The 144,179-nt window shown below is 43.1% G+C and overlaps 2 protein-coding genes and 1 long non-coding RNA gene across 6 annotated transcripts in view; 1 reads left to right on the plus strand and 2 right to left on the minus strand.

The window, feature by feature from the left end:
- Positions 1-22,188: 22,188 nt before the first annotated feature.
- LOC106571662 (sodium/potassium/calcium exchanger 4) lies at positions 22,189-103,099 on the minus strand. Its single transcript, XM_014144976.2, has 17 exons — positions 102,094-103,099; positions 91,961-92,083; positions 47,701-47,777; positions 39,292-39,366; positions 38,862-38,946; positions 37,305-37,408; positions 35,695-35,769; positions 35,412-35,437; positions 35,170-35,223; positions 34,399-34,496; positions 31,347-31,516; positions 30,917-31,061; positions 29,294-29,460; positions 28,785-28,899; positions 28,473-28,585; positions 26,107-26,172; positions 22,189-23,318 (listed from the first exon to the last, which is right to left on the minus strand). The coding sequence occupies exons 1-17, from the start codon at positions 102,248-102,250 to the stop codon at positions 23,169-23,171; spliced, it is 1,800 nt and encodes a 599-aa protein (XP_014000451.1). The 5' UTR covers positions 102,251-103,099; the 3' UTR covers positions 22,189-23,168.
- Positions 60,892-66,392, plus strand: LOC106571663 (uncharacterized). 3 transcript variants are annotated; one of them, XR_001320968.2, is made up of 3 exons: positions 60,892-62,277; positions 63,148-64,026; positions 64,127-66,392. It is a non-coding gene; the product is annotated as an uncharacterized lncRNA (long non-coding RNA). The 3 variants fall into 3 exon arrangements; XR_006759193.1 differs by having other exon boundaries at positions 63,435-64,026; XR_001320971.2 differs by having other exon boundaries at positions 60,892-61,050; positions 62,191-64,026.
- A 28,233-nt stretch (positions 103,100-131,332) lies between the features above and the next one.
- cpsf2 (cleavage and polyadenylation specific factor 2) overlaps positions 131,333-144,179 on the minus strand; it is a 15,879-nt gene continuing 3,032 nt past the window's right edge. For both annotated transcript variants that reach the window (XM_014144713.2, NM_001140551.1), the window contains 8 exon segments: positions 144,019-144,179; positions 139,314-139,414; positions 138,874-139,077; positions 138,427-138,582; positions 137,629-137,851; positions 136,808-137,146; positions 132,433-132,567; positions 131,333-131,917 (listed from right to left, as the gene is read on the minus strand). The exon segment at positions 144,019-144,179 is cut by the window's right edge and continues 130 nt beyond it. In XM_014144713.2, the coding sequence (XP_014000188.2) occupies positions 131,825-131,917; positions 132,433-132,567; positions 136,808-137,146; positions 137,629-137,851; positions 138,427-138,582; positions 138,874-139,077; positions 139,314-139,414; positions 144,019-144,179 (1,412 nt within the window). In that variant the 3' untranslated portion in view covers positions 131,333-131,824.

Raw genomic sequence — 144,179 nt, forward strand, 5'->3', positions numbered from 1 at the left:
AGACTGGTGTTTTGTGGGTACTATTTAATCTCAAGTATCAAATATATTTTTATTCAATTTGTTTGACACTTTTTCGGTTACTACATGATTCTGTATGTTATTTTATATGTGTTATTACAAATGTTTGTTTTTTGAATTTGCTACTTTGAGTGTAGTTTCTCTCAACATCAGCCCAGTATCCCCACCTACCACCCACTATCCATCCATCACTGTGAGCAGATCAATTTGCAGAAACAGTGGGAATGAGTCAAAAATACCAGGGAACGAACACGAAACAAAATGCCCCAAAATACTACCACAGATGGCTGGAAGAACATAGTTTTTCCTCCAGAACTCTAAAATGGCAGTTGGACTACTAGCTAGATATGTAGGCCAAAACCTGTATAGGCCATTATTTCATGAGTGATATATTCATGAGGTAAAGCAGTCTGAATGGAACGCTTGTTAGGGGCATTAAGAAGAAGAGGCTCATCAGAGCACAAGATAATGGTTGAGAGAGAAGAGAGGACATTTGGTTCATTTAAATTTTCTCTATAATTAAAACAAATCTTATACACAGTGCATTCTGAAAGTATTCAGACCCCTTCCCTTTTTCCACATTTTGTTATGTTACAGCCTAATTCTAAAATCAATTCAATTAATGCATTTCCTCATCAATCTACACACAATACCACTTATTTACATAAGTATTCAGACCCTTTGCTATGAGACTCAAAACTGAGCTTGTGCATCCTGTTTCTGTAATCTAACTGTCACATCTACTCCCGCTCCTCCCCTCCGGAGTTCGACGTCACTGGTATACTAACCACCGGTCCTGGCATCTATGATTATGCGCACCCGCACTTCGTCACGAGGCACACCTGGACTCCATTACATCAGTTATTACCTACCCTATATCTGGTACTCTGTTAGGTTCTTTCCCCAGTCAGAATTGCTTCTGTGTTTATGTGAAGACGCCACTGCTATGTTGTCTCGTTCCATGTTTGTTGTTTTGTTAAATGTATCACCTGCTTTTCGACTGTCAGTGTCTTTATTACAGTATCAAAATGTGGAAAAAGGCAAGGGGTCTGAATACTTTCCAAATGCATTGTACATCTTTTTTATTTAAGAGTGGGACATACAGACTAACAACATGGAACATTTTGATAAAACTGAGGGTATATATTTATTTAGCTTGGCACCATTGTTTTCCCACCAAAGAAATGATGACACTTCCTGAATGTGGTGTCATTGTAGGAAGGGGTTGTTTTCTTAAATGGACAGGGTTGAAAGTGAAATCCGGGACACAGAGAACATTTTAAATAAAATATGGTCAATACAATAATCATGATGTTGTGTTATTGATGAGAGAGAATTTAACTATTTAACTGTAAAATAATGAAGAAATATTTTGAATAATAAAAGTTGTATTTCCTGTGGACAGAAAAGGCACTGCATTGTAGGAATGACCCAACTGGCATTTGCTCCAGCACTTTTCAATCAGGTTAATTTAGTTTAAAAAATATTGAAACGTTGAAAAGAGGGACAATGTAGGCTACTGTTTTTTACTTGCTTCATGATTTGACATATCTGATGAGTATGCAGGCCATGGAAGAACATGAGGTGATGGTGGCAGATGAATGGCACGACAATAAGCCTCAGGATCTCGTCATGGTATTTCGGTGCATTCAAATTGCAATCAATAAAATGGAATTGTGTTTGTTGTCCGTAGCTTATGCCTACTGTTCTGGACCTGTTTTAGCACCCCCTAGTGGTAGTTCAAGTGCAGCAGTGCAGAATTTACCTGTTTGTGTCATGTGACAGGAAGCAGTTCCAGAAGTGAATCAATTTGAAAGATGTGCAAGTCTGACAGAGGAGTTACAATCCTTCTTTATAAGCTTTGTAAGACACAATGTCTGTAAGTACATTTGTTTATTAACACAAGATTAATGATTATCAACCATTGTTTTGAAGTTTCTGTAAGTATTATGAATTTAGTTAGCTACTTAGCATCAGCGTCTGCTGTTTCTCCGTAGGGGAGACACCTAGCTTAGCAATATCAAGCATACCTATAAACATTTGCATTTAATAACTGTATTTCATACATTTAGTACAGTTATTGTGTAAGATATTCTGTGCATTATATCCTTCTGCTTTTGTTGCAGTTTCACACTTATTTAAGTAGACTTCCAAAACGGCACCCTGCTTCTCATGGAGTTATTGGAATGAGTGTTTAGCTAACTGGATAGCAGGGTAAGAGCTACTGTACATTTAGCGAGTCCAGTATACCTGCCCATACCATAACCCCACCACGACCATGGGGCACTCTGTTCACAACATTGACATCAGCAAACTGCTCACCCACACAATGCCTTACACGCTATCTGCCCGGTACAGTTGAAACCGGGATTCATCTGAAGAGCACACTTTTCCAGCATGCCAGTGGCCATCAAAAGTGTGCATTTGCCCACTGAAGTTGGTTACGTTGCCGAACTGCAGTCAGGTCAAGATCCTGGTGAGGACGACGAGCACGCAGATGAGCTTCCCTGAGATGGTTTCTGACAGTTTGTGGAGAAATTCTTGGGTTGTGCAAACCCACGGTTCAATCTGCTGCCCAGGAGGCTGGTCTGACAATTCCGGTGAAGAAGCCGGATGTGAAGGTCCTGGGCTGGCGTGGTTACATGTGGTCTGCGGTTGTGAAGCCGGTTGGACGTGCTGCCAAATTCTCTAAAATGACATTGGAGGCAGCTTATGGTAGAGAAATGTACATAAAATTATCTTGCAACAGCTCTTGTGGACATTCCTGCAGTCAGCATGCCAATTTCCTGCTCCCTCAAAACTTTTACCACTTCGCCAACAACTTTTAAAAGGTTGAGGTATGAAATCTTAGTCTCCTTCTCTTATTCAAATCTGACGTTTGAACAAAAATATCTTATTCCGATAAAAAGTTACAGCTGTTTTAGTAACCGTATCAACAACATTTTCTGTAACTTCCTATAAACATACATTTTGACCATTTCCCCAAACAGTTAGACAAAAAAAATGTAGGGTATGACATCTTCGTCTATTTATCTGCTATTGAAATCTGATCGCAGAACAAAAATACTGTATATTTTACGGGTCTAACGTTACAGCTGTTTTAGTAACTGCATTAACAAATTTTTCCCAAACAACTGCCTTTTTGACCACTCCCACAACAAGTCAGCTACTTACTACAACTACTGACCACACAACCACAACTACTAAACTACTGACTTTTTTATTTTACATTTATTTAACTAGGCAAGTCAGTTAAGAACAAATTCTTATTTACAATGATGGCCTATGATGGTTAACTGCCTTGTTCAGGGGCAGAATGACATATTTTTACCTTCTTAGCTCGGGGATTCAATCCAGCAACCTTTCCGTTACTGGCCCAACACTCTAACCACTAGGCCACCTGCCGCCCCAAATGACCACAACTACTGACCACAACCACAGCTACTGACCACAACCACACAACTACTGACCACAACTACTGAACCACACACCTACTTACCAAACTACTGACCAAGACTACTGACCACAACCACACAACTACTGACCACACAACTACTTAACAAACTACTGACCACTACTGACCAAGACTACTGACCACAACCGCACAACTACTGAACCACACACCTACTTACCAAATTGACTAACCACTACTGACCACAACCACGCAACTACTGACCACACAACTACTGAACCACACAACCAATGACCACCACTATTAAACCAAAAAGACTGACCAAACCTACTTTTTCAACTATAACCAGTCACCACCATTGCTACTGCAGACACTACCACAACTATAACTTATTTCAATAACATACATACTTTAAAACAAGCTAGCAAGCACACCACATTTTCTTCAGGAAATTTACTTTTGATTACTGTTAGCCTAAGAGTTTATTTTTTAGATAGACCTACACCTATCTATCAGTAGGTCTACATTCAAACCTATTATTCAACTACCAGAAAAATATTTTTAAAGAGCTGTCATCACTCGATGCACCATCATATTTCTCTCCCCAAATAATAGCATAACTTTCTAATCATTATATCATTAAACTAAAATCAGACTTAATTTACACTGAAGGTTTTACAAAAGTAAATTGTGCAACTACTGTATTTATCTGAGTCAGAGTTTCTTTGCTTTCCTAAGAGTGTTGTCCACATGATCATGATCCTTCTGACAGAAGATTGCTTTATCCTATGACTGTCTTCTTTCAGTTTTCACACGCAACAACTGCCCCACAATCCAAAGTAATAAGGTTGATATAGTAGTCTATAAAGTAATCAGACCAATTATTTTAGCAATTTTAACTTTGACTCTACAGTTTATCTGCTTTTAAAACATCTACCACAAAGATAATTTGAAAGAGTTGAAGCAAGTCCCTCCAATTGTACTACATGTACAATTACCATCTAGTTGACTCTTAAAAAGCTAAAGTCTAGGTATCTTATTTTAATTAAATATATCAAGTATCGGAAACAAAATGACATTGCACATTACTATTAATATCTTCGCTCTTCCTGTCCAAATCATCCTAAAGTATCTCAAAATTACTTCTAGATGATTTGGTCATTATTTGGAAAATGCTAATATAGTTACCATTAACTTGCACTGATTTTTTTGCCCCAATTGAACTACTTTTTAAAAAACTGATTACATATTTTTTTGGTGGAACAACACTAGTGTTATCCAGGGAAAGTGTTGAAAAAAATTTACAGTGGTTTCTGAGAGAATTACAGGAGGGCTTTTAACCCCAAGCCACCCAAACATATTAGCCTAGTGGGTATCTGAATAGCGAAGAAGCACCACTGGCTACATGGGCCCATTCTGTTCGAACCAGATGGCTGGATCCTGGATGTGATGTACGGCGTGGATGGACGGGGAGATGGTCACCCATCATGGTGGAATCTGTAGAGGGCTTTATCCAGATTTAAGAAGTTTGGAATTGAAATCGAAAGGCAGTTGTGATGGAAATGGAACCATGGTTTGGCATTACAGTTTCACTTAAAGGGATAGAAACCCAAATTACAAAATTAGATATTGGCTTCCTTACTCTATAAGCAGTCTATGGGAAAGATAAGACAGCTAGCCATATGTTGGTGTCTTATCTTGCCCATAGACTGCTTACAGTCTAAGGAAGCCAATATGTAATTTTGTAATTTAGGTGAACTATCCCTTTAACCAATAACGCTATTCTGCCAAAACTAGAAAAGTTGTACTTTTTCTTATAGTGTAAATAATTGAAGTAGTTAAGTAGTTATATAAAAATGGGCATCTTCTGTGACGGTAAGGAGGCTCTTGCATTCTCACACTTGTGCCACCTCCTAGACATGACTGTAAGAACAAATCTCTTCACTGGGTGAACCCAAGTACTGTAGCAGTAAAATCAAAAGGGTTGCTGGCTGCTGGTACATATTCAGTGGAAGATTAACATGCTGTGATCACATGCTGGTCTATAGACTTTTAATTTGCATTTCTCCCCTCATGACAGATCTACACACACTGCAGCTGATACATTCAAGTATAAGCACAGTACAGTTGTCAAAATATGTTTCAAGTGCTACATTTAAAAAGTAACTTTTTTATACAACCGGTATAGGTCGTTGTCAATAAAATGTCACAAGGTGCAGAGCGTTCAGTTTGCCTGCTGAGGACCAAGGAGACTTCCAGCTCCGCTAAAACCATTGACAACTGCGTACTGTTTTCAAATCAAATTGTATTTGTTATATGCGCTGAATTCAACTGGTGTCGGCTTTACCGTGAAATGCTTGCTCTCGAGCCCTTCCCATTGATGTAGTTTTAAATTATTCAAATCATATTAAATAGTAAAATAAGGATAAAATAAAACACAAGAATGAAGTTATATACAGTCCCAGTACCAAATCAATGTGCAGCGGTATGAGGTAGATGTGTATATGAAGGGAGGGTAAAGTGAATTGGCATCAGGATAGATAATAATTTGTCAAATAGAGAACAGAGTAGCAGCAGCAAATGGTGTATAAAACTGTGTGGGTTTGTGTTGTGTAAGTATGCATGTGTATTATGTGTGTGGTGCGTGCGTATGCGGGTTTTGTGTGGGAGTGTCAATGTAGTGTATGTGAGTGAGTGTGTGTGTATATACGGTGCCTTCTGAAAGTATTCAGACCCCTTGACTTTTTCCACATTTTGTTACGTTACAACCTTATTCTATAATTGATTAAAAAAAATGTCCCTTATCAATCGACACGCAATACACCATAATGACAAAGCAAAAACGGTTTTCATTTCATTTGTGTAAATGTATTACTAATAAAAAACATATTACATTTACATAAGTATTCAGACCCTTTACTCAGGACTTTGTTGAAGCGTCTTTGGCAGCGATTACAGCATCGAGTTTTCTTGATTATGACGCTACAAGCTTGGAACACCTGTATTTGGGGAGTTTCTCCCATTCTTCTCTGCAGATCCTCACAGGCTCTGTCAGGTTGGATGGGGAGTGTTACTGCACAGCTATTTTCAGGTCTTTCCATGGATGTTCGATCAGGTTCAAGTCTGGGCAATGGCTGGGATGCTCAAGGACATTCAGAGACTTGTCCCGAAGCCACTCCTGCGTTGTCTTGGCTGTGTGCTTGGGGTCGTTGTCCTGTTGGAAGGTGAACCTTCGCCCCAGTCTGAGGTCCTGAGCGATCTGGAGCAGGTTTTCATCAAGGATCTCGCAGTACTTTGCTCCATTCATCGCTGCCTCAATCCTGACTAATCTCCCAGTCCCTCCCGCTGAAAAACATCCCCACAGCATGATGCCACCACCATGCTTCACCGTAGGGATGGTGCCAGGTTTCCTCCAGATGTGACACTTGGCATTCAGGCCAAAGAGTTCAATCTTGGTTTCATCAGACCAGAGAATCTTGTTTCTCATGGTCTGACAGTCATTAGATGCCTTTTGGCAAACTCCAAGTGGACTGTCATATGCCTTTTACTGAGGAGTGGCATCCGTCTGGCCACTCTACCATAAAGGGCTGATTGGTGGAGTGCTGCAGAGATGGTTGTTCTTCTGGAGGTTTCTCCCATCTCCACATTGCTGAGGATTTTACTTATTTAATAAATTTTAGAATAAGGCCATAACATAACAAAATGTGTTAAAAGTCAAGGGGGTCTGAATACTTTCCAAAGACACTGGAAACAGAAACGCAACATGTAAAGTTTTGGTTTCAAGAGCTGAAAGAAAAGATCCCATCATTTTTTCCATAGGCACAAAAAGATTATTTCTCAAAAATGTTGTGCACAAATTTGTTTACTTCCCTGTTAGTGAACATTTCTCCTTTGCCAAGATAATCCATCCACCTGACAGGTGTGGCATATCAAAAAGCTGATGAAACAGCATGATCATTACACAGGTGCATCACTCTAAAATGTGCAGTTTTGTCACGCAACACAATGCCACAAATGGCATTGTGTGTAAAAGTACATTTTGATTGGCTGGGCCTGGCTCCCCAGTGGCTGGGCCTGGCTCCAAGTGTAACGGCTGTCTGGAAGAGGGAACCAAGGTGCAGCAGAGGATGTGTTCATCATTAGAATTTTAATTCAAATAAACAAGAGAACACTACAAAATGAACAAAAACGACAGCAAACAGTCCTGTTAGGAAAATACTCAAAACAGAAACAATTACCCACAAAACCCAAAGGAAAAACATGCTCCTTATGTGTGACTCCCAATCAGCAGCAACGAGCTTCAGCTGTGCCTGATTGGGAGCCACACACACGGCCCAAAACAAAGAAATACCAAAACATAGAAAAAGGAACATAGAACGCCCACCCAATGTAACACCCTGGCCTAACCAAAATAAAGAACAAAAAACCCCTCTATGGCCAGGGCGTTACAGTACCCCCCCCCAAAGGTGCGGACTCCGGCCGCAAAACCTGACTCTGAAGGGGAGGGTCCGGGTGGGCCTTCTTACGGCGGCGGCTCAGGTGCGGGACGTGGCCTCTGCTCCACCCTTGACGTCGCCCTCTTAGGTGGCGCACCTGGCCGCGCCGAAGGTCTGGTGGGCGACGCTGACTGCGCCCGGCTGGCGGGCGGCGATGGCTGCGCCCGGCTGGCGGGCGACCCTGGTTGCGCCCGGCTGGCGGGCGTCCCTGGCGGCTCCGACGGCACTGACCCAGGATTCACCAGGCTGGGGAGACATGATGGATGCCTGGCCCTGGGCACAGGCACAGGACTCACCAGGCTGGGGAGACATGACAGAGGCCTGGCCCTAGGCGTAGGCACAGGACTCACCGGGCTGGCGGGCGTCCCTGGCCACTCTGGCAGTTCAGGGCAGTCTGGCAGTTCAGGGCAGTCTGGCCACTCCGGCAGTTCAGCGCAGTCTGACCTCTGTGGCGACTGTTGACTGGCGGGCAGCTCTGACGACTGTTGACTGGCGGGCAGCTCTGACGACTGTTGACTGGCGGGCAGCTCTGATGACTGTTGACTGGCGGGCAGCTCTGACGACTGTTGACTGGCGGGCAGCTCTGGACAGGTGAGACCCACTGGAGGCCTAGTCCTGGGAGGTGGCACACGATGGACGAGGATGGGGAGACCCACTGGAGGCCTGGTCCTGGGAGGTGGCACAGGATGGACCAGGATGGGGAGACCCACTGGAGGCCTGGTCCGAGGAGGAGGCACAGGATAAACCGGGCTGTGGGGGGAGCACTGGAGTTCTGGTACGGACACTCTTTACCCACACTCCAGGCTGAATGCCCACTTTGGCCCGGCACGGGCGGAGAGCAGGCATTGGGCGAACTGGACCCTCCCAGCGCTCTGGAGACACAGTGCGCAACGCCGGCGCAGGATAATCTGGACCGAGGAGGCGCACTGGAGACCAGACGCGCTGAGCTGGCACCATCCGCCCTGGTTCGATGCCTGCACTCACATGGCACTTGCGGGGGGCTGGTATGTAGCGCACCGGGCTTTGAACGCGCACTGGGGACACCGTGCGCTCCACAGCATAACACGGTGTCTTACCAGTACCACGCTGCTTCCGGTAAGCACGGGGAGTTGGCTTAGGTCTACCACCTGACTCCGCCAATCTCCCCGTGTGCCCCCCCCAAAAAAAATTGTGGGGCTGCCTCCCGTGTCCGTTGCGCTCCCTTGCCTCGTACCAGCGCCTCTCAGCTCTCGCCGCCTCGATCACCCACTGCGGGCGGCGATACTCCCCAGCTTGAGCCCATGGTTCACCTTCGTCCAGTAATTCCTCCCATCTCCAGGAATCCTGAACGATCCTCTCCATCTTCTCCAAAGTCCATGAGTCCTTCTCCTGGTGCCTCTCCTTCCTCTGCTGCTTGGTCCGTTTTCGGTGGGTAATTCTGTAACGGCTGTCTGGAAGAGGGAACCAAGGTGCAGCAGAGGATGTGTTCATCATTAGAATTTGAATTCAAATAAACAAGAGAACACTACAAAATGAACAAAAACGACAGCAAACAGTCCTGTTAGGAAAATACTCAAAACAGAAACAATTACCCACAAAACCCAAAGGAAAAACATGCTCCTTATGTGTGACTCCCAATCAGCAGCAACGAGCTTCAGCTGTGCCTGATTGGGAGCCACACACACCGCCCAAAACAAAGAAATACCAAAACATAGAAAAAGGAACATAGAACGCCCACCCAATGTAACACCCTGGCCTAACCAAAATAAAGAACAAAAAACCCCTCTATGGCCAGGGCGTTACACCAAGTGGCTGGGCCTGGCTCCCAGTGGCTGGGCCTATGCCCTCCCAGGCCTACCCATGGCTGTGCCCCTGTCCAGTCATGTGAAACTATAGATTAGGGCCTAATTAATTCCTTTCAATTTACTGATTTCCTTATTTGAACTGTAACTCAGTTAAATTGTTGCGTTTATACAGTATTGTTGTTCAGTATAGTATGTATATATTGTCTAGTGAGTGTGCATAGAATCAGTGCATAGTTCAGGTAACCATTCATTGACTATTTAGCAGTCTTATGACTATTTAGTAGTCTTAAAGCTTGGCTTGGGTGACTGGAGTCTTTGGCAATTTTTCAGGCCTTCTTCTAAAACCGCCTGATATAGAGTAGAGTTCCTGGATGGCAGGGAGCTGCGCATCAGTGATGTACTGGGCTGTCCACACCTCCCGCTGTAGTGCTTCGCGGTCGAGGGCAGTGTATTTGCCATACCAAGCGGTGATGTAGCCAGTCAAGATGCTGTAGATGGTGCAGCTGTAGAACTTTTTGAGGATCCGAAGGCCCATGCCAAATCTTTTCAGCCTCCTGAGGGGGAAGAGACACTATCGTGCCGTCTTCATAACTGTGCAGGTTTTCAATGGATTGTTAAATACATTTCTACTATTCGGTTGTAATATCAAATTGCTAAAGCTAATTATCCTCTTCCTCTGTTTCTGAATTCATTTGAGGCTGTCTTTTTCTAGCTGGCAATATAAGTGAGCTAGATTTTGTTTGTGTACTGCCATATGTCGATAACAGCCAAGTTTGTCACTGGTAGAGGGATAAAAACTCTAGATCAACTTTACTCCACACACAGAGATGCATACTGTACAAACCTCTCCCCTGCCCTCCATTTGGCAAGTCGGACCATAACTCTTTCTTCCTTATTCCTGCTTACAGGCAACATCCTCACTGAGCTAAAGGCTAGAGCTGCAGCTTTTAAGGAACAGGACACTAATCCGGACGCTTATAAGAAATCCCGCTACAACCGCCGACGAACCATCAAACAGGCAAAGCGTCAATACAGGACTAAGATCAAATCCTATTACACTGCCGAGAGCTGCCCAGTGACGCAAGCCTACCAGATAAGCTAAATGCTTTCTATGTTCGGTTCAAGGCGAGCAACACTGAACCATGAGTGAGAGCACCAGCTGTTCCAGACGACTGTATGACCACGCTCTCTGTCGCCGATGTGAGCAAGACCTTTAAATAGGTTAACATTCACAAAGCCACAGCGCCAGATGGATTACCATGACGTGTACTCAGTGTCTTCACTGATATTTTCAACCTCTCTCTGACCCAGTCTGTAATACCTACATGTTTCAAACAAACAACCATAGTCCCAGTGCTTAATAACACCAAGGTAACCTATCTAAATGACTACCACCCCGTAGCATTCACATCTGTAGCCATGAAGTGCTTTGAAAGGCTGGTCATGGCTCACATCAACACCATCATCCCAGAAACTCTGGACCCACTCCAATTCGCATACTGCCCCAACAGATCCACAATCTCTATTGCACTCCACACTGCCCTTTCCCATCTGGACAAAAGGAACACCTACGTGAGAATGCTTTTCATTGACTACAGCTCAGCATTCAACACCATTGTGACCTCCAAACTCATCACTAAGCTAAGGACACTGGGACTGAACACCTCCCTCTGCAACTGGATCCTGGACTTCCTGGCGGGCCGTCCCCAGGGGGTGAGGGTAGGCAACAACACATCCACCATGCTGACCCTCAACACGAGGGCCCCTCACAACTATGTGGCCGCTCACTACTCCAACAATGGAGGAAAGAATTAACTTTCTGTTTCATCTACTGCTGGTTTGATAATGTTCACTCAAATACATTTTTCCACATATAATTTCTGAAATTAGATTTTATAAAGATTGTAATTGTGTCTATATGTTGTGATTATTGTAGAAAAATCCTCAACGTCCATTATCTGCAACCTGGACTAAAACAATCCCTTGAATACGGCATGTAGCTAGTTGTCAATCATTTCAGCGGAGCTGGGAGTCTCCTTGCCCCCCAGCAGCCAAATCAAACGCTCTGCACCATATTCTGATGTTTAATTCATAACCTATATTCAAGGACTTTGAGACAAATGTACAGGAACTATTTTGCCATTTAATTTTTTTCACATTATTGCTTTACAGTAAAATGCATCGGTTGGATATGTCCAGTACAGCAAGACAATACATTCATATAAGTTATACAGATGTCCTCGATAATTTTTTATAGTAACTAACTTTACATTAAATATACACTACATGACCAAAAGTATGTGGACACCTGCTAGTCGAATATCATGGACATTAATATGGAATTGGTCCCCACTTTGCTGCTATAACAGTCTCCACTCTTCTGGGAAGGCTTGCCACTAGATGTTTGAACATTGCTGCAGGGACTTGCTTCCATTCAGACACAAGAGCATTAGTGAGGTCGGGCACTGATGTTGGGCGATTAGGCCTGGCTCACAGTCGGCGTTCCAATTCATCCCAAAGGTGTTCGATGGGGTTGAGGTCAGCGCTCTGTGCAGGCCAGTCAAGTTCTTCCACACTGATTTCTGTATGGACCTTGCTTTGTGCACATGGGCATTGCCATGCTGAAACAGGAAAGAGCCTTCCCCAAACTGATGCCACAAAGTTGGAAGCACAGAATCGTCTAGAATGTTATTGTATGCTGTAGCATTAAGATTTCCCTGCATTAGAACTAAGGGGCCTAGCCCGAACCATGAAAAACAGCCCAAGACCATTATTTCTCCTCCACCAAACTTTACAGTTGGCACTATGCATTGGGGCAGATAGTTTGAAGCTCCTGACAAAAAGTTATTGTGCTGACGTTGCTTCCAGAGGCAGCTTGGAACTCGGTAGTGAGTGTTGCAACCGAGGACAGACGATTTTTACGCACTTTAGCACTCGGCGGTCCTGTTCAGTGAGCTTGTGTGGCCTACCACTTCGCGGCTGAGCCATTGTTGCTCCTAGACATTTCTATACATCCTATGACGGTGCCACGTTGAAAGTCACTGAGCTCTTCAGTAAGGCCATTCTTCTGCCAATGTTTGTCTATGGAGATTGCATGGCGGTGTGCTCGATTTTATACACCTGTCACCAACGGGTGTGGCTGAAACAACCAAATCCACAAATTTGAAGGGGTGTCCACAGACTTTTGTATGTGTGTGTAATTAATATATATATATATATATATATATATATTATCATAATAATAATAATTATTATTAATATGATTATTATTGTTATGTTTTCCCATTTCTATTGGTTGACAAATGACTCCCACATCACATTGAGCTCACAGTGCATCTGGTCGCATTCATTCAAGAGAATTACATATGGTTCCACTCCGGTGTTCAGTAGTTATAGTTATTAAACGTTTGTGTATGTGTGTGTGTCTGTGGGCAACATTTTCATAGTGCAAACAAATTGTGCAAAGAGCAAAATATACCGTAAACCTCAATCTAACAGCATGACAAAATGTGAAACTTCTTCACCATCAAGTGCCATTTTGACCCTAATAAGAAATTATGAATTAACAATCACAGCAAAATATCAACTTATTTATTATCAAAACATCATTAGACATGTCATTAATGTTATCTGGACTATTATTTTAGCAAAATTACAGTTAATTTGCATATTTTGTCAAAATAAACATATTTTTCCTTTATATAATGTGCAGCTTTTTTCCAAAGTACAATTCCACCTTAGTACTGAAAAGCTAATTTACCATTTTACTATAGTATCATTTAGTTTTCAGTTTTTTGAAGAAAATATGAATTTGTGGTAAAATTGACTGCCATTTAAAGGGGCAGTACACCAACATTTGAAATAATTTAACCCTGAAAGACATTGACCAAAACTATGGCTTAGTTTTCTTTATCTACTTACCCCACAGCCAGCGTTAGCATCTATGTTAGTGAAACAATGGGAGTGGTAGGGGCTATGGTAACATGCTTCAAAAAGCATGCCCGAATCCTTTAAGTTACTTTAAATATCATAGAATATCATAACAACTTGCACATAAAGTATATTGGAGGTTATTATAGGAATTCTGGTATTTAGAATATTTTCAGTAGAATATTTTTTGGGGGAGAATACACACCAATATTATTAATAAAACCTCACAATAAGATGCAGAGCATTCCATTTGTCTGCTGGGGGGGGGGGGGATACATGAGGTTAATATCTCTCAATATTGGCCACCATTAATTAGATATGACTGATATAAAATGTAAGTGAACTATACCTGACAAGTATGAGTGGTTTAGGTTCATTTCCCATCCTTTGTGGGGTCTGTCTGTCAAGCAGCAGAAGGGTGTATTTGCCAATATACTGTCAGTTAGCTGATAATGTTTACTTTGCAAGCTACCGGTAGAAACTTTGTACAGTTGGCTAAACATAGTGATAAGTAGACCTAATGTACTTTTTTCTCCAACCAACATAGGCCTACCAAGCGAAGTTGGCTAGCATTATCCCCTTTTCAACATTGTTTTTACGTGTTTAATCGCGATTGCTGCTGGCAGACAGGATAGGCTATATTAATGGATGGACCACGTCAGATTGGCTAGCTAGCTAAGAATAGATCACGTCAATATGGCTAGTTAACAAGCTAACTTTCAGGGGATAAACTAGATGGCTGTATATCCAAATATGTGACTTGTTTCAGGAAACTAGGCGTATGTCGTGCGTCACTGCTTCCCAGGAGAGGCATTTGAACGTAAAAATCAAAACGTGTTTTTTGGCAGAAATGCCTTCTGGAACATGCTAACTTTAATGTGCCTTAATAACAAACCTGCATGCCATCTGTAAATACAAATACAATTGTTAAATTACGAGCCTACCTGGTTTAGCCACAGAAAAAGCCAAGAACCTTGCCGCTAGCCATGATCGGCTGAGATAATGGATGGGCTGAAAATGCCAAGAGATGAGTTTGGATTGGTCTGCCATGTAGCGCGCTTCTGTCTATAACATGAGCTGGTCAGTATGTGTAGGTAATCCTTTCTAACGCGTCTTTAATAAAAAAAAATAGCACGTAATAGAATTGCAAAAGTATGTTTTTACCAGAAACAGTAATGTGAAGAACATGACCTGCACCAAAGTCAAATTAGTATTTAACGTTAGGCCAACGAGACAGTGTCCAAGTTCAAAAATTATCTGGTAGAAAGATATTTTCTGTAATTGGCTCGTCATTAACTTGTAAATAATGATCTTGTTGTGAGTTTATTTTTCTGTAATAATGAAGACAAATGAGCTAAAGTGAAGACGTCAGCTATATGATATGGTCATTATTTGAACTGGCTAGCCAGCTAACATAACATTAGCTAGCTAGCTAACAAGCCAGAAAGAACCAAAACATTGTTTAGAAAGTTGCTTTAAGTTGCCTGGTTTGCTAGATTGACATATACTAAATAGATTTTTAAACGGGTGGGTTTATTGGTGTTAAACTACATTAGTTATGCTATTTTGGACCACCAGGTTGCTGATGTCATGCAGCCTGTAGTTTTTGTGTTCATACTTTTTATAACGACAACGATAAGTTTGATGTTGGACGACAATAAAATGTTCATGATGTCACTGTGACCACTGTCAATAGACTTAGTATAAACCAGCCTTTAGTCTTGAACTTTTTGGTTGTTTAGTACATGGCCTGACATGTGAATCCTTAAAGAGATGGGTGGGGCTAAGGCTTAAGAGGGTGTGAACGATGCTAAATGAGTGTAGACAAAGAAGAGCTCTCCGGTAGGTTTACTAAAATATTCAAGGGCCATTTTCTCAAAAGTGTGGTTACAAGTTTAATCAACTTTCAAAGCAGAATGACTTTCCCATTGTTCCTCAACTGTAATGTATGATATATGTAAAAAACATCATTTCTAATTTTGCTACATAAGACCGAATCAAGCCGGTCGGTCACATACTTATTGATTTGTTTGCCTATAGTGGTGATGACAGTAGTCTAATTGACAACTTTACCAGGACGAGGACTTGCCAATGTCAAGCTCTTTCCAAAAGCCTAATCTCTGATGAAGCTAGCTAAATTACACATGTTGTTTCCTAATCTAGCTACATGCCAAATGGATAGGCTACCCTCACGTATCTGAAAATACATGATCAATTGATGTTTTCTGATCATGACAAGCATGCAGTTACTTGCTGTATAACTCTGACGATAGAGCTAAATGTGGAATATTCGGACATGTGTAGTTCTGACTATACTCTTCAAGAGGTGACGATATTAAAACCAAATAGTTATAAAATGTATTAAACAATCCCTTGAAAACAGAATGTAGTTGTCAATGGTTTTAGCGGAGCAGGCAAATCGAACGCTATGCACCTTATTGTGACGTTTTATTGATAACGACCTATACAGCACTATGTGTACATTCAGAGGGTAACTGGTTTCTGTACTACAGTTCTACCAAGTATTCATACCACTGACAGACTTTTATGAGCTGCTTTGACTGCAAATAAGCATATATCGAAGTTTATTTAGATTTTGCACACGGTCATACCTACTTATAACCATAGGCGAGTGAGTACATAAAGGCCCCCCTCCACCCTCTGATGATATGTAGAACTTAATGTCTCCAGAGAAACCTGGATTTAAATAAATACTTTAGATTTGCCCTAGAATAACTACTTTTCGGAGAATACACACCAATACAGCTCTCTATGTAGATTCAGAGTGTATCCGAGTTTTGTATTGTTAAGTATTTATACCTTTGGCAGACTTTGTATACCATTGGCAGATTTTTATATGCACAAAAATAAGGTCATTTTGGTTTTGTACACAGTCATACGATATGTGGTATAGAAATGTACAATCTTAGGTGAGTACATGGGAAGCTACATGTCTGCAGGTGATCTGTCTATCTGGTCAAAATCCATGATACAGGTCCCTCTCCACCCTCTGGTGGTATGGATAACTTGTTACCATGTCTCCAGAGAAACCTAGATTCAAATAAAGGTCCCATTTATCAAATTACTATAAGCAGAATTAGGTGTTTTTGCCTGGGGTCTTTTAAAAAGTCCATATTCATACATAAACAATGATTTAGATTTGTTCAGAACATGTTGATCGACAAAGTCATGAAATATTCGACAATGACCCCAGCTTGAGGGTTAAAACAATGTGTGTTATAAAGAGGCGGTTATTTAACTAGAGTTTAGTTACCCGAGCAATACATAAATAGTGGTCTCTTTATACACTCATTGTTGAAGAAAAGTTTTTAAAAATGATGTCACTCTCAGATTATAATGAGGTTTATGGTACTTTTTTTCTCTTTGCACAGCTCGTTTGCACTATGAAACGTTTCAAATGAAATCACACTACCAGATTATAATTAACAAGGCCTGGGAGGGTGTGGTATATTAGCCAATATACCACAGCTAAGGGCTCTTCTTACGCTTGACGTGAAGTGGAGTGCCTGGATACAGCCCTTAGCCGTGGTATATTGGCCATATACCACAAACCCCCGAGGTGCCTTATTGCTATTATAAACTGCTTACCAACATAAATAGAACAGTAAACAAGTATTTTTGCCTCACACCCGTGGTATATTGCCTGATATACACACGGATAAATGCTGTTTTAGCCAATCAGCATTCAGGACCCAAACTACTCGGTTGATAATGAGGTTTACGGTAATTGTTACACTTTTTATAATTCTTTTGCACTAAGTAAATGTTGCCCTGGGTGTATGTGGCTCTCTGTGCTCTTTTATTTTGTACAACATGGTTTCCATGTATTTTTAATGCAGAGCTATGACATGATTTATGGTATCTGAATTCGACTTGTTTTTTTTTTAAAAGTGATTGATAATAAACGTTTGCGGGAGATAAACTGGTAGTATATGTGGATGTGTGTGTGTTGGATGAGTTTAAATAGTCAAACAGTAGGAGCAGTGTGAGCTGCTGTGCTGTTGTTACTTTCAGGACCTGGCAACCAGTGCCCAATTCCAAGGCAACCCCTAGACCCTATGCTCTATTCACTTGTGGAGATCCAAGCATTTTATTGGTATTGTTACATTCCCCAATAAATAAATACAAATCGTTGCTCAAAAGAAACAGGGAACGAACAACTGAGCCGCTGACAACCAGAGCGAAACAGGTTTGGTTTCAAAGTGTGTTTTGAAAGGCATCCATATGGGTGCTTACTGACTGGGTGCTGGCCAAGCAAACCCAAGTAGCGTCTTAGCACCCACCATGGACGCCCACTAGACTTGCCTGATATCAGACAAATTAAAGAAAGTAAAAGCAAACAACTTAGGTGAGACACAAGATACAGTAAAAAGCTTTGTTTACAAACTTAAAGAGGAAGAGCTAAAAGCAGTGGAGGCTGGTGGGAGGCGCTATAGGAGGACAAACTCATTGTACTGGCTGGAATGGAATAAATGCATTACAATGACCCCCGTCCTCCTATAGCTCCTCCCACTAGCCTTCACTGCTAAACAGCCGTATAGCTCTTCGAACATCTCCATTTCCCCTGGAACACTGTGCCAGCACAGGTGAAACTATTGGCTGATTAACAAGGCGACAGGTGCAACACATCCTGACCAACAAGGATGATTCCAATCAGGGCAAGCCACACCCAAACAGAATCAACCCTCGAAATCGAGCAAAACCCCAAAGCCAATAACAGTATTAGCGCAATATAGTGAAACTTGCACTGAACCTGGATGTTAGGTGGCTATGTGGAGCTATTACTGATTGCTTACACCTGTCGAATCCTCTCAGATCTCCACAAGTGCATAATGCGTAGAATCTAGGGGTCCATTTGGTAAAGGTCCAAGGACACGACCACACAGGTGTTGACCCAAACCCACCGCTTAAAACCAATGACACACTAACGGAAATGTACAATGGAAAACAACAAACCCCCAAAAACATTTTACATTCTGAATCAACTCAGGTATATGCTTGTTCCTGTGACCCAAAAAGCTGTTAAAAAAATGTACAGTTCAAGTCTGAAGTTTACATACACTTAAGTCATTAAAACTCGTTTTTCAACCACTCCACAAATTTCTTGTTAACAAACTATAGTTTTGGCAAGTCAGTTAGGAGATCTACTAGTTTTGGAGAAATGTCCTCTGGTCTGACAAAAATAGAACTGTTTGGCCATAATGACCATCGTTATGTTTGGAGGAAAAAGGGGGACGCTTGCAAGCCGAAGAACACCATCCCAACAGTGAAGCATGGGGGTGGCAGCATCGTGTTGTGGGGGTGCCTTGCTGCTGGAGGGACTGGTGCACTTCACAAAATAGATGGCTTCATGGGGATGGAAAATTATGTGGATATATTGAAGCAACATCCGAAGACATCGCGCAGGAAGTTAAAGCTTGGTCACAAATGGGTCTTCCAACTGGACAATGACCCCAAGCATACTTCCAAAGTTGTGGCAAAATGGTTTAAGGACCACAAAGTCAACGTATTGGAGTGGCCATCGAAAAAGCCCTGACCTCAATCCTATAGAAAATTTGTGGGTAGAACTGAAAAAGCGTGTGCGAGCAAGGAGGCCTACAAACCTGACTCAGTTACACCAGCTCTGTCAGGAAGAATGGGCCAAAACTCACCCAACTTATTGTGGGAAACTTGTGGAAGGCTACATGAAACATTTGACCCAAGTTAAACAATTTAAAGGCAATGCTACCAAATACTAATTGAGTGTATGTAAACTTCTGACCCACTGGGAATGTGATGAAAGAAATAAAAGCTGAAATAAATCATTCTCTCTACTATTATTCTGACATTTCACATTCTTGAAATAAAGTGGTGATCCTAACTGACCTAAGACAGGGAATTTTTACTAGGATTAAATGGCATGAATTGTGAAAAACTGAGTTTCAATGTATTTGGCTAAGGTGTATGTAAACTTCCCACTTCAACTCTATATATGTACCATGAGGTCTGAAATTATTGACACCCTTGATAAAGATGAGAAAAAAATACTGTATAAAATAAATAATCCAAATACTGAGCTATATTGTATGCAAACAAATAATTGGGAGATTATGATTTTATACTAATATACTACCAATTGCTCAGAGAAAGAGATGTTGTTTAATAAGTCATTTTTTAATGAAAATTGTAGGGGTCCAATTTTACCGTTAAAAAACCTGGTTCCTTCTAACAGGAGGCTGAAACTTTGCCGCATGTGGATGTTCCAGCAAGACAATAACCCCAAGCACACAAAATCCACAAATAAAATGATTAATTGGCCCCAAAATCTACATTTTGCAATTGCCATCTCAGTCTCCGGACTTGAAACCCATTGAAAACCTGCGGTTTGAATTGAAGAGGGCAGTCCATAAGCGCAGACAAAGGATATGAAGGATCTGGAAGGATACTGTACGGAGGAATGATCTATGATTCCTCCCAATGTGTAGAAAAAGTCTCAGTGCCGTTATCCTCACAAGGTGAAGTATTGAAAACAGGGGTGTCAATCATTTTGACCCCTACCCTTCGATGAAAAAAAATATTACTTGCTAAACAAAATCTCTTTCTCTGAGCAATTATATTAGTATAAAATCACATAATTTCCCTTTTTTTTGCATACAATATAGCTCAGCATTTGAATAATTTATTTTATACTGTCATTTTTATCAAGGGTGTCAATAATTTCGGGCCCCATTGTATGTACAGTTAATAACAACGAACGAAAAGATTGAGAATGTGACAATCGTTAACAAGAAGGAAACAATGAGAATCAAATCCAAATGGCACTAGTAGAGAATACTTTTTCACTCTTCTACAGGGAAAAAACCCACTGGGGGGCATACAGTGCAGTGAGGGTAACTGCTATAAATTGATAGTCGAGCGGGGTGGAGGACACACGATACGGGTAGCATTGATGGCATTGGGATGTGATGAGGAGGATGGGGGGGGGGGTTGAGAGTCTTGAGGACCTATGTGGTCACCTCCTTCCAAGAGAACGCAGCTGGAGTCAAAAACCTCCCCCGGGAGTAGCAGCTTAGGGGTCCAACTCCTAAAATGTCTGCTACTCAGGTTCATCACACACACACACAGATGAGATCTCATCTCACAAAGTTGTCTTTCCTGGAGGAGAATTTCCAGAAAGTTCAGAGTACACTGGACTAAACCATCTGTAGCCTGGGGGGTGTTTCCCAGCTTCCCGGCTGGTGTCCTTCCCCTCTGGTCTTCAGGTAGAGTTGGTGGTTGAATAATGCCCTTGTGCCAGGAGGGTCGGACTCCCCGCACACACAGAATCCCCCATTCCAGAACGTTCCATCCATGTCCTCTGGCTCGGTTCCTCAGCTGTCATTCACACAAGCGAGCTCAAATGTTCCCCTAACATTATGGCAACCTCCATAGGGGCCCTTCTAATTCCAACACACAGAACGCATAACATTGAGATTGCATATACAAGTACCTGCTACCAACACAAAAAGGGAAGGTCATGTTTTCGTCATTAACACTCCCCTATTAAAGCAAATCTTTCCAGCTTCTTGTAGACTCAGTCTCCGCAGGTGTTTTTGCATGAAGTCAAATGTCTCAGATTGCAGTAGCTTGTAGCTGCCGTTTTTGTAAAGTGGGTGGGGGGGGGTGGCGGCCACGCACGCACGCACGCCCTTCAGCCTATCACTTTTCGTACTGCCGAGCAGCCTGCGTTTATACTCCCAGTATGTACAATGCACTGCAGACAGACTGCTGTGTGCTCACGGGTGTGCCCCCACCCCCACACTCACATATAATGTACATACATACACTCAAAGGAAGCACTAGTTGACTCAGAATGAGAGGACGGCTTTGCTTGTTTTAAAGTGCAATATCTACATGTAATTAACATTGAGCGAACACCACCAATGGCGCCACCTACTGGAACTTCAGAGGCTCCAAATATTCCCTGATAACCAAACAGCTGTGGTTGCTTAAGACCCCTGCCATGCACAGACAGATCAGAGTGAGGGGGCAGCATTGCCCCCTAGTGGTCAAAGGGGGGGGGTCAACGACAGAAGATGAGAAGAACAGACCGATTGCGATCATCTGTGATACAATACACGTTTCTCCATGCTGCTGTGCGAAGATGTCCTAATATGGACACCATTCCAAAGATGACACCGTATCCTCCATTCAGTGACGTATCTGTCGCATCTCCCCAAGATCCGGAGTGAGTCGTTTCTCTCTTTAGTGTTTTGCAGTTGGAGGGTGTGTGTGAGAGGTATCAGTTTCTGATGGAGGAAAAAAAAAAACAACAGCTGAACTTTCAGCACAACGGGTTATAGAGTCGCCTCCATCAGCCAGACGCCCTCCCTTCGAGGGGGGGCCAAATCTCCTTACAGCAAAAAGCAAGAAAAGCATTTTCTCCGTGCGCAATTCCTTACCGTGAAACAGGCAACATACTTTATGATTGCAACAAGCTCTCCTCTACATATTTCATAGTCCTTTTTAAACCCCCGTTTGAAAAACAAAAACCCACACGATACAAAAATAAAATGAAAAGAAAATACATGTTTACAAGTTTAACACTGTGCAGTGCTGCAAATATACATCCTACACGCTCTTCTTTCAGTCTCAGCTTTGAGTTGACCGTGGACTCATTTTACATAAAGATTCCTGACAAAATGTCCTTCTTAAGAGGTGATGGAGAGAAGTGAAGAGTAAAAGAGTAGTAGATTGAGGACTGAAAGATGAGTGTCTGGTGCTGAGGGGTGGGACGTAGTGATGTGGAAACAGGAAACTATCACAGCTCGGACCATGTCAGAGGGGTCCAGGCCAGAAAGAGTAGAAGAGCTGCCAAAAAAAAGTTCCTCCTCCAAAGGGTGGGGGCACAAGCGGGATTTGGGGGAGAGGTAGAGATTGAGGGCGAGCGGGTGAGGTCGTGTTTTCTTCCTAGGGTCTTTGGGTAGATCTGTGGTGTGGGGTGGGGAGGTTAAGAGAAGAGGTTTTGATGGGGGAGAGTGGGAGAAATGCTTGAGTGTCAATGTCGGGGTTTACGACTAACCCTAACCTGAGGTATGTGTGGGTTGTTGTGAGAGGGAGACTGTAGGTAGTAGGTAATTCTAAAGCCTTTGATGGAACGCTAATGAAAGCACAGTAAGACTAGAGGTAGTTGGAGGGGGTAAATGGAAAACAGATTAGTCTGACACTGGGTCCAGTCTGTTGGATGTGAGAGGGGAGGACATTTGAGGCATGGAGAGGTGTCCATCCACTCCTCAGAACAAAGCCTCATGGGAAAGCGAGTCCAAGCACAGGGAGAGACAGATTTAAAGACAATGAGCAGATGAAGAGGTCAACAGATCTGTCATGACAATGAAAGATCGAGTCAGACAGACAGACAGGAGATTCAGTTACAAGGTTTAGTAATGTGGTGGATGACGGCGAAGAAGGTTGTTTGTGATTGGTTGCTCTCTGGGATTGAGGGGATGGAGCTTCCTGGTTCAGAGGTCAGCGTGGGTGGGCAGGGTCTAGCTACTCCTCCATGCACATTGGCAGGTTGACGAAGGTGAACACGTTGTACTCGATCATGATGGAGAAACACAGGAAGACAGCGTAGAGGACCAGCGTGTAGATACCCAGCTTCAGATCCAGCTTCCAGTGGTTCACGTGGATCCCCCCCACCTGCAGAGGTGGAACACACACACAGTACACCATACTTAGGGTGTGTTCCTATGCCCAGGCGTAGCTGACGCATGCCAGATCTTACAATGCCTTGATATTACGTATCAGCTAACGACATCATATGTTACAGCAAACTGGCGGCCGACTGTCGATGACATGGCACACAAACATTGGTTGATGCATGCAACGTCCGAGCAGGGGAACGCGACCATAGTCAGAGGTATATCAGACCTCTGTATGTACACCTGAATAGTGGCTGATGGTTCATCAAGAAATTACTGGCAACACTTTTGTTCATCTGTCTCTGCCACACACACACACGCATGTGCAAGAAGGCACATTTATAAATTGTTCTAAATTGTTATACTTTATTTCAGCATATGATCATTTAAAAAAAAAATAGGAAACTATTAGCTAATTAAATTAAGACACCTGTTAATGTAATTAATCGAATGATGATTTCCATTCATGTAATGGAGCTTATTAGACACATTTTTCAATAACACCAATTTATCACTTCAAGCTGCAATATGTAACTTTTTGGGTGACCGACCAATGTGTTACAGATCTGTCATTATCATTGAAAGCAAGTCTAACAACCGGTAGATATGTTCTATGTGCTATTTTTCTATGCGTCCTGTTCTTCAGTTTCGTTTTTGTGTCTTTTACTTTTGCTTTTGTACACGAGCTTCAAACAGCTGAAAATACAATATTTGTGGCTATGGAAAATATATTTCACAGCGGTTTAGACGGTACAATGATTATCTACACGATACTTGCTTGTTTTGTCACATACTTTACAGTGCTGTGAAAAAGTATTTACCCCCTTTCTAATTTTCTCTACTTTTGCAAATGTTTAATACTGAATGTTATCAGATCTTCAACCAAAACCTAACATTAGATAAAGGGAACCTGAGTGAACAAGTAACACAACAATTACATAATGATTTAATTTATTTAATAAACAAAGTTATACAACACCAAAAGCCCCTGTGTGAAAAAGTAATTGCCCCCTTACACTCAATAACTGGTTGTGCCACCTTTAGCTGCAATGACTGCAACCAAACGCTTCCTGTAGTTGTAGATCAGTCTGTCACGTCACTGTGGAGGAATTATGGCCCACTCTTCATGCAGAACTGCTGTAACTCAGAGACATTTGTGGGTTTTCAAGCATCAACTGCTCATTTCAAGTCCTGCCACAGAATCCCTTACAAAAAAAGATTGCATTTTTGAAGATGCGGTAAAAGTGCAGTAATTGCAGAATAACTGCAGTTATACTGTAGTTGAACAGCAGTTATACTAAACTATAACTGCAGTTACAATGCAAAATTACTGCACTAAAAAAAACTTTGGATGCAGTATTTGCAGCATACTGCAGTTATACTGCACTCTGACTGCACTCTTTTTTCGTAAGGGATCTCAATTGGGATTAGGTCTGGACTTTGACAAGGCAATTCCAAAACTTGCTTTTTAGACATTTTCATGTAGACTTGATTGTGTGTTTTGGATCATTGTCTTCAGTCATCAGCTTCAGCTCAACGACGGATGGCCAGACATTCTCCTGTAGAATTCTCTGATACAGAGCAGAATTCATGGTTCCTTCTATAAGGCACGTCGTCCAGGTCCTGAGGCAGCAAAGCATCCCCAAACCATCACAGTCTACATGAAAATGAGTAAAAACCAACACATTTGAAGTTTTGGATTGGCCCAGAGCTAATCCCAATTGAGATGTTGTGGCAGGACTTGAAATGAGCAGTTCATGCTTGAAAAACCACAAATGTTGCTGAGTTAAAGCAGTTCTACATGCATGAGTGGGACAAAATTCCTCCACAGCGATGTGAGAGACTGATTAACAACTACAGGAAGCATTTGGATGCAGTCACTGCAGCTAAAGGTGGTACAACCAGTTAGTGAGTGTTATGGGGCAATTACTTTTTCACACAGGGGAATTGGGTGTTGCATAACTTTATTAATTAAATATATAAAATATGTATACATTGTTTTTGTTATTTGTAAACTCAGGTTCCCTTTATCTAATATTAGGTTTTGTTGAAGATGTGATAACATTCAGTATCATCTATGCAAAAATTGAGAAAATCAGAAAGGGGCAAATACTTTCACGGCACTTTAGACTGAAATTAAGTGAACCATTTGAATTTGAGCAACTAGGAAATGAGCGATTTCTGTATAGTGCCTCTTTAAATCGAACATACACACGGAAGAGTTTGAGACAAAACAGTAGCATTATCCATATCCACAGAACAGAACCATTCCAATGAAAATCTAAGGCCACACAGCGGTGCAAGAACACGGATTAAATTGTATATGCATTCATCAACTGTCCGTTGTTGTCCGTCAACTCAAAGTTGCATATGTACATTAAAAAAATATATTTTTTTATTTATTTAACTAGGCAAGTCAGAACAAATTCCTATTTACAATGACGGCCTGAGTGTTTTTTGTTGGACAATCTTCTCCGTTGTCTATCATCAGTCAACGGATGACTCCCTTTGAAAAAACATTGGTTCCATGGCCTAATACACTGGCAGACTGTTCAGTGGTAGAGACATAGATACTGTAGTCTCTATACAAAGTAAGACTCTGGTCAGTAGTATAATGTAATACATGTATAATATATGCCATTAAGCAGATGCTTTTATCCAAAGCAACTTAGCCATGCGTGCATAAATGTTTTACTTATGGGTAGTCCTGGGATTCGAACCCACTATCCTGGCGTTACAAACATCATGCTCTACCAACTGTGCTACAGAGGACAGAATCTTCTCACCGTTAAAGCCACAGAACCCAGCAGCAGCACCACAGAGTAGAGAAGTCCTCGACTGTTGATAATGACCTAGAGGGGAAGTCATAGTTAACATTACAAGGGGAATATTTAAAAATAATATTAACTTAATGTACAGTTGAAGTCAGAAGTTTACATACACCTGAGCCAATTACATTTAAACTCAGTTTTTCACAATTCCTAACATTTAATCCTAGTAAAAATTCCCTGTCTTAGGTCAGTTAGGATCACCTCTTTATTTTAAGAATGTGAAATGTCAGAATAATAGTAGAGAGAATGATTTATTTCAGCTTTTATTTCTTTCATCACATTCCCAGTGGGTCAGAAGTTTACATACACTCAATTAGTATTTGGTAGCATTGCCTTTAAATTGTTTAACTTGGGTCAAACGTTTCAGAGTAGCCTTCCACAAGCTTCCCACAATAAGTTGGGTGAGTTTTGGCCCATTCCTCCTGACAGAGCTGGTGTAACTGAGTCAGGTTTGTAGGCCTCCTTGCTCGCACACCCTTTTTCAGTTCTGCCCACAAATTTTCTAAAGGCTTCAGGTCAGGGCTTTGTGATGGCCACTCCAATACCTTGACTTTGTTGTCCATAAGCCATTTTACCACAACTTTGGAAGTATGCTTGGGGTCATTGTCCAGTTGGAAGACCCATTTGTGAGCAAGTTTTAACTTCCTGACTGATGTCTTGAGATGTTGCTTCAATATATCCACATAATTTTCCTACCTCATGATGCCATCTATTTTGTGAAGTGCACCAGTCCCTCCTGCAGCAAAGCACCCCCACAACATGATGCTGCCACTCCCGTGCTTCATGGTGGGATGGTGTTCTTCGGCTTGCAAGCATCCCCCTTTTTCCTCCAAACATAACGATGGTCATTATGGCCAAACAGTTCTATTTTTGTTTCATCAGACCAGAGGACATTTCTCCAAAAAGTACGATCTTTGTCCTCATGTGCAGTTGCAAACCGTAGTCTGGCTTTTCATGGCGGTTTTGGAGCAGTGGCTTCTTCCTTGCTGAGCAGCCTTTCAGGTTATGTTGATATAGGACTCGTTTTACTGTGGATATAGATACGTTTGTACCCGTTTCCTCCAGCATCTTCACAAGGTCCTTTGCTGTTGTTCTGGGATTGATTTGCTCTTTTCGCACCAAAGTACATTAATCTCGAGGAGACAGAACGCGTCTCCTTCCTGAGCGGTATGACAGCTGTGTGGTCCCATGGTGTTTATACTTGCGTACTATTGTTTGACAGATGAGCGTGGTACCTTCAGGCGTTTGGAAATTGCTCAAAAGGATGAACCAGACTTGTGGAGGTCTACAATTCTTTTTCTGAGGTCTTGGCTGATTTCTATTGATTTCCCCTTGATGTCAAGCAAAGAGGCACTGAGTTTGAAGGTAGGCCTTGAAATACATCCACAGGTACACCTCCAATTGACTCAAATGATGTAAATTACCCTAAAAGAAGCTTCTAAAGCCATGATGGAATTTTCTGGAATTTTCCAAGCTGTTTAAAGGCACAGTCAACTTAGTGTATGTGAACTTCTGACCCACTGGAATTGTGATACAGTGAATTATAAGTGAAATAATCTGTCTGTAAACAATTGTTGGAAAAATTACGTGTCATGCACAAAGTAGATGTCCTAACCGACTTACCAAAACTATAGCTTGTTAACAAGAAATTTGTGGAGTGAAAAATAACTTTTAATGACTCCAACCTAAGTGTATGTAAACATCCGACTTCAACTGTATAGATTAAAGCAATTTTCAAAATGATAAAAGTTGGCCCAACTCTAAATACATGGCTATGGTCATAGTTAACTCACGGGGTGCGTCTCAATAGTCTTAAGTGGCTTCCTCTCTGGCCAGGAGTATGCTTTATACTATTGAGATGCACCCCTAGTTGAAGTGTGGGAGAGGAGGAGAGAGCTGGAGAAACAGTAGGGTCAAGGATTCAATCACACAGTACTGAAACACTTGTTATTTAGTCCTTAAAAAATGTGTTATTCCCTCTCCAACACATGACTGATGAACACTTTCAACTCAAGTGCTCAGAGTCAACATCACTTGACTTCATTTCAGTGTATACGCTTCCTGAAAGATGACTACTAAACTACACGTATTTACAGTGCACATTGAATTACAATGTTGTACGTCAAGCAAAGCAGTAATCTCTCAATGCTCCCTACAAGGAAAGCTGTTCCCTATGCTCCAGGGTGAAGGTACAGATCTAGGATCAGCTTCCCATCCCCCTATTCTAACCTTAAACATTTGTGGGGGGAAATGCTATACTGATCCAAGATCAGCGACAAGGGGCAACTGAACACTACTCCGTTCCCTATAGCTGTTCTTACCTCAGAGCCGTAGTTGACCGCCATGGTCTGTAGCGCCCAGGGCAACCCCAGCCCAACCAGGATATCAAACACATTACTGCCGATGGTGTTGGACACCGCCATGTCACCCATTCCTAAACACAAATAGTTGTCATTCAAATACAAGCATTTTACTTAAAAGCAACGTCCAGAATTAACTTTGAAAAGCCTTAAGACAAGATTATTGCCAAAGATGGTACAGTCCAAAGATACCTTTTGTTTTCAATGAGTAGATGCCCTTCATTTCCATCCTCACAAACCGTTAAAGGGAAATTACAGAAAGTAGAGTTGTACCTTGCCGAGCAACGATGAGACTGGCAATGCAGTCCGGTACACTGGTGCCCGCTGCCAGGAAAGTTATACCCATAATGACGTCTGGGATGCCAAGGGTGTAGCCGATAATGGTGACCTGTGACCACACACACATTACAACTGATAAGTGACCAGAACAGCCAGACACAACTCCCACACACACCCCTCCTCCACACACACACACAGTCTTGTACAGCTAACCTTGTGGGGACATTCAAAATCCTATTTTCCATAAACCAAACCTGTACTCTTACCCTAACCTTAATCCTAACCTTAACCCAAAAACCTTAACCCTAGCTCCTAACCCTAACCCTTAACGTAATTCTAACCTTAACACTAATTCTAACCTTAACCCTAAACCCCGTATAAATAGCATTTGACCTCGTGGGGACTAACAAAATGTCCCCAGTTGGTCAAATTTTTGTTTGTTTGTTTCTTCTGGTCCCCACAAGAATAATGAAACACGTTCACTACCGTACCCTGAGACTCACCATCCAGACCATGAAGTAAGAGAAGACGGCGATCCAGACAGTGGAAAGGATGAAGGAGAGCATAAAGAACTTCTCCCATCGAGGCTTGGCACAGTTGGGGATGGTGAAGAACAGGAGGAGCAGCAGGGGCCACGCGATCAGCCACTTGCACTTGCTGCTGATGCCCACTGTAGGATTAAAGGGGCAGGTAAAATCAACCACATGTATTTATAAGGCCCTTTTAATATGATATCAAGTCAAAGTGCTTTACAGTAACAAAGCCCAGAATTCCAAAGAGCAAGCAGAAGCACAGTGGCGAGGAATAACTCCCTAGGAGGTCATACAACTCATTCTAGAACAGTGTTCTGGTCCTGGAAAAACTAGGTCAAATCTAATTTTACTGGTCACATATACATATTTTGCAGATGTTATTGCGGGTGTAGCAAAATGCTTGTGTTCCTAGCTCCAACGATGCAGTAATACCTAACAATGCAAAACAATACACACAAATCCCCAAAATTAAAAGGAATTAAGAAATATTGGAATGAGCAATGTCAGAGTCCGGAATATAAATATGCATATGTATTTGATGTGGTGTAAAGACATTATGGACAGTATATGAATAGAAAAGGTGTACAGCAGTAGTTATATAGGATGAGCAATGACTAGAATACAGTACATACAGTGCATTCGGAAAGTATTCAGACCGCTTGACTTTTGTCCACATTTTGTTACATTACGCAGGGGTGGGCAATTCCAGTCCTCGAGGGCCTGATGTCACAGTTTTGTTTCAGCCCCAGCTAACACACCTGACTCCAATAATCACCTAATCATGATCTTAGTTTAGAATGCAATTTGATTAATCAGCTGTGTTTGCTAGGGATGGAGAAAAAGTGTGACGCCAATCAGCCTCTCAAGGACCGGAGTTGCCCACCCCTGCTTTATAGCCGTATTATGTAAGAGTAAAGGGTCTGTATACTTACGTAAATGTGATATTTCAGTGTTTTTATATATAATACAAAAAACTGTTTTTGCTTGTCATTATGGGGTATTGTGTGTAGATTGATAAGGGAAACAAACAATTTAATACATTTATAATAAAGCTGTACCCTAACAAAATGTGGGAAAAGTCAAGGGGTTTGAATACTTTCCGAAGGCACTGTACATAGGAAGTGGGTAAAACAGTATTTAAACGACCAGTGTTCAATGACTGAACATAGGGCAGCAGTCTCGAAGGTGCAGGATTAAGGTGCAGGTATTTGATCTAGCCCAGCACTAACACAACCAATTTAACTCATCAGCTACTTCCATCGTAAAGCACTTGGAGGTTTCATACACACATTGGAGCAGTGTTTGTCATGCACATAACTCTCTGTCAAAGATCATTAGAATTAGTCATAAGGGCACCGCATCTACTGAAGTGTAAGCAAATGTTTAAATCTTATGAGCCATATCTTAACATCAAAACATGTATTATCCACAATAATGTCAAGCTCTGTCTGGATAAACAACTCGCAAACACACACACACACACACACACACACACACACACACACACACACACACACACACACACACACACACACACACACACACACACACACACACACACACACACACACACACACACACACACACACACACCAGGGATATGAAAGGGGGAGATTGTCTCATTTTCGGCCTCTTCCTCTGCAGGCTTGTCCTCGGGCACGTTGCCGTTCTCAACATCCACCTTCCCCTCCAGCACCTGGGTCTCCACTCCGTTGGCACCCTGGACCAGCTTCTGACGCTGTCACAGGAAGAGGCAAAACAGGGAGTTGTTCATTAGGGCACACATCGGAAAATGTTGTTCAATGAAAAATGAAAGGGAGTATTGGACCCCAAGTCCAGATAGTCCCCCCTGATTCAGTCAGTTTTTTTGTCTGTTCTTCTCGTTTGATGCCTAATGAATACGACCCAGGCAGTCAACAATACAGCAATGACAGCACTATCAAATCTATACAAATGAGATCATTGCATTCTCTAACATGGAAACAAACCATCTTCCTGCAGTTACATCACTCTCTATCCATACCTCAGTGATGATGAGGCGACTGGCCATACGCAGCCGGGTCTTGGGGCCAAAATGGCTGGTGATCATGATGCGGAGGCCGGCCTCTGGGAAGCGCATCTTGGGAGGGTTGGCATGCATCATCTCATCGACCATGATCACAGACCCACGACTGTAAGCCTTACTGGGCTTGACTGGAGACAAACAGACACGTTAGACCTTCAAAACTGACACACACACAGACGCTCACTCGCTCTCACACACACATACACACTCACACACCAGGGTTTCTGTTAGGAAAGTGTGGCGCTGGACATTTGAGAGCAGCATTTTAATTTACCGGACATTTGAGAAATGTACCGGACCGATATGCATTGGGTGCATAACCGGATTAGGGCGTCCACCCACGGTGCTCAGAATGACAGAAATCGCATTTAGATTATGGTAATTCATATGAACAGATCATGCAAACCGAGGATGCAACAATGTCCTTCTGACGGAATTCTGATGTGCACTTTGAAGATGAAGAATAACTGTCCACATTTGGTTTCCTCAGCCAACAAGAGGAGTAAAATCACTACCCTATGTCAATATTCTATCCCCCATAGTAGAAAAGTTGACCTATTCTATTTGTCAGCTTGTCGAGAAAGAAATAGCCTATTCCAAACAGACTCTGGGACAGTTGTGGGACGATAGATCCCAAATTCATACAACCAGGAGCCAAAGCCACATAAAAAAAAGAAGTTCAAAAGCAATGAGTCTGATGCAACAGATCAGAACGTTTAGCTTAATATGTTGACCAAGGCCGTAGGCTACGTGTGAATGTTTGTTCCATCATGCAATTAACGGGAAAACACCATTGTCAAAGTGCACCGCACAAGCCAGCGGTTTCATGTGACAGAGATGAAAACACACTTAGAAATGTAGAAAGAGGGGAGATTTGATGAAACAACTAGGATGGGTTGTTAATAAGACTAGGATTGTGCCTTTGGCTACTGGACAATGAAAGTTTATAGAAAAGAATTGCCTCCACGGATATGGTCTGATTTTGTCTAGGCTATTTTGAAGGTAAGACATGCCTCATAATATGTAGTAAAACGTTTGGGTTTCAAACAATTAAGTATATGTTTTCAAAATGCATATACTGCCTCCAGCTCATTGCCAAGTGGTGTTGAAGCATGCCTTCGGTTGGCTATTCATTTGCTGTTTGAGCTACTGTAGCAGCAGCACTCACGTTGTCTGACAGATTTTCCGCTCAAAGGTTCTGTATCTGTACGCTGTTCGCGTGTGATTAATGAGATGCATAGCGAAAATACTGTACACGCACCAATTTATTTCCACAAAATTATGCAAATATACCTATAGACCGATAAGCATGACCAGTCATGTATTTACATCGACTGGTATTTCCATCAATGAAGAGGCTATAAAGCATTATTTCACAATGGGATTTTATCTTCTTCTCCCGGACAATTGGCCAGCAGCAATTATCTTCATCGGCTTTTCAATTAATTAATTTTATCAGCCAAATGACGTCTATTACCAGCTAACAGAAACCTTGACTCACACACAAACATGCTACAAAAAACATCAAACACCAAAAATCCATTTAAGGTGTAAAAACACCTTGCCGTGAGAAGTTTCCTCTTGTGTTTTACACCTATTTCTGGTAAAATGGCCGAATTCAGGGTCAGATAAGGGTTCTATATACAACTCTTAAGTTTATTAATTACATATAAATTGACATGCATAGTAAGAAAACAAAGCTGACATAAACATTCCCTATATTTTGATATTCATTACCACAAGTCAGTGGGTTGATACCTCAAGAGACAAGCAGAGAAACACTGCAATCTAGCATGCAGAAACACAACACACATTAAGCAACAGTGGGTTTGGTAAGGCTAAACAGACAGGCGCTTTGACATTAGTGGAAAGAAAGTGGAAGATATGCCACATCTAGACAAGTTACAACCCTCTTATGACATGAATACCAAAGATAAGGCAGCCAGGAAGAGAGAGAGAGGTAGAGATCAGAGGCGGCTGGCGGGAGGGGCCATAGGAGGACAGGCTCATTGCAATGGCTGAAATGGAACCGAGTCAAACATGGTTTCCATATGTTCGATACGTTCCACATTTCCATTCCAGCCATTACAATGAGCCCATCCTCCTGTAGCTCCTCCCGCCAGCCTCCTCTGGTAGAGATAGAGAGCCAAGTGCTGTGGTTGAGCTGAAGGTTACCTATTACCCATTATCAGTCGGCACAGTAGAATGGAGATTGTAGAACTGCAACACCTCCACCACACTGACAGAGGAAGTCCTACCCAACTCCCATGAACCCACAAGTTCATATTCCTGCCCAATTTATAGACTTAGATCCAGACAACTATAGTGTCCAAAAGCCTGTTTTAGCATGGGCAACCGCATGGAGGACTTATACCATGTTGAAGTAGTCAACTCAAAGATGGTGGTTAATGACGATGTTGCATAAAGACCGCCATTGAAAAAATGGCCGCGGTTCCTGTCTGTGTAAGTGGGCGTTCCCTCTTTAGCTTGAGAATACTTTTCCACGTGAGAAAGCATGCTCAAAGACGGTCGAAGATGGTCTACATTCCATAACTACAGGTGGCAGTAAATTGCCAACCTTGGCTTTATACCTGTTCAAACAACATATTCCAGATGGCAGTATGCACCCTTTCAGTTTGTTTGTTGGAAGGAGTAGCAGAATAAATTTGACTACTTCAAAATGGAGATTGATTCAATGGCGCTGCCCGTGCTCTCAGATGCCATAATGGGACAGATGCAAAGATGAGCCATCTAAGTTAATGACATTTGAACTAGAATTCCCGCCATTCCCTCAACCCTATTTGATCAGAAACGACCAATAGTTCATTTTAGTCTTCTTCAACTTTTGGGGTTAAAAGAAGACAAGTAAAGATACAGAGAATAAGCCCATGTCTCGAGAGAAGCCTTGCTGTGTAGTACAGCCTGCCTGGTTAGCCTTACCTACTGCCGTGCTGATTATAGGCAATGATGGGGTCGGCATCCCACACATTGTCATCATAACTAGCATTACCATCCTGCATCTCGCTGCTGGCCGCTGCGTTACCATTGGCCTGATTCTTGTCCTTGTCGTCTTTACTCGCGAATAACTTCTGCAAGCTCTGGTTAAACCTGGGAGAAGAAGGGAGAGAGGGACACTGGTTAATGCCTCACTTTTAATCAACACCCAATAAACAATAACTGAACACTATGCAGTGGTCTGTAAATTCTAAGGAACAGTTTCCTGAACACCAATTAATAAACATACTTAATCTCAATTCAAATATCTTTGTATTCAAGCACTAGGTTTAATCTGGGTCCGGGAAACTGTCCCTATGTATACAGTGAACTGCAGCAAAACGTTTGCAACTGTTCACGTGTACAATAACTGTGGCAAACTCAGTCCTGCAACTTCTGGTAAATGTGAAACCATGCTGTATATTTTACATCATACTGTATGTATGCACACATAGGTTATACAGCGAACCGTATGGGCAAGATAGGATAGTATCTGAAATGGTCAGCGAGTAGTAGGCTATTCTCTGAGTGGCATCATAATGGGTCATAGAAGGGCAGTCGGAGCACAAGTGAGAGACAGACTATTACTAGGGGAGTGAAAATCTTCCATCCCGCAGAACATCAAGGGGCACTCAAATTCAATATCATTGCATTGAGTCTTTGTATATTTCTTGGAAATATAGAAGATACCTTAATGATGTAAATCTGTCTCCCCCACCACATCAATTTCATTGGGCGTGACGCCTTGAGTTTTGTAAAGTCACTGACTCAGTAGTGCAGCACTTACTTCATGATGAGGATGTATCCACAGTACATGACCACCAACACCAGGCTCTCCCACCTGAGACGGACACAACGGAGAGACAACCACTGAAATCACATCGTATCTCAGTTACCCAATGAAGCCCAATTAAATCCTATCACATCACCCAATAAGGAGCCCCACAGTTCAGACACGGAACTAATGCAAATTCCATCACATCAAGGTATTATTTAAGGACCAATCGAAAAGAGGTGGGGCTCGCTTACCACACTACCTTCCCATCGTAGATGAACTGGGGGTAAAAAAAGAGCACAGGCAGAAATGAAAACAATGGCAGTAAGGAATTATTCAATATGTACTTCTGTCCTTGAGCTGTTGTTGTCTATTAATGTTCTGTATTATGTCATGTTTCATGTTTTGTGTGGACTCCAGGAAGGGTAGCTGCTGCTTTCGGAAAAACTAATGGGGATCCTAATAAAATACTTAAATAAATATATTGTTTATGGTCGCATACAGTACATGTAATGTGCATTTTACTGTCAGACTTACCGCAATAAGAGCGAGGATCGACAAGACGTAGTAGAATGAATCTCGGAAAACAGACCACCAACCCAACACTACAACCTAGGAAGAGAGAGAGAAACAGTCAGTCAGGAAAGAGATCACATCCCTGCAGATACACTACATGACCAAAAGTATGTGGACAAATGTTGGTCCCCCCCCCCTTGGCTGCAATAACAGCCTCCACTCTTCTGGGAAGGCTTACCACTAGATGTTGGACCATTGCTGCGGGGACTTCAGCCACAACAGCATTCGTGAGGTCGGGCACGGATGTTGGGCGATTAGGCCTGGCTCGCAGACGACGTTCCAATTCATCCCAAAGGTGTCAGGGCTCTGTGCAGCTCAGTCAAGTTCTTCAACACCAATCTCGATAAACCATTTCTGTATGGACCTTCGCTTTGTGCATGGGGGCATTGTCATGCTGAAACAGGAAAGGGCCTTCCCCAAACTCTTGCCACAAAGTTAGAAGCACAGAATCATCTAGAATGTCATTGTATGCTGTAGCGTTAAGATTTCCCTTCAATGGAACTAAGGGGCCAAGCCAGAACCATGAAAAACAGCCCAAGACCATTATTCCTCCTCTACCAAACTTTACAGTTAGCACTATGCATTCAGGCAGGTAGCGTTCTCCTGGCACCTTCCAAACTCAGATTTGTCCGTCAGACTGCCAGATGGTGAAGTGTGATTCATCACTCCAGAGAACGCATTTCCACTGCTCCAGAGTCCAATAGCGGCGAGCTTTACAGCACTCCAGCCGACGCTTGGCATTGCGCATGGTGATTTTAGGCTTGTATGCGGCAGCTCGGCCATGGAAACCCATTTCATGAAGCTCCTGACAAAACAGTTATTGTGCTGACGTTGCTTCCAGTGGCAGTTTGGAACGCAGTAGTGAGTGTTGCAACCAAGAACAGACGATTTTTACACGCTACACGATTCAGCACTCGGTGGTCCCGTTCTGTGAGATTGTGTGGCCTACCACTTCACTGCTGAGCTGTTGTTGCTCCTAGACGTTTCAACTTCACAATAACAGCACTTACAGTTACCTGGGGCAGCTCTAGCAGGGCTGAAATTTGACGAACTGACTTGTTGGAAAGGTGGCATCCTATGACGGTGCCACGTTGAAAGTCACTGAGCTCTTCAGTAAGGCCATTGTACTGCCATTGTTTCCTATGGAGATTGCATGTCTGTGTGTTCGATTTTATACACATACACCTGTCAGCAATGGTGTGGCGGAAATAGCCAAATCCACTCATTTGAAGGTGTGTCCACATACTTTTGTATATATAGTGTATAAAACGTCTCAGACTAGAAATGCTGATCTAGGATCAGGTCCCCCCTTTCCATAGAATCTTATTCATTATGATCTAAAAGGCTAAAATGATCCTAGATCAGCACTCCTAGTCTTTGTGAATACGGGACCAGAAATATGCTTTCCAGAGACTAACGACAGCTGTGAGCAATTGCAAACTATCAGACATGTAGACATGGTTCCCCATAGGAGAACTCAATCTTTCTATTTACTTCTCAGCCCATAAGTGATCTAAATGCATATGCTGCATTGTGTATGTGCATGTGCATGTGCACAGAAACACACACACCTGTCCGGCGAATATTCCGCACACGCCGATGATGCACAGGATATTGAAGACCGCTGAGCCGACGATTGTCCCCACCCCCACGTCACCGTGGGTGATGAAGACACCTGTACAGGGGGAGGCAGCCAACCACAATCAGCCTTGACAACAACTATCTGGGAGAGTGTGTGTGTGTGTGTGTGTGTGTAGTAGGGCTGGGGTCAATTCAAATTGAAAGCAGTCAATTCAGGAAGGAAACTTAAATACCAATTCAAAATAACAAAAAAACTGCAGCTATTTTCAATGACTTCTCAATAAACTGAAGAGTAGCTATTTATTTAATATGTTTTTGCATTTTGGAATTTTCAATTAAAATATCTTCCTGAATTGACTGCCTTTAATTTTAATTGACCCCAGCCCTGGTGCGTAGGTGTGTCTGACTTTTTGTTGAATTTTGATGTTGGTGTGTTGGTTAATCTCTCGTGGAGAGAAATAGGGTGCCTATGGGTACCATTGGGTGCACACTGCCTGCCCTCCAGGACACCTAAAATCATGAGGGATCTAAGCCACCCGAGCCAACGCCTGTTCTCCCCGTTTCCATCACTCAGACGTGGGCAGTACAGGAGCATCATGGCTAACCCTCAGACCATCAGGCTGCTGAATAGCCACCATAGTCAGCTACCTGCTCCGACTGTCCCCCCTCCCCCCCCTCAGACTTCCTACCCCTGCACTGTTGGAGCTCGGAGCTTAAGAATTTCACTGTACCCTGCAACTACATCTGATTAAATAAAAATCTAGGATTGAATGGTATCGTAGCGTCTGTCAACAGACTGTGGGATTTGAAGACTAAAGACAAATGTTTTTGTCACTGGTCATTTGGACAAATCACACATTCGCAGGTGTTCACGTCTTTCAAATGTCGGGCGTGGATGGGACATGCTTTGGCTGAATTTCCATTTAGGGAGTTGGAGACGTCGTTAGTGTCTTTTATCATTCATCTCCCCCCAGAACCTAATCGAGCATCTGATGTAATTCCACTCCCACACAAAACAAAACCGACACGCACTACATACACGCACACACATACACGCACATCAGCAACACAAACACAAGTACATTCACGCATACAATTTTACACTCATCATTTGCTGCTGCTCCTCTGTACTTTATTTCACTCTTAGTTATTATCTATCCTGATGCCTAGTCACTTTACCCTGCCTTCATGTACAAATCTACCTCAAATACCTCGTACCGCTGCACATTGGTACTGGTCCTCCCTGTAATATTTTAGCTATATTCTTGTGTGTTTTATTGTATTACTATTTTACTATGTATTACTATTTTATCTTTTGAAACTCTGCATCGTTGGTAAAGACTCGTAAGGAAACATTTCACGGTAAAGTCTACACCTGTTGTATTCGGAGCATGTGACAAATACAATCAGATTTGACAGGATTTTAGTTCTGGGTTTCCAAGTTTTCTGTGTTGTGTAAAGGAGTGTGTGAGTGTGCCGGTGTGTATTGATGTGTGTGTGTGTGTGTGTGTGTGCGCGCGATGGCGTTTGTGCGTGTCATATCTTACCAATGATGGAGGCAAACAGCTCAGGAGCGGAACTCCCAGCTGCCATAAAAGTGGCTCCGGCAACATCCTCACTTAAGTCTAGTTTCTAACAGACCGAAAAAGAGAATGAGAGAGGAGACAGGAGTGGTTAGTCAGGGCTGAGCTTCCCAAACGCTTTGTAGGTTAATGTGGCCCTTTAGTTATCATCTTGACAACCAAGACCACTCATAGAATAGCAAAGTACTTTGTTAGGAAGATTTGATTCAGTTCACGCAGAACATATTGATTATAAAAAGCATTACTCGAGAGAAGCAAAGTGCTGCCCCAGCTACTAAGTTGGCTGAAAACTCACCTGTGGTTAGGACATAATGCTAGAGCCATGGTGGCCCATGCTAATATCTCAGACCAGTTTCACCAGATTAGATTGTGTGTCCTGACAAGGGTCTCTCACCTCACAGATCTTCTCCAGCGACGGAACAAAGTAGTCGTCACAGATTATAGCCAGGGCCAGGAACATATAGAGGGCCTGTCGAGACGGGAGAGAAGAGTCAGTGTGTATGTGTGTCTGAAACGTTAACTTGGCTGAACAGATAGGAAACTTGGAAGATCTCAATGAAGGAATGAAGAAGAGGTGAAGGATGAACGTAAAGAGCACTAGATCAAAGATGAGATACAGAAGAGCACTAGATCAAAGAAGATGAGATACAGAAGAGCACTAGATCAAAGAAGATGAGATACAGAAGAGCACTAGATCAAAGAAGATGAGATACAGAAGAGCACTAGATCAAAGAAGATGAGATACAGCTATGATTAGACACATCAAGTAAGAAATGTGGTGAAAATGCTAACTATCATATCTGGTGGAAAGACGGAACAGCTACTATTGGATTAGGTAGAATAATACCCTTCCGATCCTCTCAGATCTAAACAACTGACTAGTTGGGTAGGGGCTAGGTTTTTAATTTTTTTTATTTCACCTTTATTTAACCAGGTAAGCTAGTTGAGAACAAGTTCTCATTTACAACTGCGACCTGGCCAAGATAAGTTACACATGGAATAAACAAACATACAGTCAATAATACAATAGAAAAAGTCTATATACAGTGTGCAAATGAGGTAGGATAAGGGAGGTAAGGCAATAAATAGGCCATAGTGGCGAAATAATTACAATATAGCAATTAAACACTGGAGTAGTAGATGTGCAGAAGATGAGTGTGCAAGTAGAGATACTGGGGTGCAAAGGAGCAAAATAAATGGAATAAAACACAGTATGGGGAACACCGGGTTGATTTGGGATTGATCCCATCACTTCGAAAACTGTATTTATTGCTTAAACATTTTCTGCAGTGCATAGTATTCTCCTAGCCTGCTGCCAGATCCCGGGTTTGTGCTGTATAGCCAACTCCTATGATCATTGTCATGCCAAATAACCATGGCAGTTGGGAAGACCGCACAAAGAGATCTAGGACCAGGCTATTGTTCCTTACCATTGTGTGAGAGAATAATATAATCCTATTTCAGTACAGTTGACGTGATAGATAAACTCAGCAAAAAAAAGAAACATCCTCTCACTGTCAACTGCGTTTATTTTCAGAAAACTTAAAATGTGTAAATATTTATATGAACATAACAAGATTCAACAACTGAGACATAAACTGAACAAGTTCCACAGACATGTGACTAACAGAAATGGAATAGTGTGTCCCTGAACAAAGGGTGCGTCAAAATCAAAAGTAACAGTGAGTATCTGGTGTGGTCACCAGCTGCATTAAGTACTGCAGTGCATCTCCTCCTCATGGACTACACCAGATTTGCCAGTTCTTGCTGTGAGATGTTACCCCACTCTTCCACCAAGGCACCTGCAAGTTCCCGGACATTTCTGGTGGGAATGGCCCTAGCCCTCACCTTCTGATCCAACAGGTCCCAGACGTGCTCAAAGGGATTGAGACCCAGGCTCTTCGCTGGCCATGGCAGAACACTGACCTTCCTGTCTTGCAGGAAATCACACACCGAACGAGCAGTATGGCTGGTGGCATTGTCATGCTGGAGGGTCATGTCAGGATGAGCCTGCAGGAAGGGTACCACATGAAGGAGGAGGATGTCTTCCTTGTAACAAACAGCGTTGAGATTGCCTGCAATGACAACAAGCTCAGTCCAATGATGCTGTGACACACCGCCCCAGACCATGACGGACCCTCTACCTCCAAAACGATCCCGCTCCAGAGTACAGGCAGGTAGGTACCTGGGGCAGCAGGTAACCTAGTGCGTTGGACTTGTAACCGAAAGGTTACAAGATCGAATCTCTGAGCTGACAACGTAAAACTATGTCGTTCTGCCCCTGAACAAGGCAGTTAACCCACTGTTCCTAGGCCGTCATTGTAAATAAGAATTTGTTCTTAACTGACTTGCCTAGTTAAATAAAGGTACAATAAACAGGCCTCAGTGTAACGCTCATTCCTTTGACAATAAACGTGAATCCACCATCACCCCTGGTGAGACAAAACTGCGACTCATCAGTGAAGAGCAATTTTTGCCAGTCCTGTCTGGTCCAGCGACGTTGGGTTTGTGCCCATACCGATGTTGTTGCCGGTGATGTCTGGTGAGGACCTGCCTTACAACAGGCCTACAAGCCCTCAGTCCACCCTCGCTCAGCCTATTGCGGACAGTCTGTTGTTGTTGCCATCCTGTACCTGTCCACCAGGTGTGATGTCTGGATGTACGAATCCTGTGCAGGTGTTGTTACATGTGGTCTGCCACTGCGAGGACCATCAGCTGTCCGTCATGTCTCCCTGTAGCACTGTCTTAGGCATCTCACAGTTTGGACATTGCAATTTATTGCCCTGACCACATCTGCAATCCTCATGCCTCCTTGCAGCATGCCTAAGGCACGTTCACGCAGATGAGCAGGGACCCTGGGCATCTTTCTTTTGGTGTTTTTCAGAGTCAGTAGAAGGGCCTCTTTAGTGTCCTAAGTTTTCATAACTGTGACTTTAATTGCCTACCGTCTGTAAGCTGTTGTCGTCTGTAAGCTGTTGAAGAGGCACTGTTGAGCCGCCTTCACCACACCACCTGTGTGGGTGGACCATTTCAGTTTGTCTGTGATGTGTACGCCGAGGAACTTAAAATGTCCACCTTCTCCACTACTGTCCCTTCTATGTGGATAGGGGGGTGCTCCCTCTGCTGTTTCCTGAAGTCCACGATCATCTCCTTTGTTTTGTTAACATTGAGTGAGAGGTTGTTTTCCTGACACCACACTCCGAGTGCCCTTACCTCCTCCCTGTAGGCTGTCTCGTCGTTGTTGGTAATCAAGCCCACTACTGTTGTGTCGTTTGCAAACTTGATGATTGAGTTGGAGGTGTGCATGGCCACACAATCATGGGTGAACAGGGAGTACAGGAGGGGGCTGAGCATGCACCCTTGTGTGTTGTGTTGAGGGTTAGCGAAGTGGAGATGTTCTTTCCTACCTTCACCACCTGGGTGTGGCCCGTCACAAAGTCCAAGACCCAAATGCACAGGGTGGGGTTGAGACCCAGGGCCTCCAGCTTAATGATGAGCTTGGAGGGTACTATGGTGTTGAATGCTGAGCTGTAGTCAATGAACATCATTCTTACATAGGTATTCCTCTTTTCCAGATGGGATAGGGCAGTGTGCAGTGTGATGGCGATTGCATCATCTGTGGACCTGTTGGGGCTGTATGCAAACTGAAGTGGATCTAGGGTGACAGGTAAGGTGGAGGTGATATGATCCTTGACTAGTCTCTCAATGCACTTCATGATGACAGAAGTGAGTGCTACGGGGCGGTAGTAATTTAGTTCAGATATCTTTGCCTTCTTGGGTTCAGGAACAATGGTAGCCATCTTGAAGCATGTGGGGACAACAGACTGGGATAGGGAGCGATTGAATATGTCCGTAAACACAGCGCATGTCTGGACAGCGCATGCGTTGAGGATGCGGCTAGGGATGCCGTCTGGGCCAGCAGCCTTGTGAGGGTTAACACGCTTAAATGTCTTACTCACATCAGCCAGGGAGAATGATAGGGAGGGGGGGGGGTGCAGTCCTTGTTAGCAAGCCACAATGGTGGCACTGTATTACCCTCAAAGCAGGCAAAGAAGGTGTTTAGTTTGTCTGGAAGCGTGACATCGGTGTACGTAACGTGGCTGGTTTTCTTTTTGTAGTCCGTGATTTCCTGTAGACCCTGCCACATATGTCTCGTGTCTGAGCTGTTGAATTGCAACTCCACTTTGTCCCTATACTGACATTTCACTTGTTTGATTGCCTTGCTGGGGGAATAACTACACTGTTTATATTCAGCCATGGATGCCGCCATCCATGCATGGTTTCTGGTTAGGGTAGGTTTTAATAGTCACAGTGGGTACAACATCTCCAATGCACTTCCTTATGACCTCACTCACCGAGTCAGCGTATAGATCGATGTTATTCTCTGAGGCTGCCCGGAACATTTCCCAGTCTGCGAGATCAAAACAATCTTGAAGCATGGATTCCGATTGGTCAGACCAGCATTAAATGGTTCTAGTCACGGGTACATCCTATTTGAGTTTCTGCCTATAAGACGGTAGGAGCAAGATGGAGTCGTGGTCGGATTTGCCGAAGGGAGGGCGAGGAAGGGCATTGTATGCATCGCGGAAGTTAGAGTAGCAGTAATTGAGTGTATTGCCCGTGCGAGTGCTGCAATCAATATGCTGATAGAATTTAGGTAGCCTGGTTCTCAAATGTGCTTTGTTAAAATCCCCAGCTACAATAAATGTTGCCTCAGGATATATGGTTTCCAGTTTACATAGAGTCCAGTGAAGTTCCTTGAGGGCCGTCGTGGTGTCTGCTTGAGGGGGTATATACACAGCTGTGACGATAACTGATGAGAATTCTCTTGGGAGATAATATAGCCGGCATTTGCTTGAAAGGAATTCTATGTCGGGTTAGCAGAAGGACTTGAGTTCCTGTATGTTGCTATGATTACACCATGAGTCATTAATCATGAAGCATACACACCTGCCCTTTTTCTTCCCAGAGAGGTGTTTATCTCTCGGTGCGACACATGAAGAAGACACAATAGCGCATTGAAGCCAAATGAAGTCAATTAAAGATGGCATCTCATAGAGAAATAACATGCACAGTTTGAGTTACTCCAGGAAGTGACGTTGCTGGCTATCTCAGTGCTGCCCCCTCTCATTGAGTAACTCAAGTTGAAGGTCGATCAGGGTACTGCAGGCTCTCATTAGCAAGTAAATTATACTTTTTACAGTAAAACTTCAATTAAACATTGTCTCAAATAAGTGCCTGTCCCTTTTAATTGCTGTGCAAAGGCACACATTTCAGCAAATAAGTGCATTTTTCAAAATAAACGCAGGGTCTAAATGAATTGTTTACAAGGTTACCATGAACTACCATGTATTATTTACGAGGTTTAATGTTTAATTTGTTACATAAAAAAATTCAGCAATGACTCAAACAAATGATGGCAATTATAAATTGTTATTGCCAGTAAGAAACTGCTTGCCATTTGCTGCTAACAGCTGAGAACTGCTGGCAAGCACAAAAACAGTCAACAACTTCAGGAGCACAGACCCTTAGAAATAGCCCGAACGCCCTCTAGTGACCAAAGTAAGAACTGCCTGAAAATGCACAGTCAAATAGGAGAATCATTATTCTGTCAAGGAAAAGTGTTGTTAAAAAATAAAATGGAGGCATACTAAGACGAAAGAAACATCACAGCGTGTAAATGACAACACATTAGTGCAGGAAAGGAAGAAATTGATTAAAATGCTGGAATTAAACAATTAACTATTCAAATGGTGTATTAGATGCAATTATTGGTATCATGATTGTTTTCTAAACATTGTTATTATTTCCACAAAGTTTGACCGCGAAGATTGCCATTTTTTTCATTCACTACAATGGGGGATACTGTTTTCTGCAAAACAATGCCTGGAGTACCGCGGTCGGCCTTGAGAGGGGGAAGAGGGGGAAGTAGTTCTCCCCGGTGTGAGATCAAGCTGAGGTGTATTGTTGTTAAAGGAGATCGAGGTATGCCAGTCCAAATTCAACCCTTAGCCCCCTACTGAGACACCTCTTAATCATACTTGTACATCTGAAATAATGTGTGTGTGTGGGGGGGGTACTAGATGTCCATTGAAACTAGATGTCCATTGAAACCCTTAAATATTTTACATTTTCATTATATACTGCTCAAAAAAATAAAGGGAACACTTAACCTGTTGGGGCTCGGGGGCAGTATTGAGACATTTTGAAAAAGATATGTGCCCATTTTTAACTGCCTCCTACACCAACTCAGAAGCTAGGATATGCATATTATTAACACATTCAGATAGAAAACACTCTGAATTTTCTAAAACAGTTTGAATGGTGTCTGTAAGTATAACAAAACTCATATTGCAGGCAAAAACCTGTGAAAAATAGATCAAAAAAAATGTGAATTTTGTGACTGTACTATTTAGTGTCATTGTTTTATAGATACCATAGTGAGAAAGGATTCATTTCGCAACACCTACGGCTTCCACTAGATGTCAACGATCTTTATAAAGTTGTTTGAAGCGTCTATGATAAACAGAGAGCAAATTAGAATGCAAGGAAGTTGACATGTCATCACTTCATTTTTTTGCGCCTGCGCATAAATCTGAGAAGCGTGAGTTTGTCATCATTGTTTATCTAGACATAGGATAGGTTGTGTGAAAATATTACTGATGTTTAACGTTAAAAAATGCTAAACAACATTTGACATGTTTGAACGAACGTAAATAGATTATTTACTAGGTTTTTTTTAGCTTTTCGGCGTGATTTTACACCCCCCCCACCACGTTTTGTGGGAGCATAATGAACGCTAAGTACTTGGTGTTATTTGGACATAAATTATGAACTTTGTCAAAAGAAACCACATTTGTTCCGGACCTGGGAATCCTGGCAAAAATGATTCGATTTTTGATGTTTTGAATTTCCAGCCTTGTTAGCAATCCCGACTCGGGGTTCATTGCTAACCTGTAGCCACAACACATCCTAGATCTGAATGAAAGAAATTATCTTATGAAATACTTTTTTCTTTACATAGTTGAATGTGCTGACAACAAAATCACACAAAAATAATCAATGGAAATCCAATTTATCAACCCATGGAGGTCTGGATTTGGAGTCACACTCAAAATTAAAGTGGAAAACCACACTACAGGCTGATCCAACTTTGATGTAATGTCCTTAAAACAAGTCAAAATGAGGCTCAGTAGTGTGTGTGGCCTCCACGTGCCTGTATGACCTCCCTACAACGCCTGGGCATGCTCCTGATGAAGTGGCGGATGGTCTCCTGAGGGATCTCCTCCCTGACCTGGACTAAAGCATCCACCAACTCCTGGACAGTCTGTGGTGCAACGTGGCGTTGGTGGATGGAGCGAGACATGATGTCTCAGATGTGCTCAATTGGATTCAGGTCTGGGGAACGGGCGGGCCAGTCCATAGCATCGATGCCTTCCTCTTGCAGGAACTGCTGACACACTCCAGCCACATGAGGTCTAGCATTGTCTTGCATTAGGAGGAACCCAGGGCCTACCGCACCAGCATATGGTCTCACAAGGGGTCTGAGGATCTCATCTCGGTACCTAATGGCAGTCAGGCTACCTCTGGCGAGCACATGGAGGGCTATGCGGCCCCCCAAAGAAATGCCACCCCACACCATGACTGACCCACCGCCAAACCGGTCATGCTGGAGGAGGTTGCAGGCAGCAGAACGTTCTCCACGGCGTCTCCAGACTCTGTCACGTCTGTCACATGTGCTCAGTGTGAACCTGCTTCATCTGTGAAGGACACAGGGCGCCAGTGGCGAATTTGCCAATCTTGGTGTTCTCTGGCAAATGCCAAACGTCCTGCACGGTGTTGGGCTGTAAGCACAACCCCCACCTGTGGACGTCGGGCCCTCATACCACCCTCATGGAGTCTGTTTCTGACCGTTTGAGCAGACACATGCACATTTGTGGCCTGCTGGAGGTCATTTTGCAGGGCTCTGGCAGTGCTCCTCCTGCTCCTCCTTGCACAAAAGCGGAGGTAGCGGTCCTGCTGCTGGGTTGTTGCCCTCCTACGGTCTCCTCCATGTCTCCTGATGTACTGGCCTGTCTCCTGGTAGCGCCTCCATGCTCTGGACACTACGCTGACAGACACAGCAAACCTTCTTGCTACAGCTCGCATTGATGTGCCATCCTGGATGAGCTGCACTACCTGAGCCACTTGCGTGGGTTGTAGACTCCGTCTCATGCTACCACTAGAGTGAAAGCACCGCCAGCATTCAAAAGTGGCCAAAACATCAGCCAGGAAGCATAGGAACTGAGAACTGGTCTGTGGTCCCCACCTGCAGAACCACTCCTTTATTGGGGGTGTCTTGCTAATTGCCAATAATTTGCACCTGTTGTCTATTTCATTTGCATAACAGCATGTGACATTTATTGTCAATCAGTGTTGCTTCCTAAGTGGACAGTTTGATTTCACAGAAGTGTGATTGAGTTGGAGTTACATTGTGTTGTTTAAGTGTTCCCTTTATTTTTTTGAGCAGTGTATAAAAAAAAAGATTAAAAAGTATTAATGTGAAAATATTGAATGATGCCATCAGTGCCCCCACAAACATTTGTCGTGCATGACGCCACTGGTGGAAACTCCAGCACATCATTCTAAGAGCAAGGTCTAGGTAGAGTCATTCTTATATTGCTTACACCTTTCATACCTACAGTATTAGGGGCAATCAAGAAGTGTCCACTAACTAGGTGTGGGAACAAGAGGTTGAATTTGGACTGGGCTAGTGATAAAAGAGTTATACCTAGTAATAGAAGCAGTCAAAGCGCTCTCTTACCGCTACAATGTGGAGCAGGACGGCCCCACTCTTGCGCTCGTTGTTGGAAAACATGTCTTCAGGGAACTCCTTGATAGCTGAGAAGAGAAAACAACATCATCACGGTGTGTCAGTAATGTGACTGATGTCCCAGACGCCCCCTTGTCCACAACCAAGGATGAGTTCACCTTGTGTGGTTGCGGCACTGACAAAGAGCTTGGTAAGACTTTTAAATGTTCAAGTCAACATTACTTAATTTGCATTATGTTACCAAAGGATCCTCCTCAACCCCTAAAAAAAGACAGTGAGGTAATACTTAAAAAGCATAAACTGGATCTTGTGTTCAGTAGGGAGTAAACGTTTGGAAACCTATAAAGCCGGGATGTACTACCTGAACTTGTCCAACAGGGGCGGATTGGCCATCTGGCAATTCTGGCAAAGGCCAGATGAACCGGACCATTTTTTGTTTGGTGAGCTGGTCGAAATTGACGCACAAATAAAATGTTTTATATATACACAGTACCAGTCAAGTTTGGACACACCTACTCATTCCAGAGTTGATTTATTTTGACTATTGTCTACATTGTAGAATAATAGTGAAGAGTTAAATAAATAAAATATATTTTATATTTGAGAACCTTCAAAGTAGACACCCTTTGCCTTGATGACAGCTTTGCACACTCTTGGCATTCTCAACCAGCTTCAGTCATCTGGAATGCATTTCAATTAACAGGTGTGCCTTGTTAAAAGTTAATTTGTGGAATTTCTTTCCTTCTTAATGCCTTTGAGCCAATCAGTTATGTTGTGACAAGGTAGGGGTGGTATACAGATGATAGCCCTATTTGATGAAAGACCAAGTCCATATTATTAGTCCATATTATTCCATATTATTATCCCAGGAATACCTGGGATAGGATAAAGTAATCCTTCTAACCCCCCCCTTAAAAGATTTAGATGCACTTTTGTAAAGTGGTTGTTCCACTGGATATTATAAGGTGAATGCACCAATTTGTAAGTCGCTCTGGATAAGAGCGTCTGCTAAATGACTTAAATGTAAATGTAAATGTAATGGCAAGGACAGCTCAAATCAGCAAAGAGAAACGACTGTTCATCATTACTTTATTAAGACATGAAGATAATTCAATGCAGAAAATTTCAAGAACTTTCAAGAACGTTTCTTCAAGTGCAGTACCAAAAACCATCAAGCGCAATGATGAAACTGGACCACCACAGGAAAGGAAGACCCAGAGTTACCTCTGCTAAAGAGGATAAGTTCATTAGAGTTAACTGCACCTCAGATTGCAGCCCAAAAAACACGCTTCACAGAGTTCAAGGCACACTTAACCAGCATGGCTACCACAGCATTCTGAAGCGATACGCCATCCCATCTGGTTTGCTCTTAGTTGGACTATCATCTGTTTTTCAACAGGACAATGACCAAACACACCTCCAGGCTGTGAAAGGGCTATTTGACCAAGAAGGAGAGTGATGGAGTGCTGCATCAGATGACCTGTTCTCTACAATCACCTGACCTCAACCCAATTGAGATGGTTTGGGATGAATTGGACTGCAGAGTGAAGGAAAAGCAGTCAACAAGTGCTCAGCATATGTGGGAACTCCTTCAAGACTGTTGGAAAAGCATTTCAGGTGAAGCTGGTTGAGAGAATGCCAAGTGTGTGTAAAGCTGGTGACTACCTCATGAAGCTGATTGAGAGAATGCCAAGACCGTGCAAAGCTATCATCAAGGCAAAGGGTGGATAGTATAAAGAATCTCAAATATAAAATATGTTTTGATGTGTTTAACCTCTCTAGGATAGGTGGCACCAAATCGTCCCACCTACGTAACAGCCAGTGTAATCCCGTGGCGCGTTATTCAAAAACCTTAGAAAGCAAAAACTTCAATTTTTCAAACATATGACTATTTTACACCATTTTAAAGACAAGACTCTCGTTAATCTAACCACACTGTCCGATTTCAAAAAGGCTTTACAACGAAAGCAAAACATTAGATTATGTCAGCAGAGTACCCAGCCAGAAATAATCAGACACCCATTTTTCAAGCTAGCATATAATGTCACATAAACCCAAACCACAGCTAAATGCAGCACTAACCTTTGATGATCTTCATCAGATGACAACCCTAGGACATTATGTTATACAATACATGCATGTTTTGTTCAATCAAGTTCATATTTATATCAAAACCCTGCTTTTTACATTAGCATGTGACTAGCATGTGACTAGCATTCCCACCGAACACTGCCGGTGAATTTACTAAATTACTCACGATAAACGTTCACAAAAAGCATAACAATTATTTTAAGAATTAGAGATACAGAACTCCTCTATGCACTCGATATGTCCGATTTTAAAATAGCTTTTCGGTGAAAGCACATTTTGCAATATTCTCAGTAGATAGCCCGGCATCACAGGGCTAGCTATTTAGACACCCAGCAAGTTTAGCACTCAGAAAAGTCACTTTTACTATAAGAAAAATGTTATTACCTTTGCTGTCTTCATCAGAATGCACTCCCAGGACTTCTACTTCAATAACAAATGTTGGTTTGGTTCAAAATAATCCATAGTTATATCCAAACAGCGGCGTTTTGTTCGTGCGTTCAAGACACTATCCGAAAGGGTAAATAAGGGTGATGAGCATGGCGCAATTCGTGACAAAAAAATTCTAAATATTCCATTACCGTACTTCGAAGCATGTCAACCGCTGTTTAAAATCCATTTTTATGCCATTTTTCTCGTAAAAAAGCGATAATATTCCGACCGGGAATCTGCATTTAGGTAAACAGAGGAAAGAAAATAAAGCATCCGGTCGACTCGGGCACGCGCCTAAGCCCACAGTACTCTGAGCGGCCACTTGCCAAACGCAATAATGTGTTTCAGCCAGAGCCTGCCTCGATATCCTTCAGCTTTTTCCCGGGCTCTGAGAGCCTATGGGAGCCGTAGGAAGTGTCACGTTATTGCAAAGATCCTAAATCTTCAATAAAAAGAGCCCAGATGAAACACAACTTGTCAGACAGGCCACTTCCTGCATGGAATCTTCTCAGGTTTTGGCCTGCCATATGAGTTCTGTTATACTCACAGACACCATTCAAACAGTTTTAGAAACTTTAGGGTGTTTTCTATCCAAAGCCAATAATTCTATGCAAATTCTAGTTACTGGGCAGGAGTAGTAACCAGATTAAATCGGGTACGTTTTTTATCCAGCCGTGTCAATACTGCCCCCTAGCCCTAACAGGTTAACACTTTTTTTGGTTACTACATGATTCCATGTGTTATTTCATAGTTTTGATGTAAGGGAAAGGGAAAGGTCTTCACTATTATTCTACAATGTAGAAAATAGTGAAAATAAAGAAACACTCTTGAATGAATAGGTGTCCAAACTTTCGACTGGTACTGTATTATATATATATATATATATATATATATATATATATATATATATATATATATATAATTTGTGGGAGGCAACCCGGATTATAGGCTGACCGCTGACTGTATTGATCCCAGTACTGACCCCTGTACTGCCCAAGCCCGTGGTCACTCCTATGAGCATCTGGCCGCAGCAAAAAGAAACAGACTGGCCCTCCTTGGGACCAGATAGTGGCTGTATTAGGAATGGTGTTAAGTCCACACGAGGTCAGATGTACACCCACCTGCATGTGCCTTCTCTTCCTATTTCTTACATAATGTACAATAATGTGCCAGGCAGCAAGGATACTAGAGCATGAAGTTATATAATCATAGATTGTCCAAAATACACAGTGGGCTACATTTAGATGAGATAGACCGTAGGGACTTGTTTTGATGTACTGCCGCATTTGCATGTGGCTTGATAAAAATGCTTACCACAGATAATTCGAAAAGAAACTGAAACAATCATGCATTACCATTCACATAGAAGTACTACGCACAGTTTAACACAGAACGCACCAATACCTTTTGATCTTCTGTCGCATATGGACCCATGAAATGACAATTGTCCCCTGAGACAATGAACCTGTCCCACACGCCTAACGAAATCCACCGCCTATTAACTTTAGATGGCGCTGATGACTGATTTACTAACCCAAGTTCTGAATCCTCCTTGGCAACGCTGCTTTGGCCAACTCTTCGAAGGGATATCATATGAGATGTACAGTAGTCTTTGACATCCCTTCCCCCAGTAGGCATACAGGTAAAAAGAGGGATGAGGTTAAAAAAAAGGACCGTAAACTTCCGATATGGGTCCAGGATTTCCTTGGTCATTATCCGTGGAACTGGCTCTTCGCTAGTAGCGTGATTTGTTTATATTAGCACAGGTATCGGTCCTTTGCCACGTGACACCACACCCCCCTCTGAAATCGCTGTAAGGCCTTATACAATCTATGGAGAGTCTTCTCAAGGTCAGATGCTGCATGTCATTACAGATATAAGCGAAGAAAGCAATATGTGGAATTCAGTGTGGAACAATATTTCATCATTCATTATATTTTTCCCATTTTATTTATGAAACCAAGTAATGTGGCAAAAGCGTTGCGTAGGCTCCACTGCTCACAAGATCACAGGTGCAATTACTTAGAGCATGACAGCTGCGGATAAGGGTCTTTAGGCTACTTGAGCGGCATGTAACGTAACAATGAAACACTGTGTCTACACCTTCGTAGGTGGTTTGAAGTCAGATACAAATCTGATTCCTGACCATGCAACTTGTGACTGAACGGTCAAATCTGATTTATTTGCCCTCAAGTGGTTTATAGACTGTTATTTAGCATATCTTGTTGCTTGCTAGCTACTCTGTTGACAGTTTGACAAGAACATGTGGTAGCTAATTAGCTTGATAATTGTTTACAAACATATTAGTGAATGCTCTAGAAAGCTAAACAGCTACCTAGCTAGCTAGTTGACTGCCTTGGCTAGCCAAAAAGGACACATTTTAAAAGTTGGATAATCTTATCCCTTAAGGCTTTAAAAGTGTTCTTACATTATGATTTTGAACATTCAAATTAACTGGGAAAGGTCCATGGCAGGCATTGTGGTCACCTTACATAACTTAGTGATAAGAAGCAGGAATACCACCACCAATCAATCTACACCAGTGCGCACACACTCGTTGTTACTATGGCAACTAGAGTAGCCATGCCAGCAAAGGACTGCTGTCGCAACACACACAAATCCGATTTGGTCACATGCAACTTGCTGTTTGGACAGTCAGTATTCCAAAAGGCTTTAGAGGACGCCTCCGAGAGTTGGGAGCTAGCGCACAGTTGGGCGGGCGGAGGGGGTCTGGTCACCTCTCTCCCGCTCTCGTAGCAGTGTAAACAGTGTACCAGACACCATCTGCACACAGTTAGCCCGTTTCCCTTCTGCAGAGGTCAGTCCAGACATGAACATGCTTCAACAGACGTTTCCACACGGGGATAGGCAGTGAGATCGCTAGGTTACCACTAGAGCAGGCAGAGCACAGCGGCGGCAGAAGGAGGGTGCTCCCATGCTGCTTGATTAAATGTCGCATCCCAAACCTAACCAAAGTGCTGCATCATATAGATAAGTTAATTGGTACGTTTTCCACAAGTGTAGGCTTGAGGTTTAAAAAGGTGGCACATTTGACAAGTCAGTGGATCAGAGTTGACGGTATTATTGCACTGGAAAGTCTCTGCTGCGTTCTGCGCGTTGTTGCAGTTCTTTAGTGTGAAACAAGGCGTCAGTGTGTCTCTGTGTGGTAACCTTGTGGGATACCTTTGAGCAGGGGCGGAAATCCCGGGGGGGACGGGGGGGGACACGACCCCCCCCATCCTGGGGAAAATATGATTTGTCCCCCCCAATATATCACTGAAACATAACTATGTAATTTAAATAATATTAATAATACGCAATGAAAGAAATTGTGCTGATTATAGACACTTAATAGCGTGTTTTTAAGTTTCAAAAGATTGCGACCCCCCCCCACCCTTTGCCTCACAATGGTTTGATCCACTGCCAGTTCCTTATTTGGCAAGGTAACAGAGGGGTGGCATCCACTGTCTGAAAGGCACTCAATGAACGTAACTGACGTGAGGTTAATCCAGTCAATCGCGCACACACCCTAGCTGAATATGCAGAGCTAGCGGGCAAATATTAACTATTAAGCTAGCAAGTACCTATTCCATTTTTTTGGCCTCGTCAAAGATGGAATCTTTGCTATCGTCAATTTATTCCAAGATCAGCATGCATATGATGTAAGTTAGTGCTTCAAAGTCCCTGTGATAAGGTTAGAGATAAACTGAAGTCCAAACTGAACAGAACTACACTCTCTTCTACCATTGTCTTAAATATATTTAATGGTCTCGTTGCAAAAGCTAAATTGTCGCAAGGAAACTTTTATTTATTTATTTTATTTCACCTTCATTTAACCCGGGTAGCAAAGATTATAGCAAACACCACTGAAACGGAATTGGTGCTCGCAAGCTTTGCAAATTCAGCTATTGTTGGAAGCCAGCCAATATGAAACAAACTATTAAAATTACAAAAGGTTGCAGCATATTGTGGCAAAGAAGGGGGTCGAGTGATAAATGGCAGATATGTGAGGGCAGAACTAATAAACGGGCTCTGCCCGATCACTAAAATGGCCACCCCGATCAGAACTACAGATCACAAAATGGCCGACTGCCAAAACTGCAATTCCCAGAAGCAAGGGGAACCCTCAGAAGGTGGAGCCGACCCACAGATAAAAGGTCAAGAAAAACCAGGAAGAGAGAGAGAGGGCGGGAAGGATCTATGAACCGTAGAGAAAGAGACAATCTACATTGGCTGGATTTACCGTGTACGAGCTGGACTGTTTTGGACTTACCTGTTGGCGTTTAGACCTGGACCTACCGAGAACCAGATTTGTGTACCGAACCCTGCTATCCTTGACCTCACCCGCGGCCTGGGTGGACCAGGACAGCGAAACAAACACACAGGTACTGTCATGTTCGAAAGAACTTTCATTCTGGGCTGACTTTGGTGACAGTTTCCCACTTAATTTGTGACAAACGCTCCTACCTTTGAAGAGGTTTGCCACAATATGTTGTGTAAATGGTGAACTCATACAGCTGTCAACTCTTGTCATTTTAATCCATTTCACATTTGCTAGCTACCTTTTAGATCGAAGCCCAAATAGAATGATAAAAGATAAGATGATAGAAGCCCATCTCCTACTGTAAATAACCTACACACTGTGTGTGTGTGTAGCCAGCCAGCCAGGTAGAAAAATGGCAGAAAAAAAAAGACAGACAGAGTATTTTTCAGTACACCAAAACGCAAAGTAAGAACCCTAGTAGCCTAATATCTCAAAGACTAGTTGATGAAATAAATGAAATTCTAATGAAAATGTTTCACAATGATGTCATTAGGCAGAGCAGGCAACAGATGGCACACAGACAGCAGAGTTGGGGACAGATATGCAGGGACAGACTTGCAGAGACAGGGAGTCTCAGGTAAGTTTGTTGAGTCTTTGTTTGGCAACATTATGAAAGGTTCTCAAGGTTTTTTACTTGTAAAATAGGAACATAATTGGAAAATGCCATGGATACCCCCACTCTCAACTTAAACTGGTGACTGAACTAAGATTTGTTAAAGGCAATGGTATTGCTGTTGTGATTAGTTGTGTAGTTTTGGGTACCGGTAGTTAGGAGTACGGCAAACACCTTATTTCTTTGGTTCCTCAATATACATTTACCATATTACAATGTGTTACAGCACTACTTTTGGTGTCCCCCTCAGGAATTGCTCTTGAGAAAATTTCATGTAATTGTCCCCTCCAAAGTTGATATCAGATTTTCGCCCCTGCCTTTGAGAGTAGGATATATCATTCAGTTTCAACATGAGTCAACCTTGAAATAACCTAATGTTCTTGTTGGATTGAACATGGTCAACAAAAATGTAAAGTCAGTCTTTCACCACCTAGCCTACATAAAATAGGAATACCTGGGTAGCACCTAAATGTCCAAAATTGGCACTGATATGAATATATTGTGGCACACCATACATTTGTGTATTGCCATAGCGTAACTTCATATCACATGCAGTGAGTCAACTAGGCCCCGTACCAGACCTGGGCAGAACATTTTTGCATATTTGAGTTTATTTGAAAATACTCATGGTGGTCGAATATAGATTTTATAGAGTTTCAACTAAAAGGTAACTATTTTCTTTATTCAAATACAGGTCTCAGAATAAAATATTATTAAACTATTTTCAATACCTCTGTCACAGGGGTCGTTGAATGGAGGCCAAGGCGCAGCGTGTACAGTGCTCATTCTTTGTCTTTAATGAATACACTTTAACAACAAAACGACCAACAGTCTCATCAGGTACACTAGACTAAACGGAAACAACTACCCACAAACCCCAAAGGAAAACAGGCTACCTAAGTATGGCTTCCAATCAGAGACAACGATAGACAGCTGCCTCTGATTGGAAACCATACCTGGCCACAGCATAGAAAATGACAACATAGAATGAAACTCCAGACAACCCACATAGAAAACAGAAAACCCAAAACACATAGACAAAACACCCCCCTGTCACGCCCTGACCAATCTACTAGGGAAAAATGACCTCATACCAGGGTCAGGACGTGACAACCTCTCAGAAAACCAAATGATATTTGAAGGTATTTGAATATATGCTAGTTATTTGAAAACAAAACAAAAAAATATTTGATGGCTGCCAAATATTTGATGAAGAACCAAAAACTACAACAGTTCATTGAATTAGTCTAACTATGGTTTGGAGGGCTTTCAGATATTAATCTTATAATGAAATGCATGAGGGACATGGAATCACCTCATCATTAGAGTAGACCACTTGTGCAGCTTCAAAATGACTAACAAATATATTTTCATAACGAGTGGCATAAGGTAAAACTAACACTTTACATCAAGTTCTTATACATGTGTATTAACTTTGTTACATTGCAACATTGTTACATTGCTTTATAATTGCATAATAATCAAGTTATTACATAAGTGGAATATGGAACAGTGACTATTCCTTGTGTACAGTAGTTACAAAAACTCAGCTCATTGCTATGCATTTAAAATGCAATTACCAACGTATTATGTAACGACATGCTAATAAAATGTTGCTCCAAAACTAAACTATCCTTCTAAAGATGGTATAGTGCAGGGTATTCAACTCTTACCCTATGAGGTAACAAATCCTGTGTAACATTTATTGTACAGAAAAAAACATTTGTGTCACAAGTCACAACTCTTGTGACAAATTTGTTTCACATCAGTTGCACAACTTGAGTGTGTACAGGGTCCTAGACCACAAAGTCATTCTCATGCATATCAATTTCAGCTGGAAGACCTTTGTGTTGTTTTGTCATAACAAACCACAAAGTAGTTGGCTAAAAGAGACATTGTCTTAGTGACATATAGAACACATGCAAGGTTAAAATAGTATGGTGCCCTTAAATAATATGTTAACTTCTATCATATTACTTTACATGCCAACAATAGTAGCAGTGCATGCCGTCACAGTTGCGTTACATCACTGGAGCTGAGCCGTCTGACTCAGCAAAAAATATAAATATAACGCAGGATGTTTTTATGACCTTTTAACAGCCAATTAGTATGGGGTGGTAGGTAGCCTAGTGGTTAGAGCGTTGGGCCAGGAACCGAAAGTTTGCTGGATTGAATCCCTGTGCTGACAAGGTAAAAATCTGTCGTTCTGCCCCTGAACAAGAAAATGTAGTGGAACTGGCTTTCCCGGTAGGCTGTCATTGCAAATAAGAATGTGTTCTTAACTGACTTGCCTAGTTAAATAGATGAGCATTCTATTGATATATTTTTCCAAAACGTCAGTCGGTGTACACCTGCACTAAAATGTCTGACATAAACAAGCAAGCTACATTCTTAAACCAAGTAAATACATGCTCAAAGGACCTTCTGAAAAGGATAACAGTAGAATAACTAAAAAAGTCGCTCCTGCTTTGTCGCATTTGCTTGGGATTGTTTCTTTGGGAAGTCTAACTGTTAAGCCAGAGAGAGTGAGAGAGAGAAAACCACAAAGTCTTCTAAAGAGTAAACTACACATCTATAAATAAACCACTGGATTCTCTGTTTGGACACCTGACTAGTAGCGTCTACTTATGCAATAAATGGCAACACTTCTGTTTATCAATCTTCTCTACGCACACACACACATCTAGTATGCGGCAGGAGATTGTTGGATAATGACCTTATTGACCTATCAGTGGGTTGGTTAATCAGCTCCAGAAGTAATCCACAGAGCCCAAGCAGAGGAGGTGTTGGAGGGTTTACAAGAAAAGGTCTCTGCCTGCTAGTGCTAACCACGTGGGCATTAGAGCATCCTAAGTTTCCGAGTCATTAACCAACCCACTGATAGGTCAATAAGGTCATTATCCAACAATCTCCTGCCGCATACTAGATCCTATAGGCCACAACTGTGTCTGAGCATTAGGCCTGTGATCCTAGGTAGTGCTCTCCTCACCCCCACATCTCTCTTTCTCACACGCACAACATAACTCGATTTGTCAAGCTTGGACTTAACATACGGCTCTTCATATGCATTAGTACATCAACATACCTGAATAGGCTACAGAATGTGTGCATAGTAGATGTTTTGTGCATATGGTCTGCACTCTCTGCCAAATGTATGGGATCCAAAGATGTCCCCCCCCCCTAGGAAATACACATACCATGTTCTGATTCAGACTAGAATTTACGGGAGACTCGGAAACAATTATGGTAATGCATGCATTTTATGTTTTATACTGGCGCACCTTTCATAATATTCAACTGGAAAATATAAATGATTAAACCTGCAAGTAACCGATCACGAAGCAGTGACTCATTATTTGTAGATAATTACTCATTGTGTCACCAGACAGACTACATTGGCAGGCATGACGAATGACATCATACACTCCTCCGTATTTATTTGGACAGCTAAGCTAACATAAAAAAATTCAGCTCTACATAAATTGTGATGAATGATTAGTGAGAAAGTTACAGAATCATACCCCCCCAAAAACGCAAACCTCTCCGGTTATTGGTTAGAGGTTATTTTCTGGGGGGTATGATCTTTGACCCTCTAACTTTCTCACTTATCATTCATGATTAATTCATGATAATCGATAACCATGTTCGCATCCACATTAATGTAGAAGTATAGTGAAACATTTTCTATTCTTATTTACAATAAAGGTGACCCTAAAATGATAATACATGATTCACCATTCAGTTCCTATTGGGCAAAAATGAAAATACCCTCAAATAAAAGGTGACAAAAAGTTGCTGGTCAGGGTCAGGCCTCACATTGAGTATGTTGCCGTGACACCCAGATACCATGTCAACACTGCAAATCCCACTGTTGGCATGTGGCAGTTGACGTACCAGTCCAAGCTGTGCCTCCCTGTCACATTCCAACCTTCCCTCAACCTCCCCAGCACATGGCTGGGTAAACACACACACACACACAGACACACACACAGACAGACAGACACACACACACAGCTCAAGTACAGTGCCTTCAGAAGGTATTCATACCCCTTGACTTATTCGACATTTTGTTTGCGTTACAGCCTGAATTCAATATTGATTGAATATGTTTCTCACCCAATATCCCAAGTGAAAACACGTTTAGTAATGTTAGCAAATTTATCAAAAATGAAATGCAGAAAAATCTAATTTACAGTTGAAGTTGGAAGTTTACATATACCTTAGCCAAATACATTTAAACTCAGTTTTTCACAATTACTGACATTTAATCCTAGTCAGAATTCCCTGTCTTAGGTCAGTTAGGATCACCACTTCATTTTAAGAATGTGAAATGTCAGAATAATAGTAGAGAGAATGATTTATTTCAGCTTTTATTTCTTTCATCACATTCCCAGTGGGTCAGAAGTTTACATACACTCAATTAGTATTTGGTAGCATTGCCTTTAAATTGTTTAACTTGGGTCAAATGTTTCGGGTAGCCTTCCACAAGCTTCCCACAATAAGTTGGTGAGTTTTGGCCCATTCCTCCTGACAGAGCTGGCGTAACTGAGTCATGTTTGTAGGCCTCCTTGCTCGCACACACTTTTTCAGTTCTGCCCACAAATTTTCTATATGATTGAGGTCAAGGCTTTGTAATGGCCACTCCAATACATTGACTTTGTGGTCCTTAAACCATTTTACCACAACTTTGGAAGTATGCTTGGGGTCATTGTCCATTTGGAAGAACCATTTGTGACCAAGCTTTAACTTCCTGACTGATGTCTTGAGATGTTGCTTCAATATATCCACATCATTTTCCTACCTCATGATGCCATCTATTTTGTAAAGTGCACCAGTCCCTCCTGCAGCAAAGCACCCCCACAACATGATGCTGACACCCCCGTGCTTCACGGTTGGGATGGTATTCTTCAGCTTGCAAGCATCCCCCTTATATTTTTGTTTCATCAGACCAGAGGACATTTCTCCAAGAAGTACGATCTTTGTCCCCATGTGCAGTTGCAAACCGTAGTCTGGCTTTTTTATGGCGGTTTTGGAGCAGTGGCTTCTTCCTTGCTGAGCGGCCTTTCAGATTATGCCGATATGGGACTCGTTTTACTATGGATATAGATAATTTTGTACCTGTTTCCTCCAGCATCTTCACAAGGTCCTTTGCTGTTGTTCTGGGATTGATTTGGACTTTTCACATCAAAGTACGTTCATCTCTAGGAGACAGAACATGTCTCCTTCCTGAGCGGTATGACGGCTGCATGGTCCCATGGTGTTTATACTTGCGTACTATTGTTTGTACAGATGAACATGGTACCTTCAGGCGTTTGGAAATTGCTCCCAAGGATGAACCAGACTTGTGGAGGTCTACATTTTTTTTTCTGAGGTCCTGGCTGATTTATTTTCATTTTCCCATGATGTCAAGCAAAGAGGCACTGAGTTTGAAGGTAGGCCTTGAAATACATCCACAGGTACACCTCCAATTGACTCAAATGATGTCAATTAGCCTATCAGAAGCTTCTAAAGACATGACATCATTTTCTGGAATTTCCAAGCTGTTTAAAGGCACAGCCAACTTAGTGTATGTTAACTTCTGACCCACTGGAATTGTGATACAGTGAAATAATCTGTCTGTAAACAATTGTTGGAGAAATTACTTGTGTCATGCACAAAGTAGATGTCCTAACCGACTTGCCAAAACTATAGTTGTTAACAAGAAATTTGTGGAGTGGTTGAAAAACGAGTTTTAATGACTCCAACATAAGTGTATGTAAACTTCCGACTTCAACTGTACATAAGTATTCACACCGCTAAGTCAATATTTTGTACAAAACCTTTGGCGGCGATTACAGCTTTGTCGTCTTGGGTATGTCTATCAGCTCTACACAAGATTGATAAGGTAAGTAAATGCATGTATTTTTCCTCATAAATGTAGCCCATATATTATTTCTTTGTAACAATTAGATCTTTAATTGATTTAAACTAAGGCAAAAATACAGATTGAGGCATTCAATCAAACTTGAAGACAGAGAAATATGTGTGCACCGGAGAGGTCAAGGCTTCTTGCATGCATGGTTTTGACATGTAAGTTACACAAAAAAATGTTGGGTTATTTGGATGACCCAATTGCTGGGATGCAGGCATTGGGTCAATATAGTTGGGTTGTTTTCTGTAAATACAGCAAGGTTGGATTGTTGGTGCTGGGTTATTATTAAAGTTGGGTTATGGATATTTGACCCAGCAGGTGGGTTAATTCTCCCACCACAAGCGCGTGAAGTCCACCAGAAAACTTGGAAGTATTCTAGTTCTAGCTAATGCGACTGAGTGACTGACAAGTGGAAAACGGCTAACGTTATTTAAACAGACTGAAGGTGTTTTGGCTTACTGAAAACCGTGAAAACGATAAGTAACAAACGTTACGAATTATGAATTTGATGGTCATTCAGGTTAAATAGGTTATCCTATCATAATTAGGTAGCTAGCTAATGTTATCTTGAGTGTTTTCTGTGCTAATATCATTTTCTGTGCTAATATCTCTGGCTGTGGTAACATTAGCTAGCTAGCTAACATTAGCCTCGCGACCATGCTCGCGACGCTAGCTTACGGAAGTGTTGTGGCAGAATATAACTAAATGTTTTGTTTTTTGTTGGCATTTAGCTAGCTAGCCATGTCAGTATCTGTAATGGTAGCTAACTAAAGTTATTAGCTACCTTAGTGTGACACTTCTTCTGGACTGTATCGGGCATGGTTTCACTCGTTAACTACGTTAGCTAAATTAGCTGGATTAATTTCACCAAGCTATTTGGCAAGCTTATCTCATGCTTGCATGGTGATTGATTGAGTTTGTTAGCGTTACTGCACTGGTTTTCAATGGTTTCTGACAGTGGCAGCTTTAGTCGGACTTGTGAAGTTGAGGAGGATGGATGCAAATTCTGTTAGCTAGCTAACGTTAGAGTTTACCTTAAATTTGATGTAGCCAAGTTAGCTAGAGCCAGCTAGCTAAACTATGTTTGTAGCATTTCTTGTTTTCGGTTCTTAGATACAGAGGTCAATGCTAATGAATGGACAGCTTTGTCAAGATACATCGAATGAGGAAACCTGGCCCCTTTGATTCCAAAGTTTGAGGGTAAGTAAAACTGAGTAATTCCTTTTTGAGAGTGGAGACCGAGCTTTGGGGGGAGAAAAACACAGATTGACCCTATGTAAAACAGCATTCTTCCACATTGTCATCGATAACCTATAATATAACCTTAATGGAAACTAGAAAGACTTAACTTCGCCAGAGACTCTTTAGAACCAATCAGCCACTTTGGGACTAGATACATTACATGCACAGATACCATAGATAGTCTATTCTGTCACAGTGACCAAACTGACACACATCACAGGCTAGGAGCAGCTCATGGGCACTTAGGGGTAAAGTGCCTTGCTCTAGGGCACAACAGCAGTATTTAGTATACAGAAATATTGTAGCTAGTAAGCCTCTGGCTGACGGATCACTCTCTGCAGATTTCCCCGCAGGCAGCTTGGGGTTTCAAATATTGGCCTGCCTTTCTAACCTCGAAGCTAATGCAGCCCCTATTCATTTTGCCCTTTCCTCACTCCCTTGCCTTTGTTCAATCATTTGACCTGGCTTATCAACCATTCCCTCAAAGTATTTAATCTTGAAATGTGGGTGAACTATCCTTTAAAATATCCCCCTAGCGGTTAAGCCTAGCGGTTAAGAGCGTTGGGTCAGTAACTGATAGGTTGCTGGTTCAAATCCCCAAACCAGCAAGGCGGCAAATTCTGCCGTTCAGTCCCTTGAGCAAGGCAGTTAATCCCCAACAACAACTGCTCCCTGGGTGCCAAAGACGTGGATGTCGATTTAAGCAGCCCCCCAGACCTCTCTGTTTCAGAGGGGTTGGGTTGAATGCGGAAGACACATTTTGGTTTAATGCATTCAGTTGTGCAACTGATTAGGTATCCCCTTTCCCTTTTACCCTTTCGTTTGCAGCGGAAGAGATGGACCAGGAAACCCTCTTGCTTTTGCATGACTTGACAATGGCCTGAAGTTAAAGAGGAACATAAATGCCTTACAAGCAGTGAGGATTCTGTAAACGGCACCTTTTTTATACATGAGGGGAGGTCCACGGGACACACACATGAATACATAGGACTGTGGATACACCAAGCGACACACTGAGCTTGAGCAGTAGCCGGGTCTTGCCAGGTACATGTTGAAAGATTTGGGTATTTTTTAAATAAATGTATAATTAATTGAATACTTCGTGCACACAACAGAGTCCAATGTGAGAACGGCAGCCCACGTGACCAAGTGGCGCAACAACATCTGGCCGGCAAACCCGGTTGCGGAGTACCTGAAGGAGACCGCAATTCAGAGGGTTCAGTGGACCAGACCGAATGGGGCCAAGACAGTCGAGATAGTCTGAGAATATCCACGTTTGTTAATACAATATTTGCTAAAATATTGTGCTATTGGTTTTCTCAAATGCTGTTTTTTCCTCTTTAGGTTTGAGACCTCTCATTGTTTGGATTTTAAAATTAGAAACAGCATTGGGTGTGGCTACTGTGTGAACATGTGGATCTGAGCAAGTGTGATGTCATACATTTTTGTGGATATGTACTGTATGTAAATGTTAAGTTGTGTATTGTTTTTGTCAATGTATGTTTTTGTTTGTCAAAAAAAAAGTTAATTACATTTTTTGTAATATGGTATCTATCTGTCACTACAGATTGCTCAGGACTTCTACAATTTAAACCCGGACTGCTCGGGGAAACTGACTAATAGCTGGATCGCGGTCTACAAGGACAAAGAACTTCGCTTCGCCAGCCCAGAGAGAAGCAGGCCCAAGATCTTCTCTTCGAAGTGCAGGTATAGTTTGAAATGACCCTGCTGGTGATGCCTCAGATGCTAATTTATTCACTACAAGTTATTAATTTATAAGTTATTCACTAAACATTCTTCTCTCCAGATACACAAGGTGATGTGATGGAAAATGTTATGAAGCGTGAGGGAAATTCCCGTCTGACCAAAAGAGGACATGGAATGCCATGGAATGCCCCGCTGACAGCTGTCTGTAGGCATTCATAAGAGAAGTGTTTACATGGTCTGCAGCCACTGATAATAGCACAAAGTCTATATAAAGATATATATGGTGCATAGGAAGTAACAGGAGAATCGTTGAAGATGCTCATGGGTTAATAAGGGAGATTACCGAGTGTGTTTGGGAATAGTACTAAGTGAATGTGGATGTGAGAGTTGTGTGCGTGTGAAAGAGGTGCGTGTCTGAAAGTATACCCCAACCAGTTCTGTGACCTGAGTTTTTTTAATCTATAATGTTATTATATATGTATAGGAAGTAGCGGCAAGCTAGTCTTAGGAGAAAGCTGTGAGGGCAGGAGTGAGGGCAGGACAATTGTCTGTAGGCAATCATAAGAAGTGTCTACGTGGTCTGAGAACCACTGGCTAGTCTTAGGAGAAGGCTAGAGTGAGGCCAGAGAGGCCAATTGTCTGTATGTATTTATAAGAGAAGTGTAGGTATTCATAAGAAGTGTTTACGTGGTCTGAGAACCACTGGCTAGTCTTAGGAGAAGGCTAGAATGAGGCCAGTTATCTGTAGGCATTTATAAGAGAAGAGTCTACATGGTCGGAGAACCACTGGAACCATTGAAGATCCATATGGTGAATACATAAGAAGTGTGTCTGCAGCCACTACTAATAGAACGTGTGTAATGATAGACTACGTGGTCTGAGAACCACTGATAATAGCACACGGTGTTATTGTAGGCATTTAGAGTAGTTGATGCCCATGAGTGGTGTGGATGTCTGTAGGCATTTATGATCTATAACATTATAAAGGGATTCTGTATAGAGATATGAAAGAGAGGACTATTCCCAAATATGCTGTTAAATAGAACACTAGAGTGTTTAAATATTTAAACCCCTGTATGAATACAACACTGGTGTAGAGGAGGAATTTGTGATGTAACACTAATGTATAATGGGTTACTAGAGATAAAGTAACATAATATTGATTATAATGGGTTACTGGAGATCAGATGAAAAATACATTTATAATATACAATTTGCACACCCACACATACAGGTATGTAAGTGGTGTAAAAAGTATTCTGAGAAATGTTCAGAGTGGTCCCTTTATTGATGAAGACAAAGTTAAAGCCTTTTACGGCACTTGACTTACCCCTAACCAATAAAACTATAAACGCTGATGAGATTTCCTCCAGCCTGGTAATACATTTTGAAATAAATCCCATACCCTGTTAAATAGACCCAATGCTTTTCTGTATTCACCTACTCAACCATTTAACTTGCTAGGTAGAGACTTATTATGGACAGAGCACCATGCCATCTACAGGGGACTGATAGACAGTGCCAGCTCAGTTAATACATATTGATCCCTCCAGAGTATTACGTATGAATGTTAAAATACTAGTCATTTAATAAATATTGAAGCAGAAAGTGAATATCCAACAGAGATTGGTAATAAAAATTATTAATCACAACCTTGTATCATATTGTCATTCTGAACCGTCGTAACCTCCTTGCCTCTGCAAAAACCCAAGACTTATTATGATTCAGTACTACACAAATTGGTTTAATTATTTATTTACTAGCTAATTAAATAGGAACACAGGATAAACATACACACTCTGCACCGGTTATTGACTGAAGACTTAACACGCCGAAAACAGGTCCCTAGCGGAATGACAACAACATGGCTGCTTGTTAAAGAAGAGATGGGGAGGGGACAGAGACACTTAACATTAGTTTAAAAATGTACCACTCTCACCTACAGTAACCATTACTTTGCACACAAACCGCCACCCGTTGTGAGTCAGAAATCATGAATGTATTTACGTGAAATGCCTGGGTTCGCCGGGGATCTCTCGGTGGACAGGGTAGCCTTGGAAATGGGGTTGGGCCTTTTCGCGGCACGCTTGTAAGGCTCTGATTGTCCAAAATGGTTCCAACACGTCTTCTACTGATATCATTCTTTGTAGTTGTCCGGTATCCGGGTGACTTGTTGTGTATCCTGAACATAACTACAGAGTTGATTTTCCTTCCATTCACATCCCTCTCTTAACAAAAACACTTTCATCATTTTTGATACTACATGCACAATGTATAGTATGGAAACTTCATATACATTTGAAGTCGGAAGTTTACATACATTTAGGTTGGAGTCATTAAAACTCGTTTTTCAACCACTTCACAAATTTCTTGTTAACAAACTATAGTTTTGGCAAGTCGGTTAAGACATTATTTTCTTTATGACACAAGTAATATTTCCAACAATTGTTTACAGACAGATTATTTCACTTATAACTCACTGTATCACAATTCCAGTGGGTCAGAAGTTTACATACACTAAGTTGACTGTGCCTTTAAACAGCTTGGAATATTCCAGAAAATGATGTCATGTCTTTAGAAGCTTCTGATAGGCTAATTGACATCATTTGAGTCAATTGGAGGTGTACCTGTGGATGTATTTCAAGGCCTACCTTCAAACTCAGTGCCTCTTTGCTTGACATCATGGGAAAATTAAAAAAAATCAGCCAAGACCTCAGAAACAATGGTAGACCTCCACACGTCTGGTTCATCCTTGGGAGCAATTTCCAAACACCTGAAGGTACCATGTTCATCTGTACAAACAATAGTACACAAGTATAAACACCATGGGACCACGCAGCCGTCATACTGCTCAAGTAGGAGACGCATTCTGTCTCCTAGAGATGAACGTACTTTGGTGTGAAAAGTGCAAATCAATCCCAGAACAACAGCAAAGGACCTTGTGAAGATGCTGGAGGAAACAGGTACAAAAGTATCTATATCCACAGTAAAATGAGTCCTATATTGACACAACCTGAAAGGCTGCTCAGCAAGGAAGAAGCCACTGCTCCAAAACGGCCATAAAAAAGCCAGACTACGGTTTGCAACTGCACATGGGGACAAAGATCGCACTTTTTGGAGAAATATCCTCTGGTCTGATGAAACAAAAATAGAACTGTTTGGCCATAATGACAATCTTTATGTCTGAAGGGAAAAGGGGGAGGCTTGCAAGCCGAAGAACACTATCCGAACCGTGAAGCACGGCGGTGGCAGCATCATGTTGTGGGGGTGCTTTGCTGCAGGAGGGACTGGTGCACTTCACAAAATAGATGGCATCATGAGGTAGGAAAATTATGTGGATATATATCTCAAGACATCAGTCAGGAAGTTAAAGCTTGGTCGCAAATGGGTCTTCCAAATGGACAATGACCCCAAGCATACCTCCAAAGTTGTGGCAAAATGGCTTAAGGACAACAAAGTCAAGTTATTGGAGTGGCCATCACAAAGCCTGGACCTCAATCCCATAGAACATTTGTGGGCAGAACTGAAAAAGCGTATATGAGCAAGGAGGCCTAGAAACACGACTCAGTTACACCAGCTCTGTCAGGAGGAATGGGCCAAAATTCACCCAACTTATTGTGGGAAGCTTGTGGAAGGCTACCCGAAATGTTTGACCCAAGTTAAACAATTTAAAGGCAATGCTAGCAAATACTAATTGAGTGTATGTAAACTTCTGACCCACTGGGAATGTGATGAAATAAATAAAAGCTGAAATAAATCAATCTCTCTACTATTATTCTGACATTTCACGTTCTTAAAATAAAGTGGTGTCCTAACTGACCTAAGACAGGGAATTTTTACTAGGATTAAATGTCAGGAATTGTGAAAAACTGAGTTTCAATGTATTTGGCTAAGGTGTATGTAAACTTCCGACTTCAACTGTATGTGTATTGCTGTGGCTGTTTTGTTTAATTTAGTTTTTGTCTTGCTTCAATAACAAATCTCACCAGATTGGTTCTGCTGGATGGTTGGAATTTCTCCCGAAGGATTATCCCTCTAACACCCTGACTCTGTAACTCTGCTGTGAGATCGCCAAGATGATAGGGGAGTGTAAACCAATTTCAGGGGAAAAAATGGTGTTGTTATTCTCTTTGACATTTGTTTTAGAACTCTGTATTAAGAAAATTGGTAGTAGTAATAATTTGTCATTCAGTGAATCATTTGTCATACAGTAAATAATTTGTCTGGATTATCTGAATCAGAAATGCCCTAAACTAAACTGTTGTTCTGGTCTGTCTTCTCTCAAGGTTATGGCGAAGGTGATCACAGATGGTAGCTAGATGCATGGAAGGGATAATTTGTCTGAGAACAGTGTAAGCCTCACCCCTCTAACCGGCTGAAGTAATGGCGACAATGGCGTTCAGTAAGGTCCTTCACCACTTCTACCTTGAGACCAGAGTCCAAGCCAGCAACCTGTACACAGCATCCAGTCGACGCTATCAACTGCCTTTTCTCTCATGTCTTTTTTCTCAGAAGTGAGACATGAGTCCACGTGGAGTGAGCATGGAGAGAGATCCCGTCCAAAGTTCTCTCATGCTGCCATCCACTTTGAACATGTGCCATTGGGAATCCGAACTAAATTCCAGAAGAATGAGTGCCGGGAGGGAGGGGGATGGTCAACCGTGCCCGTAATTAATTTAGGCTTATCCAGAATTGTTTATTTGGGGTATCAGGTTGATTATGGAGGTCTGCACACTGCAAAATGTATAGTACTTCAGACTAGAAATGCATTGAGATACTGATCTGTCATTAACCTGTTATGGCTAGGGGGCAGTATTTTCACGGCTGGATAAAAAACATACCCGATTTAATCTGGTTACCACTCCTACCCAGTAACTAGAATATGCATATACTTATTACATATGGATAGAAAACACTCCAAAGTTTCTAAAACTGTTTGAATGGTGTCTGTGAGTATAACAGAACTCATGTGGCAGGCAAAAACCTGACAAGGTTTCAGGCAGGAAGTGGCCTGTCTGACAAGGTGTCGTTCTTCTTGTCTCTGTTTATTGAAGAGTGAGAATCTTAGCTGTCCCGTGACACTTCCTACGGCTGCCATAGGGTCTCAGAAGGCGGTAAAAAGTTGAATCGTGGCTTTGCAGGCTCTGGCTGAAAAAAAGTAGCGCGTTTGGGTAGTGGCTGGTTACAGTACTGTGAGACTCACGCTCGTGCCGGCGTCGCCCGAAAGCTTTGTTTACTTTCCTCAGTTTAGCTAAAAGGAGATTCCCGGTCGGAATATTATCGCTTTTTTACGAGAAAAATGGCATAAAAATTGATTTTAAACAGCGGTTGACATGCTTCGAAGTACGGTAATGGAATATTTAGATTTTTTTTGTCACGAATTGCGCCATGCGCGCGACCCTGATTTACCATTTCAGATAGTGTCTGGGACGCACGAACAAAACGCCGCTATTCGGATATAACGATGGATTATTTTGGACCAAACCAACATTTGTTATTGAAGTAGCAGTCCTGGGAGTGCATTCTGACGAAGACAACAAAAGGTAATGAAACTTTTATAATAGTAAAGCTGATATTGGTGAGTGCTAAACTTGCCGGGTGTCTAAATAGCTAGCCCGTGATGCCTGGGCTATGTACTTAGAATATTGCAAAATGTGCTTTCACCAAAAAGCTATTTTAAAATCGGACATATCGAGTGCATAGAGGAGGTCTGTATCTATAATTCTTAAAATAATTGTTATGCTTTTTTGTGAACGTTTATCGTGAGTAATTTAGTAAAATGTTAGCGAATTCCCCGGAAGTTTGCGGGGGTATGCTAGTTCTGAACGTCACATGCTAATGTAAAAAGCTGGTTTTTGATATAAATATGAACTTGATTGAACAAAACATGCATGTATTGTATAACATAATGTCCTAGGGTTGTCATCTGATGAAGATCATCAAAGGTTAGTGTTGCATTTAGCTGTCTTCTGGGTTTTTGTGACATTATATGCTAGCTTGAAAAATGGGTGTCTGATTATTTCTGGCTTGGTACTCTGCTGACATAATCTAATGTTTTGCTTTCGTTGTAAAGCCTTTTTGAAATCGGACAGTGTGGTTAGATAAAGGAGAGTCTTTAAAATGCTGTGAAATAGTCATATGTTTGAAAAATTGAAGTTTTTGTATTTTAGAGGAGTTTGTATTTCGCGCCACGCCCATCATTGGATATTGGAGCAGGTGTTCCGCTAGCGGAACGTCTAGATGTAAGAGGTTAACATGCCACTCGCGAAAAAAGCTCCAGCTGAAATGTCTTTGCCAGAATCCATTAATGAAATTGTGTAATGAAGCACATGTTTAACTGTATGAAGCAAAGGTCTTAAGCCATGGTTTTACAAGGATTGTACAACCCAGAATGAAGGGTTTGAAATGATGAAGTGTCTGGTTTTGTGTTGATTTCTCTTACTTTAACAGGAGTATAGAACATTTTGATAGAAGCTATAATCTAATTCTTAACTTAATATGCAATGATTGTCACGGATCCCCCCGGTACTGCTGCTCATTCTGTTCACCACTTCCGGAGGTCTACGTCACCGGCTTTCTAGGCTTCACTGAACGGGATTCATTATCATCAACCCCGGACTGTCGTGTCTGGTTACACACACCTGGTTCACATTTCCCCTGATTAGTATGTTATATATGTGCCCTCTGTTCCCTCTGTCTTTATCGGCTATTGTTCCCATGTCCATTGGTCGTGTGAGTACCTATGCATTGGTGCAGCTGTTATGTTGCGTGCTTTATATATTGTGTATTACGGGTATCGTCACGTGTCGTTCAACAAGGTTTACACTCACTCTTTTCTTTAGGTACAGCCCAGTGTTTTTGTATACATGTTTGTTTTGTGTGTATTAAAAACCCCTATTTTGTGTTCCTGCGCCTGTCTCCAAATCCTTTATACCAGTGTGACAGAATAACCAACCTGCGAAATGGAGATAGCAGAAAAGGCCAAACTGGCGACCATTGCAGGGACAGTACAGCACAACAAGGACTGTCTCTCCAGACTCGGTATCGACATGGACAGTGTGCTGGCAACCATCCTGCGCTTGGAGAGAAGTGTGCAGTCCCTCCAGTCTCCAGGACCGATCCCGGTACCAGCTCCCACACCACGACCTACCTCCGTCCCATCGAAACCGGACAATGGAATACCCCTGTCCCTCCCGGAGCCCTTCTACAAAGCAACCTGTACCTCACTGGCTATGCTGGGGTTGTTTCCAGAAGAGACAGTGTTGCCACCGTCATCTCTGCACTGACCGGACGGGCTCTGGACCAGGGTGCCGCAGTCTGGGAGATGGGCGGACCAGAGGTCGAGGCCTACGAGCGCTTCACCCTCCTCTTCCGCTCGGTGTTTGATCATCCTGTGGAGGGCTGAGAGGAGGGTGAGCATCTACTCCGACTACGCCAGGGATCTAGGACCGCCTCGGAGTTTGCCCCGGAGTTCCGGACCATCGCGGCATCCGTTTTCCGCAGCGGACTGCAGGAGGAGGTACAGCCTACTGTGATGACAACCTGTCATTCGACCAGCTCATCAGCATGGCGATCCAGTTGGACAACCTCCTACGGTTATGAAGAAGACCTGCATGGAATTCGGAGCCCATGGCTACCCCTGCTCCGTGGCCAAAGCCGATGGAGGTGGGCTCGGCACATTTGCCCAAGGCAGAGTATAGGAAGAGGAGGAATCTGGGCCTCTGCTTCTATTGTGGAGAAAGGGGTCATTTCTCCCCGACCTGCTCTCTATCCACTAGGAGGCGAGGAGGTGACAAACCAAGGAATTCCCCTGCGCCAACCCAGGTAGAAGGCAAGGTCTCCTCTCCTTGTCTGTCAAATCAACCAGTGTGTTTTCCCGTTAAATTCCCTGAGTACTCTAGCCCTTCACTCCCGTTAGCTCTGATTGATTCCGGAGCTGCCGGGAATCTCTTAGATAATGCAGTGGCCAGTGCGCTAAGCATTCACTTGGTTCCCCTACAGTCACCCATTCCAGTTCGAGCCCTGGATAATCGTCCAATAGAGACAGGGCGCGTACATCACATTACTGTTCCTGTTTCTTTGCTGACCCATGGCACTCATTCAGAACAGATCACATTCTTGATTATAGACACCCCCACGCACCCCACTGTTTTAGTTCCGAGTGGAGACTGCTGGGTTGGTCGTAGGAGTGTCAGGGGAGGTGTCTCGCGGTGCCTGTAAACACCACTATGGTGGAAATTCCGGGCTGTGCTCCTCAATTGGATTTACCAGAGGAGTACCAGGATCTGCAACAGGTTTTCTCAAAGACGCAGGTTACACGCCTGCCTCCCCATCGCCCCTGGGACTGTGCCATTGACCTGTTGTCTGACGCAGCCCTCCCGAGAGGACATGTCTATCCCCTCTCCTATGCGGAGACCGAAGCAATGGAGACCTATGTACAGGAGTCTCCAGCAGAGTTTTATCCGGCCCTCTAAGTCACCAGCCTCCTCAAGCTTCTTTTTTGTCAAGAAGAAAGATGGGGGACTGCGCTCCTACATTGAATATTGAAAACTGAACAAGGCCACTGTCAAGTTCAGCTATCCTTTACCCCTCATCCCAACCATCATCGAACAAATGCATGGGGCAAAGTACTTAATAAAGCTGGACTTGATGAGTGCCTACAATCTGTTGTGCAGGTGATGAATGGAAGACTGCTTTTTCCATGACCATGGGTCATTACGAGTATCTCGGTCTATATAGACGACATTTTGGTCTATTCTGCTGACTGCGTCCAGCATGTCTCGATAGTCAGGTCTGTGCTGAGAAGACTGTCGGAGCATGATATATATATGTTAAACAGGAGAAATGTTTGTTTTTCCAGCGGTCTGTGTCCTTTTTCGGCTATCTCATCTCCACGGAGGGAGTGGAGATGGAGGAGCAATGTGTCAGCGCAGGAAGGTCATGGCCCTTCCCCAACTCTGTGAAAGCAGTCCAGTGATTCCTGGGGTTCGCCAACTATTTCCGGAGGTTCATCCAGGGCTTCAGCAATGTGGTAGCACCTCTTACCTCCCTGCTGAGAAGGTCCCCAGCGGCTTTGTTGGACAGTGGAGGCGGAGAGGGCGTTTGAGATGCTGAAGGCACGTTTCACCACTGCTCCCGTGTTGGCACATCCTGACCCCTCACCCCCCTTCATCGTTGAGGTGGATGCCTCAGAAGTAGGAGTCGGGGCAGTGCTGTCCCAGCGTACCGGAACCCCTCCAAAGCTGCGGCCCTGCGCTTTCTACTCTAAGCAGCTGAGCCCCGTCCAGAGGAACTACGACATAGGGGACCGGGAACTCTTGGCGGTCAAGAAGGCTCTGAAGGCGTGGAGGCATTGGCAGGAGGGGTCCAAACACCCTTTCCTGGTGTGGACGGACCACCGCAAACTAGAGTACATCAGGGCAGCGAAGAGGCTAAAACTGAGACAGGCCAGGTGGGCTCTGTTCTTCGCCAGATTCCAATTTACGATTTCCTATAGGTCACGCTTGAAGAATGTGAAGGCGGACGCCCTGTCTCGCCTCTATGACGCAGAGGAGAGGCAGGGAAAGAAGACCCCCATCATCCCTCCGTTCCGCATCATCACGCCAGTGGTATGGGACGTGGACGCCAACATACTGCAGACCCTGCGTACGGAACCAGCACCTGCACAGTGCCCGGAGAACCGCGCCTACGTGCCCACAGGTGTGCGGGACCGCCTCCTTTCTTGGGTGCACACGGCACCTGTGTCGGGTCATCCTGGAATAGGCCGTACCATCGCCTGCCTAAAGGAGAGGTACTGGTGGCCCACCTTGGCTAGAGATGTCCGGGTTTACGTGTCTTCCTGCTCCATCTGTGCTCAGTCAAAGACACCCAGACACCTTCCTTATGGAAAGCTCCATCCCCTGGCGGTTCCACAATGACCCTGGTCTCACCTCTCGATGGACTTTGTCACTGACCTTCCCCCTCCCAGGGGAACACCACCATTCTCATCATTGTTGACCGGTTTTCTAAAGCTTGTCGCCTCCTTCCTCTGCCTGGGCTTCCGTCGGCCATGCAAACCGCAGAGGCTCTTTTTACGCATGTCTTCCAGCACTACGGGATCCCGGAGGATATTGTGTCAGATCGTGGCCCTCAGTTCACCTCACGGGTATGGAAGGCATTCATGGAACGCCTGGGGGTCACGGTCAGTCTCACGTCCGGGTATCGGCCTCAAGCAAATGGGCAGGTGGAGAGGGTCAACCAGGAGGTGGGCAGGTTCCTGCAGTGTTACTGTCAGGATCGGCCGGGGGAATGGGCGGATTTTCTACCTTGGGCGGAGAACTCGCAGAATTCCCTCCGCCACTCCTCCACTAACCTCACTTCTTTCCAGTATGTGTTGGGGTATCAGCCGGCCCTGGCACCTTGGCATCCGAGCCAGACCGAACGCTGCGCACACTCGTCTCCAGCGCCATGCGTTGGCACAAGGAGCAGGCCGACCACTTCCTCAGCGAGGCGCCTGTTTTCTCCCCAGGCGACCAGATCTGGCTCCCCACCCGGAACCTTCCCCTCTGCTTGCCCTGCCAGAAGCTGAGCCCGCAGTTTGTGGGGCCGATTAAAGTCCTGAGGGTTAATGAGGTAACGTACCATTTACAACTCCCTGTTGATTATCGCATTAACCCAACCTTTCATGTGTCTCTCCTCAAGCCAGTGGTGCCTGTTCCCCTCGCTGAGGCTGGACCCAGTGACGCCCCGTCTCCTCCTCTGGACATCAAGGGAGGTCCGGCGTACTCGGTCCGGGTGGTCCTGGATACGAGGCATCGGGAGGGGGGGGGGCGTCTCCAATACCTCATCGACTGGGAGGGGTATGGCCCAGAAGAGCGGTGCTGGGTTCCTGCAGTGGACATTATGGACTCTTCGCTTACCAGAGATTTTCACCGTCGGCGCCCAGACCGGCCCGCACCACGCCCCTGTGGTCGTCCCCGAGGCTGGTGTCGTCCCGCTGCTGGTGCAGCCCGTCGAGGGGAGGGGGGTACTGTTACGTATCCCCCCAGTACTGCTACTCCTTCTGTTCACCACTTCCGGAGGTCTACGTCACCGGCTTTCTAGGCTTCACTGAACGGGATTCATTATCATCAAACCGGACTGTCTTGTCTGATTACACACCTGGTTCACATTTCCCCTGATTAGTATGTTATATATGTGCCCTCTGTTCCCTCTGTCTTTGTCGGTTATTGTTCCCATGTCCGTTGGTCGTGTGAGTACCTATGCATTGGTGCAGCTGTTATTCTGCGTCCATTATATATTGTATATTACGGATATCGTCCCATGTCGTTCAATGTGGTTTACCCTCACTCTTTTGTTTGGATACAGCCCAGTGTTTTTGTATACGTGTTTGTTTTGGATGTATTAAAAAACCCTATTGTGTATTCCTGCGCCTTTCTCCAAATCCTTTATACCAGCGTGACAATGATAATTATCACAGATTGTGTCAGCCACGTCGTAAAAAGTGGACCAAGGCGCAGCGGGTGCAGTGCTCATCTTCTTCTTTTATTTGGATAAACGTGAATACTTAAAACCTCTTACATCTAGACGTTCCGCTAGCGGAACACCTGCTCCAATATCCAATGATAGGCATGGCGCGAATTACAAATTCCTCAAAAATACAAAAACTTCAATTTTTCAAACATATGACTATTTCACAGCATTTTAAAGACAAGACTCTCCTTTATCTAACCACACTGTCCGATTTCAAAAAGGCTTTACAGCGAAAGCAAAACATTAGATTATGTCAGCAGAGTACCAAGCCAGAAATAATCAGACACCCATTTTTCAAGCTAGCATATAATGTCACAAAAAACAAAACCACAGCTAAATGCAGCACTAACCTTTGATGATCTTCATCAGATGACAACCCTAGGACATTATGTTATACAATGCATGCATGTTTTGTTCAATCAAGTTCATATTTATATCAAATACCAGCTTTTTACATTAGCATGTGACGTTCAGAACTAGCATACTCACGATAAACGTTCACAAAAAACATAACAATTATTTTAAGAATTATAGATACAGAACTCCTCTATGCACTCGATATGTCCGATTTTAAAATAGCTTTTCGGTGAAAGCACATTTTGCAATATTCTCAGTAGATAGCCCAGCCATCACGGCTAGCCATTTAGACACCGACCAAGTTTAGCCCTGATCAAACTCCGATTTACTATTACAAAAGTTTCATTACCTTTGTTGTCTTCGTCAGAATGCACTCCCAGGACTGCTACTTCATTAACAAATGTTGGTTTGGTCCAAAATAATCCATCGTTATATCCGAATAGCGGCGTTTTGTTCGATGCGTTCCAGACACTATCTGAAATGGTAAAGAAGGGTCGCGCGCATGGCGCAATTCGTGACAAAAAAATTCTAAATATTCCATTACCGTACTTCGAAGCATGTCAACCGCTGTTTAAAATCAATTTTTATGCCATTTTTCTCGTAGAAAGCGATAATATTCCGACCGGGAATCTCCTTTTCGGCAAACAGAGGAAAAAATCACAAAGACGGGGGCGGCCAGGTCACGCGCCTAAGCCCAGAGTCCCTTGATCGGCCACTTGAGAAAGGCGATAATGTGTTTCAGCCTGGGGCTGGGATGACGACATTCAGGTTTTTCCCCGGGCTCTGAGCGCCTATGGACGACGTAGGAAGTGTCACGTTAGAGCAGAGATCCTTAGTAAAAGATAGAGATGGCAAAGAAGTTCCAGAAATGGTCAGACAGGCCACTTCCTGTAAAGGAATCTCTCAGGTTTTGACCTGCCATTTGAGTTCTGTTATACTCACAGACACCATTCAAACAGTTTTAGAAACTTTAGGGTGTTTTCTATCCATATATAATAAGTATATGCATATTCTAGTTACTGGGTAGGATTAGTAACCAGATTAAATCGGGTACGTTTTTTATCCAGCCGTGAAAATACTGCCCCCTAGCCATAAGAGGTTAACCTCTATGGGCTAGGCGGGACGAATTCGTCCCACCTACGTAACAGCCAGTTGAAGCCTGTGGCGCGATTTTCAAATACCTTAAAAATCCTATTACTTCAATTTCTCAAACATATGACTATTTTACAGCTATTTAAAGACAAGACTCTCGTTAATCTAACCACACTGTCCGATTTCAAAAAGGCTTTACAACGAAAGCAAAACATTAGATTATGTCAGCAGAGTACCAAGCCAGAAATAATCAGACACCCATTTTTCAAGCCAAAGTTTCTAAAACTGTTTGAATGGTGTCTGTGAGTATAACAGAACTCATTTGGCAGGCCAAAACCTGAGAAGATTCCATGCAGGAAGTGCCCTGTCTGACAATTTCTTGCCCTTCTTGATTATCTCTATCCAATACAGGGGATCTCTGCTGTTACGTGACACTTCCTACGGCTCCCATGGGCTCTCAGAAGGCGGCAAAAAGCTGAATCGTGGCTTAGCAGGCTCTGGCTGAAAAAAAGTAGCGCGTTTGGATAGTGGCTGGTCACAGTACTGTGAGACTCAGGCTCGTGCACGAGTTGACTCCATGTTTTATCTTTGAACGAAAACCACCACTCCCGGTCGGAATATTATCGCTTTTTTACGAGAAAAATGGCATAGAAATTGATTTTAAACAGCGGTTGACATGCTTCGAAGTACGGTAATGGAATATTTAGAAATTATTTGTCACGAAATGCACCGTGCGCGTGACCCTTCGTCACCCTTGGATAGTGTCTTGAACGCACGAACAAAACGCCGCTATTTGGATATAGCAATGGATTATTTTGAACCAAACCAACATTTGTTATTGAAGTAGCAGTCCTGGGAGTGCATTCTGACGAAGAACACCAAAGGTAATCAAAGTTTTCTAATAGTAAATCGGAGTTTGGTGAAGGCTAAACTTGCCGGGTGTCTAAATAGCTAGCCCTGTGATGCCGGGCTATGTACTCAGAATATTGCAAAATGTGCTTTCACCGAAAAGCTATTTTTAAATCGGACACCTCGATTGCACAAAGGAGTTCTGTATCTATAATTCTTAAAATAATTGTTATGCTTTTTTGTGAACGTTTATCGTGAGTAATTTAGTAAATTCACCGGAAGTGTTCGGTGGGAATGCTAGTTCTGAACGTCACATGCTAATGTAAAAAGCTGGTTTTTGACATAAATATGAACTTGATTGAACAAAACATGCATGTATTGTATAACATAATGTCCTAGGGTTGTCATCTGATGAAGATCATCAAAGGTTAGTGCTGCATTTAGCTGTGGTTTTGTTTTTTGTGACATTATATGCTAGCTTGAAAAATGGGTGCCTGATTATTTCTGGCTGGGTACTCTGCTGACATAATCTAATGTTTTGCTTTCGCTGTAAAGCCTTTTTGAAATCGGACAGTGTGGTTAGATAAAGGAGAGTCTTGTCTTTAAAATGCTGTAAAATAGTCATATGTTTGAAAAATTGAAGTTTTTGTATTTTTGAGGAATTTGTAATTCGCGCCACGCCTATCATTGGATATTGGAGCAGGTGTTCCGCTAGCGGAACGTCTAGATGTAAGAGGTTAACCAATTTCTGTGTTCTATGTTTGTGCTTTTCTAATAACAAATTTCTGTGTTCATGCAAGTAACTAATTGAACGAATCCTCACTATCAATATCTGCAATTTGGTATTACGCCCAGACCCTTGTTTTGATAATGAAAGATATCTCAGTTTCAAGGTCTCAGTTTAGAGAGACGAAGCCTCGTGAGGTATTGGTCTGTCACATGCATGACCCAGTATTGGTCGGTCACATGAATGAAGCAAATGTTAATTATTAATTAATTATTACATTTACATTTAAGTCATTTAGCAGACGCTCTTAACCAGAGCGACTTACAAATTGGTGCATTCACCTTATGATATCCAGTGGAACAACCACTTTACAATAGTGCATCTAAATCTTTTAAGGGGGGGGGGGTTAGAAGGATTACTTTATCCTATCCTAGGTATTCTTTAAATAGGTGGGGTTTCAGGTGTCTCCGGAAGGTGGTGATTGACTCCGCTGTCCTGGCGTCGTGAGGGAGCATGTTCCACCATTGGGGTGCCAGAGCAGCGAACAGTTTTGACTGGGCTGAGCGGGAACTGTGCTTCCTCAGAGGTAGGGGGGCCAGCAGGCCAGAGGTGGATGAACGCAGTGCCCTTGTTTGGGTGTAGGGCCTGATCAGAGCCTGAAGGTATGGAGGTGCCGTTCCCTTCACAGCTCCGTAGGCAATCACCATGGTCTTGTAGCGGATGCGAGCTTCAACTGGAAGCCAGTGGAGAGAGCGGAGGAGCGGGGTGACGTGAGAGAACTTGGGAAGGTTAAACACCAGACGGGCTGCGGCGTTCTGGATGAGTTGTAGGGGTTTAATGGCACAGGCAAGGAGCCCAGCCAACAGCGAGTTGCAGTAATCCAGACGGGAGATGACAAGTGCCTGGATTAGGACCTGCGCCGCTTCCTGTGTGAGGCAGGGTCGTACTCTGCGAATGTTGTAGAGCATGAACCTACAGGATCGGGTCACTGCCTTGATGTTAGTGGAGAACGACAGGGTGTTGTCCAGGATCACGCCAAGGTTCTTAGCACTCTGGGAGGAGGGGACAAGGGAGTTGTCAACCGTGATGGCGAGATCATGGAACGGGCAGTCCTTCCCCGGGAGGAAGAGCAGCTCCGTCTTGCCGAGGTTCAGCTTGAGCTGGTGATCCGTCATCCACACTGATATGTCTGACAGACATGCAGAGATGCGATTCGCCGCCTGGTTATCAGAAGGGGGAAAGGAGAAGATTAATTGTGTGTCGTCTGCATAGCAATGATAGGAGAGACCATGTGAGGATATGACAGAGCCAAGTGACTTGGTGTATAGCGAGAATAGGAGAGGGCCTAGAACAGAGCCCTGGGGGACACCAGTGGTGAGAGTGCATGGTGCGGAGACAGATTCTCGCCACGCCACCTGGTAGGAGCGACCTGTCAGGTAGGATGATTATGAATGATGAATAAGCTAAACCATGCAAATATAACTTGTCTGTATATAAGAGATCTACAGGGACTGCCCCAATAGAGCTCCTGATCGACATGTGTACTTGGTGCATTGAGTTGGTTGGAACCACTCCAGTGCGCTGATAATAAACAATGATTAATTTAAGATTTACTTTAAAAAAAAAATATATATATATATATATATATATATTCACCTTTATTTAACCAGGTAAGCTAGTTGAGAACAAGTTCTCATTTACAACTGCGTCATGGCCAAGATAAAGCAAAGCAGTGCGACACAAACAACAACACAGAGTTACACATGGAATAAACAAGCGTACAGTCAATAACACAATAGAAAAAAGAAAGTCTATATACAGTGTGTGCAAATGGACACTTCAAGTGTCCCTCTGTAGAATTTCCACGACAGTGACATTGCTTTAAGACTTCTGCCAGTGGTCCTCCCAACACCAGTCTACAAGATAGGCTGGAAGACATTGGCATAGGGAAATTGATGGGATAATTATGGCATTATGGCATTTTGTAAACCTTGAGTGAAAGGAACAGCATTCCAAAATCTGTTGCGCATTTTCCCACTGGAGATGTTTCCAGCAAACTGACTTTTGCGGTGAAAAGGCTGTGCTTGATGACGTAGTGTACATAAAAATAAATTGCCGTTAAATTCCCATGTACCGAATAAAAAAAATCAAGTTAAATGGGTTTCCATCATATTTTCAACTCTACTGATGGTTTTGTCACAAACTGTTGCATTATATAGCAAATGTGCCCACTCTGGTCTTGGCACGTGCGCTCTAGTCAACAGCTCGCACATACAGTTGTGGTAGGCAATCTATATTATGAGATTATTACGGAAAAGAGCGATATTTACATTGTGAAACGGCCGCCAAGCATCGATCATCATGTCACCAGAATTAGACCGTGAATATTTATTGGAAAGGAGCATCGATCATCATGTCACCAGAATTAGACCCTGAATATTTATTGGAAAGGAGCATCAATCTCATCACCTTGCACTTTCACAGTCCTGTCAAGTTTATCATAACTTATTTCATCTGTAGCTAATAAACTGCTGAGTTTCCACCGCCATTTCTCGCATAATTCATTTTAACTACACAAAAAGATCCCACCATGTCAAACGAACAAATCGTCTGTTGGCATTTATAAAATTGCACCAGCATTTCATGTTTCCATCAGCTCTCACTTTTTTCATGCATCAGGTAATTCATCCGCATGAAATGGTTAGATGGAAACATGGTTAGTGTTGTGTAAATGAACCTATGAACTCCAGCCACAAATGAATGGAAGATGTAGGCATAAAACAGGGATTGGGTGTTGATTGATGTAAATGGCTATAAAATATACAAAATACAATGTGTGATGGCATTGTCAGTGTGCCTCCATGATTTGCACAAGTCCTCATATTCTAAAATCAAATGATTTCACCAACAGGTTGGGACCAACATGGTTGATTAACTGCACCAGGCGGAGGTGACCAGACCCAACCCATTTGTGTTGTCTCTTGGGGACTGCTCACAGGTGTTTACGGTCATTAGTGGACCGGCATTGGAGCAAGGTACACTGCTTGTGGCACTGGATGTGTGCTTCAAGTCCTATTATGTGCTTGATAACAACTTTCCCACTGTGCCCCAGCATGGGAACTCCTTCAGACCACAGTGTATCGGCTACCAGGAACAGAATAGCTCACAGTACGTCGGTTGCGCGAATGTCTTTTTTCCACTGAACAATAGTGGATACTTTTCTGCTCTTGTATGTAGTGTGAGAAGTGACAGGAGGAAGCACAGCCCTCCGGCTGATGTGTTCCTGTGAATGAGTAGATCAATGGCTGGATGAGCCGTAAGTGTCTCGTTCCAATGCTGATATGCTCTTAAGGCACTATTTATTTGCCTTTAGTTCAACTACTGAAGTGCGTTCTGGTACACTTTCATTCTATCACAATTTATTTTAAATACAAATGTTACATTGGGGATTGTGAAAAGTGCTTTATGAATGAAATACAGTTATTAAGTAATGAGTTATTAGTCCATGTCCTTAGTAGTGACCTTCAAATGTTTATTTTACACTTGTTCTGTGTAACAATAGTTTTACCTCGACACAAATGTAGACCATTATTGTATGGCAAAACAGCATGGTGTGTGTGTGTGCCGTCACCTAAGATAGCTGTAGTGTGTCAGTGAATGTGAATATCCATTGATTAGCTCTGGCACTGTCTGATAGACAGATCTGTGTTAATACCACTTAAGACAGACAGTGTCATGCTTTGTTTTTCTGAGATTGCAATCGGAGTGTTCACTGCAATTTCAACTGAGGCTTTAGTCTGATGTTTGGACTTGTCGGTTCATGAAATAATAAAAACTAATTCTAATAAACAATCCTATCTTATGTAGTCTTATCTTGTGGATTAATACATATTTAGACAATAGGGCTTTGTTTCAATGTGCTATTTACAAATATATTATTGTACATTTTCTGACATGATGTATGTTCTGAAATGCAGGGAATAGAAATGAATTATTTGAAATTCAACATTGTATCTTGAGTGTATGTGTAGGACAGGGAGGGGGTGGGATGGTAGAGAAGGCTAAAATATGCATGCAAAATTGAAATTAGAATGACCTCTGGGTCAATCCCCCTACCCAATGTGCTGGGTTTGTCACAATCCAACACACTGGGTTGTTTTAACCCAGCAATATAGTCTAATTTACCCAGCAGTAGGGTCAAATGCTCAACCCAAGGTGTTGGGTTAGAAGCACAACCCAAGCAATGCTGTGTTTGCCCAATATTGACCGAGTGCTGGGTTGTCAAAATTACCACACATTTTTGCACTCTGTCAATTAGGTTAGTATTGTGGAGTAACTGCACTGCTGTTGATCCATCCTCGGTGTTCTACTATCACAGCCATTAAACTCTGTAACCGTTTTAAAGTCACCATTGGACTCGGTGAAATCCCTGAGCGGTATCCATCCTCACCGGCAACTGAGTTAGGAAGGACAACTGTATATTTTGTAGTGACTGGGTGTATTGATACACCATCGAAAGTAATTAATAACTTCACCATGCTCAAAAGGATATTCAATATATTTTCATTTTTTTAACCCATCTACCAATAGGTGCCCTTCTTTGTGAGGCATTGGAAAACCTCCCTGGTCTTTGTGGTTGAATCTGTGTTTGAAATGCACTGCTCCACTGAGAGACCTTACAGATAATTGTATGTGTGAGCTACAGAGATGAGGTAGTCATTTAAAAATCTTGTTAAACACTATTATTGCCCACAGAGTGAGTCCATGCAACTTATGTGACTTGTTAAGCAAATTGTTAGTCCTAAACTTATTGAGGCTTGCCATAACAAAGGGATTGAATACTTATTGACTCAAGACATTTCAGCTTTAAATTTATGAATTTATAAACATGTTCAAAAAAATATCATTCCACTTTGACATTATTGGTTATTGTGTGTAGATCAGTGACACAAAATCAAAATGTAATCCATTTTAAATTCAGGCTGTAGCACAACATGTGGAGAAAGTCAAAGGGTGTGAATCATTTCTGAAGGCACTGTAGGTAGGGGTAAATTGGCTAGGCAAAAGGATAGATAATAGACAGACGCAGCAGCGTATGTGGTGAGTGTGAAAGTGTGTGTGTGAGCGTGTGTGTGGCGTCAGTATGCATGTGTATGCATGTTACGTGTGTGTGGGAGTATGTAGTGTGTGCGTGTGTGTTGGGGTGTCAGTGTAAATAGGTGTGAGTGTGTGGGTAGAGTCCAGTGTGTGCGCATAGAGTCAGTGCAAGAGAGTTAGTGCAAAACAAAAGGCTCAATCCAGTTAGTCTGGGTAGCCATTTGATTAGCTATTTAGCACTATTGCTTAGCAATCTTAAGGCTTATGGGGTAGAAGTTGTTCAGGGTCATTTTGGTTCCAGACTTGGTACATTTGTATGGCTTGCCATGAAGTAGCAGAGGACAGTCTTGGGTGGCTGGAGTCTTTGAAAATGTTTTGGGACTTCCTCTGAGCTCTGACACCGCCTGGTATAGAAGTCCAGGATGGCAGGGAGCTCGGGCCCAGTGATGTAGTGGGCCGTACTCACCACTCTCTGTCGAGCGTTGCAGTCGGTTGCCTTGCAGTTGCCGTACCAAGTGGTGATGCAGCCAGTCAAGATGCTCTCAATGGTGCATCTGTAGAACTTTTTGAGGAGGGCGCTTGCCAAATCTTTTCAGCCTCCTGGTACACTCACTCACCCATTCTGTCTACTGGGTTCTGTTCAATAGGGCACCCAACATTTTAAAACGTTTTGCAACGGAAAAAGGAAATGAGCATTTGCAATAGAGCAATGTTTTGTTTATCACGCTAACGCTGATGTCGAGACCTTGACAAACTTAAGTGACGAACATGAAAATACTAGAGACTGATAGTTATAGCTATGTTCAACAAGTACTCTGTGTGTACCAAACATTAGCAACACCTTCCTAATATTTTACTTTGCCTCGCTGGCTTGCTATCTTTCTTGGTAATCAATCCTCAGATGACATCTGCGATGTTGTAGACGATAACTATCTGATTACGTGTTTGTTAACTTGCATGAGCTGCACTTGAAGCTGCACGTGATCGTGTCCACTGCTAGGTAAACAACGAGATTTCTGATAACGAACTGCGTGCTCAACTTTTCCTGATGCGGCCGGGAAACGATTGCGTGTAGCCACCTCCCCGTTTCAGTCCGCTTTCTCCCGTTTGGTGGCAAATGAACAAGGCCCTGTATTGTTTTTGCTGTTTTTCCTGTTCCATTATGCGGTAGCAGCATAATCCCCTGCTTGTGTAATTCCCCTTTTAAAATGCCTTCTGGTGTTTCCCCAAAATGGACTAACCTGCGTGACTCGCCACCAAAGGAGGGTGAGCAGGGAGGGTGGGCTGGAGAGCAGGCTACGGCTTCTCACCGCCACACGTCCCAGGCCCTGGCACTCACCCCTTAAATCAAGTATCCCAACACTACAGCCTCTACTGTACCTCATTTCCTCCAGCCCTGTCTCTCTCACAGACACACACATACATATATATACACACACACATATACCTACAGTGCCTTCGGAAAGTATTCAGACACCTTGACTTTTTCCACATTTTGTTACGTTAAAGCCTTATTCTGAAATTGATTTAAAAAAATAAAACATCTCAGCAATATACACACAATCCCCATAATGACAAAGCAAAAACAGATTTGTAGAAATGTTTGCAAATGCATTAAAATGAATAAACAGAAATACCTTATTTACGTAACTATTCACACCCTTTGCTATGAGACTCGAAATTGAGCTTAGGTGCATCCTATTTCCAATGATCACCCTTGAGATGTTTCTCCAACTTGATTGGAGTCCACCTGTGGTAATTTCAACTGATTGGACATGATTTGGAAAGGCACACACCTGTCTATAGAAGGTTCAACAGTTGACAGTGTATGTCAGAGCAAAGACCAAGCCATGAGGTTGAAGGAATTGTCCGTAGAGCTCAAGGACAGGATTGTGTCGAGGAACAGATCTGGAAAAGATCTGGAAAAGGGTACCAAAAAATGTTTGCAGCAGTGAAGCTCCCCAAGAACACAGTGGCCTCCATCATTCTTAAATGGAAGAGGTTTGGAACCACCAAGACTCTTTCTAGAGCTGGCCGCCCGGCCAAACTGAACAATCAGGGGAGAAGGGCCTTGGTCTGGGAGGTGACCAAGAACCCGATGGTGACTCTGACAGAGCTCTAGAGTTTCTCTGTGGAGATGGAAGAACTTTCCAGATGGAGAACCATCTCTGCAGCACTCCACCAATCAGGCCTTTCTGGTAGAGTGGCCAGACAGAAGCCACTCCTCAGTAAAAGGCACATCACAACCCATTTGCGCACTTAAAGACTCCCAGACCGGAGGCCTTCCGGGTGGCGCAGTGGTCTAAGGCACTGCATCGCAGTGCTAGCTGTGCCACCAGAGATTCTGGGTTTGAGCCCAGGCTCTGTCGCAGCCAGCCGCGACTGGGAGGCCCATAGGACAGCGCACAATTGGCCCAGCGTCGTCCGGGTTAGGGAGGGTTTGGCCGGCAGGGATATCCTTGTCTCATCGCGCACTAGCAACTCCTGTGGCGGGCTGTGCAAGCTGACCAGGTCGCCAGGTGTATGGTGTTTCCTCTGACACATTGGTGTGGCTGGCTTCTGGGTTGGATGTGCATTGTGTCAAGAAGCAGTGCGGCTTGGTTGGGTTGTGTTTCGTAGGACGCATGGCTCTCGACCTTTGCCTCTCCCGAGTCCGTACAGGAGTTGCAGTGATGAGACAAGACTGTAACTACTACCAATTGCATACCACGAAATTGGGGAGAAAAAAGGGGTAAAAAATTAAAATAAACTCTCAGACCATGAGAAACCTGATGCTCTGGTCTGATGAAACCAAGATTGAACTCTTTGGCCTGTTCAGGAGTCTTACGGCTTGGGGGTAGTAGCTGTTAAGAAGCCTCTTGGACCTAGACTTGGCACTCCGATACTGCTTGCTGTGCGGTAGAAGAGAGAACAGTCTATGACTAGGGTGGCTGGAGTCTGTGACACCGCCTGGTGGGTGGCAGGAAGCTGGGCCGTACGCACTACCCTCTGTAGTGCCTTGCAGTCGGAGGCCGAGCAGTTGCCATACCAGGCAGTGATGCAACCAGTCAGGATGCTCTCGATGGTGCAACTGTAGAACTTTTTGAGGATCTGAGGACCCATGGAAAATCTTTTCAGTCCTCTGAGGGGGAATAGGCTTTGTCGTGACCGCTTCACAACTGTCTTGGTGTGTTTGGACCATGATAGTTTGTTGGTGATGTGGACAACAAGGAACTTGAAGCTCTCAACTTGCAATTAACAAATATGCCTTGTTAAAAGTTAATTTGTGGAATATCAAATCAAATGAATTTCTTTCCTTAATGCGTTTGAGCCAATCAGCTGTGTTGTGACTAGGATTAATGTCAGTAATTGTGAAAATCTGAGTTTAAATGTATTTGGCTAAGGTGTATGTAAACTTCCGACTTCAACTGTATATACTGTATTCTATACTATCTACTGTAGCTCAGTCTATGCCGCTCTGACATTGCTCGTCCATATATATAAATATTCTTAATTCCATTCCTTTACTTAGATTTGTGTGTATTAGGTATATGTTGTGACATTGTTAGATATTACTTGCTAGATATAGCTGCACTGTCGGAATTAAAAGCACAAGCATTTCGCTACACCCGCAATAACATCTGCTAAACACATGTATGTGACAAATAAAATGTAATTTGAGATTTTTGGTTCCAACCGCCGAGTCTTTGTGATACGCAGCGGAGGTGAACAGATGATCTCCGCATGTGTGGTTCCCACAGTGAAGCATGGATCAGGAGGTGTGATGGTGCTTTGCTGGTGACACTGTCTGTGATTTATTTAGAATTCACAGCATACTTAACCAGCATGGCTACCACAGCATTCTGCAGCAATATTGGGACAATCACTTGTTTTTCAACAGGACAATGACCCAAAACACACCTCTAGCATAGTTGACCAAGAACGAGAGTGATGGAGTGCTGCATCAGATGACCTGGCCTCCACAATCAACCGACCTCAACCCAATTGAGATGGTTTGGTATGAGTTGGACCGCAGAGTGAATGAAAAGCTGCCAACAAGTGCTCAGTATATGTGGGAATTTCATGAGGTGAATACCTCATGAAGCTGGTTGAGAAAATGCCAAGATTGTGCAAAGCTGTCATCAAGGCAAAGGGTGGCTACTTTGAACAATCTAAAATAAAAATATATATTTTGATTTATTTCAGAGTTTTGATGTCTTCACTATTATTCTACAATGTAGAAAATAGTAAAAATAAAGAAGAACCCCTTCAATGTGTAGGTGTACTAAAACTTTTGACCGGTAGTGTGTATATATACACACAAACAAACACAAACGCAGACACAGCCGTATCATGGCTGCCAGCGCCATAACGTTTCAATTTTGGGGGCAGTGTGACTCACCTTCTCCTCTCACGCCACCCCTGCTCGCCCCATGCCATAAACACGCAACATACGCACACCTCTCCCCCTCCACATCCCTCCCTCCCTTGTTCCTTCTTCCAGATTAGTGTGATGCAGTATCTAAAACCACTGTAATCAAAAAAGGGGATTATTACATACTAGAAACTAAGCCATAATAAAACCTTTGCTTTATTTTTCAGTTCTACTTTGCTTTTTAGCATTCAAATATTTTTTATATATATAAAAAAAACATTCCAGATACAAAATTATACGAACAACAACTTGCAGAGACGCACACAAACAATGACTTCATCTCGTCTGCCTAGACCTGCATGTTCACACCCCCACCCCTAGTGCCTGCATTATTGTTTGCCACTTGGCCTTAAATTGTACCAATTCGTTTTTCTCGGTAGCCCATGCTTTTTCGATATTTCAATAATAAATCATTAGATTGTGTGCTTTTAGTGTATTGATGCTTTTAGTGTACGTTTTTTCAAGATGAGTGACGAGAAGAGAAGCGTCCAACCCATTGGGTATCTCACTACACTCCCATATTGTAAGGGTCTATGTGTAGCTGATGCAGAGGAGTTAGGCGCAGGACAGCAGAGATGAGTAAATAAAAGTAACTTTACTCAAAGTCATCAAAATAACAGAGAATTACCAAGCCCACAATACGGACCACAATACAACAAACAATCACTCACAAAAACCCATGAGGGAACATATGGTTAAATAATGAAACAGTAATCGTGGGATTGAAATCAGGTGTGTAAAACAAAGACAAAACAAATGGAAAAATTAAAAGTGGATCGGCGGTGGCTAGAAGGCCGGTGATGTCGACTGCCGAACGCCGCCCGAACAAGGAGAGGGACCGACTTCGGCGGAAGTTGTGACACATATGCCATGTCTTGAAATATGCAGACTGAGGTTTACATTGTAATACTTCTAACAGCCAACTTTCTAGCTCCGCCCATAACTTTTGGACATTATAACATTTCCAGAAAGCACGGATTATTGAGTCATTATTGGTTTTTTACTTAAGCAGTGTCAAGTCTGCAGCTTTAAATTAGCATTGGGGGCCTGAAAGAAATTAAATTGTTTAAAAGACCCGCAGCATTTGAGTAAGTGCCTGTAACAAAGTACAAGTGAAAAACAAATTGTTCCCTCGCCAATTTGGATCACGTCACCTTGTAAGGGCTAATAAAACATGAGCTTTGCAATAAAACAGTACTGCTTTCAAATTAAGCAGAACTACAGTTACAGCAGTACTACAGTTTGCATTCATCATTGGGACAGTCAAAGGAGAAATTAAATCTCTAAAACACACGTTTTAATTAGATCAGAGTGAGGGTTAATGACTCAAGTGAGTGACGGGTCAAAAAAGAAAAAGAAGAATACGGAAGCATTCCAGTCCATATAATGATTCTTTGAATGAAGTAAAATAGCATTATATATTGTTTTTTATTTGATCTCTGTGCTTCATAGTCTAGTGTACCAGCAACGTAATTTGTAGCTTTATTTATAGAAAAAAAGGTATTTCTAAGAACGTAATATTGCTGAACGGACAATAAACCTAATTTACGACAACGGTCATCATTAAGCGTCATCCAGCTCTGATCAACATTAGCACCTCTGGTGAACCCAGAAGTACTGAGCGAAGAGATAATGATGAGGAGGAGAGAGAAGACCAAATCAGGCGGAAGATAATCTATGCATCTCACAAACACTGGCCTAATTACGCACAGCTTTAGCTGGGGCACATACTCAGGATACAAAAAAGCCTAGGATAATAATAATTCTCATCCATCTATATAAACTACCCTGGTGCCATCCCCAGCCCATATCTCCATGCTCTGCCCCAGATGGCCGAGGCTGAGGGGGAGCGCTTGTGGAGACTCTAGGATGTCAGGTGGGCGTCTTGGTCACACTGAGCCTATTCCTGGAAACAAAACTGTGCTCTCATATGAGCAGAGCATGTAAAATAGCCAGGATCTTAGATTATAAAACATATTGTTTGCCAGGAGAAGGGTAGAACAAAAGGAATGGGGGGGGGAGAGGAGAGGAGGAAAGAGTGGGGCAGTCTGCCTGCAGTGGGCAAGAAGACGTAAACAAACAAAAAATAAGGTAATCCCCCTCTGGATTAGAAGTAGTAAAATTTTCAGCACATAATCTTGTCAACTGGCACTCATCTCAAAAGGACCCTATTGCATTTAAATTAGTTAATGCTCTAAATGTTCAAAGTGCTTGACAATACAAATCCAATATACTTTGAGAGTAATATAAAAATATAAATATAAATATAAATAAATTACTCATCCTCAAATTATAGATAGGGAAACACTTGTAGTGTTAAAGTGTTGAAAATGTGTTAGTGTTAAAAATAAGTGTTAACTCATATTCCAATCATGGAGGCCTAGATTGAAGTAAACACTTCAACACTTAACACTGACAAAACTTCCTCTTATAAAGACGACGCTTCAACCCTCAACACTTTCAGTGAGGCCCCCAAAGGATTCTGCTAGCTGTGGCTGGTAATGAGAAACAGACACTCAATCTCCATTGGGCCAAATGTGTCACAATGAAACTATTAATAGCCGGCAACACAACCTTCCAAAGTGTCTGTTACCTTGTGTCACCCTCAGAGTATTTAAAGATGCAAAGTCCCCTGTTTTAGGGATCTGCGTTGTTCTGGTACTGGTTCCGACTGACATTTTCGCTTATAAATTAATCTGTAGACACCATAGATGGAAATGGCTTGCTGGAGCGTTAGCCATGATTCTCACGGACCCAGGAGTATGCCTCTTCTGCCTTTGTGAAGCAGGATGTGAAATCTGACACCATTTGAAGCTGGGGTGTCCCTCCTACCATTTCATTCACTCTTCCGACTGTTCATCAACTACTGGCTGAACCCTACGTCACAGCCACTAACATCGTAGCGCAGCAGGAGAGCGTGATTTCGTTGCTGTAACACATTCAGGGGTTAAAGTCAGGGGGTACGGTTCAGTACGGCGTCCCGGTAAAATAAATAGTGGGTGTACGCTGTACCAGTAAAACGTGAGCCTGTCACAATTAATACAACACCATTATTTAACATTACGGCGTGTCAGCAGGGATCCTCAACTAGATTCAGACGCAGGCTGTTTTTATCGTGATCCTATGGTCCGGGGGCCGGAACATAATTACAAATCATTTGTAGACTGCAAGAATCACAAATACATAACAGTTTTGACAAAAACATGATCATTTCAAACTTTGCGTACATTTGTATATGATCATGTGTCTCTATTATGCATGGGAATAATTGGGGATAGATTTCCAAAATTAAAATAACTGGTGTTTTTACAATCTTTTATGTCCAATAATGAAAATTCAAAAGAAAATAAAAAATACATCACTTTTTGTTCAGAAAACTTGGGGGGCCAATAATCTGTGCAGAATCACTTGCACCTGCGATGTTGACCAACTTGGGGGGCCAAATAAAACGGTCACAAGTTGGGTAACCCTGATGAATACTACAGCAAAGCCTGCAAAAATACTACATGAATACTATAATATTTATACCATAGTATACTATAGCATTTTTCCATGTGGGTATGTTATCAAAACAAGAACATAAGGCATAAAGGCTTCATAATTCATAAAGATCATGTTAACTGACTAATATTATCTCAGATCAAAACGTAAAAGATCTCCTGAGCCTGTGTTAACCTCAGACCTTATTTTCTGTATTTATCCCAAAACCCCATTCTTTCCCCATTAATTTCCCCCATAGGAATGGCTGAACGAACCAGAGGTAACTCATGTACGTTTTTTAGGACTACAAGCTGACAAGCTCTATATAACAGTAATCAGGGTTCAAATAATAAATACAAAACTATTGCCATGGTCGACAGTAGTTTTCCCCAGTGAAGGGAGCATACCTGGCTCTGTGCAGTTCTTTGACTCGGTCTCGGTCTCATTGTCGTTGTCGGGTTCATGTCCCATGAGCTTCCTTCCCCAATGTTCATGCTTCTCGTGTCCATTTTTTAATGTTATTCCGTACCCTGGAAGAAAAGAGGTATCCTTGCTCATAGAAAATCATAGCCATGTTACATTAAAGAAGTTGAGTAACATCAGTGTTATTAAGTACTTCATTAAAAATACTTTTAAGATACTACTTAAGCAGTTTTTTGGGGGGTATCTGTACTTTACTATTTATATATTTGACAACTTCTACTCCACTACATTCCTAAAAACATTTTTTACTCCCATACATTTTCCTTGACACCCAAAAGTCCTTTTAACATTTTGAATGCTCACGCAGGACAGCAATATGATTGTATTCACGCACCTAGCAATATAACACGTTGTCATCCCTACTGCCTCTGATTGGCGAACTCACTAAACACAAATACTGCATTTTTGTAAATAATGTCTGTGTTCCCTTGGCTGTCTGAAAAATGTAAAAAACAATAACAATGTGCCATCTGGTTTGTTTAATATAAATAATTTGATGTATAGCATTTACTTTTTCCACCACTGTACTTAAGTACATTTCAAACCAGATACTTTAAAAATTTTACTCAAGTATTATTTTACTGGGTGACTTTGAGTCATTTTCTATTAAGGTATCTTTACTTTTACACGCGTATGACAATTGAGTACTTTTTCTCACCACTGAGTATCATTGAACGAGACATAACCAATGTATCTGTGAAAAAGGTGCTGAAAAATACAGATGCATTCATAAATCATGACAATGATTGTAATGTTGATCACTTGAAACGAAATGGATATGCATGGAAATTCTACCTCAAACTAGATTGATAACTAATCGCATTGTAGGATGGAGTAGGCTTCAATAATTAATTTCCCCCATCCTTTCAGGTTTGAATGTTTCAAGTGGGATGAATACAAAATGAGAACTGTTTAATTCCCGATTACTGGATGCAAATCACCCATACACACAGCCAACTTGCGACGCTTCTGGCTTTCCATCATTCATTTCTCGAAGGTTTTCAATGAGATTGCAATGTGCAAAGAACCCAGATTTACAAACTGCCAGTGTTGGACCCCAGTTAGATTATAGGCTCACTGATTTCAACCCCCAACAGAAAAGGATTAGCGACTTAACTGAATGACTGACTAACTAACCTTTCCCTTAGGGTATTGATTTTTGGTCAAGTCACGGTCAAGAACTGAACAGACCAACCAGATTCGAGCCTTGAGTTAAGACATTAAGATGCGTTACGACATCTGAATTCTATAAGAGATAGAAGCCTCAGGATGAAACCATGAAAAGTGTGAGGCAGAACAAGCTAGGTGCTTGAAAACCAAAACTAATTTGCTTCCTTGAAGCAGAAAACAAAGACATTACCCTACGTAATTTTGACATGGACAATTGGGTAATATTTGGTTGAGACGTTGATCAATGAGATGACAACCTATATTCACCTACTCAAAAAGACAGTCAAACTGTAGTTAAATCTCCAATGTGTTGTCACTATGCTTTCAACCATCTAAAAGCACAACCAAATTCCAATGGAAAAACAAAGTCTGATTTTTGGTTTAGTTGTCAACCAAATGTCTATCACTGCATTTCAACCATTTAAAAGCACAGCAAAGTTCAAATGAGAATTCAACATCAGATATTTTGTTTATTTATACAGACTAATGCGATATCACAGGGCTTCATCTAATAGGAGAACCAAATGTGTATTTTTCGATCCTTTATTTAACTAGGCAAATTCTTACTTACAATGATGGCGTACCCCAGCCAAACCCTAACGACCCTGGGGAACTGCGCGCCGCCCAATGGGACTCCCAATCACAGCTGGTTGTGATACAGCCTGGAATCAAACCAGGATCTGTAGTGATGCCTCTAGCCCTGAGATGCAGTGCCTTAGACCACTGCACCACTCGGGAGCCCGAGTGACTTGGATTGCAGTTGAGACTACATTAAAAGTACATGGTGCAAGTGATTCTGCACAGATTATTACAGCAATTGTGAAGATCTCCACAGACCTGCGATGTTGACCTATGCATGCTACTATATATTGAACATGCATGCCTTAGATTATTACATGAGAAGAAATGTATTACAATATTACTTTTGAATGTTACATTGGTTTGTAAAATGGCCTTAACATTAAGCTGTATTTACTGCATTACAAAAGTAATATTGAATTGTGTTTTGATGACAACACAACCAAAAATCAAAATTTAAAAGGATATTCATCTACTGCTTGGATAGTTCCATCCGAGCCACTGGCTTAATCTCATTCTTTAACTTTTATTTTTGGTTGAGTTGGAGACATGAATCCAACATATCATTTGTTAACTTGTCGACAAGTCAAAAGGCTATTTGTTGTATTACAAAAGTGATATTGAATTGTGTTTGGTTGTCAACGCAACCAAATATAAACATTTGAAGGAGATGTATTTTCTGCTTGAATAGTTCCATCTGTGCCACTGATTTATTCTGGCATTAATTCCAGGTTGACTACAAATGAATAATTGATATGTTGGATTCACGTCTCCATCTCAACCAAAAATCTAAGTTATAGAGTAGGACCAAATCAAATCAAACTTTAAATGCGCTTTTAAACAGAAGTTTGATTTTATTTAGTCCTATTCTTTAACTTAGATTTTTGGTTGAGATGGAGATGTGAATCCAACATACACACTGAATATACAAAACATTAAGAACATCTGCTATCCCCATAACATAGACTGATCAGGTGAAATCCTGGGGGAAGCTTTGATCCCTTATTGATGTCACTTGTTAGATCCACTTCAAATCAGAGTAGATGAAGGGGAGGAGACGGGTTAAAGGTTTATTAAACCTTGAGACAATTGAGACATGGATTGTGTATGTGTGCCATTCAGGGGTGAATGGGCAAGACAAAAAATGGAAGTGCCTTTGAACGGGGTATGGTAGAAAGTGCCACACGTTGCGGTTTGTGTCAAGAACTGCAACACTGCTGGGTTTTTCACGCTCAACAGTTTCCTGTGTGTATCAAGAATGGTCCACCATCCAAAGGACATCCAGCCAACTTGATAACTGTGGGAAGCATTGACGTCAACATGGGCCAGCATCCCTGTGGAGCACTTTCAACACCTTGTAGAGTCCATGCCCCGAAGATTTAAGGTTGTTCTGAGGGCAAAGTGTTGATATTTTGTTGTGTTGACAACCAAACACAATTCAATAATATCATTAAATATCATCAAATTTGAAATCAACGAGAGCTTGAAACCCTAGGCCTATTATTGTATCGTCCATTTTTAGTTGAATTCTGGGTTGAATTCAAAACAATTGCTGTTGATGACTTTTCAAAAGCTACAGTATATCGGCCTAAATAGCGTCATTAATGATTGATACAAGTATGGACAAATTTAATTTGCTCTGTTAAACTTATTACCCTTGAGGATGACTTTGATAGTAGCAGTGAATCTATTTAGTTTTTAAGTGGGGATCTCTCAACAATCACTCTCACAATAGCACATTGGTAATGGTCAGTAACAAATATCATAGCCAAGCAGGATTGAGCTTGGTTAAAACCTTGAATGGGAGACCAAAGGGTAGCTGTAGATCAGGGATGGGCAACTTTGATGGGAATGTAATTCTGTGCATTTTGCTGCAATTTTACATATTTTGCAACGGTGCGAAGAGAAAATGTAGCAGTTTTACAGGCAATTTCCTGCAATTCTACACATTTTGCCATAGGGTGGAGACAAATGTTTGCCGTTTTTTTATGTTTTTAACTTAGTAGGAAATAAACTAAATACATTGAAGTTATTCGAAAATGCATTAATTTGCTCAAGTTAATCATAAGACATAAACAAAATGCAAACAAATTCATATTTACATGCAACTTTCTGAAACGGAACAGGAATGCTCCCATTGGTGTGTTGTGCGAGGTGTTTGCATGTGTATGTCTAGTCTTCACCTTGTGTAGCCGTTAGCATCAATGCTAACGATAACTGTCTGCTGGTAGATGGAAAGGCTTTCCCAAAAACCTTCTCAATTAAATGTGAACTACAAAGTAGCCCATGTCTACCTGGCAGAATGATATCATGAATATTTGCATCAGTCCAGTGGCCATTTGTTTAGCAAACTCTGCAATCACATGAGCATTACAGAAACACTGGTCTCTGGCTGGTGCTCATGTACATTAAAGGGTAACTACACCCAAAATTCGACATGTATTTTTTTCCCCAGACCTCAAAGGTGGTCTCCTGATCTGGTTTAAGCATTGTTCTGGATTTAGAACATCCAATTGTTTTGTTTTTCTCAAAATTGTGTCAGCAAAAAACCTGACAATACTGGGAAAACTGAAGCCTGGAAAAAACAAAATGGAATTTTGGAGAAAACAATTCACAGAATCAGGAAAAAAATAAAACAGATTTTATAGGGCCCTATTAGGACTACACTGAGAGAGAGAGAAACAGAGGGCATCATCATCCTGCAACCCAGTCCAATTAGCTGGCGAGTGAGATGAACCAATGACACCCATCAATCTCTGCCAACTTCCTGTGCCACGAACGGCTCCCACACAAACACGGCTCCTCTCCGCCTTCCTGCCCTGACACTGCTGAGACTTCCCAGTGCCATCTCCCTCACCATCACCCCTACAGCATACACACCTGTCAGACCAGGCCTGGCCCTAGCTCTGTAACCACCTGGCATACTCTCAAAAGTACTCTACCTTCCCCATCTTCATCATGGAGACATACCCTGCTCCAATCAAAATGGAGAGTGACAGAGAGACATAACCCTTAAGTAATCCTTCACTCAATTCCCATCCATCTGCCCTTATTCTGTTGGCACTACATTTGTCACAGACAAACAACCCCAGAGTACTCCCATCCATATAAACAGGAGTCAGAAAAGGGACATGGGCATATTACGAATGCCTGGTTCCTATTCTTATGGTGATTTGGGATTGAGAGCAATATGGAGAGCAGTCAGATGCGTTCAGAGGGGATTAGGGAGGGGGGAGAATTAAAGGAGGATAATGGAGGGGAGGTGAGGGGTTATACCTGTATTTCTCTCTGATCAAACACCTGCCTCCAACATCTGCCTCGCCTCACAAAAGGTGATGGTCAAACATGTGACATGTCCAATCATGGTAGGCTCACAGCATGCTCTCTTATCAAATACCCTCTTATGGTGACAATCACAGCACACGGTGCACAGGTCATTCAACCTTGATTAAATGCAAAAAAAAGGCAAGCCATTACTGACCATAAAGCTTTAACTTTGGTCCCCTTAGATCCCGTCTTTTGGAGATAAGAGATTTGCAGCAAGCTTGTCTGTATATCATTCCAGAATAATCTTTTAAGCCTCTTGTTGTTTTTAATGTAATTAATAAAAACTCCAACATATCAGTGCGGTCAGACATGGGCCTACAGTACATAGCATAATGAGGCGATTTATGGTGGGTTTCTGCGCTCAGGGGCCTGAGTGGACGCAGATGGACATGTTCCACTACTGTTGGAACTCTGAACTGGGAAATCTCCTACAACAGTGCGTTCAAGACAACTGGGAACTCTGTCTTTCAACTCGGAATTCCAAGTCAGAAACTCGGACATCTTTCTAGAGCTCAGATTTCCGACATGAAGATCACTGACGTCATGATTTAACCTAGTTTTTTTTGTTTAGTTCCGAGTTGTCTTGAAAGCCCCATAAGGCCCATGTGGTATTATTGTGAAGGGTAATGGCACTCTACAGGACTCCAAATGCTTCCAATTACCCTAGGCCACACCCCTTCCGACCACACCTGTTCCCACTCTCTTAATCACCTCTCCTCTACATTTTTCACTCTCCAGTTCCCTTTGTAAGCAGTATGCTTTAGTTTGCTTGGTGATGCCCTATCCTTCTGCCGGCCATTGGCCGTGACTGATAAAGGGCCTTTTCATTTACAGTACCAGTGAAAGGTTTGGACACACCTACTCATTCTATTGTTTTTCTTTATTTTTACTATTTTCTACATTGTAGAATAATAGTGAAGACATCACAACTATGAAATAACACATATGGAATCATGTAGTAACCAAAGAAAAGTGTTAAACAAATCAAAATGTATTTTATATTTGAGATTCTTCAAAATTAGCAACCATTGCCTTGATGACAGATTTGCACAGTCTTGGCATTCTCTCAAACAGCTTCATGAGGTAGTCACCTGTAATGCATTTCAATTAACAGGTGTGCCTTGTTAAAAGCTTATTTGTGGAATTTCTTAACTTCTTAATATGTTTGAGCCAATCAGTTGTGTTTTGACAAGGTATGGGTGGTATACAGAAGATATCCCTATTTGATAAAAGACCAAGTCCATATTATGGCAAGAACAGCTCAAATAATCAAAAATAAACGACAGTCCATCAGTACTTTAATTAAGACATGAAGGTCAGTTAATCCGGGTAAATTTCAAGTACTTTGAAAGTTTCTTCAAGTGCAATCGCAAACACCATCAAGCACTATGATGAAACTGGTTCTCATGAGGACCGCCACAGGAAAGGAAGACCCAGAGTTACCTCTGCTGCAGACGATAAAGTCCTTAGAGTTACCAGTCTCAGAAAGCAGCAATTAACTTCACCTAAGATTGCAGCACAGAGTTCAAGTAACAGACACATCTCAACATCAACTGTTCAGAGGAGTGTGTGAACCAGGCCTTCATGGTTGAATTGCTGTAAAGAAACCACTACTAAAGGACACTAACAAGAAGAGACTTGCTTGGGCCAAGAAACACGAGCAATGGAAATTAGACTGGTGGAAATCTGTTCTTAGGTATGATGAGTCCAAATTTGAGATTTTTGGTTCCAACCGCCATGTCTTTGTGAGACGCAGAGTAGGTGAACGGATGATCTCTGCATATGTGGTTCCCACCGTGAAGCATGGAGGAGGTGGTGTGATGGTGCTTTGCAGGTGATAGTGTCGGTGATTTATTTAGAATTCATGGCACACTTAACCAGCATGTCTATCACAGCATTCTGAAGCAATATGTCATCCCATCTGGTTTGCGCTTAGTGGGATTATCATTTGTTTTTCAACAGGACAATGACCCAAAACACACATTCAGGCTGTGTAAGGGCTATTTAACCAAAAAGAAAAGCGATGGAGTGCTGTATCAGATGACCTGGCCTCCACAATCACCCGACCTCAACCCAAGTGAGATGGTTTGGGATGAGTTGGACCGCAGAGTGAAGGAAAAGCAGCCAACAAGTGCTCAGCATATGTGGGAACTCCTTCAAGACTGTTGGAAAAGCATTCCTCATGAAGCTGGTTGAGAGAAGGCCAAGAGTGTGCAAAGCTGTCAACAAGGCAAAAGGGTGGCTACTTTGAAGAATCTCAAATATAAAATAGATTTTGATTTGTTTAACTCTTTTGAGGTTGGTTACTATATGATTCCATATGTGTTATTTCATAGTTTTGATGTCTTCACTATTATTCTACAATGTAGTAAATAGTAAAAATAAAGAAAAAGCATGGAACGAGTAGGTGTGTCCAAACTTTTGACTGGTACTGTATATATATTTATTCTCTGAGAAAAGTGTTGAATACAATGTATATTATGCTGTTTAGACTTGTCATATCCCTTATATCCATGCTAATGCTCATTTGTTACATTTATCCTGGCAGTCTCCTAAGTTATATGTTAAGCCTATTCCCCATAATCACATGGCACTACTTTGTCATGTCTGCACCATTTATGTTGTCTTCTTAATGTTACCCTTTTATATCTCCATTCCAGGCCCTCACATCCAATCTTTTCTCCAAGGCCTGACAAGACACAATTCCTAACACATTATTCCTATCCAACCTAGAGGCCTTACAATCCCAACACTTAACCTCCATCCAAACCCTCCCCCCATGTGCCTCTGTTCAACTGTATATAATAATTACCCTTAAAACTGGATTTCTCATCTTTCTCTCCTCATTGCATTCTGACCGATGTGCCAAGGTGACAGCAGAAATCCTAAACCAGACAGTCCTTTAAAAAACTCCCAGTCCTTTGTTTAAGTTGTGCTCTCAGAGCTTAGTGTCAATCCTAAACGCTACAGCCTAAAGAAAGGATGACTGACAACCATTGGTCATTTGTAATTGATCTAGGGTGAAATCTCTATTCCTGTCATAACAAAATGTCAGTGACGGTGCTTATCAGTCATACGTTCTGTTCAAAAGCAAACGGACAGGGCTACTTGTCTGATTACATATTCCTAATGTGTTGGCAACTCATCCTGAATGTTCACACGTGCCTGAGGTGATTTATGACAAGTACGTGGGGGCCCATGACCTTTGGTTTTTGGGCATGTCACACACATGGTCAGCCATCAAACTTAAAGAGCGATTGAACACACCGAATTTCAGTCTTGGGTGTGGTTTGATGTGGCAGTTAAAGGTTTGTCTCCCATGAGACACCATATGAACAAAGCCAGTGTAATTTCCCCAAAACAGTCCATGAATATAGAATAACTCCAGAAATGTATGTTTTTGCTGAAATGTAATTTGCACAATTTGACATTAAGGTGTTTGGTGCAGTATTTCTCAAGTTAAATGCATGATGTGTTTATGTATCTGTTGTGCTGATGGGCAGGTCTGCCTCACACTGTTCTGCGGTAGGATTGGATAGAGTCCAATCATTGCAACTGTGTATCCCGTGAGTGGGCAAATGAGCAATGTCCAAATCAACCTACCCCTCAAGTAAGTCATGACTAACTCACAAAACTCTTTTGGACAAGACTGACTTCCTGAACAAAATGATCCTATTTACACTAGTCTATTTTGACACGACAATAAATGTTTCTAATAATCGATGCCACAGGTTAAATTGCCACTGTGTATAGCCTACCATATAGCCCAGGAATGGGCAACTCAGTCGGGGTCTGAACTTACTATTGAGTTAGAATAGTAGAATACAAACAGGTGCACGTTTTGAAATGTGGTTGTGCATCAGCAGATTCTCTTATTTCAGTCACTCAATTAGCCAATGTCAGCTAACATTTTTTAGATTGGTAAATTATTCTAGCCAACTATCTAAACTTGTAGTAATCACGTCCAAATTAACGATCAGGCATGAAGGGCAAGTGTCCAGGGGCCCATAGATTTTGTTCGTAACTTTCTAAGATAATTTTAACTTGACATAAGTCATGGCAAAATGTGTACAATTTCAGGAAATGTTATACAATTGCTAAATGTTCTCGCAGTCCCATGGTAAAATATATACAATTGCAGGAAAGGGGGGCCCAAAAGGAAAGAGCCGGCCCTGTCCAGTGTGCAACGGTGTGTGAAGCCCTGGGCGAGACACGATGATGCCAGCATTACCACAAGCCTACGCTCATTCTCTCTCAAACGCTGAGCGACTGGTGCGCCAGGTTGGTTGCTCTCGCGCCTGGTACAGGCATCTGCCATAGGGTGACAACGCTCAAACCAAATGTTTACCAACCCACACGATAACATATTGTTTAGGTTCTATGACAGCCTACATCCGACGTGATGTATATGGTTGTCGAGGTGTAAGCCACCTTGCACGCTTCTTAACGTGTTGCAGCCGCGCACACTGCGGCATACGGAAAGACCAACGCATAGTCGAACACGATGAAGAAAAATTATAGTGACCCCATATCGCAGAGGTATCCTCACAATTAATATGGGAGTTGTCATGAGAGCGTTGGGTCATAATGCCGAGGCAAACAGCCACTGCGTCGACATTGAGACTAAATGCAGAGTTTCTCAAAACCTCTCGACATTGTTATAAACCATCACTTCACTAAGCATTTTGCGCTGAATAATTATGAGCAATAACCATGCACTTTATCAGTGGTTCCATCTTATCTCAACATGGTTTGATGCAGATGAATATCTGGAAATGCTGGAGGGGGGGGGCACCATAAATGATTCGGACAATGCTGTGCTTGCATGTCCTTGAAAATGTATTTTTATAAGCGTGGTGAAAGACAATTCTCTGTATATAACTAATGGCTAGCTGGTTAGAGGGTGCACTATTACACCGCAGAATTCTCAGCTGTCCTCCCTGCCCCACGTTTCTCAGCAGTTTCCCCGGCTCACACTCACCTGTCTTTGTCAGCAATACTGACATGCTCCATGCCATGCAGAGGACACTGCAGAGAAAACACACTTGCACGAAAAGCATCTCTCTCCTCCTGCGAACTTTGAAAATCTTTGTGATTATGGTCTTTTTCGAGACGCTCTTGTTCTCGTCCTGGTCCATGGCTGCAGCACGGCCAAACGGGGACTTATTGTCCTTGCCTCACTGCGGACGGGAGAGACGGAAGGTATTGCCCGTTTTCGCGGCTTCACACAGAACAGGCTCGGGACGCGGTCCTCATTTCAAGTGGCCGGGGCGCAGATGCGAAGTAGTGGGGCGGTCAGTTTGGATGGGCTACAATGTTGTTCAGCTGTTGGATTGCTAGAACAGCGCGTGAAAATTCCGTGCCTACACAACAGGCAATGAATGACAGGGCGGTCAATTCCGAAGGTCTCCAATCAATTCAGCATTTATCTCGCAAACCCCAGATTCGGACCTTTACGTTTAAGCAAATAAGCTACCATGGCATTTGAAATTAATTGGGGGCTATTCCGGGTTGCCTTCAAGGTAGCCTTCAATGTTCTACTGAATGTACATTTAAAGCATCCTCTTCAGTTAAATGATTCAACTACATATGGCCGCAGAACTGTGCGCACCCGACTGGTTTCAATTAATACTCGGCGGAAGAGCGCAATCGGATTTCATCAAGGTTAGCCTAATTGTTACATTCGGGTAGCAGTCATGTCACATCGTTCGAAAACCTCCCCTTAAATTCGTCGTAGAGCAGAATAATACGCGTGCGGGTGATGAGACTATCGCCAACTCCGTCGCTCCCGGTGCAGTTTTCCTTTATTAAGCTACAGTCTTCGGTCCATTTAAAACACCTCGCCGGATTCCTCCAACTGCAACTTTTCCGAGGGTGTCATGTGCAGACACGTGATAGTTTGCGGCAATGGATAATATTCTTGTCTATAGCTCGGTTACAACTGAACTGAAAACACTGGACCATCCACCTTGAAATCCTGACAGCAGCTCATCGACCACTCTGAACTAGAACTTCTGTTTCTTTGACCCCCCCCCCCCAAAAAAAAACCACCTTTAAAGCATTGCATGCGTATAATCGTATTTGCGTAGTGGCATTAAGCGGTAGCAGTGCTTACAGAAGTTGCACATCTTTAGTAGCCTAGGTCCAGGAAAAAAATGGCCTTTTTTTATGAACACATTTCATGCACTTCTATGTAAATGTGCATGACTGGAGACTTTGGCATAGTATTTTTAATAGCCTACTACACAAATGATTGAAATGACAGGCTACTTTGACAAACTGAGATCAATAAAAACAACCTCCTCTTGAATCCATCAACAGCCTACCGTAGGACCAGGTGTGTGTTGACAATTATTGTACAATATGAGGAGGAAATTATAATCCTAAAAAAGCTTTCCAGTTTCACTGACTCACCCAATGATGTGCTGCTCACTGGCCTTGCCGATGCGCTTGTGCCAAAATACTCTCACTTGAAGACTAAACAATGTTCGCTCAATAGGCCTATCTGGAGGTTGATAAAATAATTTGGTAGCCTACAGCAGACAGATTAGTATTTTCTTTTCAGCAGGAGTCATTTCCTTTCCAACCTGTGTTTTCCCTTCATTGTATTTGAAATATTACGAAAGGCCTGTTTTGTCTGCATGCTGTTCACTGACAGATTTGAGGCGCAATCCCGACTGCAGACTATGCCTTGTTATTGGGAGACAGGCAATCCACAGCAAGGCTATTTTTAAAAGAAGCTATTGATCCTCTGTGGCTAAATTATAGCCCTACACATGGTGCAGTAGGCTATTCCGAATTATTACATTTCTTTCAGACAGCAGTTATTCTATAATTTTGACACATTTATTTCAATTCCTCAGGGGTGCTACAACACCTCCAGCACCTTCCCCCGCTATGATTCTATAAGGAAATAAATTATGAAGCGCTGCTGCGCATAGGCTATCAGCCAACCAAAGCGAATGATGTAAATCGAATGTTAATCACATCTTATGCTGGTGTGGCAGTACTGTTTATATTTAAACTAGATAGCTTGCAACACACACACACACACGACCGGTGACCCGCATCACAATGCATGTTTGGATACCAGGCGGCAATCTCCATACAGGGCAGACCAACGGACGGGATAGGGGTAGACTTTGGTGCAGTGAGTTCAGAACAACCGAACAAAAAAAATGTATACCAACAATCTATAATTATACCACTACCCAAAAGGGCACTTGGCGAGTGGGAGACAAAAAGGGGAAGATGCCTGCCCGATTACATAGTGCTGAATTGGAAAAACCCAATCTAATATCTGTCTGCATCTTTCCTGAGCAGCATCCACCCTTTACTAACTGACTGACCCTGGCCACTGGGATATTCACAGTTTGATATACTAAACTCAGCAAAAAAAAATAAACGGCCCCTTTCAGGACCTTGTCTTTCAAAGATAATTTGTAAAAATCCAAATAACTTCACAGATCTTCATTGTAAATGGTTTAAACACTGTTTCCCATGCTTGTTCAATGAACCATAAACAATTAATGAACATGCACCTGTGGAACAGTCCTGAAAACACTAACAGCAATTAAGGTCACAGTTATGAAAACTTAGGACACTAAAGAGGCCTTTCTACTGACTCTGAAAAACACCGAAAGATGCCCAGGGTCCCTGCTCATCTGCGTGAGCATGCTGCAAGGAGGCATGAGGACTGCAGATGTGGCCAGGGCAATAAATTGCAATGTCCGTTCTGTGAGACGCCTAAGACAGCTTTACATGGAGACAGGATGGACAGCTGATCATCCTCGCAGTGGCAGATCACGTGTGACAACACCTGCACAGGATCGGTACATCCGAACATCACACCTGCGGGACAGGTACAGGATGGCAACAACAACTGCCCGAGTTACACCAGGAACTCACAATCCCTCCATCAGTACTCAGACTGTCCGCAATAGGCTGAGAGAGGCTGGACTGAGGGCTTGTAGGCCTGTTGTAAGGCAGGTCCTCACCAGACATCACCGACAACAACGTTGCCTATGGGCACAAACCCACCGTCGCTGGACCAGACAGGACTGGCAAAAAGTGCTCTTCACTGACGAGTCGCGGTTTTGTCTCACCAGGGGTGATGGTCCGATTTGCGTTTATCGTCAAAGGAATGAGCGTTACACCGAGGCCTGTACTCTGGAGTGGGATCGATTTGGAGGTGGAGAGGGGCGGTGTGTCACAGCATCATCGGACTGAGCTTGTTGTCATTTCAGGCAATCTCAACGCTGTGCGTTACAGGGAAGACATCCTCCTCCCTCATGTGGTACCCTTCCTGCAGGCTCATCCTGACATGACTCTCCAGCATAACAATACCACCAGCCATACTGCTCATTCTGTGCATGATTACCTGCAAGACAGGAATGTCAGTGTTCTGCCATGGCCAGCGAAGAGCCCGGATCTCAATCCCATTGAGCACGTCTGGGACCTGTTGGATCGGAGGGTGAGGGCTAGGGCCATTCCCCCCAGAAATATCCAGGAACTTCCAGGTGCCTTGTTGGAAGAGTGGGGTAACATCTCACAGCAAGAACTGGCAAATCTGGTGCAGTCCATGAGTAGGAGATGCACTGCAGTACTTAATGTGGCCACACCAGATACTGACTGTTACTTTTGATTTTGACGCCCCCTTTGTTCAGGGACACACTATTCCATTTCTGTTAGTCACATGTCTGTGGAACTTGTTCAGTTTATGTCTCAGTTGTTGAATCTTGTTATGTTCATACAAATATTTACACATGTTAAGTTTGCTGAAAATAAACGCAGTTAACAGTGAGAGGACGTTTCTGTTTTTTTACTGAGTTTAGTATGAAATTGAGGTGAATTACAGTATCAGTCAAAAGTTTGGACACACCTACTAATTCAAGGGTTTTTCTTTTTACTATTCCCCCCCGCGTGGGATGGTTGAGCTAACATAGGCTAATGTGATTAGCATGAGGTTGTAAGTAACAAGAACATTTCCCAGGATATAGTATGGGCAGAAAGCTTAAATTATTGTTAATCTAAATGCACTATCCAATTTACAGTAGAACTTGAAAATGTATGAATTAAAAAATGTATTAATTAACCAATTAGGCACATTTGGGCAGTCTTGATACAACATTTTGAACATAAATGCAATGGTTCATTGAATCAGTCTAAAACTGCTTCCATCTAGTGGCCAAAATATAAATTGTGCCTAACCTGGAATATTACATTTTGGCATTTCTCTTACATTTCAAAGATGATTTAAAAAAAAAAAATTTTTTCTTTGTATTATCTTTACCAGATCTAATGTGTTATATTCTCCTACATTAATTTCATATTTCCACAATCTTCAAAGTGTTTCCTTTCAAATGGTATCAAGAATATGCATATCCTTGCTTCAGGTACTGAGGTCATTTTAGGCGAAAATTGGGAAAAAAAGGGTCCAACAACTCTTACAAATAAAGTACAAAGACTTTTGTATTGTCTTTAAGACATCCTCTATATAACATTTCAGCCAGACCGCTCAGTCAACCCGAGCCGCCTACACGCCCGACCCCCACCTGTCAAGTCAGTAACTGAACTCTCACCCTAACACTTCCTTTCTTTTTTATGTCTCAAGGGAAAGGTTTGGAAAACAAAAGTTGAATGAAAACACATACACCTACATATTAACACACAGAAACAGTTCACCCTCCATATAATTCATATCATAGGCCTAATAGTACTGTAGAGCTCGTTTTACTTGCACACCATATAGCTGGGTCACCCCGTCCTGCCCCTAGGGGTCCACGGCCATGCAGCGCCCCAACCCAACACACCCCACTCAGCCTTGGGATCTTAGTGAAACATTCATTATTGGTTTCAGGTTTGTTAGGCCAAGGCCAGAGTGACAACAGTACAGCAGACCCCCAGGGCCAGGACTGAGCAACTCAGCAACTAGGTGTTGCCTAAATAGGTAACTCCCCTGACGTGGGCATGTTTTCAATAAAGACCGCTTTCGTTGTACAGTATTCCATATAAAGGCATCCAGACCTTATGAAAGTTGCAAACAACAAATGTAGTGATGCTTTACATAACTTGACATGTCTTCCATACATTGTGGGTGGATAACCATCCTTCCAATTCACATTTTAGTCATTTAGCAGACGCTCTTATCCAGAGCGACTTACAGTAGTGAATGCATACATTTCATAAATGTTTTCTCCATACTGGTCCCCCATGGGAATCGAACCCACAACCCTGGCGTTGCAAACACCATGCTCTACCAACTGAGCCACACAGGACCACATGGCAATGCATTTATTAGCCACTACAAAATGTCAGGTTACACAGTTTCTTCTGATAACAGTCTCCAGTATCAACATTTCCAAGCAAACAAAAACAGGGAAAAGGGAGAATCTGTAGACATGTTGAGATAAAAGAACATACTCTTTGTGAGAATTCAGCCAGCCTTCACAAGACCACAACATATGCAAATATGTCCCCTTTTGTGCTTTACAGCCCCAGCAGAATAATACAATTTCTGAATGCATGATATTCCGTTTCACTGGCATATAGTGGGCATTTTTCTCTAAATAGAGACGACTAGAAGGGCCATGGGTCATATTAGATTGTGTAGAAATTATCTTTCGATGCCCCAGAAAATGTGAGGACCACCAGACCCACTGACAAGGTATGTCCACTTCTGCAAATAGCACTGCTGGGTGATTTAAAAAGTCATAGTCAATCGATCAATAATATAATAATACTCTTAACAAAAATTGTAATAAAGTCTGTGTGAGCTGGTGTGGAGGAGTCAGGCGCAGGACAGCAGATATGAGTAAAAAACGTATTTACTCAAAATACAAACAAATACAACACAATAATGCGAGCATACAATAACGGACCGTATTACATACAAACAATGACTCACAAACAAACATGGGGGAACAGAGGATTAAATAATGAACAAGTAATTGGGGAACTGAAACCAGGTGTGTAAGACAAAGACAAAACAAATGGAAAATGAAAAGTGGATCGGCGATGGCTAGAAGGCCGGTGACGTCGACTGCCGAACGCCACCCGAACAAGGAGAGGGACCGACTTCGGCGGAAGTCGTGACAGTACCCCCCTTGAGCGCGCCAACACCGACCTCGGGGACGACCCGGAGGACGAGGCGCAGGGCGATCCGGATGGAGACGGTGGAACTCCCGCAGCAACGAAGGGTCCAAGACGTCCTCCACCGGCACCCAGCATCTCTCCTCCGGACCGTACCCCTCCCACTCCATGAGGTACTGAAGGCCCCTCGCCCGACGCCTCGAGTCCAGGATGGCTCGAACAGCATACGCCGGGGCCCCCTCGATGTCCAGAGGGGGCGGAGGAACCTCCTGCACCTCAGACTCTTGGAGTGGACCAGCCACCACCGGCCTGAAGAGAGACACATGGAACGAGGGATTAATACAGTAATCTGGGGGAAGCTGTAACCTGTAGCATGCCTCGTTCAGTCTCCTCAGGACTTTGAATGGCCCACAAACCGCGGACCCAGCTTCCGGCAGGGCAGGCGGCGGGGCAGGTTTCGGGTCGCGAGCCAGACCCGGTCCCCTGGTGCGAACACCGGGGCCTCACTGCGGTGGTGGTCGGCACTCGTCTTCTGCCGCCTCACGGCCCGTTGCAGGTGTACATGGGCGGCGTCCCAGGTCTCCTCCGAGTGCTTAAACCATTCATCCACCACAGGAGCTTCGATCTGACTCTGATGCCAAGGTGCCAAAACTGGCTGATACCCCAGGACACACTGGAAGGGAGAGAGGTTAGTGGAGGAGTGGCGGAGTGAGTTTTGGGCCATCTCTGCCCAGAGGATGAACGTCGCCCACTCTCCCAGCCGGTCCTGGCAATATGACCGCAGACACGGACACGTCTACCTCCACTATGAACGCCAAAGAGGGATCCAGATGAGCCAGCACGGGAGCCGAGGTAAACAGAGCCCTCGGGTGACCAAAAGCCCTGTCTGCCTCAGCTGTCTGCCTCAGCTGACCACTGCAGTCGCACCAGTCCCCCCTTCAGCAGTGAGGTAATGGGAGCCGCTACCTGACCAAAACCCCGGATAAACCTCCGATAGTAGTTGTCAAACCCTAGAAACAGCTGCACTTCCTTTACCGTGGTGGGAGTCGGCGAATTACGCACGGCTGAAATGCGGTCACTCTCCATCTCCACCCATGAAGTGGAAATGCGGTACCCTAGGAAGGAGACGGACTGTTGGAAGAACAGACATTTCTCAGCCTTGACGTACAGGTCATGCTCCAACAGTCGATCAAGCACCCTGCGCACCAGGGACACATGCTCGGCGCGTGTAGCGGAGTATATCAGAATGTCGTCGATATACACCACTACACCCTGCCCGTGCAGGTTCCGGAAAATCTCGTCAACAAAGGCCTGGAAAACTGATGGAGCATTCATCAACCTGTACGGCATGACGAGGTACTCATAGTGCCCTGAGGTGGTACTAAATGCCGTCTTCCACTCGTCCCCCTCCCGGATACACACCAGGTTGTAAGCGCTCCTGAGATCGAATTTTGTGAAGAAGCGCGCCCTGTGCATTGACTCAATTGCACTGGCAATGAGAGGCAGCGAGTAGCTGTACCTCACTGTGATCTGAGTGATACCACGATAGTCAATACACGGGCGCAGACCTCCATCCTTCTTTTTCACAAAAAATTAACTCGAGGAGGCAGGTGAAGTGGAGGGCCGAATGTATCCCTGCCCCAGGGATTCGGAGACATATGTTTCCATAGCTGCCGTCTCCTCCTGTGACAGAGGATACACGTGACTCCTGGGAAGTGCTGCGTCTACCAGGAGATTTATCACAAAATCCCCCCGTCGATGGGGTGGTAATTGAGTCGCCTTCTTCTTACAGAAGGCGAGAGCCAAATCGGCATATTCTGAGGGAATGCGCACGGTGGAGGCGGTCTGGATTTTCCACTGTAGTCGCACCGATGGAAACTCCCACACACCTCCCTGCGCACTGTCGTGACCACCCCTTGAGAGCCCTCTGTTGCCACGAAATAGTGGGGTCATGACAGGCCAACCAGGGTAGTCCCAGCACCACGGGAAACGCAGGAGAATCAATAAGGAAGAGACTGATTCTCTCCTTGTGACCCTCCTGCGTAACCATGTCAAGTGGAGCGGTGGCCTCCCTAATCAGCCCTGACCCTAATGGTCGACTATCTAGGGCGTGCACAGGGAAGGGCATATCTACAGGAACAAGCGGGATCCCTAAACTATGAGCAAACGGTCAATACAATTCCCAGCTGCGCCTGAATCTACGAGCGCCTTATGCTGGGAATGCGGGGAAAACTCAGGAAATGTGATAAACACATACATGTGAGCAACAGTGGGCTCTGGGTGAGCCTGGTGCCGACTCACCTGGGGTGACACGATAGTGCCCTGCCTGCTGCCTCGACTCCCTGAGGAAGCCCCCCAGCACCGACCAGCAGTGTGCCCTCTGCGGCCGCAGATGGTGCAGGGATTGGCCCCTCCTCCGGTCGCCCTAAATGCAGCACCTCCTAGCTCCATGGGCATCGGATCGGAGGTGCTGGGGAATGGAACTGACGGGCCCCGATCCGGACATCCACGGGTGGCCAGCAGGTTGTCCAGCCGGATGGACAGGTCCACCAGCTGGTCCAACGTGAGGGTGGTGTCTCGGCAGGCCAACTCCCGACGGACGTCCTCGCGCAGACTGCACTGGTAGTGATCGATCAGGGCCCTGTCGTTCCATCCCGCGCTGGCGGCCAGGGTCCTGAAGTCCAAAGCGAAATCCTGCATGCTCCTCATCCCCTGCCTCAGGTGGAACAGACGTTCACCTGCCGCTCGACCCTCAGGTGGGTGGTCGAAAACTGCCCGAAAGCGGCGGGTGAACTCTGCATAATGGTCCAATGCCACGTCTCCCTTACGCCATACGGCGTTGGCCATTTCCAGGGCTTTACCTGAGAGGCAGGAAATGAGGGCGGACACGCTCTCAAGTCCCGAAGGAGCCAGGTGGACGGTCGCCAGGTAGAGCTCCAGCTGGAGTAGGAACCCCTGGCATCCGGCAGCCGTCCCATCATATTCCCTCGGGAGTGCGAGCCGAATCCCGCTGGGACCGGGTGAAGGAGGGGTGGCCAGTAGAGCCTGCTGTAGTGGGGCTGGTGGAGGCGTTGGAGGACCTCCTTCTCTCTCCCATCTATCCATCGTCTGCAGCACGCGATCCATGGCGGTGCCCAGACGTTGTAACATGGTCGCGTGCTGCTGGACGCACTCTTTGAACGCAAAAAGGGGGGTCGTCTGCTCCTGCTGATTCCATTTCAGGTGAGTAATTCTGTAATAAAGTCTGTGTGAGCTGGTGTGGAGGAGTCAGGCGTAGGACAGCAGATATGAGTAAAAAACGTATTTACTCAAAATACAAACAAATACAACGCAATAATGCGAGCCCACAATAACGGACCATATTACATACAAACAATTACTCACAAACAAACATGGGGGAACAGAGGGTTAAATTATGAACAAGTAATTGGGGAAATGAAACCAAGACAAAACAAATGGAAATTAAAAGTGGATTGGCGATGGCTAGAAGGCCGGTGACGTCGACCGCCGAACGCCGCCCGAACAAGGAGAGGGACCGACTTCGGTGGAAGTCATGACAAAAATGTTTATTTTTAATTTACAATATGTAGAATCTATGAGAATAGAAATGTTCAGAACTTTTGTGAAACATCACAGCACAAAACTGGATGGTGTTCAGAGATAGATGGGAGGGGTTGAGTGGAGCTGAAGGATGGGACTAAAAACAAACAAAAGATAACTATTGTAAAATATACTGTGTCAAGGGACAAATGTATAATCTGGAAGTAGAAGCCTAAGAGTTGTTTTCCATTTGTTTATCTCATTTAGGGGAGGGATGGTAGGGTTAGGGGAAAATAATAAAGGAAAATATATTTAAACAAAAAAAAATATGGTGGAATGGAAATGATGCAGACAATTACATTGATGGAAGCCACAATATATCTGCAATATTAAAACTGATCTACCCCCTACATTTAAAAAAAATATATATACACATTACACCCCCCCAACCCCCCCCTTCTAAAACCAAAGTTGCGCCCCTGATAAGTAATATATGAAGGTGTCTATGTGCATGCCAATTTTTTTTAGGAAGTGTGTGTTACTGTATGTAAAGGGGTGTGTCCAAGCATTTATGTGCACCTGTGTGCTTGCCTGATGGCTCAAACTGAATTCTTGCGCTGCTACATGTTCGTTACATACTGTACTTCTGTCTGAGTCTGCCGTCACTGAAGTAATTTGTGGTAATGTCAAAATGAGGGGCGTTGTAAAAAAAGTAATCAGCAATTGGATCATCCCGCAATTACAAACCATACAAACTTGTCTCATAAGGGTAGACCGCCGTAGACCATAGCCTTGATCTTGAGGTGCTGTGGGATGGAGATTGCGCACCTCCCCCTGGGCCCCGCAGGTCACCTCAACTACCAAGATAACAGGCAGGAGAGGAAAGATGCCGCACGCAGCCACAGACCAATCCACAGGGGTCAGGTTGACATGTCAGTAAGCAGCCTGTCAGAAAAACCAGCCTGTCAGAAAAACCAGCCTGTCATCTTCCCTCCAGTGGCAAACATCTCTGTCATTAGGGAGGGCTTTCTAACCCTGTGAGACCAAAGCATAGATCCAAATTAGAGAAAGAAAATGGATTACCCTTCAGAAATACTTACTGGCCTCTGATTATGAAAATATGTTTTTCAATTTCAAGTTTGTAGAACAATTTTATGGAATCGTTGCAAAAACACCACTATGGGCTTCAATGGTATTAAAATTGTGCTAAAAAAACTGAAATGATATACAAATCCCATTAAAATGGAGAAAAAGCATTGACATGATGGAAACTATTGTCTAATGATATATACACATCTGAAATGGCAAAACATACCAACTTGACCAATCCAAATGTTTGTATTGCGCTATCAAAAATGTATATATTTGAAAGGACCAACTATTTGTGGGGTGTTTTCTACGTATGGAGAACATCTGATTTACTTTTAGTAATATTTGGTTGTCCTGACCTCGTTTAGCATACATTTAAAAATATATTTACTTTTGGTCATTTGACGTGTCTATAAGACAATGAAATACATTTTACATTTTGCCTGTAAAGGATGCAATTTAGGTAACGTGGGTCTCACAGGGTTAATCTGGCCCCAGGTCCTTCCATCCTGCAGCATCGGTCACCAGCCAGCCAGCAACACACACATGTCAAGGGATGAGTTCCCCCCAGGCCACGGCCCACACAGCAGGCAGGCAATCGGGGAGCCGTGCCAGGGCTTGCTTACAGGACTTTATCCACTGTGCTACACTCCCTGGCCTGTCCCTTGTTATTGCAAATCTACACACATCACCTGCTTGCTCCCTCCTGCTACTTTTTTTCCTCCACAATTTCGTGGTATCCAATTGGTAGTTACAGTCTTGTCCCATCGCTGCAACTCCCGTACGGACTCGGGAGAGACGAGGGTTGAGAGCTATGCGTCTTCCGAAATACGATACAGCCAAGGGGACTGCTTCTTGACACAATGCCCGCTTAACCCGGGAACCAGCTACACCAATGTGTCGGAGGAAACACCATACACCTGGCGACCGTGTCAGCGTGCATTGCGCCTGGCCCGCCACAGGAGTCGCTAGTGGGACAAGAACATCCCTGCCGGCCAAACCCTCCCCTAACCCAGACGACGCTGGGCCAATTGTGCGCCGCCCCATGGGTTTCCCAGTTGCGGCCGGCTGCGACAGAGCCTGGACTCGAACCAGGAGCTCTAGTGACACAGCTAGCACCTCGATGCAGTGCTTTAGACTACTGCGCCACTCGGGAGGCCCTTCCTCCTGCTCGTTCTGTGGGACCCATCGCAGTGTATCTGACCTGCAGCAGAGAAATAGAGACAGAGAGATAGAGGTGTGTGTGTGTGGACTTTGATGCAAAAGCAACAACAACAAAAAACACTAACCTCATTGTGGGAAGCATGTGTCATGTCCTTACTCGGGAAAGACAAGTGTTGATGGCGTTAACAATGGACTGAGTGACATACATAACAATCGGTGTGTTCAACAATACAACAGTTTCTCCCGCTGTGTACCTCAGCAGTGGGGTGATTCATGCCCCAATATTCACAATTCAAATGAGCAATGCCTGCATTGTTATGCTACATTATTTGTTTCAATTCTAAAGTTGGTAGCAGGCTTTACGTAAACTGCATCTGTAGTGTGGAGAAAGAAAAAGGATGACAGTGATATGTTCTTTTGGATGGGTTCAGATGTCAAGTTGCTAGGGTGAGCTGGGATATACCATACTGTACATGAGTGGCAAATTCTGCTGAGTCCACCAGCAACACAGACAGCCGAGCGAGCATACGTGTCCATCTCTCTAGAGGGGACAGGAGAGGGTAGGGGGAGGATGGCGGAGGAGAGGCTGCCTGGGCCTGGGTGAGACAGAGCTGAAGGAGGAAGTCTGACACCTTGCTTTAATGCCTCGCCGGTATTGTAAATAATATTTTGCTAACTGTTCGGGAGCTGGTGGAGGAGAGAGGGAGGGAGTCCGGTCTGTATTAGTCTCCGGTTCTGTAGTCTCCGGTTCTGTATTAATAGCATAACACTGTGGTCAGGACTGGCCTTTTTTAATGTCAGTTTCCCATGTGCTAATGCCGCCCCATACCATTCCCTCAACTTCCCCCACCCTATCGGATGCCACAAAGAGCTGCAAAATCTGGATCCCTACAAATCAGCTGGGCTAGACAATCTGGACTCTCTCTTTCAAAGATTATCCGGCGAAATTGTTGCAACCCGTATTACTAGCCTTTTCAACCTCTCTTTCGTATCGTCTGAGATCCCCAAAGATTGGAAAGCTGCCGCAGTCATCCCCCTCTTCAAAGGGGGAGACACTCTAGACCCAAACTGTTATAGACCTATATCCATCCTGCCCTGCCTTTCTAAAATCATCAAAAGACAAGTTAATAAACAGATCACCAACCATTTCGAATCCCACCATACCATCTCCACTATGCAATCTGGTTTCCGAGCTAGTCATGGATGCACCTCAGCCACGCTCAAGGTCCTAAACGATATCATAACCGCCATCAATAAAAGACAGTACTGTGCAGCCGTCTTCATCGACCTGGCCAAGGCTTTCGACTCTGTCAATCACCACACTCTTATCAGCAGACTCAATAGCCTTGGCTTCTCAAATGACTGCCTCACCTGGTTCACCAACTACTTCTCAGACAGAGTTCAGTGTGTCAAATCGGAGGGCCTTTTGTTCGGACCTCTGGCAGTCTCTATGGGGGTGCCACAGGGTTCAATTCTCGGGCCGACTCTTTTCTCTGTATAAATCAAATTTCAAATCAAACCAAATTTAATTATACAGCCCTTCTTACATCAGGTTATATCTCAAAGTGCTGTACAGAAACCCAGCCTAAAACCCGAAACAGCAAGCAATGCAGGTGTAGCACAGTGGCTAGGAAAAACTCCCTAGAAAGGCCAAAACCTAGGAAGAAACCTAGAGAGGAACCAGGCTATGAGGGGTGGCCAGTCCTCTTCTGGCTGTGCCGGGTGGAGATATAAATCAATGATGTCGCTCTTGCTGCTGGTGATTCTCTGATCCACCTCTATGCTGACGACACCATTCTGCATACATCTGGCCCTTCTTTGGACACTGTGCTAACAAACCACCAAACGAGCTTCAACGCCATACAACACTCCTTCTGTGGCCTCCAACTGCTTTTAAATGCAAGTAAAACTAAATGCATGCTCTTCAACCGATTGCTGCCCGCACCCTCCCGCCCGACTAGCATCACTACTCTGGATGGTTCTGACCTAGAATATGTGGACAACTACAAATACCTAGGTGTCTGGTTAGACTGTAAACTCTCCTTCCAGACTCACATTAAGGATCTCCAATCCAAAATTAAATCTAGAATCGGCTTCCTATTTTGCAACAAAGCCCCCTTCACTCATGCTTCCAAACATACCCTCGTAAAACTGACTTTCCTACCGATCCTTGACTTGTCATTTACAAAATAGCCCTCAACACTCTACTCAGCAAACTGGATGTAGTCTATCACAGTGCCATGCATTTTATCACCAAAGCCCCATGTACTACCCACCACTGCAACCTGTATGCCCTCATTGGCTGGCCCTCACTACATATCCGTCGCCAAACCCACTGGCTCCAGGTCATCTATGAGTCTTTGCTAGGTAAAGCCCCACCTTATCGCAGCTCACTGGTCACCATAGGAACACCCACCCACCCACGTAGCATGCGCTCCAGCAGGTATATTGCACTGTTCATCCCCAAAGCCAACACTTCATTTGGCCGCCTTTCCTTACAGTTCTCTGCTGCCAAAGACTGGAACGAATTGCAAAAATCTCTGAAGCTGGAGTCGACTACCTCATCCCCATATTATTACTTAACCCCCAGGTTCTCTACGAGCACACATCATCTGCACATCTATCCCTCCAGTATTAATGCTAAATTGTAATTATTTTCGCCTCAATGGCCTTTTTATTGCCTACCTCCCTACTCTTCTACATTTGCACACACTTTACATAGATCTTTCTATTTTTCTTTGCTTTTGTGTTACTGACTGTACGCTTGTTTATGTGTAACTCTGTGTTGTTGTTTTTGTCGCACTGCTTTGCTTTATCTTGGCCAGGTCGCAGTTGTAAATGAGAACTTGTTCTCAACTGTCCTACCTGGTTAAATAAAAGTGAAATAAAATAAAAAATAAATACAAATAAAACAAACAGCACCCGACAGCCTCGTCGTGTACACGGGGCGTCCCTGTGGAAGTGCTGAATTTACTTCTCGCTGCAGGAAAAATGCAATATTCATCATCGATGTAGAGCGTTGGTTCTGTGGCAGCAGCAGCGCCGCAGGTCTGTTTGTATGCCTGGTCGGGTGTGAAGAGTAAACAGCACAGAGAGAGAAGCGACAAAGAGCCTAGTCTATGCATTCTGGAGCCAGCAGTCATCTTCAGCACTATACCTGACTGATATCAGCTCCATAACAATTGGACTCAATCACCCATTGAGTGTCACCTCTGATACAGCCAGGCCAGGCAAACATACCTTGCCCATAAAATATTTATTTCTCAAACACAGGTAGATGTAATGTGCCACAATGACATACTGGCAAAGTTCAACTGTTTTGACTACAAAGCATATTTTTTTTATTTAACCTTTATTTAGTCAGTTAAGAACAAATTCTTATTTTACAATGACGCCCTACCCCGGCCAAACCCTCCCCTAACCCGGACGATGCTGGGCCAATTGTGTGCCGCCCTATGGGACTCCCGGTCACGTCCGGTTGTGATACAGCCCGGGATCGAACCAGGGTCTGTAGTGACGCCTCAAGCACTGAGATGCAGGACCACGAAAAACACTTAAAAAATTACAAATACATCATACATGTTTTTGTTTATATTGAACTGCTTATTAATAATTAATCATGAAAGTCCTTTAAACTACAACAATTTTTGTTTATGCATTGTTTAAAGTACTTAGGGCAAGAAAATTGGCTTGTCCCAGCAGTGCTGTGTAGAGTCGTAGTGACATTTAGAGATATCTATTATTTTGAATGTTAGAAAGTGAAAAATATTTAATATATTGTATAGATCAATAAAAAAGTATTTAAAAATATATACACTATCGTTCAAAAGTTGCCAGTTAAGGACTTGTGAGGTGTCTGTTTCTCAAACTAGACACTAATGTACTTGTCCCCTTGCTCAGTTGTGCACCTGGGCCTCCCACTCCTCTTTCTATTCTGGTTAGAGCCAGTTTGCGCTGTTCTGTGAAGGGAGTAGTACACAGTGTTGTACGAGATCTTCAGTTTCTTGCCAATTTCTCGCATGGAATAGCCTTTATTTCTCAGAACAAGAATAGACTGACGAGTTTCAGAAGAAACTTATTTGTTTCTGGCCGTTTTGAGCCTGTAATCAAACCCACAAATGCTGATGCTCCAGATACTCAACTAGTCTAAAGAAGACCAGTTTTATTGCTTCTTTAATCAGGACAACAGTTTTCAGCTGTGCTAACATAATTGCAAAAGGGTTTTCTAATGATCAATTAGCTTTTTAAAATGATAAACTTGGATTAGATAGAACAACATGCCATTGAAACACAGGAGTGATGGTTGCTGATAATGGGCCTGTATGCCTATGTAGATATTCCATAAATATATCAGCTGTTTCCAGCTACAATAGTCATTTACAATATTTACAATATCTACACTGTATTTCTGATAAATTTCATGTTATTTTAATTGACTTCTTTCAAAAACAAGGACATTTCTAAGTGACCCCAAACTTTTGAACGGTAGTGTATATTTTTACTAGTATAATGCCTGTCCCTCAGTGTTATGTCATTGGTGTTACCGTTTTGAAAATCACTCATTACAAAGATATAAAAGGACCTTGAGCATTCCCTCCAGTGGCAAACTGTTTAAACTGCTGATGTCAAGAGGGCTTTATAAATTCATTTGATTTATTGATTGACTTAGTGTTACTCAATTTAAATGAAAGGGGGCAACATTTCCACATTCAAGTTTCGTCCTTAAGTCCGAGAGGATTCAGACAAGAAGACAGAAGCACAGAGTGGGCTACCTCGGTGAGGGCACAGGGCATTTGTAATGAGCCTCATATAAGTAACTTCATTTTACTTCTGTCTGCTGAGCAGGAAGGAAGGGCAGGGAAAGGAAAGACTAACCTTTTCCCCCTGCAAAGCATCCCATTGAGGAAGATCACAAAGGTTATTCCTGCAGTCCGTCAAGCCCATTTACTCTGGGAAGATAACAGAGTTTCAGAAACAGGATCCAAAATATGATGCGGCTCGACTGGGAAACGTATAGGACAAATGCGGGAGTGGAGAGGTTCACCGAAGAAGGACAACTCTATATGGTGATGCAATAAAGCAGATGAGCCACAGGCTTTTTAAATACAATTTCAGTCGCTGCTTACTGTAGTACATGGGCCAGATTAAAAATGTTTCCACTTGTCCAAAGGTTTGATGGTATTAAATTGTTCCCCACAAGGCCCTTATGAAATTGATATATGATTAAAAAAAAGTTGCTTTCTATGTTTTTCACACCTTAGTATATATTGTTGTATGGGAGCCTATCCAATAGAATGTTTACAAGAGAGAGAGTAGCTATATTTCATAGTATTTCATAATTCTTTTACTTTCACTGCAGCTAGCTAGATTAGCCTACTCAAACACCCGGCACAAACAGAGAGGGATGCTATGTCATCTAGCTGGCTATGGCTATCTAACTCTGAAACTATTCCAAGTCAAGGTAAGCTTTTGGTTTTATTAATTTATTGCCACCAGGGCCCGCTGGTTTAACTGCTAAACAGCTTGCTGACTGTACACTTTACTGCATCATTGTAGCGGCTATACTAACATGTTACTTCTAGTAGCTATGTCAACTATGACGTTAGCTGATCCATACCCCTACCTTTAAGGTATCTGTGACTAACAGATGCATATCTGTATTCACAGTCATGTGAAATCCATAGATTGGAGCCTAATGAATTGTTGATTTCCTTATATGAACTGTAACTCAATAAAATCTTAAAAATTGTTGTATGATGCATTTATATTTTTGTTCAGTTTATTATGGAAGATCTGAGGATATTAAAACCTCTTAGATGTAAAGTCCCCTGTTTAGGGGACCTACGTGGTTCTGGTACTAGTTCCGACTGACATTTTCACTGAAATCGATCTTTGGACACCGATCTCTGATAATAAATGCATTAGGCCCTAATCTATGGATTTCACATGACTGGGAACACAGATATGCATATGTTGTTAGGGAAACCAGTCAGTATCTGGTATGACCACCATTTGCCTCATGCAGCGCGACACATCTCCTTCGCATAGAGTTGATCAAGCTGTTGATTGCGGTCTGTGGAACGTTGTCCCACTCCTCTTCAATGGCTGTGCGAAGTTGCCGGTTATTGGCGGGAAGTGGAAGATGCTGTTGTACACGTCGATCCAGGGCATTCCAAACAAGCTCAATGGGTGACATGTCTGGTGAGTATGCAGGCCATGGAAAGACGAACATTTTCAGCTTGCAGGAATTGTGTACAGATCCTTGCGACCATTTTGGCTGTGCATTATCATGCTGAAACATGAAGGCGGCGGATGGCCGGATGGCGGCGGATGAATGGCACGACAATGGGCCTCTCGTCACGATATGTTTGTGTATTGAAATTGCCATCAATAAAACCACTCACCCACACAACGCCATACACGTGGTCTTCCATCTGCCCGGTATAGTTGAAACCGAGATTCATCTGTGAAGAGCACACTTCTCCAGCATGTCAATGGCCATTGAAGGTGAGCATTTGCCCACTGAAGTCAGTAATGATGCCGAACTGCAGTCAGGTCAAGACCCTGGTAAGGATGAAGAGCACGCAGAGGAGCTTCTCTAAGACTGTTTCTGACAGTTTGTGCAGAAATTCTTCAGTAGTGCAAATCCACAGTTTCATCAGCTGTCCAGGTGGCTGGTCTCAGACAATCCAGCAGGTGTAAAAGCCAGACGTGGATGTCCTGGGCTGTGGTGGTTACACGTGGTCTGCAGCTGTGATGCCGGTTGGACGTACTGCCAAATTCTCTAAAATGAGGGCTCATGGTAGAGAAATAAACATTACATTCTCTGGCAATGACTCTAGTGGACATTCCTGCAGTTGACATGCCAATTGGATGTGCCCTCAAAACTTGAGACTTCTGTGGCATTGTGTTGTGTGACAAAATTGCACATTTTAGAGTGGCCTTTTATTTAAAAAAATAAAAGGCCAAAAATGATCATGCTGTATAATCAGCTTCTTGATATGCCACACCTGTCAGGTGGATGGATTATCTTGACAAAGGAGAAATGCTCAATAACAGGGATGTAAACATTTGTGCACAACATTTTAGAGAAATAAGGATTTTGTGCTTATGGAACATTTCAGTGATCTTTTATTTCAGCTCATGAAACATAGGACCAACACTTTACATGTTGCATTTATATTTTTGTTCAATATAGATGGTTCTAAACTTTGAGAATGAAAACATCAGTTTACTTTAGTTGAGGCACACCCACCTACTTTACCATCTGTCTTTTTACAGCTTTTATTTTGTTTATTGTGTGCAACGGTCCAAAGATGAATGGAAACTTGATAAGGATGTGACCTTGGCTGATGCCCTGATGTGACAAAAACAAAACCATACTAAACTTTCATGTTTACTTCAGTTCAGCCCCCTACTTTACTGTGTTGCCATCTTTTGTTTTACAGCTTTTTTAACTTTATTGCTGCTTTGAAACAGTCTAAAGATGAATGGAAAATTCTTGAGAAGGATGCCGCCATGTCAGACCAGGTACAAAGCAAAAATACATCTCATTCCACAACGAATGGGGAGGGAACCAGGAGTGAAATCATTTTTAAAAGTTGGAATCCTTAGTTGCAACATACATTTTTGGACTTATAAATGAATGATATATACCCACTGATTCTTGAAGAACATAGCTTAGAAATGCCTTGTGAGCTTTGAAGGAAAGGACTGGGGCTAGGGTGGACTGTAAACTATGTTCAGGACTGTTCCTACCACTATTGCACATCGGTCAGAATGCAAATGAGCTGATGAAGCAGCAATACAGATTTAGCGGTATCACACACACAAATGAACAGGAGTTGTGGCTTGTAAAGCATTGGAGAAAGGAATGGTGTGGATACCAAGGATATGCTTTAGGATGTGGTCTGGAAGGGAGATGAGGGAAACACATTAAGATCAACATAAGGTGCTGCAGACAAAACAAAGTAGTGGCAGGTGACTAAACGGAATAGGAACAAAGGGCATGGATATACAAATGGATAGAACATAGGGCAGCAAGTATCTATCATTTAGGACTTACAATTGAAGTTGGAAGTTTACATACACCTTAGCAAAATACATTTAAACTCAGATTTTCACAATTCCTGACATTTAATCATCGTAAAAATTCCCCATCTTAGGTCAGTTAGGATCAACACTTCATTTTAAGAATGTGAAATGTGAAAATAATAGAGTGATTTATTTCAGCTTTTATTTCTTTCATCACATTGACAGTGGGTCAGAAGTTTACATACACTCAATTATTATTTGGTAGAATTGCCTTTAAATTGTTTAACTTAGGTCAAACGTTTCAGGTAGCCTTCCACAAGCTTCCCACAAAAAGTTGGGTGAATTTTGGCCCATTCCTCCTGACAGAGCTGGTGTAACTGAGTCAGGTTTGTAGGCCTCCTTGCTCGCACACGCTTTTGCAGTTCTGCCCACAAATGTTCTATAGGATTGAGGTCAGGGCTTTGTGATGGCCACTCCAATACCTTGACTTTGTTGTCCTTAAGCCATTTTGCCACAACTTTGGAAGTTTCGTTGGGGTCATTGTCCATTTGGAAGACCCATTTGCGACCAAGCTTTAACTTCCTGACTGATGTCTTGAGAAGTTGCTTCAATATATCCACATAAGTTTCCTGCCTCATGAAGCCATCTATTTTGTGAAGTGCACCAGTCCCTCCTGCAGCAAAGCACCCCCACAACATGATGTGCCACTCCCGTGCTTCACGGTTGGGATGGTGTTCTTCGGCTTGCAAGCCTCCCCATTTCTCCTCCAAACATAACGATGGTCATTATGGCCAAACAGTTCTATTTTTGTTTCATCAGACCAGAGGACAATTCTCCGAAAAGTGCGATCTTTGTTCCCATGTGCAATTACAAACCGTAGTCTGGCTTTTTTATGGCGGTTTTGGAGCAGTGGCTTTTTCCTTGCTGAGCAGCCTTTCAAGTATGTCGATATAGGACTCATTTTACTGTGGATATAGATACTTTTGTACCTGTTTCCTCCAGCATCATTACAAGGTCCTTTGCTGTTGTTCTGGGATTGATTTGCACTTTTCGCACCAAAGTACGTTCATCTCTAGGAGACAGAACGTGTCTCCTTCCTGAGCGGTATGACGGCTGAGTGGTCCCATGGTGTTTATACTTGCGTGCTATTGTTTGTACAGATGAATGTGGTACCTTCAGGCATTTGGAAATTGCTCCCAAGGATGAACCAAACTTCTGTAGGTCTGCAAAAAAGAAATCTGAGGTCTTGGCTGATTTATTTTCATTTTCCCATGATGTCAAGCAAAGAGGCACTGAGTTTGAAGGTAGGCCTTGAAATACATCCACAGGTACACCTCCAATTGACTCAAATTATGTCAATTAGCCTAACAGAAGCTTCTAAAGCCATGACATAATTTTCTGGAATTTTCCAAGCTGTTTAAAGGCACAGTCAACTTAGTGCATGTAAACTTCTGACCCACTGGAATTGTGATACAGTGAATTCTAAGTTAAATAATCTGTCTGTAAACAATTGTTGGAAAAATTACTTGTGTCATGCACAAAGTAGATGTCCTAACCGACTTGCCAAAACTATAGTTTTTTAACAAGAAATTTGCGGAGTGGTAGATAAAACGAGATTTAATAACACCAACCTAAGTGTACGTAACCTTCCGACTTCAACTGTGAATTCTCCAAACAGCATAATGAGTCGTGATGTTACGTTTGATACCGTAGCTCCAAGTCAGGTGTCGAAATCGCTAAGAAGTATATTTTCGAAACATTGTGCCAATGCTTGTATCCTTTATCAGAAGCACGTGATCAATGACGTCCGAAGCTTCGTTATGTCGAACAACCATCTGATCGTTTTGGTAGAAGACAAAAAGGCTACGGCATCATATATAATAATTTGACTAGGAGGTTCTGCTTGACTTGACACCCAGCGTCATAACATTATGACACGGTCATAACTGTCATGACGTTGGCCTCTTTGCGTACAGGGAGGACAGTTGACCCCCTCCCCCCTTGCACCATCCCCCAACCTACCTCCCCCCACCCAGGCCCTGTGTGAAAGGGTTGTACAATTCCAGAGGAGAATCTTACAACTACATGGCCCAGTTGAGACACAGAGGGGTCCCATAGAGAGACACAGGAAATTCTTCCAACTCACAGAATTGGGGAACCGAATGACATTTGTGTTCTGGAGAAGGTATGGAAGATTGGTGAAGAATCCAGCTACGAACTGGTCCGCTTGGTACAATTTTGTGATACTCAGAAGAGACAATATAGCCATATTACCATAAAACGGTTTATATAATTGCCTCAGCCTTGAGACTTGCATCCACATGGTTGTATAGAATGTATTAATAAGGATAAAGCTATTTGTAATACATTGAGATGCTATGTACTTATGTTAATGTGATAGAATTATATTTCTGTACCAAGCTTAACTCAGTCATCGGCACGCCCCCAGGGACACAGACAGGACCAGGTGTCATGTGACATGTTCACTATAAAACCATAGCCTGATCTACTTTCTTCAGACCCGGCCTCCACTCCATTGCGAGTCGGCCAATAGGTTTGACCATCCAAGTACTCTACTGAAAGTGAACTATACCACATGGTTAACTTTTAGACTATCGATACCGACAGAATAAGAACAAGTCTTTGATATTAATTATTAGTCTGCAGCTAAGTAAATTATATCATTGAACGCGAAGACCAACAAAACATTCATTCTATGACGACATTAATGAATGTCACTTTGAAAGATCCATTCTAACCGAGAGAGAGAGAGAGAGAGAGAGAGAGAGAGAGAACTCTCCAACGGAACGACGCTCCAACAAGGATCCCGACGACACACTGAGCGTAAATATATATTGATTGCAATTGTTCCCAAATGAGTGAGCTTTCAATTGTCAATTGTTAATATTAATGAACTCTGTGTACCTCCTCAGCTGAACATTTTATGACCCATTGTTCTACAAGACACCAGCCATGCCTGTTTTAGACCACTAGGGCACATTACTCTACTAATTCTTTGTGATGATAATTACTGTTTGTATACTTTCTGCGAATTAATTAGTTTAGTAAATAAATGATTTTAAGACAATTGATGTATGGATGACTCTTAGTAAAGACTGGGTTCGTGCAGATACAACAATTTACAACGTTTGGAATGAGACTGGACGCGAGGTAAAATACACCATTTAAACCAGAAGATAATCGGTAGAATATAATATATAATGTTATAATATAGGAAAGTTATATTAGGAAAATTATAGCTTTGTAATCTGAATATTTTCCTTGGTGCCCCGATCTCCTAGTTAATTACAATTAAACGATTAATCAGTTTAATCGCGTGATAATAATTACAGGGAGTTAATTGATAAACATGTCTTCAGTTTAATGGTACCCCAAAGACACGACATATACATGTCCTAATGTCATAACAGCTGACAAAACCTGTTATAATATGGTCATAACACTGTCATGTTAACACTGTGATATATATTGCGTTATGTTATGGCTGGTTATGACACCTACATAAGAGTGTAAAAACCCACAGAACTTACACTGTAGTTATTTTATGGCTGGTTATGACACCTTCATAAGAATGTCAAAACCCACAAAACCAATCGCACAAGGCAAAACATTCCATTACACCATAAACTAGGCTATGTTATAATGTTTTTAAAAACTGACCGTATTAAATGATCATTGTAATTACGCACATATTTATGTCCAACAAGCACCCATCCCAAAGCTCTGTTGTTGATGACTGGGATGAATGCAGGAACAGATTTCATGAGCAGGACAAGAAAACCTATTTTTGACTGATGACTGATATAAGGGCATGAAAGTGATAGGCTTATCTGGCTTATATGATTATGATGGTCATAATGCTTCTTTACAGTGTCAAAGTGTATACTGTTAGTCCAAGTAAGGCAAGGACTAATCTGCCCTTGCCTTCCGTCCTGCTAGCTACTGTTCAATTGCTGGAAAATAAATGGGACGAGCTAAAAGCACGTATATCCTATCAACGGGACATTAAAAACTGTAATATCTTATGTTTCACCGAGTCGTGGCTGAACGACGACATTAAGAACATACAGCTGGCGGGTTATACACTCCATCGGCAGGACAGAACAGCAGCCTCTGGTAAGACACAGGGCGGGGGCCTATGCATATATGTGAACAAAAGCTGGGGCACAATATCTAAAGAAGTCTCAAGGTTTTGCTCACCTAAGGTGGAGTAGCTCATGATAAGCTGTAGACCACACTATCTCCATAGAGTTTTCATCTGTATTTTTCATAGGTGTCTACATACCACCACAGACCGATGCTGGCACAAAAACCTCACTCAATGAGCTGTATACCGACAAAAGCAAACAGGAAAACGCTCATCCAGAGGTGACGCTCCTAGTGGCCGGGGACTTTAATGAGGGGAAACTTAAATCCATTTTACCTCATTTCTATCAGCATGTTAAGTGTGCAACCAGAGGGAAAACAATTCTAGACCATCTTTAATCCACACACACAGACACGTACAAAGCTCTCCCTCTCCCTCCATTTGGAAAGTCTGACCATAATTCTATCGTCCTGATTCCTGCTTACAAGCAAAAATTAAGCAGGAAGCACCAGTGACTCGGTCAATAAGAAAGTGATCAGATGAAGCAGACGCTAAACTACAGGACTGCTTTGCATTGACGACATCGTCCCCACAGTGACTGCATGTAAATACCCAACTAGAAGCCATGGATTACAGGCAACAATCGCACTGAGCTAAAGGGCAGAGCTGTCGCTTTCAAGGAGCGGGACTCAAACCCGTAAGCTTATAAGAAACCCTGCACTGCCATCTCACAAACCATCAATTAGGCAATGCGTCAATGCAGGACTAAGATTGAATCGTACCTAGTCAGATGTGGCAGGACTTGCAAACTATTACAGACTACAAAGGGGAGCACAGCCAAGAGCTACTCAGTGACACGAGCCTACCAGATGAGCTAAATAACTTCTATGCTCGCATTGAGGCAAGTAACACTGAAACATGCATGAGCGCATCAGCTGTTCCGGATGACTGTGTGATCACGCACTCCGCAGCCGATGTAAATTAGACCTTCAAACAGGTCAACATTCACAAGGCCGCAGGGCCAGACGGATTACCAGGATATTTACTCCGAGCATGCGCTCGGTGTCTTCACTGACATTTTCAAACTCTCCCTGTCTGAGTCTGTAATACCAAAATGTTTCAAGAGGACCGCCATAGTCCCTGTGCCCAAGAACACTAAGGTAACCTGCCTAAAAGACTACCGACCCGTAGCACTCACGTCTGTAGCCATGAAATACTTTGCAAGGCTGGCATGGCTCACATGGACTCCATTATCCCAGAAACCCTAGACCCACTCCAATTTGCATACCGCGCCAACAGATCCACAGATGATGCAATCTCTATTGCACTCCACACTGCCCTTTCACACCTGGACAAAAGGAACACCTATGTGAGAATGCTGTTCATTGACTACAGCTCAGCGTTCAACAACATAGTGCCCTCAAAGCTTATCACTAAGCTAAGGACCCTGGGACTGAACACCTCCCTCCGCAAGTGGATCCTGGACTTCCTCACAGGCCGCCCCCAGGTGGTAAGGGTAGGTAACAACACATCCGCCACGCTGATCCGCAACACGGGGGCCCCTCAGGGGTGCGTGCTCAGCCCCCTCCTGTACTCCCTGTTCACTCATGACTGCACGGCCAGGCACGACTCCAACACCATCATTAAGTTTGCTGATGACAACAGCGGTAGGCCTGATCACCGACAACGATGAGAACACCTATAGGGAGGAGGTCAGAGACCTGACCGTGTGGTGGAAGGAAAACAACCTCTCCCTCAACGTGATCAAGACAAAGGAGATGATTGTGGACTACAGGAAAAGGAGGATGAGCACACCCCCATTCTCATCGACGGGGCTGTAGTGGAGCGGGTTGAGAGCTTCAAGTTCCTTGGCATCCACATCACCAACAAACTAACATGGCTCAAGCACACCAAGACAGTCGTGAAGAGGGCACGACAAAACCTATTCCCCCTCAGGAGGCTGAAAAGAGTTGGCATGGGTCCTAAGATCCTCAAAAAGTTTTACAGCTGCACCATTGAGAGCATCCTGACGGGTTGCATCACTGTCTCGTAAGGCTGCTCGGCCTCCGACCTGAAGGCACTTTTGAGGGTAGTGCGTATGGCCCAGTACATCACCGGGGCCAAGCTTCCTGCCATCCAGGACCTCTATACCAGGCGGTGACAGAAGAAGGCCCTAAAAATGGTAAAAGACTCCAGCCACCCTAGTCATAGACTGTTCTCTCTGCTACTGAACGGCAAACGGTACCGGAGCGCCAAGTCTAGATCCAGGAGGCTCCTAAATAGCTTCTACCCCCAAGCCATAAGACTCCTGAACAGCTAATCAAATAGCTACCCAGACTATTTGCATAGCAACCCCCCGTTATCTGCTGCTCTTTAATTATTTGTTATTCTTATCTCTTACTTTTTTTTGTATTTTCTTAACTGCATTGTTGGTTAAGGGCTTGTAAGTAAGCATTTCACTGAAAGCATTTCATTCACCTGTTGTATTCGGCACGTGACAAATAAAATTTGACTTGATTTCGATTTGATCATATCACCCCAACCCAATGTCCTCCATCCACAAATGCACAATTGTTTTATCACAAAGGCAATATGGCAGCTGCCTGTATTATTGGCCTGGGGGATAATCTGTCATCGAGCTGCCTGCCTTTGTGGATGGATTTATGCTCACAGGGATCGCCTACCTTGTATTGTGGGCCCGTGTGAGGAGCCGGTTGCGTAAGAGGATCACCTTAGTAATTGTGTAATTCAAAGGAGGATGCTCAGCCCATCGCATCCCCAGCAGCCCCCTGAGACAGACCAGCCCCCTCCATGTGTCTTATGAGTGGGTGGGCATGACTGGCTCCCCTGCTAAGGGCCATTACTGCTTGAAGACACTGGCACAGAGGGATTACCCAGCCCCATAGAGTAGAGCGAATTAGAGAGAGACGGAGAGAGGGCGGGGGAGAGGGGTAGAGAGAAAGTGAAAGTAGACCCCTCCTCATCCTACCTCCTCATCCTACCCGTATGCAGCGAATCAGGAGTGTTTCACACCCACGTGGAACTGCTCAAACATAGCCTACCTTTGGAAGCCCAGACAACAAATGATTTGCTTTTTGTGCCTGTGCCACATGTTGTTTCAAACATTCTTTCTTAGAAAACCACTCCTATTTCACATTATTCCACTGATGTCACTGGCAGCATTAAGTGGTCAGCTTAATACAGAGAGAAGAAGAAAGGGGAGGGAGAAAGAGAGGCCACCAGGAATTCAACGGGATTAGGTTGAATTAATTTTCCTCCACAGAGCTATGAATAAATACACATAGAGTAGATGCCCAATTTGTAACTTTGCTTTTGTCCTAATACCCTTGCTTGTCCTCCACCCATCCCATGGCACAAATGAGAAGGGCACTTGTTGAGTGAGAAGGGGAGACATTCTGTGCTTCTCAAATGGCACCCTATTCCCTATTTTGTGTCCTACTTTTACCAGGGCCCATAGGTCTCTGGTCAAAAGTAGTGCATTAGGGAATAGGGTGTCATTTGGGATGCATTCAGGGCTCAGGTCTCCTCCCTGCCTCCTGGGGGCAAAGTGGGGCCTTAGCTGCTCGTTACATTAAAATAGGGGCTTCTGTGACAGTCAACATTATAAACACTAAGAGGATTACGCTGATGGACCTTTCTAGTGTTCCCGCCGTCAATTATCAAAATGAAAAGTAGTGACTGGGCAGGAGCCTCTCTCTTTTTCCATCTCTCTCGGTTTATCTCTATCCCATTCTCTCTTTCTATCTCTCTCTTACTGTCACAGAAGGGATTACTGAAGTTCACAGAGAGAGAATAAAGGCATATTTTCTGCCGCAAATGTTGTGTGTGTGTGTGCCTGTGCCATGGATTATAAAAAAGGGCATTTAAATTTTAATGTGTCTAAAGTGCAAAACTATATGTTACGCAACTGTTCTGTACAAAACTAACCTAGCTGCGCATCAGCGGGCCAGCCATCCATGCTGCTCATGCCTATAACTCCCTCCATCCATTCATGTGCATGATCCCCCTCTCCCTCTGCCCACCGTCCACTCGCTTCGTCGGGTCGGCCCAGACTAAAACGTTCGTGGCCCACCATACTCTGACTGGCTGCGGGGCCATAGGTTGGGCAGAGTTTGGTAGTCGACAACGACTGAGGGTGAAGTGATGTCACTGTGTGTATGGTAGGGGAGGTGCTTTGACCCATGCCGATAGGTCACTGAGTGTGTGTAGTGTATGAGAGAGAGAGAGAGAGAGAGAGAGAGAGAGAGAAAGTGTATATGGTAGGGGGGTCCTTTGTTGTGGGTTGAGCCACGGCAGTGACATACCACAACTGCCCATGTGGTAAGGTGGCTAGGCGAGGGGCCACCCCGGGGATTCGCACAACACTGACTGTCTGCCCGTCTGTGAGCGTAATGGGCTGAGACGATGTGGCACCACTGCTGCAGCAGCGGACTTCAGCCAGCCAATGACACACCGCAGCCGAGGAGAAAAAGGCTGCTTCGCACCCCCCCTCCATCTTAGCATCATCACAGTCACACCACCCTACTCACATTATAGTGCACTACTTTTCACCATAAGGCTCCGGTTAATTTGCCAATTTGGGACACCCCCTCCCCCCAAGCAGTCTCCTGAGACAATGGTGAATTTAAACTTCACAGGGATAATAACATTGACCTTATATGTGGATTAGAAGATATCACAAATCAGCAAGCCATTTTAAATACATTTTCACTTTCCTCTCAGTCTCAATCTTAACTATATAACCTAATTTCAGTTACCTGAAATATAAACATTAGAGAATTAAGTATTATACCTTGTTATGTACGTAACTGAGTGAATTATGCTAATTTTCCAAGATATCACTGCAGGGACAACGTCATCTCTCAACCCTGGAATTGCTGCTGTGTGTGACAGAGGTAGAGGGAGGAAGAGGCAGAAAAATGTCTCCATCTAGTGTTATCAAACCGGAACTGCAGCAGCACAGTAGAGCAAAGCCCCTTGAAATGGTACTACATACAGTCAGGGTCGGGGTCAATTCCATTTCCATTCACACAATTCAGGAAGTAAACTGGAATTCCCATTCAAAATTGCCCTCATTGAAACATTAACTGAAATGACCCCAAACCTACATACAGTACATATACAAGTCTGGCTCCCCTCTCAACCAACAGCAAATATATATGACACAAACCAATTAAATTGTTCAAAAAATTGAATTTAATGAGTTGTAGAAAACAAAAAAAACAGAAACCATTTCAGCCTATGTCAAGTGATGGCACTCTCCAGCGAGTGTGTGGTGTATTTTCTCCAGAGCTGAGGGCGTTTGAGGAGAAATAAAAAACACCCTAAGGGTTACCGTTGGTTCGCACATCATGTGTTCGCATGAAGGAGAGGTCACTAAGGGAGAGCCCATCTGTCTCTCACTGCGGGGGGAAAGACGCACAATAAAAAAATAAACAGTAAACAGACAAAGGGGGTAAAAAAGGAGAAATCAACACAGCGGTTGGAAGTTAAACAGCTGGAGATGCTCGAGGGGAGCTCAGGTAGCCTGTGTGTGGAGAACACCTAGAACACTGTGGTCCTCTGGGTACAGTCCGCTCTCCTCTCCACTCTCTCTCCTCCCAAATGGAATGTCTCTGTGTGATCATGTAACGGCCGACGCCGTCTCCGCGGCCGCTCGTCTCTCCTATACCACAGCATACTGCTGATAGAGCAGCTCGCGGATCTTATAATAGTCATCACACAGGCAGCCCTCCAGGCCGATGCGCCCTGCCTCCGTCTGTACAGGGGGGGGGATGGCGATACGGACAAGGGTTAGAGGGGTCACGCATAGTCACAACCATTTTTCCCCCCTTTAACATCCACAAATAGATGTGGAGATGGAGTGGTGCTGACTTTAGTAGCAGAAATGGTTTGTTTACACATAGGTTGCCCCTTCAGTCTACAAACTACTTATTGCCAACTGAGTAAAATGGATTGTTTAATCCTGCGTCATCGTTCCTTCCCCAGAGCATTCTTGTAAATAAATAAGAATTGGTTTTCAATTAAATTGAAGTTAGATAATAGGTACACATACATATATAATAGAGGTCTGCAATTGGATGCCACAGTCACAGCTTTTTGCTGAAAAACATGCCACCCCACGCAACCTTTGGGCCCATTTCCCCTTTCTCATGAAGCAGGCCAGGGCTGGGGTTGGCTTATGCTGTCAAAGCGAGCTGAATGAACTAAATGAATGACTGTGGCTGTACTGTGGTGTGCTGGGGGAGAAGGACAGACAGACGGACAACTCACCCTGCGGACGGCCACAATGTTGTTGCACACCAGCACTCCTCCCACAAACTCAGCCTGGATGCCTTCCCTCAGCAGCACCTGCTTGAAGTCGGACAGGCGCGGCTCGTTGATGAACACCGACTGGTGGCCTGGGATCTGTGAGTTAGACAGGGTGTGTATGGGTTAGAACCAGAACACATGATATACAACTGATCTCAGAACAGTTGTACTCTATGGCTGCGTTTACACAGGCAACCAAATTCTGATATTTTTTTCCACTAATTCGTCTTTTGATCAGATGAGCTCTTTTGCCATGGTCATGCCAAAATATCAGAATTGGCTGCCTGTGTAAACGCATCCTATGTGGATTAGTGGAACCACAACCATACAGTTTCTGTACATCTGACCTCAGATCAGTATGACTCTAAGGACTATGTTAGATTTTTTGCCCATTTACTGGCAAAAGAGCTGATCTGATTGGTCAAAAGCCACAATTAGTGAAAAAAAGCTCAGAATTGGGCTGCCTGTGTAAATGCAGCCTTAGAAACAATTTGAATGAACATTCAAAAATGTTACGGTGAAACATGAAACAAAATATTTTCTAAGGATTACTGTGGCATTTAGAGGAAATAATCAAACTGCAAATGACTTTGCTATTCCAACTACAAGTCATAGAAAACCTACATGGCCACATGCTGACCAACTGGCAGGTGTCTTCACTGACATTTTCAACCTGTCCCTGTCAGTAATACCAACATGTTTTAAGCAGACCACCATAGTCCCTGTGCCCAAGAGCAGTAAGGCAACCTGCCTAAATGACTACCAACCCATAGCACTCACGTCTGTAGCCATGAAGTGCTTTGAAAGGCTGGTCATGGCTCACATCAACACCATTATCCCAGAAACCCTAGACCCACTCCAATTTGCATACCGCTCAAACAGATCCACAGATGATGCAATCTCTATTGCACTCCACACTGCCCTTTCCCATCTGGACAAAAGGAACACCTACGTGAGAATGCTATTCATTGACTACAGCTCAGCGTTCGACACCATAGTGCCCTCAAAGCTCATCACTAAGCTAAGGATCCTGGGACTAAACACCTCCCTCTGCAACTGGATCCTGGACTTCCAGACAGGCCACCCCCAGGTGGTAAGGGTAGGTAACAAAACATCTGCCACGCTGATCCTCAACACCGGAGCCCCTCAGGGGTGCGTGCTCAGTCCTCTCCTGTACTCCCTGTTCACCCACAACTGCATGGCCAGGCACGACTCCAACACCATCATTAAGTTTGCAGACGACACAACAGTGGTAGGCCTGATCACCAATAACAACGAGACAGCCTATAGGGAGGAGGTCAGACCTGGCCGGGTGGTGCCAGAATAACAACCTATCCCTCAACGTGATCAAGATAAAGGAAATGATTGTGGACTACAGAAAAAGGAGGACTGAGCACGCCCCATTCACTGGGGCTAAGCTGCCTGCCCTCCAGGACCTCTACATCACGTGGTGTCAGAGGAAGGCCCTAACAATGGTCAAAGACCACAGCCACCCCAGTCATAGACTGTTCTCTCTTCTAATGCAAGCCAAAAGGCTTCTCAACAGCTTTTACCCCCAAGCCATAAGACTTCTGAACAGGTAATCAAATGGCTAACGGACTATTTGCATTGTGTCCCGTAAGTAAGCATTTCACTGTAAGGTCTACATAAACTTTGATTTGATTTGATTATTTGTAGTGGCAGTTTAGATCCGAAACAGACACGTACGTTCGCTGCACACTACCTTCTCAGGCTTTTTGCTAACGTTAGCAAAATTTCGCAACTTCATGGCCAACACAAAACAAATGGAATGTGTTAGCTAAAGTTCAAAATATTTACCTTATTGAACACACCTCTGATCTTAGATCAGTTGAACTGAATGGACTCTGTGGAACCACAACCATACAGTTTATATATTGGTAAATCTGACCTCAGATCAGTTGGACTCTGGATTTGTTCAGGGCTCGAGACAAACTTTTTGCACTTGTGGCACTGGTGCGAATCAAACTTTTTCAGTTGATGGCATCAGCACATGGTTTGGTTGCACCAATTTTTTCATTGCAATAATGACCTGACCTGTGTCCCATAATGAACCTGCATTTCATATAGACCCAGGCTAATAATGGCTAGCCATCTTTTAAATTAGCATGTCCTTGCAGGGCTTGACATCCAGGTACACTACATTATCAAAAGAATGTGGACACTTCATTTCAAAATCATGGGCATCAATATGAAGTTGGTCCCCCCTTTGCTGATATAACAGCCTCCACTCTTCTGGATAGGCCTTCCACTAGATGTTGGAACATTGCTGCAGGGACTTCCATTCAGCCACAAGAGCAATTGTGAGGTCGGGCACTAATGTTGGGCGATTAGGCCTGGCTCGCAGTCAGAGTTCCAATTCATCCCAAAGGTGTTCGATTGGGTTGAGGTTAGGGTTCTATGCAGGCCAGTCAAGTTCTTCTACACCGATCTCAACAAACCATTTCTGTATGGAACTCCCTTTGCGCACGGGGGCATTGTCATGCTGAAACAGGAAAGGGCCTTCTCCAAACTGTTGCTATAAAGTTGGAAGCACAGAATCGTCTAGAATGTAATTGTATGCTGTAGCATTAAGATTTCCTTTCACAGGAACTAAGGGGCCTAGCCCAATCTATGAAAAACTTCCCCAGAACATTATTCCTCCTCCACCAAACTTTACAGTTTGCACTAAGCAATATGGCAGGTAGCGCTCTCCTGGCATCCGCCAAACCCAGATTTGTCTGTTGGACTGCCAGATGGTGAAGCATGGTTTATCACTCTAGAGAACGTGTTTCCACTGCTCCAGAGTCCAATGGCGGCGAGCTTTACACCACTTCAGCCGACGCTTGGTATTTTGCATCTTGCGATCTTAGGCTTGTATGCAGCTGCTCGGCCATGGAAACCCATTTCATGAAGCTCCCGACAAACAGTTGATGCGCTGACGTTGCTTCCAGAGGCAGTCTGGTACACGGTAGAGCATTGCAACTGAGGACAGACGATTTTTACACGCTACGTGCTTCAGCACTCGGTGGTCCCGTGAGCTTGTGAGGCTTACCACTTCGCGGCTGAGCCATTGTTGCTAATAGACGCTTCCACTTCACAATAACAGCACTTACAGTTGACCGTGGCAGCTCTAGCAGGGCAGAAATTTGATATACTAACTTGTTGGAAAGGTGGCATTACATTTACATTTTTACATTTACGTCATTTAGCAGACGCTCTTATCCAGAGCGACTTACAAATTGGTGCATTCACCTTATGATATCCAGTGGAACAACCACTTTACAATAGTACATCTATATCTATTTTTTTTGACTGGGCTGAGCGGGAACTGTGCTTCCGCAGAGGTAGGGGGGCCAATTTGTAAGTCGCTCTGGATAAAAGCGTATGCTAAATGACGTAAATGTAATAGCTTCTTTACATCTGATCAGCTTGACTCTATTGACTGTGGACTCTGTAGAACCCTAACCATATATTTTCTAGGGCTGGGAACCTCATAATCTGACATTATCACGATCTTTCTGTGCCGATACCATATGTATTGTGATTCTCACAATGCTATATGTATTGCGATTTGATACTGCGACTTTGCTGCGATTTGATGTCCCAAACATATTTCTCACTATATGTCTGCTGCAGAGAAACTACTTAAAAAGAAGATGGAGAACAAGCTACTGGATGAAAAATTTGCCACAGGTACAGCCGACTAGCACTAGCTAACATTATCCAGCTAAATCAAGTAGATGTTACTTTTTATACAGAGTCAAATATCAATATAATCCAAAAATAATATTGCGATATGTAACTATCAATAATTTCTATACATATAACCTCAGATCAGTTTTACCCGGTGCACTCCCTTCTCTCTGTTGCTAAATTAGCCACAGGCTAGCTTTCTTCCTGTGCATTCTGCTGCTCTTTGTGTCTACTGTCATATCAATCAAATGTATTTATAAAGCCCTTTTTACAAAGTGCTATACAGAAACCCAGCCTAAAACCCAAACAGCAAGCAATACAGATGTAGAAGCATGGTGGCTAGGAGAAACTCCTTAGAAAGGCAGGAACCTAGGAAGAAACCTAGAGAGGAACCACTCAACCTATCATTTCCCTCTCTGAATAAAAAACAGTTCCGGGATCAACACCCGTCTCCCTCTCCCTCAGGGTCAGCCCTCTCCCATCCTCTTTCACTGAGAACAAAGCAACCTTATCTTACCCTCTTTACATCTCCTCTCTCCCTTTGTCTGAACTAAGAGATTACAGCCAACCTTCCCCTCCGTCTATCCGCAGTATCTCTCGCTACAGTACATCTCCTCTTCCCCTCCATCTCTCGCTCTCTCACCTCGTGGGCGGGCAGGGGCTCCAGGGTGGGGATGACGTCGCTCTCCTCCGACAGCTCGCGCACGTCCTCGCCAAACAGCGTCTTCATGGTGCGCTGCTGAGCCACCACGCTATGGTCTGTGGTGCCGTCGTCAGCAGGGGTCACGTCCATGGCCAGCTCGCCGTCCTCCACGGCCTCCTCGCCGGCTCCCTTTTCACCCTTCACCACGCCCTCCTCGGGCAGCACGCCTGTGTCCACCTTGACCACGCGCATGTCCAGCACGCCGTCGATCCACGCCAGCTCCGTGTCCTTGGCGCGGCAAAACTGCAGCGAGCTCACCAGCGAGTCTTTCAACCGCACCTGAGGAGGAAGAAGAAAATATGTCATGTATATATGACAGAAAGTGCTTAAGCTTAACATTTAAAAGGTTTCTGCACACAAACAAACTGTTTAACTGGGTCCTCTGTACCCCAGTTGGTAGATCACGGTGCTTGTAATGCCAAGATAGTGGGTTCGATTCCCAGGAACACCTGTACGTAATATTTATGCACGCACAACTGTAACTCGCTTTTTGATAAGTGTCTGCTAAATGGCATATGTTATAATATTATTATTATAAACCTTATACCAAATTGACCCATTGTCAAGTTGAGAATTCTAAGATGGCTTGACCTGGGTTAGATTAGTTACAGTTACTAAAGCTATCAACTTTCTGATTGGTGAATTGTGATAACACAACATTCTATGTCAATTATTCACATTCATATAGGGCATTAGTCCAATCTGTCCCAAAATATTTTAAATTAGCATGGCATTTTGTGTAAAATTATAACCCGACTGACCTGGTATATGTGTGTCTCACTGGTGGCATCCACAGTCTCCTGCAGCTTAGGCGTGTAGACCTTGATGTCCTTGGTGAAGGCCTTGCAGGACTCGGCCAGGTCCAGGCTGGCCTCGGGAGGGCCGTGCACGATCACCAGCTGCCGCGGCTTCATCTGGTTGATGATCTTCTTGATAGAGTCGCCATCCGAACGCCCCTCGTAGTCGATGTACGTCACCCTGGCTCTGCACAGTATGATCAGATAAGAATTTATAATTTCTCAATATTTTAAATATTAATTATTAAGATAGTCACTTTAAATGTGATGTAAAAAAAATACTATCTGGGGTATTCAACCGGCAGTCTGCAGACCCCTTATTTTCAAAAATATGTTTGAGTTACCTTTATAGCTAATAGGCTGTTAGAGTTTACACTTCCTATTACAATTATGTGGGGAGATCAAAATAATGAAAAAATGATCTACCAAAGCTATAAATAAGAATAAAAAAGATTACTTTTACATGCCATTATCATTCACTTGACGACAAGACACGTGAATGTTTTTTCTCTTGCTAACGTATGATGGGGGTGGGTCGCCGGTTTGCCTGAGAGGGGGTCCCTGATAATATTAGAGAAAAATACTAAAGGTACTTTTAATATTTTGCGCAAATTAAAATAACTAGAGTCTTGGCATATCCACAAGGATCATTAAAATCCCAAACGTACATGTTTCAGCACTATGTATTCCTTGTAAATCACTACAATATAAATATGAATCATATTGAATCATATTTCAATTTAGGTGGGTAGGCCCACTTACTTGATCTCTAGGTTCTCTGTAGTGGAGGTACACTTGGTGGGTACTTTGGATGAGGAGTCTTGGTCCATGGGTTCGTCTCCTTTGGCCATGCATGACTCCAGCTTGTTCTTCTCCTCCTCTGTGGCCTGGAGCTCTGGTACCAGGAAGTCCTCCGGTCTGGAGACAGTCATTAATTAATACATCATCGTGTGAAGTTAGCTCTGCTTCAACAGAAAATCCAATGCATAGTTCATTATTCAAACGGGTTTCATGTTTCGATTTCTAGGTTCTACCGAGGTAAAAGACAGTCTGTGTAGAGCATTTTTACACTTCTGTGCCAACCGAACTGTACTGGCGCTGATATTTCCCTTGTCCAGCATCTATGGTTGATGCATAACCGGGTCAGCACAGCTCAGTTTGGATCAGCGCCTTAATGTGAAAAGGGTAATAGTTTAATGACTACAGTACCTGATGATCTCTCCGTATTCGTCCCACTTGACCCTCTCCTCGTGGGTGGGGAACATGGGGTAGGACTTCTTGGCCTGTTTGAAGAAGCTGCCCTTGCGGACGCCGTCTCCCTTCATCATCAGGTCGTGGTGTTTGGTCTTCACCATCGCCGGCAGCTCCAGGTCATCCTCCATGTCGCTCTCGTCACTGGAGTCCACATCCACCCTGAGAGACACAAATATATTAGACTCACACACACACAATCTTGCTGTGTTTCTTCATCTCAAAAACAAACATCTTCATTCCCGGAGACCAACTTCATGAATCTGTATAGTACGTCCTCCATGCACACATGCACGTAACACACACAGAACAATACCCACGTCTGGGAATAGTATTCACGGTGCCCAAATATTGTAAATAAGTTGAGGCCCAAAACACAAACAGTGTCAGTGACTCACTCTTTTTCTTGTTCAAGTTTTTTGGCAGCTTCCTTCTTCATTCTCTCTTTCTCCAGGTATTCTTCCAGCTCCCTGCCTTCCAGCTTCACCCGTTTTCTAATCTGTCAACATGACAAGAAAATGAAATGGAGAAAAAAAAAAAAGGGGGGAGGAACAGTGCGAATGCCAGTGACACATCAAGCTGTTCCACGCTTGAGTTGAGACGGAAACAGAGACAGGAAGAGCCCTAGGGAGATGCTGCACCAAAATAAATAAATCCAAAAAGCTATCACTCTGAGCCAAAATGGCCGCATAGCTGCTCTTCTATTTTTTGGGGTTCCCCAAAGCCCCCCCATATTAATTATGCATAAAAAGTTGTTTTTCTTTTGTATCAGATCCAAATGTAATGTACCAAGAAGAAGTTACCCCACCAAAATAATGCAGAAGATACATTTCAACTTCAATCCATGAGGAGAGAGAGCGCAAGAGACAGTCAACTAATAAGGCAAACGTGCTAGGTTGTGCTGAAAAGTGTTACACAGTATACCGGTACCATGGTGTAATATCAAGGTACCAAAACGTCATGACACTTACAATAACATTATAGAATACTGTAGTACCGTTTCATATGATACTACCAACTTTTTCAGCCCTACTGATATTAAGAACCTGCTGGTGCCGGTTATAAAATGTTTATAAAGTTAGTTTGGTTTATAAATTCAGTTGAATTGAAGCAACAGCCACTTGTATATGCAGGTCCAATATCCACTTCCCTTCCATGCGCATATCACATGCGTCAAAGGGAAACAGCCAGCCGCATCCCCTACTAGTGCTCACTCACCTGCTTCACTCTGTCCGCTCTTTGCGCGCGTCTATTCCCCCATGTTCGCAGCTTTACAGCAAAGAAATAGGCTTGTCTCTAGCCTAAACATAAAACCCATAGTACCAGAGATGCCTTTTATTCTTTCAATCGGGATTCGCGCGCATTTTATATCATTTCACAAACCATGTCGCGGGCCGTTTTAAACTAATCCAGAGTCGCTAATTATTGGTTTGATAATAAACAATGTTGTTCAGTCATGTTACCTTGCTAGCTAACAACCTGGTAACTTGACAGTAGATTTAGGCAAATTTGATTGGCACAGGAAGAAAGGAAAAGGGTATTCTACTTCAAAAGGTATAATTCATATAAGGCCTAACTAATGTAAGCCTAAACTATATCAAACAGCTATCTATTTCTGGTGCTCCTTACATTCTGTTTGGTGTCTAACGTTTGAAAAATTGGAAGCAGTGTGTGTATGTGTGCTTGTGAAAGAGAGAGAGAGTGTTGTGTGTTTATGAGAGTGAGTATGTGTTAACTGAAGAGGAAAGAAGGTTTCATGCAGTATGTTCTCCTCACTGACACAATGACATGCAGATCATTATGCAGTATGTTCTCCTCACTGACACAATGACATGCAGATCATTATGCAGTATGTTCTCCTCACTGACACAATGACATGCAGATCATTATGCAGTATGTTCTCCTCACTGACACAATGACATGCAGATCATTATGCAGTATGTTCTCCTCACTGACACAATGACATGCAGATCATTATGCAGTATGTTCTCCTCACTGACACAATGACATGCAGATCATTATGCAGTATGTTCTCCTCACTGACACAATGACATGCAGATCATTATGCAGGTATATCACAGGAGGTTGGGGGCACCTGAATTGGGGAGAACGGACTCGTGGTAATGTCTGGAGCGGAATGAGAGGAATGGTATCAAACACGTGTTTCTATGTGTTTGATGCCATTCCATATTCCTTCTTCCCATTCCTCCAGCCAAATCACAGGTATGCCTTTGCAAATATTGGCAAATAAGCCAATCTATGCAGTATTATATTATACACTTAACAGTGTGAAGTTAAATTCAATGTGTTGTATTGAGTAGAAGTGTGAATTTCAGTGACAGGTTTTTGGAGGTTTAGAAAACGTGAACAAGCGTCCGGGGCACGGGGTGAACAGGATGCTAGGCCACCGATTTGTTTCCACCATGGCATCGCGATACTACTCGGTATCATGATCCTTGGCCTGGTATCCTATTGTTTGTAATATTTGGGAATCGTGACAAGCCTAGTAATGAAACGTGAAGCGGCGGCCGCCTACAATCAACTGAGCTGGACAGCGAATGAGGCTGAAAGTAATTTGAGTAATTCATTTTCTTCATTTGAATTCGACTATTTCTTCCTATTTAAGAAATACAGGGTCGGCCTACCTGTTTGACAGACGCATTTATGCTTCCCATAGATTTGTCGGTAGCCAAATCCTCCAATACTGTCACCATTCCCTCCTTAAATACCACCGTGTCCATGAAGGGCATGGAGTGTTCGGTTTAAAGCAGGACTTCAACTGAAGGGGGTATGTGAGGGTATGACATATCCTTTGTTAAAGAAAAGGACAGAAGGGATACCCTACCTATTGTTAGCTTAATATTTTGAAATGAAATAAAAAAGGACCCTGATTACATAAAGTGTTCTATAACGATGCTCAACACTGATGCCTTACCTTACAAACAAGCTTTTTAAAATGCATGCAAAATATCTGACTGATGCATATGGTTTGTCTCTATGACATTTTGAAGCTGTGATACGACCTATATTCGAAATAGACCAAAAAAAAATGGAATTTGCAATCCTGTCACTCTAAGCTAAACAATTTCTGCATCTGTCGGGATGCTGTCTGGGTGGAAAGTTAACTTTTGAAAGTAGGCTACCATGCTTAGATTCATAAGGACGTCCCAGACTTCATTATTTGCAAACAGCAACAGTTTCGTTGCAAAAAAGACACTGGTTTGACATTGGAGAAATATGGTAAGAATGCATATTTCTGTGCCCAGTCTTCCCTTAAACTTCTATTTTCATTAGCCACCTTTGTTTTGAGAGCAACATTTTCTCTTGATTGCAAGATGATTTTCCCCAATCAACGCACAAAAATACATTTAAAAAAACTAATTTAGTAAAGACTTTGTTGATTGTATCAGTGTAATCAGATAGAAATTATTATGTTATTGTCATTGAATTGACTATAGACACTTAACAAAAATATAAAAAGCAGCATGTAAAGTGTTGGTCCCATGTTTCATGAGCTGAAATGTAAAAGATCCCAGAAATGTTCCATACGGTCAAAGCTTATTTCTCTCAAATGTGGTACACAAATTTCTTTACATCCCTGTTAGTGATCATATCAATAAGCTGATTAAACAGCATGATCATTACACAGGTGCACCTTGTGCTGGGGACATTAAAAAAGGCCACTAAAATGTGCAGTTTTCACACAACACTATGCTACAGACGTCTCAAGTTTTGAGGGAGGGTGCAATTGGCATGCGGACAGCAGGAATGTCCACCAGACCTGTTGCCAGAGAATTGAATGTTAATTTCGCTACCAACGTCGTTTTAGAAGTTTTGGCAGTACATCCATCCGACTGTAAAACCGCAGACCACGTGTATGGGGGACATGCGGGCGAGTGGTTTGCTGATGTCAACTTTGTGAACAGAGTGCACCATGGTGGTGGTGGGGTTATGGTATGGGCAGGCATAAGCTACGGACAACGAACACAATTGCATTTTATTGACGGCAATTTGAATACACAGAGATACCGTGACAGAGATCCTGAGGCCCATTGTTGTGCCATTCATCAGCCGCCATCACCTCATGTTTCAGCATGATAATGCACAGCCCAATGGTTGCAAGGATCTGTACACAATTCCTGGAAGCTGATATACAGCAACTTCGCACAGACATTGAAGAAGAGCAGGCCCCAATCAACAGCCTAATCAACTCTATGCAAAGGAGTGTCACACTGCATGAGGTAAATGATGGTCACACCAGATACTGCCTGGTTCTCTGATCTACGCCCCTACCTTTTTTTAAGCTATCTGTGACCAATAAATGCATATCTATATTCCCAGTCATGGGAATACACTCGCATTAACATCTGCTAACCATGTGTATGTGACAAATACATTTTTTATTTGAAATCCATAGATAAGGCCTAATTTATATATTTAAATTGATGGATTTCCATATATGAACTTTAATTCAATAACATTTTTGAAATTGTTGCATGTTGCATTTATTAATGTTCATTATACTAACCAGATGTGTTAAAGGCCCAGTGCAGTCAAAATCGTGATGTTTTATATACATTTCTACACTGTGAGGTTGGAATAATACTGTGAAATTGTGAAAATGATGATAATGCCCTTTTAGTGTAAGAGCTGATTCAAACTTTATTCATGTTTTGGTGGGATGGAGTTTTTGGCCTTCAATGGTGACATCACCAAGCGGCATATTAGTTAATAGACTCAGAAGAACGTTCCAAACCGCTCTGCCAATAACAGCACATTTTCAGTCTTCCCCTCCCTACTCAGACCATTCCCAGACAATCATAGCAAAATTCTTGCTTGAGAAATTGCCCTTTGCTAAGAAACTATTTTTGTTTCTGTTTGACCATTTTAATTGAAAACACTCTAAGTAAGGTACTTATTGTTACCCAGAAATTATTTGATATTGAGATAAAAATGGCTGCATTGGACCAATGGTGTCCAATTTGTAGTGTAGGCCTATGAATTGGGCTGCTATTATACTAATTATGTTCTGACCCGTTGAGTATTAGCCCAGAAAAATTCCCCCAAAACCAAACCTAGTTGCCGACCCCGTCCTAGTCTCACCTCCAGGTCTAGCATCTTCTCCCCGGGATTATCGATGAGGTAGCGGCCCAGGGTGCCGGGCGTGGTGCGGTAGGTGAGGATCACTGAGTTCTTGGCCTCCTGACACCACTGGATGAACAGCTCGCGGGAGAAGCCTGACTCCAGGTCGGGCTGGCTGCAGA

The sequence above is a fragment of the Salmo salar genome, chromosome ssa15 (assembly GCF_905237065.1).
Source record: "Salmo salar chromosome ssa15, Ssal_v3.1, whole genome shotgun sequence".
NCBI lineage: Eukaryota > Metazoa > Chordata > Actinopteri > Salmoniformes > Salmonidae > Salmo > Salmo salar.

Excerpts from the sequence above, each read along its gene's own strand:
- LOC106571662 (XM_014144976.2), bottom strand. The coding sequence starts at position 102,250 with ATGGACCAGGACGAGAACAAGAGCGTCTCGAAAAAGACCATAATCACA. Across the intron at positions 29,461-30,916 it reads CTCCCCCTTTCATATCCCTG|TGGGCATCAGCAGCAAGTGC; the intron begins GTGTGTGTGTGT and ends TTAATCCTACAG. Across the intron at positions 28,586-28,784 it reads TCTCATCGTTGCTCGGCAAG|GAATGGGTGACATGGCGGTG; the intron begins GTACAACTCTAC and ends ATTTGTGTTTAG.